Below are 144,179 nucleotides of genomic sequence, written 5' to 3' on the forward strand. Positions count from 1 at the left end.
CCTCAGAAAAGTGGGCATAGTACTACCTGAGGACCTAGCTATACCACTCCTGAGCATACTACCAAAGCATGCTCCAACGTAAAACACATGCTCCACTATCTTCTTAGCAGCATTCATTTTAATAGCCAGAAGCTGGAAAGAACCCAGGTGTCCTTCAAAAGAGGAATTCATACAGAAAATGTGGTACATTTACATAATGGACTACTACTCAGCTATTAAAAACAATTACTACAAGAAATTCTTAGGCAAATAGATATAACTAGAAAGTATCATCGTAGATGAGGTAACCCAGTCACAAAAGAACATACATGGTATGCACTCACCGATAATCGGATGTTACCAAAAAAGCTTGGAATACCTAAGAAAAAATTCACAGGTCATATGAAGCCCTAGATGAAGGAAGAACAAAATGTGGATGCTGCATTCCTTCTTACAAGGGAGAACAAAATACTCACTGGAGGAAATACAGCGATAAAGAGTGGAGCAGGGACTGAAGAAAAGGTCATCAAGAAACTGCCCCACCTGAGGATCCTTCACATATGCAGTCACCAAACCTAGTCACTATTTGCTGATGCCAAGGAGTGCTTGCTGAATAGAGTGTCTCCTGAGAGGCTCTGCCAGAGCCCTACTGATACAGATGAGAATGGTTGCAGCTAACCGTTGGACTGAACAAGGGGACCCCATTGGAGGAATCAGAGAAAAGACAAGGAGATGAAGTGGTTTGCAACACCATAGGAAGAACAATAATACTAACCAACCAGACCTCACCAGAGCTCCCAGGAACTACATTACCAACCAATGAGTATACATGGAGGGACCCATGGCTCCACCACATATGTAGTAGAGGATGGCATTGTCTAGCACCAATAGGAAGAAAAGTCCTTGGTCCTGTGAATGTTTGTTTTCCCAATGCAGAGTAATGTCATGGCCTTGATGTTGGAATGGTTGGGTGGGAGTGGAGCATCCTCATAGAAGCAGGCGGTGGTGGGAGGGGGTATGGGATAGGTGGACAGGGGATAACATTTGAAATGTAAATACATAAAACATCTAAGAAAAATAAAATTTAATAAAAAGAAATGTATGGACAGTTACAGTAATAGAATAATAGAAATCTTTTCCTCTAAAAGATCTAAGACAATCCAAAATTCATACACTTCTTAAGAATATTGCCATAATCTTTATTTGCAGTATAAACAATTTCTTGAGATTAATTTTTATTGTTAATTCAGTCATGCCTCTCTTCCTATCATATTACCCTATGTTATTACCCTATGATAAAAACACAAGAATATCATTGTGTCAGAATTTTTATAAAACTGATTAAAAATCTAATATAATAAAGTTCATAATTTATGGTTATAAGCAATGACACATTGCTATTGCGTGTATCTATACACCTCTCATCCAGCTGTGTCCCACACAATAGAGTAAATCAAGAATATTGAACTTGATTGCCCTTCAATATGAAAGTTCTTTAGGACTGCACTTGTTTGGCTGTGTTCCTTTAGATTTTATATAATAAATATAGAATGCGGAAACAACTGTTCTGTAAATTAAATTGAAAGTATTAGTAAACCATAACAAAAGAACTAATCTTTCTCCAATTTCCACTTTCATGTCCCTAATGTGAATGAAGCTGGCAAAAATTATTACTGTATAAATCTACATTGAATAGTACATAAACTTAAAAACACCCGATTACAAACAAATAGAAAAATATAGTTGATGAAATGTATCCTAAATTTATATGCTAAACACATAAATGTGATATTTGTTAATGCCACATGTTTATGTAAAATAATACAATTAAAATGTTGGAGTATATTTAATAAAGTATAAATTATTCATCATAAACTCTTAAAATGCATTATATATTTATTTGACTATGATGTAACCTATAATAAAACTTATTAGTATTACATTCTTTTTACTATGCTTTCATTTTGTACCGTTCAGTCATGTTCAGTCATTGCTTCTCCTTCTCCCCTCCCCTTCTACAGTTCTTCTTTCCATTCCTCCTACCCCCTTTATTCATCAGGATTTATCCCCCACTCACTTGCTGCTCCTGCCCCCCGCTGCCGGGTGCTCCAGCCCCTGGGACCTCAATTTACTTGAGGGTTAAGCATATCTTCTCCCTCTGAGGCCACACAGTCCTCATATGTTTCAAGGGCCTCGGGGCAGCTTGTACATGGTGCCTGGTTGGTGGCTGAAATAAATATATAATAGATACCTATTATATATTTACTTGACTATGATATTACGTATAATAAAGCTTACTGGCATTACATTTCTTACAGGGCAGAAAAATCAATTTGGAAATTACAAAGGAACTCTGCTTCCATAGTATGACAAAGTAGACTACTAGGGAAATAAAAGAAAAAAAGTTTTGTTCAGCATTTGACCATAAATGCTATAAAACCATGCACCAAGCCAACTGTAACAACTTCTACAATAGTGGTAAGATGGTTTATAAGGGCAGCCAACAGTTATCTTGATTAGGTGTGAGACATGCCCCACAAGAGGGGGTTAGTATTTGATACTATAACATGGTCTAAATTCTATGGTTAAGGAAGTCAGAGAAAAAGAAAGGGGGCAAATCAATAGTCATATTTGTCAAGATACATTTTACATAGCTAGTGTTTATATTCATAAAGTGTACTGTTCCCTCAAACTTAGTTACAAAAACTTCTTATTCAATAGGGAAGTGATTAATACAGACTTCAATGGTTGTTAAAAATGTTACATATGTACAACAATGCCAAGCAACCAGAGCTTCCAGGGACTAAGCCACTACCTAAAGACTATACATGGACTGACCCTGGACTCTGACCTCATAGGTAGCAATGAATATCCTAGTAAGAGCACCAGTGGAAGGGGAAGCCCTGGGTCCTGCTAAGACTGAACCCCCAGTGAACTAGACTGTTGGGGGGAGGGCAGCAATGGGAGGAGGGTTGGGAAGGGAACACCCATAAGGAAGGGGAGGGGGAGGGGGATGTTTGCCCGGAAACCGGGAAAGGGAATAACACTCGAAATGTATATAAGAAATACTCAAGTTAATAAAAAAAAAAGGAAGAAAAATGTTACCAATAAACAAAAATCTGTGCTCAGCCTTAGAAAATACAAATCTATTTCAGTACTTGCTTTACACCATTCAGAGTGCTAGAAAGAATGTGAGAGCTACTAGATGGTGGAACAAAATACTGTGAGAGATGAGAAAAAAATCCTTCAGCAAATACATAGCTGTTGCATGTAAGATTTCATATATGCTGTAGTTACCTTCATAAGAATATATGTCCTCACCCACCCACACACAGAGATAGAGATAGAGAGATAGAGAGATAGAGATAGAGAGATAGAGAGAGATAGAGAGAGAGAGAGAGAGAGAGAGAGAGAGAGAGAGAGAGAGAGAGAGAGAGACCCTGCCACATGCACATTTCCCATCTGGGATTAGCACTATATAAAAAATCCCCACTGCTGATTATAGGCTGTTTAACATGCACACACATCTTCTATTTACATAGGATCAGGAGACTTAAACTCTATATCCAAGCTTACATAGCAAATCCTTTCCCCACTGAGACAACTCCCCAGCCCAGAATGCTAAATTGAAGTTAATTAAGTAATCTGTTGATACGTGAATAGATCTAGATATCATTGGAACTATTTTTTTTTTAAAAAGTGGTGCACGGCATTAGGATTTTAAATACCATGATTATGTTTGTTTAGCTTGCAGTGTACAGTCTTGAGGGAAGAGATAACCCAGTTAGTCTCACTAAAGTTTATGGGACTGAATTGTGCTGATATTTTAACAGAACTTTATTGCCTTGTGATACCACTTCCATGGCCCTGCAATTATCTAATTCTCCTATACTCAAGAGAGGAAAGTTTAATAATGAGAGTCAGAGGTAGAGAAATGAGAGTCAGAAATCAGAATAGACTGAGACTCTCTAATTACTCAGGCATATTTATTTATTTACTTACTTTTTTAGCATTATTAGATCAATGGGTCTGAGGTCTCTGTAAAGGGATTAAGCGGTTAGACTAAGTCACATAGCAGTATGATTTAATTAAGTATGCATGTAATTAGTATGCTTTAAAATATTTATTTATGCATGTGTTCATATAAAACATAATTATGTTTATATAAAAACACAATTTTAAGGACTTTGGAAATACACAAGGATGGATTTTATTTTTAAGATTATCCAAAGCCATTTTCATGGGTAGAATATACTGAAAAAAAGATAGCACAAAAGTATTTGTCCCTCTACTAACAAATAGGGAAAGTGCAAAAGGAAACACATTTGCTTAGATATTTGTGGTTCAACATAAAGACTAATTATCAAAACAAAACCTAAAGGTTATATCGTCAAGAGTTTTGATGTTTCCACTCTTGTCCTTCATGCTAGGTTTCTATGAGGAAGGGAAATGGGCTTGAACAGTTATAAAAGTTAAGGTGGTCACCTCAACCCCCTCTTCACAGATGAAAGAAATTATAGTCCAAGGTATCTGAATGGTGTAAGACGACTTTTTGCTTTTAGATAGCAAGTAGGCCTGAGAAACAGCACCAATAAAAAGGAGGCCAATGAAGGCCAGTCAACCTAAGTGTCTGAGATGGCTATATCTCCCCTCACACATGGAAACCTCTGGTGAATATATCATTCTTAGTGTTCCATAGATTTTTATTTTGGTATTCATTGTAGCAATTTAACACAACGATTTTTCCTTCTGCATAATTCTGCATTTATTGTGTGTAATTTTCTTTTATTATTGCTTTTTGTTCTCTATATTTCTATATATTAATCTCAAGAACAGTCGCTGAGAAATGTCTCATCATTTTTGCCAAAGTTTGTTTCTTGGGGATGAAAATGATGTGAGTTGACTTCAAAGTAGAGCTTTTTTATTTTATTTCCAAGAAAATTTGCAGTAAACACTGAAAGATTAAAAAATAAGATATAAAAACATTTTTGGTATGTCTGCTAATGAAAAAAAGCACACTCTACCACCAATGGTAAAATTACAATTATCAGAGTTATATATATATATATATATATATATATATATATATATATATATATATATATATATATATATATATATATACATATATAGTGCAAATAATCCAAATATAGCAAATAGAAAAGAGTAATAGTCTATTTGTATAAAAGTTATAGGGGTACTAAGTGCAATTCAAATCATAATTGAGGGACTTGATGATACCCATAAACATCTTTGCGTGTTGTATTTAACCTCTATTGATTGACCAAAGAGTGTGGTTTTAATGTTTTGGCAAACTAATATTTGGCAATTGTAAAATTTGCTCAGAGTACATTACATTATTGTTCTATCTATTTGGTTTTTGAAGGATTAAAGGTTTTTTTTTTCGTTTTTTTTTTTTGTCTTCTATGCATGCCTTTGCCTCTCTTTGTTTTGTTTTTGATGTCACATGTGGTGGTAATGTGCCTTTGCTGTTGTTGCTGTTGTTGTTTTAGTATTATCTCAGTACATATTTTATTTTTGTTTTGTATAATGTTCTGTTTCCAGGCACTTGCTGTTTTACTAACAGAAATATCCATTTATCCCTTTAAATACCAAGTAATGGATCTAAGACAGGGACAATTTTAAAGGACTCATAACAGACCATGAAAATTTCCATTCAAGTTTTGAGTGTGATCTTTTTATCATTATAGCCTTTTTTCTTTTCCTCGTTTTGTGGTGTATTACTTAAAGGCATTGGTAGCAACTTTATAGTTCAATTATTATTTAAAGCTAATAAATGTTTGTATTTTATTCATGGGTAGCTAATTCTTTGTGCTACATTACTAGAAAACATCCCTTCTATTCTCCACTCAGTTGAGTTGTATGTTCTCTATCAAACAGCCATTGCACCAGAACCCTTTTATGTGTTTTCATTTTAAATCTTATTTATTCTATTGCTGGAATAAGACAGCAGGACCAAAATCAACTTGGGAAAAATTGGTTTACTTCAGCTTAGAGTTCCATATTATAGAACATCATTGAGGGATCAGGGCAGAAACTCAAACATGGCAGCAACCTGGAGGCAGGAGTTGAGGCACAGGTCATGGAGGAAGGGTGCTTTCAGACTTGCACCCCATAGCTTACTGATCCTGCTTTCCTACCTCAACTAGGACCACCAGTACAGAGGTGGCATCATACACAGTGAGATGGGATCTCCCAGATCAATGAGCAATCAAGTAAAAGCACCAAAGGACAATTTGATAAAGGCATTTTCTCCATTCAGACTCCCTAATCCCAAACCACTCTATCATAAAACCATCTAGCAACTGAGGGTTTCCTATTACTTCACTGACTTTCATTTTATATATTTTAACTGGATATTTTAATTATTTACATTTCAAATATTACTCCCTTTCCCGATTTCCCCTCTTGAATCATCTAGCCCACCCCCCTCCCCCTGCTTCTATGAGGGTGCTCTCCCTCTCACCCAACCACTCCTGCCTCCTTGCCCTGGCATTCCCCTACACACTGGAGCATCAAGCATTCACATGACCCAGGGCCTCTTCTCCCCTTGATGGCAGATAAGGCCATCCTCAGCTACATATGCAGTTGGAGCCATGGGTGGCTCCATGTGTACTCTTTGGTTGGTCATTGAGTCGCTGGGAGATCTGGGGGTTCTTGTTGGTTGATATTGTTGTTCTTTCTATGAGGTTGAAAACCTCTTCAGCTCCTTCAATTCCTTCTCTAATTCCTCCATTGAGGTCCCCATGCTCAGTCTGATGGCTGTCTATGAGCATCTATGCAGGTGAAGACAGGTACAGGATAGAATGAGGCATGTCATTGGACGAGAAGGAAGGATGGGTGGGAGAAAAGTTTTAGGGGAGGAGGAGACTGGAGTGAGAGACAGGGAGCAGCCAACAGAACATGAAGGCAGATGTTAAGATTTCTCTCTGCGCATTTACAGGTTGTTCTTAAGGGATGGCTATGTAAAGGGCTTTGTATATCTAGATGAGCAAATTATATCTTATCAATTGCATCAGAGGTTATTGTGTTGTGTATTCTTTCATATGGCGATTTGAGTTCAAAATACTATGTGGTGGCATGAAATCCACCATGGAATTGGGATTTATATATCTGGCATGTTGTCAACCTGCCTTGGGAACTAGATGGTTGTTAGGCTCAGAGAGTAGTCATCGGCATTGTGATATGGGATGGAACTTAGCAGGTGAGACACTTTGTTGATTGAGGTAAAAATATCCCACCAATGCCTTATGGCCCTATGGTGCCAGCACTAGGGCAGGATAAAAGAAATTGTGTTGTTTTTTTTTTTTTAAATTTTACCTCAACACATCTACTTCTGTGTTTGTCAGGTTCTGGCAAAGCCTCTCAGGTGATGGCTATATCAGCATCCTGTCAGCAAGCACTTCTTGACATCTGCAATAGTAACTGGGTTTGGTGTCTGTATGTAGGATACAGTCTCTAGATGGTCTTTCCTTCAGTCTCTGCTCCATACATTGTCTCCATATTTCCTTTAGACAGGAGTAATTCTGGGTTAAAAATTTGTAAAAGAGCGGGTGGCCCTATTCCCCAATCAGAGGCCTTTACTAACATCTGGATATGGTCTCTACAGATTCTTCCTTTCCCTCGTTGGGCATTTCAGCTAATTTTATCCCACTTGGGTCCTGGGAGACTCTTGCTTTCCTGGCATCTGGGACCTACCAGTGGCTACTCATATTTCCCCACCACTTGTTACTACCCACCTCTGCTCAAATTCCCGACCTTCTGTATATCATCCCTGTCTCCTCCCATGCCTGATCCTTCCTCCCCTTTCCTTCCCCTTCTCTCTTCCTCCCAAGTCTCTCTCACCCCTTATGTCTGCTGAGTATTTTGTTCCCCCTCCTGAGAAGGACGTAATTATCCATACTTTGGTCTTCCTTCTTCTTGAACTTCATATGGTCTCTGAATTGTATTTTGGGTATTCTGAGATTTGGGGCTAATCAGTTTCAGTAAATAATATGGTCCACAGTTTGCCAATATGTTCTTGCTTTATGTTCCTTTACACATCTCGGTTATTCATAAATCATTTCAAACATTTTCTAGTGAATACATGCTGTGATGATCTGGGACTTGTTTTCTTTAACATTACCATTATTTTAGGTATAATAACATTTAGGTACATATATATTTAGTCAATTTAACAGATAAAGTACATTATTAACATTCTTAGTGTCCCATGTAGTAATTAGTCATCACTTTTCTCCATCTTTTTGGGTTGCAAATTTTCCTGAGATATAGTTTTAATATTAAGCTAATCAGTGAATTTTTCAATGGACTCTCTCTCTCTCTCTCTCTCTCTCTATATATATATATATATATATATATATATATATATATGTGTGTGTGTGTGTGTGTGTGTGTGTGTGTGTGTGTGTGTGTATTAAAAGGAAAGAAAGAGTTGCGCAACTTATTTTAACTCAAATGTAGGAATCATTTTGTCCTAGGACAGAGCCATATAAAAATCCAAGATAAGCTGTAATAAGCTTTTCACCAGACTGCCAAGTTAAGAACAGTTAGGGAAAGGTCTTGAAGAAAGTTGCCACTCCAGTGAGCAAACAGATTATAAGAAACTTTAAAAAAATATACCTTCCTACTGAAATGGAAAAATGTTTTGTTGGTTTAGACATGCCATCAAAGAAGCTGCATTATTCCCTTAAGCCAAACTCTAATACATATAGAGAAAGGCCATATATCTTCAGTTCTACAACATTTGAAATAGGCTAGGAAGCTTCCCAGAACATGAGGCTTGCTGAAGTTGGTCTATGAATTTGAAAAAAAAATCTATTATATCAGGGTTCAAGGTTGGAGCTTTCATAAATTATACAGAAAATAAAGACAACATTATAATGAGGGTAGCTACAGTATGAATGATATATTCAATACGTATTAAATTTCCTCATATAGGAAATAAACATGACTTTCAGAGGCAAATAAAATCCAATTCCTGACATTAAAATTTCAAAGGCTAAGCTCACATGATTACCAGTCACAAATAGAGCCAAAACATTTAAGAGGAAGCCAATATTTGCTTCTCATTCCAAACATCCTGGGGCTCTTAAAGATTTTATCAATTCTACTTTGCCTGAGGTCCATGAAAGTAACACCAGAGACTAGATTTGCATATGTTACTGGATATCTATGCTTTTGTCAAATTGCCTTTGTTATTATGAAATATTCACAATAATCAACTCAAAATAACCATTCTACAGTTGTTTCTGTTCATTCATAGTTTCAGAGTGCTGAGTTTATCAATTGTTCTTGAGCCTTTGGCTGCTGCTAAACATAGGCATGTCAAGAAAGAGGTCAAAAACAAACAAAAAACAGGTAGAGAAACAGGGATACTAATATCTTATTAAATATTGTGACGACAAGGGATAAAAATGCTACCTAATTGGGTTGGGGATTTAGCTCAGTGGTAGAGCGCTTGCCTAGGAAGCGCAAGGCCCTGGGTTCGGTCCCCAACTCCGAAAAAAAGAACCAAAAAAAAAATGCTACCTAATAATATTCACAGACTTCAGTAACACTACAGGGTGTTCAGTAAATATTCAATACATTGTTGTGAGAAAATAATCAAGAATATATGTATGGAATTCATGTTATTCAGGAAAAACAGAGAAAGCATCCTTTAAATATATCATTGATCATTGTTCTTTATCCAAGAGCTTTGGAAGAAATACAAAAGATACTTATGTTGCTTCTATGTTTTCTAATAAAAGAAACATTTGGTAGACTATAGATCAAAGAGTTACTTCAGCTTGCTAGTAATATCATCTATGGCATGCCTATTGTTAGTTTCCTGCCAAGATGATCTGTTGTATTAGGGAAGATATTGGCAAACTACTGAGAAACAGTCTGGAAAACCTTTGCCATATTAAGTACCACAAGGATAGTTATGACCTTTCAGGACAACTCAAGATATCTAAATTACTCTAAAGGGGGTAATGTTGAAGATTTTAATACATTGAAGGCAGAGATAACAGTCAAGTAAGTAAAACTAGGAAGAACCACAGGAAAATACATCTGAATATTCAATTAATTGAATTTTGGAAATCACATAAAACAGTTGATAAGGTAAAGCCAGGAACTGAGCGGATTGCCTCCAACTTGAAAGAACTTTGGTAAAATACTATGAAGTATCCTCACATTCTTTAATGTATCTCCTGTGAAAATGGAAATTAAAATAAAAAACATATTTTTTTACTGTTTTGACAAATTGTCACAAACACATCAGCCTTCAGAGAACAATTCCTTTTTATCTTGTAAGCAATTAAATTTGAGGCTATAACTTCTAACAGTGAAAAGATTATGAATTCAGATGAACATCGACGATTCTATTTATATTTTATTTTAGTATGTGCATTTTCATGTGCATTTTATAATAATTTTAAAATGTAATTTTATGTAATAACAAACCATATATTAAAGTTCAGTATAAGCAATACTTAGTTTGCCAGGAAAGGAAAATAATTAAGCGACTCACTTTACTCTTCAGTGTTTATTGTCTTGTCCTAAAACAAATAACAATAGTTCTAAAATATAATTTTACAGAATTTAGTTTTATTTTATTTGTATGTAATATTATTCAGACTTTTACAACTGCACAACATTTCTGATATAAATCATGTGATGTATTAAGTTTAATTAATTTCACTGGCAAATTAAAATGGTTCCAGTACACAGCTTTTTGCTCTGTTGATTCATGGTGTGATTTTGTTGCAGATCATCATGGTAGCTGTGTTATGTAGGCTACTTGCCACATATTGAAGAGTAACCAGGAAGAGCACTCAAATACTTTCTTTCCTTTGCCATCGTATTCTTTCAATTCAGGCACGATGTCATTCACTTTCAGATACAATCAAAGATTTTCGTTACTAAAAATCATAGTTGGTCTTCAATTCAATATCACCATCAATCAAATTAACTATTATAGTTCTATCTTGTTTAGAAAAGTTAATAATTCCTATTACTGACTAGGTAACTAAACTAGTTAGTTGGCAACTACCTGAATAAATAAACATAAAATTTCCATTGATTGATTTTAAAAAAATAGTCCTGTATTAAAATGGCCAAAGTCAAGGTACCAATAATACCAACAAGATCTCCCAGTAGGATCTAATCGTTGATTTTAGTGAAAAAGACAAATAGGCACCAGGTTTTCAAGACAGTGTTTGCTGGGTTTGGGAGTTGTCACACAAACCACTCAGACACAAATCTTAATCAAATGGGGATGGTTTATTGAACACCATATTCCAAGACTGATTGATCAGGGTCATCGACTAGACTCAGGAGCTGGGTGTGGCATTGAGTTAACATGTTCCATGGCTTTAAGCCTAAAATCCACAGACATCTGTGCCAAGTTATCCCATCACTTAGGATTTAGGAACAGCAGCAGCTTTCCTTAGAAACATGTCTTTGTTGTACATGCCTGTGGTAGGGCTCTAGCCTTGCCTAAACTTTGTGGCTTACCTTGCAAACAAGGATATCAGTTCATGTCTCTTTCTGCCAAGCAGGATGTCAGTTCCCAGGAAGGTCTTGGGAACGTATATTTTACTAGACTCCTACTCAAAAATGGTATAAAAGTCAAAAGCATAAACACCTATACATAGGTTCAGGAAGTGCTATCTTGCTGTTGGCTCAATCCAAACATATTGTGGCTAATTATTCAAATAAGTTCTAACTGACCACTGTTGTGATTGGTTTCCAAGAACACCAAAGCACAGAACATCCTAGCAACAGCAGTAACAATGCATGAGGTCATGTCCTTATGATACAAGTAACAGCGCAAAATGGCTGTCTAGACAGAATAGTTAACTAGGCCTTAACATTTCTCTTAACCCTGAACATTCTACCTAGGCCTTAACAGTATTGAAGTTTCTAATTAAGCTAAACACACCTTGTCTTTAAAGACTCAGGTTCCTGGGTGTGGGCTAAAAGGGAGAAAATACTGAGCATCGATACTTACAGAGCTTTTGTTGTGATCAAACTTGGAAACAAACCAGATGTCCAGTGATGGGCAAAGGAATAAACGGTAATCTTCCCAGTATTAAATATTAGTGATAGAATTAAATAAATGGAAAAATATTTTATGGATATCTCAATGGAAATAACTGGTTGGAACAGTTGCAAGGATAAATGATTCAAACACCTATTATTCTAGAAAAAGCAGAATTAACAAAAGAATAAAGTTGCTAGTAGTTCCTGTGAGTGAGGAAGGATTAATATTGTATTTAAAATCCATGGATTACACAGAATTTTCATAACCATGAAAATATTTAATATAAGAATAAAATGATATGTTTTATGAATTTGATACAGATTGAAATAAATGTGCTACTCTGGTGGTAAGTATTTATAATGAGAAAATGTACACATTGGGAGAAAGTGAAGCTATTTAAAAAAGAAAAACTGTGATCTCTTAACAGGTTTCAACCAAGCTAAAATCTATCCTAAAATCCCTCAAACTATCACTGGAGAAATGTCTTATCAATTGACAGTTTACACTGCTTCTACATTGGATGTAAGTTTGTTTCCGGCACCCATGACAGATGACTTACACACATATGTAAATCTAGGTTCAGGGAATCCAATGTCTCTTACTTCTTTAAGCACTCACTTTCATAGGCTCATACTTACATAGAAGTGCACATAAACAAATATCAAAATATATCCTTGAAAATCTTAGAATTAAAACATTATACAACAACCACCAAAAGAACAAACCACTCAAAGCAGATGTTTTTACAATTCTGCACATCTATTCCAGTGGATAATTAGTCAATACTAATTTTAATTCATTTAAATAAAATGTAATGAAGACTAACACCCAACTGAAGGTAAAATTAAAGTATCAAAGCTATATCACAAGCAACAAATAGTTTACAAAACAGAGAATAAAAATATGTTTGTCAGCTTTCAACTGTAGCTATTTATTCTCTTACGCTATCAATAATATTTTATTTTAACAGGGGTATGTTTTGGTTAAATATACATGTTTTATTTAATATAATAAAGGAAGAAATTACAGTTCAAGAATATTCAAAAATCCTTTCTCATAGAGACTGAAAGTATTACATACATCTCATAGATTGAATTAAATAAAATAAAATATTCAGTTTTACATGAAAGTTCATTATGTAGAATTACATTCGTAATCCTCAAAATGGTAAATGACGACTCACACATCTTTCTGCAGAGAGATATTTTTTGCTATCCAATGTCTATGATGATTCAGCCATCATAATTTTAGTCATGTAATAGCCTTTGGATATCTTTTCATTTACTTTATATGGAAAAGAAGAAATGACAAACATCCCAGATTTTTAAACTCTAGATGTCTATATTAATCATTTATTAGTTTTTACTTGTAACACATATAACTTAGGACTGGCTGTCCATATTTCTTCAGTTATCTGTCCAAATACTTACCTGTAAAAATCTAAAAAAGCTTACAAAGAATGTGGAAGAATATTCAGCAATTAGTTATAATTTAACTCAATTTCTCACTGCATACTTCTCTGAGAGGTAATACATTCCGTCTGATAGCCAAGGAAAGAAAGGAAAGGTAACAGTGTCAGGAGAAGAGGAATTTGAGGCAAACAAATCCTTGCATATTTCCATCTAAGAAACAAAGTTCCATCTAAGAAACCAAGGGATAGCCTTGATATTCTTCATATCATATTAAAATTACCTAGTTCTCCCATTCCTTTCTTATCCATAGGTCACACGGTTGCATGATTATTGTTCTGCATAATTGCTGTTTCCAGTCTAACACCAGATGAAGAGTAATGCATTGTTAGTGGTGATGAAATGAGACTCAGTCTTCTGCAAGGGTGAGCCCTCTGATAGGTTATCATGCCCCAGTGCACTTAGACAAACATATTTGTATGGACAACCCTTAATAGACTCAGTAGGTTATAATAATAATTACACAGAAACAGGTCATGATTGTGATAGGGAGTTTGGGCATGGAAGGATGTGGAAGGAGAAAGCAAGGGAATAATTATGTAAATATTTAAATTTTAATACAAAAATAATTTCAAGTTATGATAATCAGTTACAAAACAGTTGGGATATTAATATTATATTACCACTTGATTAAGTGGGTAAATTCATATTAATTTTACCACAGTAAAAACAAATATATTAAAAAGTAGTCTACTGATTTAACACTTGGAGCTCAGAGCTAACAGTAAGTAACTAAGTTTGCTTCTTGACTTGTTTCTTGGTTAAAATATCAAAGGACTAAACAATGCCATGACAAAACAATATCACTTTAACAATTAAGAGATTATGTATTACTCCTGACTTATATTAAAAACGTTCTTAGTACTTTTAAGAGTTTGCAAAGCCTTATTTGGTTCTTCAGAAGTATCATCAGAAATTTTCTTAGTGTAACTCTTACAACAACACCTAGCCCTCTTTTCAACCATGAGAAAAGAGGGTGATGATAAGAGATATAGAGGATGAGGATATAGATAAAGAGATTGTTTTAGCAAATATTTCTTATAATCTTTCAGGGAAATCATATTTTTCTGTTAAAAAAAAGCCCTCTACTTATTGTTAACAGTAGTAAAAGTAGAAAAAGCCCTGTACAGTAGTAAAACAAATTTCTGGTGAGAAATATTTCTGCCTGCTTTTAGTGTTTAATCTCTCAGGCAAAATGTTCTGAGGTTTGTGATTGCTTTTCAGGATTGAGTGAGAATTTTCTTCTCTGCATTTTCCTTCTGTTATTTTTCTATTGTTTTTACAAAATGTCTTTGCTTATGAATACTTAAACGCCTGTCGTCAGAATACCTAAGACACTTGAAATTCCATTATGAAGTTGGAGTTTCTTGGAGCAGAGGATCCTGAACATGTATATTTTCATGAGCTTCTACTTCCTCCCTGTGTCAAATCGAAGCAATAGAGGTTCCCAAATATAAAACACCATTTCTGTTAACTGATACACATGTCTTACTTGACAATGCTGGTCTTGATATTTACTGTCCTCAGTGGCTTGCAAAAATATCCATATGTTCCACCATGACTTAGATGCCTGATGATAAAGGTTTTCTAGCAAAAATGTTTCCATTTTCTTCTATCCTTCCCCATAAAGAGGTATAATTTCTTTTTATAAACAATTTCTACAATGATACAAAGTTCTATTATCTTCAGGGATATAGATTTTCTTACATGAATATCTCTTATTGAGTGAAATTATCTTACTGAAATGACCAAATTTCTATTCATAAGTATATCTGTATCTGAGAGTTCTGTGTGTAATGGATACTAGGTAAATACACACTATTCATTAGGGAAAAGGACTAATTGTTAAGCAGGAATGTTTGAGAAGGCCATTTCCTACGAATGTCTAAATTGAGTGTTTTGGTCTCTTTTGAGACTTTTTAAATATAATATATCTAGTAAAATATATTTAATAGATATATTCTACCATGAAAGTATGTAATATGAATGTTAAATATATAATAACCAACAGATATCTTTATATAGGACTTTCATTTCCTCCTTAGTAGAACTTTCTATGTAGACTAGATTAGTCTTGAACTCACGAAGATGACCTGGTTTCTTCATCTTAATTTCTGCTGTGTAAGGTTTGTGAGTTGCCTACATGGTACATTCCATTAATCTCCTCAAGTGATCTCAGAATCATTTTGTGAATGTGCATTTCTTAGATGATAATCACATTCTGAAAAAAGAAAACTGTTTATAACTTATACAATGCCATACATATAATAATAACAAGTAAAAATTAGAACTCAGCTCAAGTTTCAAAGCTTCTATTCATTTGGCTTTAGAAGATGCCTACCAATTGTCAATAATGTTTTAGGAGTGTAATCAAAGATAGCTACAGAGTAAATGTTTTTGATAGTTTTAATTCATTTCACAGCAATTTTGCTTGTTTCAGAAATCAACTATAATATTTAAAACTGGGAATATATAATACCTTATTACCATGATTATATACTTGGAATAATTTGTTAAAAGGTAAAATTAAAAACAAAAGTTTTCTAAATGAATGAATCCTGTAGAAACCACAAAGATTTACCTGTCCTGTGTGTGCCCTAGGTGGCTTTTTATATTATACCTTACAGCTCTTCAAGTTAAATATATCCATTTTGACCTCTATTTAAGTCTCCCTTGAAACCAACATTTTATTGGTTTTAACTATATTGATTTTTCAATTGAAGCTAGCATTCTATTCACATGAAAGTTCATTTGTTATGGCTTTCCATTTATAAGCCCCTGCATCTTGATTTAAAGTTATTTTCTTGCAGAAACTAAAGTTTGTAGGTCAATCCCGAAGAATGAGTGTAACCACAAATATAGCAGATGCCTCATAAAATTATCTTCTACTGCTTCTCCGTGACCTCTGTCAAGGAAATAACACTCAAGCCTGCGTCAGCATGAGCAGCTGTGGATGCTGCTGTTAGATAGCCATGACCTCTCCTCCCAAGGGTAGTGCCCAACCGGGAGGGAGCAGTGATTTTCTCAGAGTCAATGTTATTAACGCCAGCATGAATCAGAAAATACTGTCTCAAATCTCAAAATTAGATGCCACAGTTTATAAAAGGAAGTTAACTTTCTTTTTTAATAAATCAACTCAAGTTCTATGTAGTCATTTATAGAAATGCTAATGAAAATTGGGTAAGGATTTTGATATTTTCAAACTTAATTTATAATAAGGTTGCCAATAGGCATTCAATTATGCATGTCTTTTGACAAAAGGAGGAAACTAGAAATCATGGGTTTTGTTTCTCAATCAGTGATTTTTCAGCAGAGTTCTCGGTGTAGAGTGATTTTTTCTGAATATTGCAGGAATTCTCATTAGTCTTCACCATTAGTTGCATAGTACTGAGCCTGACCAATTTAAATAATGACAAAGAAAGGAAAGAACAATTTTGTTGTATGATCAATGTTATGCACTGTAGGTAAAATTATACTGTAGTTTTGCAAAGAATGCATAGGTGTTTTAAAATGTACTAATGTGCTTGCATGCATGTGTGTGTGTGTGTGTGTGTGTGTGTGTGTATAAAATACACAAAAGGACCTGTCACATACATGATTGTACATATATCCTTCAGAATATACATATGTTCCTAAAGTAGCCTGGTTTATGTTCTTATATAACCGCTTCTGCTTAGGTCTCAGCTGATAGTAGTCCTATTATCCTCAATACCAAACAGTTCTGAATGAGACACAAATTATTTTCCATACTAATTAGCATATATGTTTTGGAAATTAGCCATGGTTTGCCATGAGCTTAGTAAATCAAATGAAGGAAAGGTTATTATTTATGTATTTGCCTACATTTTTAAATTGTGTTCTGATCAAGAAGAAAAGGTATGGCCCTATTACATGGTCTACAATCATAAAATTTAAGTTCTAACATACTATTGATGTTAGTCATGTAAAAGAAATGTTTTCTTCAGATATACACAAATTATTTCATGAGGCTATGAAATCTTAAATGTAATTTTAATCCAGTTACCCTTAGGACTTTTTATTAATTGTACTTGTACAGTGGGGAAGTGTAGGAGAAGTGTATACACTTCAAATCACTTCTTTACCTAGATCATATGGAGATACTATTTCAGTATTTGATCAAGCTGAGAAAGGTGGTCAAAGAAATTTTTACATTACTAGATTTCCTTTACTGTTTGGATTTTTCACCATTTCATTTTTGCCCTCTACACTTCTTAATCTCAAAAAGAAAGAAGAAAATCTATCAAATCCAATACTCCCATTGTTTAATTTATTAATGTTAGTAAATGACAATTAGTAGTCCACAAGGAAACTGCTATTTAATTCAAAGACACAAATAAAGAAAAATATCAGGGAATGCATATAGATGCTGAAAGAAAGCTGATAGTTTAAATTAAATGCATTCTTTTTAAAATGAAAACCTGTATAATGTTATATTCAGGGATCTTGACGTAGCACAGAGGCAAATGAGGGGAGGGGAGGACGGAGTCAAGGCACCATGTGACCTCATAGCTCTTGCTATGAAACACAGCTTTATTCTTGATAAGATGAAGAACTCTTTCTTTGTTGGGTCTTTTTTTGTTGTTGTTGTTGTTTTATGTATAACCATAATTGTGGCTTCGTAAAACGAAGTGTTCCTTCTGTTTCTATTTTGTGGAATAGTTTAGAAAATATTGGTATTACAAAAGGAAATAGAGACTCTGTGTACCAGAGAATGAAGGAAAGGCTATCCAGAAACTGTCCCACATGGGAGATCCATCCCATATACAGTCACTAAACCCAGACAATATTGCAAATGCTAAGAAGTGTATGCTGACAGGAGTCTGATATAGCTATCTCCTGAGAGGCTCTGCCAAAGCCTGACAAATACAGAGACTGATACTTGCAACCAACTGTTGAACTGAGAACAGGGTTCCCAATAGAAGAGTTAGAGAAAGGGCTGAAGTAGCTGAAGGGGTTTGCAACCCCATAAGAACAACAATATCAACCAAACAGACACCCCAGAGCTCCCAGGGACCAAACCACCATCCAAAGAGTACACAGGGATGAACCTATGGCTCCATCTGCATATATAGCAGAGGATGGCCTTGTTAGGAATCAATAGGAGGAAAAGCCCTTTGTACTGACAAGGCTGGATGCCCCAATGCAGGGGAATGTCAGGGTGGGGAAGTGTGAGGGAGTGAGGTGGATAGGTGAGGGATCAAGCTGGTAGAAGCAGGAGGAGTGGTGATGGGATAGTGGGTTTCTGTAGGAAAAAACCAGAATGGGGATAACATTTAAAATGTAAATTAAAAAATCCAATAAAAAACAAACAAACAAACAAACCAAAAAAAATGAAGAACTCTTAGACCAATTGAAAGAACTGTGACAGGAAATTGCTGGCTTTCATAAGAGTCACATATATTACAGGAGGAAATAAATGAACAGGGGTTCAAAGGAGCACTGGAGCCTTTTGAATAAGGAAGGTGAAGAAACTAGTGAAGGAACGGAGATGGAGGTTGGTAGAAGTCAGGTCCCAGATCTATTTGGAAGGTGGTGCTGACATAATTTGAGATAGATGAGATGCTGTCTAGAAGACAGCAGTGTCTTGGTAATATCTGCTTTCCCCAAAGGCCATTTATCTTCTAATACCTGCTATTCACTCAAACTTTTACTGCCTGAACCCTGTGACTTGTTTCAGAGAAAGTATTCTAGGGACAGAAACATGCTGAGTATAATCTGAAAATAAAACAAAATACCCAGCCATTTTCTGTCCATTTCAGGTTTTTCTCTAACGTAATACAGAATTAGATTATGAACATTTGGGTAGATATCTATGAATTTGAGAGTAGTGCTTCAATTTGGCATTTGTTTTAAATTTTTTTTTAAGATTTATTTATTTATTATATGTAAGTACACTGTAGCTGTCTTCAGATACACCAGAAGAGGGCATCGGATCTCTTTACAGATGGTTGTGAGCCACCATGTGGTTGCTGGGAATTGAACTCATGACCTCTGGAAGAGCAGTCGGGTGCTCTTAACCGCTGAGCCATCTCTCCAGCCCGGCATTTGTTTTACACATCTCTCTTCATACACATCATCCATTACCTTTGGCATGTTCCACCTTCTAAGGAAATAAGAGGAATAGATACTCCATTCTGTTCCTGACTGACCACAACCTCTTTATGTAGAATGCTTTCTACCTTTCCAGTCAATTCCTACATATTTATTAAAGAATCTGTGTGTCTGGGAGATAAAATGACTTGCTGTTCAAGCATGGGGACCTGATTTTCAGTTCTTCGAACCTAAATACAAACAAAGCCAGACGTCCAGACTAACCATTTATAATGCAAGAACTCCTGCATGAAGGAAGCAAGTAGTGACGGGAAAATTACTAAACTCTTGGACCAGGTAACTTCCTATATGCAAAGGGGAAGGGGTGAAGCATCGAAGAGCCAATGTCTGAAATAAGGAAGAAAGTACAGATGAATGCACAAGGTTGTCATCTCGCCTCCTGGTGACTGCTGTAGAACACATATGGGCTCTTATTCATAAGAACTCACACACACACACACACACACACACACACACACACACACACACACACGGATAAGAGAGGATATATCCTGTAACCTAGGCTTACTTTGGTTTTCTTCTCATAACAGAAGAATCACACTGTCTCCAATTTGCCCTTTTTTTTTTAAAGGAAAACTGGATATTGGTTAATAAATTTGCTGTGGATCACAAATGAAGTGAATGTTAATCCAAGGTCCCCATAATTCTAAATTGGCTTCAAGCCAAGACTCATGGTTTTCAGATTATGGTGTCTCATTTATACCTACCATAGTCTATAGTCGTTATAGATTCCATGTGTACAAGCTTGAAGACACTCTACATTGCTTGAATACCTAGATCTAGACTATTCTTTAAAAGATAAAAAAACAAGCACAATTAAACCATACAGAAACATACGTGAACTAATCTAAAATAGAAGTGCGCAACCTCTAAAATCAATGTCCTAATTAACAATACTGTAGCCTTTTGCAGAATGATCTTAATGCTTATTAAATAATCTATTTTCAAAGAACCTGTACAGGAGAAAATTATGGAGTGAGGGAAAGATGGATTTTCCTTTATTTCAAAGGGAGGGAAAATAAAAGACTTTATTACAAATGGCCATTCTTCTAGATGGATCTAGGAAAAGGAGTACATTTAGACCTCTAAGAAAACAATCACTGAAATCTTCTCTATCCTTTTCTTTCTATGACAAGGACTTTTTCTTTCTGCCATAACAATTATGATTCTATTACTTCAAAATGTTGTATTTCTCTTTGAAATGGCCACAGGTGCATTAGCAGAGCCACACAAATGCTTTGGTTTATGTGGTCTCAGACTGAACCATAAATCCTGAATTAAATTTCCTAGAAGTAATGTTCACTGTCCCAAGATTGAGCTACAGAAATACCCATGGCATTGTAGAATATTCTCAACTTCTAGGACACACACGACTTCAAGTGGCTACTCCAAGTTTCCGAGAATTTAGTTTGAAGTCAAGTGAAAATAAAATACAATTTTAAGGTGATGTTGAAAACCAACTCTTTTAACTGGGCAAGGTTCTAAAGGAATCAGTACTGTTACACACATATGCACATGCATTTTTTTTTTATCCAGGCTACCTTTAAATATAGAAACGTATTTAGAAACTTATTTAAATATAGAAACACAAGTTTAGAAACATCGGATTCTCACTAATTTCCCTTTTTTTTTATTAACTTGAGTATTTCTTATATAGATTTCGAGTGTTATTCCCTTTCCCGGTTTCCAGGCAAACATCCCCCTCCCCCCTCCCCTTCTTCATGGGTGTTCCCCTCCCCATCCTCCCTCCATTGCCGCCCTCCCCCCAACAATCTAGTTCACTGGGGGTTCAGTCTTAGCAGGACCCAGGGCTTCCCCTTCCACTGGTGCTCTTACTAGGATATTCATTGCTAACTATGAGGTCAAAGTCCAGGGTCAGTCCATGTATAGTCTTTAGGTAGTGGCTTAGTCCCTGGAAGCTCTGGTTGCTTGGCATTGTTGTACATATGGGGTTTCAAGCCCCTTCAAGCTCTTCCAGTTCTTTCTCTGATTCCTTCAACGGGGGTCCTATTCTCAGTTCAGTGGTTTGCTGCAGGCATTCGCCTCTGTGTTTGCTGTATTCTGGCTGTGTCTCCAAGAAGCGATCTACATCCGGCTCCTGTCGGCCTGCACTTCTTTGCTTCATCCATCTTGTCTAATTGGATTGCTGTATATGTAAGGGACACATGTGGGGCAGGCTCTGAATGGGTATTCCTTCTGTGTCAGTTTTAATCTTTGCCTCTCTATTCCCTGCCAAGGGTATTCTTTTTCCCCTTTTAAAGAAGGAGTGAAGCATTCACATTTTGATAATCCGTCTTGAGTTTCATGTGTTCTAGGCTTCTAGGGTAATTCAAGCATTTGGGCTAATAGCCACTTATCAATGAGTGCATACCATGTGTGTTTTTCTGTGATTGGGTTACCTCACTCAGGATGATATTTTCCAGTTCCAACCATTTGCCTACGAATTTCATAAAGTCGTTGTTTTTGATAGCTGAGTAATATTCCATTGTGTAGATGTACCACATTTTCTGTATCCATTCCTCTGTTGAAGGGCATCTGGGTTCTTTCCAGCATAGAGTGATTACTAAAGATCACAGGATGAATCTGCCATTGTCTCTTGCCTCTTTCAGCATGTCTCCAGGGGAAAACCTAGGTATGACCACGTGGAAGTGGAAAGCATACTCACATGGACACACATACATAAACATGGCATCCAGCTGCATGGGCTATCAGCTGAAGCAATTCAAGTACTTTGACGATCGAGTATGCATTATACAGATTTGAATGCAGAAGCAAGTTATTGCATGCAGCATGTTTATGGCAACCCCATAAACAAGGAGGAGGCATTGCAAGTGTACAGCTGGACGAGTGAAACACAATTAGCTTTTCTGATGGAGCGATCTCTGTAAGAAAGCAGTCTTTTAGCCAACATACCCAGGGAGAGGAGCTTTGATGACCTTCTCTGTATACACACTTGGATTAGGGCAAGCATTGCTATGCTTCTAATCCTCAACAAAGAGTGGTGAGGCTTTGCTAATCTTCCATCATCTGAGATTCTCGGGTTTTTGACATGATCATGGCCATGCACAAATTCATTCAGACTCCACTCCCTCATAGATTACTCCGATCATTACTGTTTGGATTCTTGATCTGTGTTATATGGTGAGGAGTTTCTTAAATGCCACATGTGGATATTGGATATTAGAGTTAACCCTTAGCATCATGTATATGATTCGTAACACCTCATGTTTTCTTTATATCTAACAAGAAGATTTTCAGAATTATAGGTTGCTAAACGTGTGTTTCTTTAACCTGTAGCATTCAGTCTTCTTTAGTTCAGGACACAGTCCTGAAATAAATAAACTTAGAACTCTAGAAAACTAATGTTCAGAAGTTTCTTTTGTAATTAATTAATTTATTTACATCTCAAATGCTGCCACAATCCTGGTCTCCCCTTACAGAATTCTTCTCCTAAGCCCCCTTTCCCTCTAAAAGGATATCCCATCCCTGACCCTGGTACATTAAGTCTCTGCAGGATTAGGTACATCCAGTCTCACTTAGGTCAGTCAAGATAACCCTCTGCTAGATATATTCTGGGGACCTCGGACCAGGCTGTGTATGTTGTTTGGCTGATGGTTCATTCTCTGAAGGTTCACAGGGGTCAGGTTAATTGACATTGTTGGTTTTTCTGTGGTGTTCCTATCCCTTTAGGAATTTCAATCCTTCCTAAGACTGTTCTGTAAGGGTCCCAGACCTCCATTTAATGTTTGGATGTGGGTATGTGGATCTGTTTCTGTCCTCTCATAGGACAGTTATGCTAGGCTCCTGTCTATAAGCATAACAGTGTCATAATAGTGTCAAAGATTAGTAACTTCCAATGGGATGGTCTCTTGTCAGGTTTGTCACTGGTTGGTCATTCATTCAGTCTCTGCTTCATCTTTGACCCGACATTTCTTTTAGACAGGACTAATTTGGGGTCCAGAATTTTGTAGGTGGTTTGGTGTTCTAGTCTCTCCACAGAGACTGGCTACTGGAGGTGGCCTCTTCAGATTCCGTATCCCCATTGTTGGAAATTTCAACTAAGGTCACCTGAATTGACTCCAAGGATCCTTCCCCATGTCAGGTCTCTGGGACTTCCTAGAGATTGCCCCTATCTCCAACTTCTGGCAGCTACATATTCCCATTCATTTTTTCTTGCCCGCAGGGCCTCACTTCTGTTTCTCTGCTTTTGAGATCCTGGCCACCTATTCCCCTCCACTTCCCGCCTCCATTCCCTCATCCACCCAGATTTTTCCCTCCCTCTGCCTCCCATTAGGATTTTGTTCCCCCTTCTAAGTGGATTCAAGGAATCAGCATCCCTGTCCTCCAGTTTATTATAAAGCGACAGTGATAAAAACAAACAAACAAACAAACCCATGGGATTGGTACAGAAACAGATAGGTTGTTTAAAGGAATAGAATCAAAGACCCAGAAATAAACCCCCCCCCACACACACAAAGCCAAAACCACAGAATGGAAAGCAGAAAGCAGAGTGTTGCTGGATTAACTGGCAGTGGGCATACAGACCTTTCCTCATATCTAGATATATATTTTTCTGGGGAATGGAGTCTCAAGTCATATTACTGTGAAAAAAGTACGAAAGAAAAAACACTACTTATGGAAGTGAGTTTTCGTATTTCACTTATGAATTTCAAGAGTACCCTCCAGCATGACAAGGATAGAATGATACAGTGAGCAGTTTTCAGTTGACAGAGGCAAGGTCAGACCATGCATGTGGACAACTGCACACAAAGCATTGCATCAGGAAGCAGAAAGCTAGTCCAATAGAGGATATATAGCTTAAGGTCATCTAGTGGCTTTTCTAATAACATCAACGTAAGAAATCAAGTACTCTGAATGTTAGCATTTTGGGGACATTTCAAATATAAACCATGACACATATGCACAATATACAATACTTATTGAAAAGGGAACCAAAAGAGCCTCCAGCCAAAGTGTATGTATTTTTCCCTGTGTTGATAGTAGATGAATTTGTATAAACTGTTATTAAGGATAATCAGTGACATAATGTTATGTTCATAAACAAATACTTTTCATTCCTATGTTATTCTTTGATAATTTCACAGATTATATAATGCACTTTGATCGTATATATACTACCATTTTGAGGTATACTACCTCAAAAATCTGCTATCCCTCCTACATGTTTCTCAAATTTATGTCTATTTATTTCTCTTAGTGAAAAATTACTTTAGTCCTATATTGGTGTTTTTAAGTCCACTGGTATGTAGCCATCCACTGAATCCTGTGTGATCCACCAGGGGCCATATACTTGAGATAATGTCTAAATTTCACCAGACCTTAAAAGTTGTCAACCCTCCAGCTGGGAGCAGGCTTTGTTTTAGAGTCCATTTTTAATTCTTAATAATGTCCACAATAAAGTCACATTTCGATCATAATTTCTAAAGTTATCATTTTTCAGATATAATTTTCAATTTGAATATATCCATAACAAATTATGTTAGCGGGTTATATTTTAGATAGTATTTTAGTGACATTTTTCTTTGTGGGCTTATGCTTTGCTAGGTTACATGAGGCATGGTAACTTTAGAAGAGGAAAAATATGCATCCGTCTCCCAGGAACTACATTTCCAGTTATCTCTGGAAAGAAGGTTAGCTTTTTCTCTTTTTAATGTAAATGCTTAGCACTCTTGATCTGTACCTACACACTGTGACAAGGTTTGACACAGAACTTGAGGCCCATGTTACTTGAGATTTCACCTTAATCAACTCTAAGCACAAGCTGTTGTGTATTCTATGTTCCAAGAGAGTGATGTACAGTTAATGTTCTCATTAATCTAATTAATTATCATGAATGCATTCTATAAAGGAAAAGATATACCCTGAGCATCATGAAGAAGAAACGAAATTAAATCTGTGCTGTGTCCCATATCACACTTACAAATTTGTTACCGAAAGATTACTATGAAATTCTCTATTGCTATGTTTAGTAGTCTCCATATATACTATACAATTATTTTAAATCTAGTTACTGCATTTATTTTTTATTACTTTTATTATTTTAGAGTCCAAGGATTGTCCCCTCCCAGTCCCTCTCCCACAGTTCCTCATCCCATTTCTCATCCCACCTGTTTCCAAGAGGACCCTCCCCTCCAGGTATCTCCACTCCATGGAGCCTCAAGTCCTCAAGGGTCTTCCCCCACTGAAGCCAGACCAAGCAATTCTCTGCTATTTATGTGTCTGGGGCTTCAGACCAACTCATGTATGCTGCCTAGTTGACATCTTGGTGTCTGAGAGATGTCAGGGGTACAGGTTAGGTGGGACTGCTGGTCTTCCTAGGGGTTCACCCTCCTCCTCAGCTTCTTCTAGACTTTCCCTAGTTCCTAATTCAACCACAGAGGTCTCCAACTGCAGTGCAATGTTTGGGTGTGAGCATCTGCTTCTGTGTCTGTCAGCTGCTTGTTGGGCCTCTTAGAGGACAGCTATGCTAGGTTCCTGTCTGTAAGCACATGATAGCATCAGGAAAATATTTTTTACAGGTATGGGCCTTGAATTCCTGATCTCTCTAATACTTTTAACAGGTGTTGTATTTTGTCAACTGCTTTTTTAGCATCTAATGAGATGATCATCTGATTTTTTTTTTCATTGAGTTTGTTTATATAGTGGATTACTTTAATGGATTTTCATATATTGAACCCAACTTCTAACACTGTAATGAAGCCCACTTGATCATGGGGAATGATCATTCTGATGTGTTCTTGGATTTAGTTTGCTAGAATTTTATTGGGTATTTTTACATTGATATTCATGAGCAAAATTGGTCAGAGTTTCTCATTCATTGTTGGATCTTTGTGTGGTTTGTGTATTATAGTAACTGTGACTTCATAGAATGAATTAGGTCATGTAGGTATTAGCTCTTCTTTGAAGGCCTTTAATATTCCATGCTAAAGCCATCTGGCCCTGGGCATATTTTTTAATGACTTCTTCTATTTACTTAGGTGATATGGGACAATTTAGTTTACCTGCACTTGATTTAAATTTGTATGTGGTATCTGTCTAGAAAATCATCCATTTCATCTAGAATTTCCAGTTTTGTTGTTGAGTATAGGCTTTTGTAGTACAACCTAGTGGTTTTTTAATTTCCTCAGTTTCTGTTGTTATTTCTCCCTTTTCATTTCTGATTTTGTTAATCTGCATACTGCCTCTGCCACCTTTAGTGGTTTGCTTCTTTTTGTTATAAAGCTTTTAGGTGTGCAGTTAAGTTGATAGTGTAGGATCTCTCTACTTTCTTTACAAGGGCTTCTACCTGTTTACCTGTGTTTTCCTGTATTTCTTTCAATGGTTATTTATGTCCTCCTTTAAAGGACTCTATTATCTTCAAGAGCTAGAATTTTAGGTCAACATCACAGTTTTCAGGTACGTTGGGATAACCAGGACTTGCTATGTTGGGCACACTGGCTTCCTATGGTGCTAAAGTATATTGGCTTCTGTTGCTTATGGTCTTTGCTTGCCCCTCAACCTTTGGATATTTCTGTGTTAACTGGCTTTGGTGTCTCTGTTTTGAGCCAGCCTGCTGTGTCTCTGAGTTGCTTCAGGTCCTCTAGGAGACCTCTGTCTCTGGTTGTGGCAGATTTCCTGTGGGGGCGGGAGGACTTCAGTCTATGGCTTTTTTAGTGAGGCATACACACATGATCTCTTGTTTTGGCTGAAGCAGATCTTTTGGGAGGCCTTTAGATGATGGAGTATTCAGAGAGGCAGACATGCTGATTATCTGTCCTGGTCGAAGGTATAGGCTAGAAGAGAGCTGGAGATCAAGCAGATAAGAGGGTTCCAGAATACATTGGGATCCTTGGGGGTCCAAGCTGCTGAGCTTACTAATCAGGTCCCTTATCTGTTACCCTGGGCACAGTCTTCAGACTGTACGGTCTTCAGAGGCTAATGTGTTAGTTTTTAAAAGGCAGACATTAAAGTACTCATACATTAAATATGAAGAGTTTACATCGTGAAATATGTTCATAGTTTTAACACATTATGTACATTTTAAATATCTTAATCAGATACTTATTAATTTATACATTTGGTTTTATAGTAGCTTTTTCAATAGAGTGACCTAAACTATGTGCATATATTTATAGAGTTTAAAGATACATCTAAGAATGAGAAATTGGAAATGAAGTTACTGTACAGCAAAATAATGGAAAACAGAAAAAAAATCTATTTTGCCTACAGTGACTATGTAATGATTAGTATTATTTTATCTTCTGCTTGACCAGTGTTTTTTTCAATTAAGACATCTTTCAGTTTTGTCTTATGTAGTATTACCATGTCTCAAAAGTACTGTATGTTTAAAGGATTTCAAAAAACTGAGTATTCTGGACAGCACATAAAGGATGGATAAAGGACAATGTTGACATGAGCATAGCCATGTCAAGATCACCTATACCTAATTAACATGGAAAACGGTAAGGCCTTTCCCTTGTTAGGCTCATTTGAATGGCTACGCCTTCCTCTAATGACAGTGTGGAAGGAAGTGATCAACCATAGCCTCCTCCTACTGCATAACTTCAGCTGAAGACCATGTTCCTACAGAGATTACCTGAAGAGATTTCGAATGTTACTTTCAACTTGACCACATCTGGGAATAAATGATATCCAAATATGGAGGGCACGGGGGAGAAGGATTTCTGATTAATTTCAAGCAGGAAGACCCAGATTTGAAGTAGGAAGAGTTCCAACCAGATCATTGAGGAAAACACGACTTTAGTCTATAAAATTAGAGCTGGGAGACCCTAGAATCTAGAATACACCTTCAGGAAACCTGAATACTAAGGTAGAAGAAGCAAGCTTTTCTTCTTAACCTGGTTTCTCCTTTTTTTGTTTGTTTCTTTTTTCTTCTCTCTCTCTCTCTCTCTCTCTCTCTCTCTCTCTCTCTCTCTCTCCCTCCCTCAAGTCCACTCCTTCACTGGCATTAGAACCTACTTCTGTGGGATGCCAGCATCTACTGAAGACCAACTGAGGCATCTTTTCTTACAGACTGAGCAACTACTATGTTCTTGGACTTTCCTTGCATAGCTATCATTGTGAGATTAGCTGGTGTACAGTCTAGGAATCATTATAATAAATTCCTTTTCTCTATATATAAATTCATTCTATAAGTTCTGTTCATCTAAAAAACCCTGACTAATAGAAGACAAGCCTCTTTGTTCAGCTGTATATAATAAAAAGTCCTAGACTTCCAGGCTACTGGTAAATCTCTATCTGATACCTTGACCCACTCTAAAACAGCTTTCTATATCTATGTTTCTTCATTCCCTAATTATTTCAATCAAAAGCCAGGCCAGCTCTGGCAAGATATATGTCTTTCTTTAATCTCTCTTGTGTCCTTGTTCTCTCTCCCACCACTCTCATCTCTAAGTTTATGTAATGATATCTGCATTTAAATGTTTTCATCAATGATCACTTGGTGTTAAATTAAAAATTCAGAGACCTATTGCCTAAGAGGACCATATTACTACTTTTTCTGCTATCAATATTCCCCAAATGCCTTTAGTTCTTTGAATTGTAGTCACTCTGAAGTTATGCCTAGAGATATTTTTCACTTCTTTATTAGTCAAGGTTTTCTAAAGGAACCTTCTATTGATTCTATTTATAGAATGAATCCATGTGTATAAAATGAATTATAGACTATGGTCCAGTTAGTTCACAAATTTCTGTCTACTAAAGGATATTCCAATAATCCAATAGATGTTCATTCCATGGCACTGGATGTCTCAACTGGTCTTTAGGATATACCATAATACCAAAGTAGGCCTTAAGGCTACAGAATGAATATACTTGCTGGAAAGAGCAAGAGTAACCTTGGCAGCAGGAACAAATAAACAAAAAGAGCAACCTTCTTCCAAGGCCACACCTACAGGACCTAATCCTACAAGACCATCCCTCTTAATTTTTATATGGTCATACAGTTTAGTATATGAGCATATGAAACTCATTCTTATTCAAACCACAAAACTTCTATCTTAGCATATCTATTAATGTCAGAATTGTCCAGATCTTCCTTAGGTAGCCATATTGATGAAATTACATTTGTGTAACCTCTTTGACATTAGAGGACACAGTCTCACAGCCAATTTCATGGTTTTCTGGCTCATGCAATCTGTCCACCCCTACTTTTGCAATTAACTCTGAGCTTTGGATGCAGGAATGGTGTTAAAGATATACCCATTGGGACTTGGCACCATATGATCTCTTGTTCTCAGCATTTAATCAGTTCTAGTTGTCTGTAATGGTCTCCATCTGCTTCAGACAGAAGTTTATTTAATGAGAACTACACTTTTATATGAGCACAAAGATAAATGTTTAGATTGTAGTTATGAAGGTTGGTTTGCCTAGTCTCGATAGAAGATGTGCCTAGTCTTACTTGTAGGCTTAGATTTATAAAAAAAAAAAAACAAACCTACTTTTAATAAGGGTTCTAAATTGCTTTCAACCCTCTTGTAGTGCACAGTCCAAAGGTAGGGAAGAAAAGATAGTAAATGGGACAAGGAGATGTGGGCCCGTTTAGAAGTAGTTCCTTGAGGCAATTCCAATCTCCATTTGTCAAGATATCAGTCCAGTAGTGTCCAGTTCTGTAGTGTCAGCATTCTAGATGTGAATCAAGAGTGGTGGCAAGATCTAGCGGAAACCACCAGGCATCAGCAGAAGTTAGCAAGATTGACCAAAGCCAGTTAGGACTGCAGGAGAAGTTGTCTGCTGTGTCTCTTTCAAGGAAGCAAAGGTCAGTCAATATGCAAGACCAACAAAGCATTATTTAACTATTTATCTATGTAAGCATGCCATCATTGTCCTCTGAGTCCTATTTGTACTCTCTTCAAACATTAGGTGTCCTCTCACAGGTCTAACCTCATGAGTCTATATCAGGTAAAAAAGTCACTGAGTATGTCACCTGATGTATCCAGAATCTTCCACTTCAATTGTTGCTTGGTAGTTCAAGGCTGGTTGATATCCATGGGAGGCGTCCCCTTTTCTGAGGAAAAGGGGTGAAAGGGTGGATGTGAGATAAGGGAAGAGAAGAGGGAGAGACTGGGAAGAGAAGAGGAAGGGGAAGCTGTGATCAGGATGTAAAATGAATGAATAATTTTAAAAAGATATTGAAAAGAATATAGTTGTGTATTATGTTCATTTAGTAAAGTGATGTTTTTAGGTTCTTTTCAAGATGCCATGACTTCACTAGCACCAGGTTTTAGGTGAAGTTTTATTGTTCTATACATGGTTTCCTTCTGATTGAGCATTAGGTAGCTGTTGGCTAGAGAACTCTTGGTGATTGACAGGGTAGGAATACTAATACATAGCTTTAAGGTTGTCATGACATGATGGCTATGTTCATGGGTTATGAGTACAATACATATGTAGAAATATTAGTTGCCTCCCTTCCTTGGAAGCTTATATGGTACTGTTTTGTACCATGGAAACTGTTCTCAGTGAGGAGGTTTCCTGTTCAAATCTAACTCAGATGCTTTGGACCCTGTATCCAAAATATATAAGGTGTCTTGAGCAATAGGACTTTCGACATCTGGAAGGCAGCCAAGGACAATAGCAATAGCTTGTAATATTTTGAGATTCTCTTGGACAACTCTGACCAACAATCATACCAGGAAGTTTTTATATTCTTACCTCATATATTAAAGAATGGTGTGGTGAGGCCCATTGTCTATGTCTCATTAGCCCAGATGGGACATTTTTGTTTAAATTGTATTTGTATATGTATGCAGAGACTTAGTAGTAGTATATCCAAATTCAGGTAGATAAATGTGGTGTTTTGAATAAGAATGGCTCCAGTGTGTTATTTATTTGTAGGTTTATAGAGTGGCACTATTTGCAAAGATTAGGAAACGTAAGCCTGTTGAAGTAGGTGTGGTTTTCCTGGAAGAAGTATGGTACTGGGGTTGGACTTTGAAAGGTTCAGAAGGCAAAGCCAAGCCCACTGCCTCTTCCTGTGTTTCTGTTGCCTACAATCCAGATGTAGAAGTCTCAGCTCCTTCTCTAGAAGTAACTATATGTCTGTCTGTCACCATGCTCCTTTCCAATAGACTACACCCCTGAAACTCAGCAATCTCCAATTAAATGCTGTTTTTATAAGAAATTCCATGGTCATGGTGTCTTTTGATCAAGACATTTGATAATAATCTCATTCCTTTTGATATTTTTAGACATTCTTACTGCTATTATAACCTCTACTTCCCTTCTGTATATTTCTCCTATCTTCCTATCTAAAGCAAAATCTGTTTTTCCCATTTTCCCTTTTAAATAACGTGTAACCTGACATATACATCTGTATTACTCCCTGACACATGCCCCTTTGTATTTCTACATATACTCCAGGCTACATGCTCATGTATGAACTTGGAACTAGGAATTACAGATAAGATGTTACAGATAAGTGATGGTTTGTGTTCTGGGTCTTGAATTGCCTCACATAAAATGTTCTTTTCTGGTTTTGACACATTTCCTGATCTCATTTTGCTTTTTGTCTGACTATAATTTTATATATTGATCACATACTCATTATCTATTCAATACTTGAAGGGATTTTTTGGTTCTTTGTATTTCCTAGTACTTGAGATCAGAGTGGCAATGATGATTGCTGAGTAAGAATCTAGAGAGAAGGAATGAGAAGTTCTCATTCATTCTTTGTCAGTTGCAAATTGATCCAGTGACTCTGAAAAATCAATGTGGAATATCCTCAAAAGGGAAGGTAAACCCAATGACTAGCAGAAGATGGCCTGCACGGAAGAACAAAAAGCTGCATTGGATGGTTCTTTATCTCTGGATCTTGTATTGGGGAATTTTTGTTTTGATTTGCTTTGCTTTTGTCTTAACATTACAGTTACATTTTAAATGTATCATTGCTTTCATTTTGTGATTTTTATGAGATTCCTATGTATGCAACCATGTATTCTCTGTGTCTATATGTGCTTCTTCTACCTTTTCTTCTGTTTTCTTATTTAGAATATATTTTGGTTTTTTTTCTTTTATCTATTTTACTGTATGTTGTTATTGTTGTTTAGATGCATGTTTGAGTTCTATGAAGAGAGAGAAAGAGTGTGGATATGAAGAAATTAGTTAGTTAGAGAAGGAAAAACGTTCTGAGAATGTAGTGTATGAAAAATTCTATTTTCAGCACAAGAGAAAAAAGAAGGTAAAATGAATGTACCACCTGGCACAGCTATGTCACTTCTCATTAAAGACTCAATGGAAGCATGTGTTTTCATAACATATCTATTCCAGTGTGTGTGTGTGTGTGTGTGTGTGTGTGTGTGTGTGCATGTGTGTTTGTGTGTGTGTGTGTGTGTGTGTGCTCTTCACTCAAAATATTGACTTAAGACTTTGTCCTATAAGCAGACACACTTCATTCTCCATAATCACTGCTGGGCTTTTGTAAATCTCTTTGAAGTGCATTATATCTGAATGGGTCTCTACTGCCAATAGTTAACTGTTTGCTAGCTTTCTCTTACAATGCTTCTGTAAGCTAGCTCATAAATCTCTTGCTGTTATGTGGTGAGGTAGTTGATTTCAAATATCAGATCATGTACTAGTATTCTGGAAACAAATTTTGTATTAAAGAAAATATAACTTTGTTTTGAAACCCAAACCACAACTAGAAATAAAAAAATCTGTTACTTTATTCAATTGAAACTTCGAGGTTGCAATATTCCTTGAAAAATTACTTTTGGTATTACATATTTAAATTATTTTATAAAGTATAGCATACGTAGTAAAGCTTTAAACTTCAGTGGGCTTTACTATTATAACAAAATATAATTTAGCTATTAAGAGTGCCAATACTTTGTTTATAAAATCACACACACTCTGCTCCCAGGCCCTGTGAGAGAGAGACCCAACCGCCTGGTCAGGTGGGCACTCCTGAGGCTGCAGAGCGGAAGAGACCACCAACACTGCTCACCCCTGCCCACATCCCTGGCCCAAGAGGAAACTGTATAAGGCCTCTGGGCTGCCGTGGGGGAGGGCCCAGGAGCGGCAGGACACCTGCCTGAGACACCGCCCGAACCTGAAAGAAACAGACCAGATAAACAGTTCTCTGCACCCAAATCCCGTGGGAGGGAGAGCTAAACCTTCAGAGAGGCAGACAAGCCTGGGAAACCAGAAGAGACTGCTCCCTGCACACACATCTTGGACGCCAGAGGAAAAAGCCAAAGACCATCTGGAACCCTGGTGCACTGAAGCTCCCGGAAGGGGCAGCACAGGTCTTCCTGGTTGCTGCCGCTGCAGAGAGCCCCTGGGCAACACCCCACGAGCGAACTTGAGCCTCAGGACCACAGGTAAGACCAAATTTTCTGCTGCAAGAAAGCTGCCTGGTGAACTCAAGACACAGGCCCACAGGAACAGCTGAAGACCTGTAGAGAGGAAAAACTACACGCCCGAAAGCAGAACACTCTGTCCCCATAACTGACTGAAAGAGAGGAAAACAGGTCTACAGAACTCCTGACAAACATGCTTATAGGACAGTCTAGCCACTGTCAGAAATAGCAGAACAAAGTAACACTAGAGATAATCTGATGGCGAGAGGCAAGCGCAGGAACCCAAGCAACAGAAACCAAGACTACATGCCATCATCGGAGCCCAATTCTCCCAACAAAACAAACATGGAATATCCAAACACACCAGAAAAGCAAGATCTAATTTCAAAATCATATTTGATCATGATGCTGGAGGACTTCAAGAAAGACATGAACACACTTAGGGAAACACAGGAAAACATTAATAAACAAGTAGAAGCCTACAGAGAGGAATCGCAAAAATCCCTGAAAGAATTCCAGGAAAACACAAACAGTTGAAGGAATTAAAAATGGAAATAGAAGCAATCAAGAAAGAACACATGGAAACAACCCTGGATATAGAAAACCAAAAGAAGAGACAAGGAGCTGTAGATACAAGCTTCACCAACAAAATACAAGAGATGGAAGAGAGAATCTCAGGAGCAGAAGATTCCCTAGAAATCATTGACTCAACTGTCAAAGATAATGTAAAGCGGAAAAAGCTACTGGTCCAAAACATACAGGAAATCCAGGACTCAATGAGAAGATCAAACCTAAGGATAATAGGTATAGAAGAGAGTGAAGACTCCCAGCTCAAAGGACCAGTAAATATCTTCAACAAAATCATAGAAGAAAACTTCCCTAACCTAAAAAAAGAGATACCCATAGACATACAAGAAGCCTACAGAACTCCAAATAGATTGGACCAGAAAAGAAACACCTCCCGTCATATAATTGTCAAAACACCAAACACAAAAAATAAAGAAAGAATATTAAAAGCAGTAAGGGAAAAAGGTCAAGTAACATATAAAGGGAGACCTATCAGAATCACACCAGACTTCTCCCCAGAAACTATGAAGGCCAGAAGATCCTGGACTGATGTCATACAGACCCTAAGAGAACACAAATGCCAGCCCAGGTTACTGTATCCAGCAAAACTCTCAATTAACATTGATGGAGAAACCAAGATATTCCATGACAAAACCAAATTTACACAATATCTTTCTACAAATCCAGCACTACAAAGGATAATAAATGGTAAAGCCCAACATAAGGAGGCAAGCTATACCCTAGAAGAAGCAAGAAACTAATCGTCTTGGCAACAAAACAAAGAGAATGAAAGCACACAAACATAACCTCACATCCAAATATGAATATAAAGGGAAACAATAATCACTATTCCTTAATATCTCTCAATATCAATGGCCTCAACTCCCCAATAAAAAGACATAGATTAACAAACTGGATACGCAACGAGGACCCTGCATTCTGCTGCCTACAGGAAACACACCTCAGAGACAAAGACAGACACTACCTCAGAGTGAAAGGCTGGAAAACAACTTTCCAAGCAAATGGTCAGAAGAAGCAAGCTGGAGTAGCCATTCTAATATCAAATAAAATCAATTTCCAACTAAAAGTCATCAAAAAAGATAAGGAAGGACACTTCATATTCATCAAAGGCAAAACGGCAACCAACAGATTGGGAAAAGATCTTTACCAATCCTACAACAGATAGAGGCCTTATATCCAAAATATACAAAGAACTCAAGAAGTTAGACCGCAGGGAAACAAATAACCCTATTAAAAAATGGGGTTCAGAGCTAAACAAAGAATTCACAGCTGAGGAATGCCGAATGGCTGAGAAACACCTAAAGAAATGTTCAACATCTTTAGTCATAAGGGAAATGCAAATCAAAACAACCCTGAGATTTCACCTCACACCAGTGCGATTGGCTAAGATCAAAAACTCAGGTGACAGCAGATGTTGGCGAGGATGTGGAGAAAGAGGAACACTCCTCCATTGTTGGTGGGATTGCAGACTGGTAAAACCATTCTGGAAATCAGTCTGGAGGTTCCTCAGAAAATTGGACATTGAACTGCCTGAGGATCCAGCTATACCTCTCTTGGGCATATACCCAAAAGATGCCTCAACATATAAAAGAGACACGTGCTCCACTATGTTCATCGCAGCCTTATTTATAATAGCCAGAAAATGGAAAGAACCCAGAAGCCCTTCAACAGAGGAATGGATACAGAAAATGTGGTACATCTACACAATGGAATATTACTCAGCTATCAAAAACAACGAGTTTATGAAATTCGTAGGCAAATGGTTGGAACTGGAAAATATCATCCTGAGTGAGCTAACCCAATCACAGAAAGAGATACATGGTATGCACTCATTGATAAGTGGCTCTTAGCCCAAATGCTTGAATTACCCTAGATCCCTAGAACAAACGAAACTCAAGACGGATGATCAAAATGTGAATGCTTCACTCCTTCTTTAAATGAGGAAAAAGAATACCCTTGGCAGGGAAGGGAGAGGCAAAGATTAAAACAGAGACTGAAGGAACACCCATTCAGAGCCTGCCCCACATGTGGCCCATACATATACAGCCACCCAATTAGACAAGATGGATGAAGCAAAAAAGTGCAGACCGACAGGAGCCGGATGTAGATCGCTCCTGAGAGACACAGCCAGAATACAGCAAATACAGAGGCGAATGCCAGCAGCAAACCACTGAACTGAGAATAGGTCCCCCGTTGAAGGAATCAGAGAAAGAACTGGAAGAGCTTGAAGGTGCTCGAGACCCCAAAAGTACAACAATGTCAAGCAACCAGAGCTTCCAGGGACTAAGCCACTACCTAAAGACTATACATGGACTGACCCTGGACTCTGACCCCATAGGTAGCAATGAATATCCTAGTAAGAGCACCAGTGGAAGGGGAAGCCCTGGGTCCTGCTAAGACTGAACCCCCAGTGAACTAGTCCATGGGGGGAGGGCGGCAATGGGGGGAGGGTTGGGAGGGGAACACCCATAAGGAAGGGGAGGGGGGAGGGGGATGTTTGCCCGGAAACCGGGAAAGGGAATAACACTCAAAATGTATATAATTCTCAAGTTAATAAAAAAAAAAATCACACACACACACACACACACACACATATATATATATATTCTAAAGCTGATGGCTTCTATTATTATGTTGATAGAGGAACTTTTATGTGATAAAAGTATACAGAAAATTTTACAACTTCAGTTGTAAGCATGTTCTCAATTCAAAATAGAAAATTAAATAACACATAGTCCAAAATATACAAATAATTAAATATATAAATGTAAAGTGTATCATGTGTGCTTTAGTTTGTCACTTGTGATAATTGTGTATATTACACAAAGAGTGAATATTTCATAGATTATTATTCTGGTTTGGTTTAATTATTTGACTTAATTTTCCAGTGTAAGTTTTTCTGATTTTGAGGACTCCATCATCTTCCTCCCCTCAGAGATAAAGTAATTCTGCAGAATGGGAGAGGAAAGACTTTAGAAGTCTGGATAGAGGACACTGGGAGATAGCTCAAAGTATCAAGTAAGCAGAGCGTATGTGGACTCACAGTCTGAGGCAGCAAGCATGGAGCCTGCTTTTATTTACACCAGGTCCTGTGTGTTACATTGTGGCTGTTAGCTCAAGTGATTTTCTAAGACTCCTAACAATGGGAGCAGGCCTATCTCTGACTCTTCAGACTGATCTTGAAACATTTTTCTCCTATTTGATTGCTGTGTGCAGCACTGATATGCAACATCATTAATTTTAATTATATATGGCATTCCTGAGATTCTTGATAAAATGCAGAATTTGATTCAGTCTGTTTGAATTTGTCTCGTCTTTATATCTTGCTTTGTTGTATTTGGCTCTTGTCTCTTTAAAACCAGCTTTGTGCTTTGATAATTTTATCAACCTTAAATAAGAAGAGATATTAGTGTATATTTATGAAAGAAAAATTGCATTTTAGAGCTAAAAATTTTATTATTGTATAGAAATGCAATAACTTTAAAACTTTCATATATCATTTTTATTTTCAATTTATTTATATCACATGTTCTTTGACATTTAGTTTTAATATTAAGTAAGTAAAGATAAACTTAAATAATAAATACATAAAATACCTTTGTTTCATACTGAAGGAACTAGAATTTCCAAAGCAAGAACTGGGACAGGGATTAGAGATTTGTTACAAATACAGAGTTTTAGACTCCATCCAGATATACTGGATCAAATTCTACATTTTATCAAGAATCTTAGGAATGCTGTTTTTAATTAAAATTAAATACATATACTTTTATTTGTAAAGGTTCTGTAACCAGAGTAAAATAACTTCATTAAATATAGTAGGCAAATAGTGACTGCTGAACTGGGAACAATACTGATCTCTCTTTCATCTACCCCAGGCTGATTTTACCTAGGAGCCTTAATTCCATATCAAAATGCTATATTTGAATGTTTCTAAATTTTAATCTATTTGGGCATTTTTAAAAATCAGAAACAAAATGCAACTTTCTATGATTTTTTGGAGGCAGTTTTCTCACTATCTTTGGCTAGGATAGAAGTCACAATGTAAATTTAATTTATCTCAAATGTCATCTTCATGCCTCTATCTCCTGACACTTGGGATTACAGATAACCACTAATATACCATGCCAATTAATAACTATGGTTATATCAGAAGTTCATGGGAAATATTTTAAAGTTAAGAAAAAACTTATACTCATTAACTTCAGAGTACTAGTAACAGTAGTCATTCATTCCATTAATGTGTATTTTATCCTAGTACTATAATATTGCAAGTGTGTATATAGCTGTATGTATGAGAAGTAGGACTCATTTTGTTTTACAAGCATGCAATTGGAATGGCACATGAAATTAAATATGTACAAACTATGTGTACATAAACATAAATTATGTATATGCAAAATTAAGTATATATGAACTGTATGTATATGCATGTCTCTGTATATAGACATATGTGTATTCACACATAAATATATACCCTCGCATGTATGCATGCACAGCAACACATGTGCCCACACACATACAAACATGTATACACCATAATCTCCTTGTCATTGATGAGGAGAACCAATTTCTAAATGTCTGGTGTACATTTTAGCTGCCGTGAACATAGCAGTAGTTCACAATTAAAGTGTTCTTCTGGCACTTTAATTCTGGTTATAATAGCAATATTAATGGTAAAACAATTTTCTAATCATTTGCTTTCAGACATTTATGAAAGTTGGAAGACACTTGCTAAAATTCTGCATGTGACCAACTGAGTTACTTATCAATTTTATTCATCCCATAAGTCAACGTCTCAGGTTGGAGTGCTGCTTTTGTGAGGACCAGAAGAAGCTGAGGAGGGAGAGATATACTTCAATTACACTTTCACAATGTTGTTCTTCCTTGAAGGCAATGAAGTTAGGAACCTGGAGGCAGGAGTGGATGCAGAGGCTACACAGTTGTCATGCTTACTGGTTTGTTCTCCATAGGACGCTCGTCATGGATTCTTTTTTTTTAATATATATTTTTTAAATATATATTTTTTTATTAACTTGAGTATTTCTTATTTACATTTCGAATGTTATTCCCTTTCCCGGTTTCCGGGCCAACATCCCCCTAAGCCCTCCCCCTCCCCTTATTTATGGGTGTTCCCCTCCCCATTCTCCCCCCATTACCACCCTCCCCGCAACAGTCACATTCACTGGGGTTCAGTCTTAGCAGGACCAAGGGCTTCCCCTTCCACTGGTGCTCTTACTAGGCTATTCATTGCTACCTATGAGGTCAGAGTCCAGGGTCAGTCCATGCATAGCCTTTGGGTAGTGGCTTAGTCCCTGGAAGCTCTGGTTGCTTGGCATTGTTGTTCATATGGGGTCTCAAGCCCCTTCAAGCTCTTCCAGTCCTTTCTCTGATTCCTTCAATGGGGGTCCTGTTCTCAGTTCAGTGGTTTGCTGCTGGGGTTCGCCTCTGTATTTGCTGTATTCTGGCTGTGTCCCTCAGGAGAGATCTACATCCAGGCTCCTGTCGGCCTGCACTAAGCCCAGCCAAAGATTCGTATCACTCACACTAGGCTGGGCCCTACAGTCTTGCTGGCCTATCTAGTTCACTCTTATGGAGAAATTTTCACAACAAAAGTTCCTTCTACTCAGATGGCTTTAGCTTTTGCCAAGCTGTCCTAAAACTATCCAGGAAGCCTACATGGTATTCCAATAGTCATGGCTATTATTTAACAGAAGGTCTTGTATTCTGTGATCTTGGGTTGGACTGGCTCTTTTTAGCTCTTGACAAATTTTCCAGAAATTCTTGTATTCTGTAAGGTAAGTTCATACTGGCTCTTTTTCTCTTAGTCCCTTTCCTGCAAAGATGTCTTTAGCTTGGAAGAGGGAAAGAACAAAGACTTGTGAAGCAGTACATAACACTTGTATTGGGTGAAGTACTAGGGAAAAAATCCTATGAGAGCTGAAAAATATTTAAAAGAACTTTCATAAGAGTTCTTCACTTTTACATGTTTTATTGTTTATTTTAAATTGTTTTATTTATAATATGTAAATTTGAGACAAGGTCTTGTATGTTGTAGCAAAAGGTTACATGGACCTCACGATGTAGCCCAGGTTGGATTCAGATTTTTTGGTAATCTTGCTATCTCAGACACTAGATTGTTGAATTTACAGCTACATATCACTGTACTAATAATACATAATTGACAGTAAGTAATTCTGGAAGTTCAGTGTTACCTAAAGAACAAAAGATTGCATCTCTCTTCAAGTGTTTCACACCCTCATGTTAATTATTCGCTTTCCTACCATCATAAAATCTGAATTTCCCTTGACACTGTTTTACAAATGATCTGATTAAACACATAGATGTGTGAATTACATCTCCCTTAACACTGTCTGCCGTGTGTGATTACTTATTGGATACCTGTGCATAGTGTGTGAATATCTGGGTACATATTACTGATTGACACATGTATTCAAGATTGGGATTCAATTTCTCAGTAAGGAAACAAATCAACCCAGAGACCACTAAGAAATCTAAAAATCTCCATAAAGGAATGTCCTTTACAACAATCAGATTTTCTATTCACAGCCTTAGAATACCGGTAAGTGGGACAGAATTGATCAAATTTCCACACATTTCCATTCAGGATTTTAAATTCATGATGTCATAGACGCACCAGAGCCAAGGTGTAGCTACTATTCTCATTTCAGCTAAATGAGATCCTTATGTCTCTTCTGTATTCATGGACCATAAGGAATCAGCTGGAAATGGCAGGAGCAGATGGGGGTAAGTACTAAGCGCCAAGTGAATATTTTTACTTTATGAGAGGAAGGTTTAGTTTTGAACATATGAATGTCAGCCAAAGGCTTTTGAAATACTTTAGCATAGACCTTGAGAACATAGTGAGACTGGAGATTACAGAGTACTGTAAGCAATCCTAACCACTTCCCTAACTCTGTTAGCACAGTTATAATCATTCAGTGTAGAAAACGAAATAAATTAGAGGTGTTCCTTTCTTTTCCTTTCACTTATCTTCTGAGGGAGGTCAACTGCAATATTGAAAACCCTGTCTTATCTATGTATATCACAATGAATTCATGATGCAGTGTCCTAAGGGAGACTATTTAATGGAGGCTTGGATCCCAGCACCAGAAAAGAAAGTGACTCACATAGAGAATTTTAGCTTATTTTTAATCCCATACATGCAGCAATCCTGTTATCTTCAGGGAAAAAATCAGTGCCTAGCATTCTTCATTTTGCTAGAATTTTCCCTGAAATAGTTTTATGAGTGGAACTGCTGCTTTGTAAATCAGAAACATTGACAAATAAATATCATTTTCATAAAGAAATTGATCTCATTTATCAGAAAAGTTAAATTTGATATCGTTATATTATTGATGTGGTGTCTAAAATTAACAGTAGAGATAGCCTATTGGCTTATCTGTATATTGATGGTTAGAAGAACTATGACAGAAGCCATTTTTATGATAGTAGCTGAGATGTTCTTAGATGTTTCTAGGTTCCAAACCCTATTCTAAGCAATTTCACTTACTTACTTCAAACATCAAGATTAAGAAGATGATGCCATTGGTTTCTTCGTTCAGAGATAGGAAAAATATACTCTTAGAAAATAAATGTATTCTCCATGATCAATTTTTAATAAATTATTACATTTAATTGTCCATGAAGACAGTTTGATCCATTATCACACCTAGTAAGTCAACATGTAACATCTTTGATGTAGCAATAATATAAGTAGTAGTGAACACTAATTTATATGAAGAATTGAGAACTTATGAACATTTTAAAATATGTAAAACAAAGAATACTTGAGTAACTGAATAAATAAGTAAAATAGGATGGTATTCTTTAGCTAAATAAATGAAATACATTTTTATAGAAATTAAGCAAACATTTGTGTTAAGTGCCACTGAGAGGGTAAAATGACAACTTAGCAGTGTTAAATAGCTTTATAACATCAGATTGTTTTCCCTTTACCAGAAAGGACTAATTTTACTTGAATTATTATTAATAAGGTTTTTTTTAGGGCAGCATGAGAGGACATGTTTCCGAAGAATTGAAGAAAATTAAGAAAAAGTTTTACTGATGAGTATGTCTTAAGTTGTAGTACAGTTGTAAGATTGCTTGTCTAGCATCTTTAAGCCCTGACTTCAACTGGTAGCACCAGATTCAACCATATGTGTTAGCATATTCCTGCAATCCTAGTGCTCTGAAGATAATTACAGGAGAACCAGGAGGTAATGATCACCCATGGTTACCCAAAGAGTTCATAGCCAATCATAAATCCTATGTCACAAAAGCAAAAATAAAATTTTAAAAAAGAGTGCAATTTGCTATACCCATAGATCAGTGCATCTTTGAACTCTCATCAGAGAAGCTTCTTCTGGCAGTAGATGGTGGTCGTCACAGATTCCCACAACTGCATAATCTACCCAGAGGAATTTTGGAGTTAATAGTCCTCAATGGGATGTTTTATCACACCTCTTTCTTTAAGGATCAGGGATCTAAAGCCAAGAGGGTGCACAAAGGTTTTACGGACAATATGTGGTAGAAGAGTTTAAGGAAACAGCATTTACAAAATATAATATGGCACATGCACTCATGAACTTATAGAGACTAAAAAAGCACATGCAGGAACTACGGAAACTTAAGGCGGATTTAATGCTAGCAGGAAGGTGCAGAAATGGACACAAATTTCCCATTTGTGGACAAGAAGTTAGTCAGAAATGATACTTGCTAGTAACGAGAAAATTATTTTCCTTCAAAGAATTGACTCTGAATATATACACCACCCTCCAGAGCAGGTTCCAACCTGAGGAGGAGTTGGCCAATACAAACCAGGCTTCATAGTTTTCGTGACATCTTTTTCCTTTATTTTCTTCTATTTCTTTTTTCTTTTCTTTTCTTCTCTTCCCTTCTCTTCCTTTCCTTTTCTCTTTATGGTCTTTTCTTCCTTTTCTATTCTTTTTTCTTTTCTCTGCTCTTCTTTTCTTTTCTTTCCTTTTCCAAAAAAGAGCAACTTGGATGCAACATGAAGAAAGAAAATACAGAAATATTTTATAAATGAAATATAATATAATGAAACTCTATGTATGAAATTCTCAAAAGACAAAACAAGAAATATAACCACTGATTTAGGTATTATACGATCAAGCCTAAAAGCCGAGCAATTTCTTTTGTTAATATATATTTTGAGAAATATCACACAGTGGTTGAGTATATACTGAGAGTGATGCAGAAGACAGAATATCCTTGACACTAGGAAACAAGGGGGAATTGATATGCTTAACTATCACATAGCTTGCAGGGGTAGTTATCTGCCGACACACACTGATCAAACTAGGGTTGGTTACAATAGTGAGAAGATTAAAATCTATAACCAAAGTCATATAAATCATAGCTTTATTGTATATGAAATAGATTTAAAAAATAATCCTGTTGGTAGGATTGTGGTACTATGACCAATGACTTAGAAAATAGAAAGTTCAATATAAATATTTTTAAATAAAGGTTTCTTTTCATGGCCATTTATTAGATTACATAATCATATGAAGATTTATAAGACAACAGCAGAAATCTATAAGAATATTTAAGCTACAGTGGAGAATAGTTTTAGTTTTCTTAATTAATAATAAGTATTTATCAAGTTAAAGCATTGTCAATACATCTGTAGTCACAAGGCTAGAAATCCCAGAGAGAAAGTCGAGTTAGGGTGCTATAGTAAGAAAAGTGCTATTTAATTTAGGTTCCTATATTCTCTGCAAGGTCATGGTGCTTGGATTCAGTTCTTTAATTGTTAGGGTAAAATATCATTGTTTTTGTTTGTTTGATTGATAGCCAGAGGGTATTTTAAACCCCAGGAGGCTGCACTCATTTCTTGCTTTCTATTACTATTCACCTCAAATCCAGAAACTACAAATAATACATCTTGTCCTAATTCCAAGAACTGTTGAATTATCTCTCAGCACCTTTTTAATTTAAGTATTTATTTTTTTTAGCAATTGGGCAAATGCATTGTTCTACGTTGGTTCTACTGGACATGCCTAAATAACCGGTGTTAATCTTATCAAGGGGACTTGTGGGAGTCAGGCTAATCCAAACAAAAGATGGAGTCAGACATTTTCACCCTGTGCAGTGTGACTCTGTGTTGTGTGTATGTGTGCTTGTGTGTGTGTGTGTGTGTGTGTGTGTGTGTGTGTGTACTTAAGCTGAGGTTAGAAAGTAATATACTTCCCTATAGATTTTACAACCACCTTTATGCTACTTACCTTTCTTTCCTTATTCTTCTATATTAAATTACCCACCTCTCCATTTTCTGGTTTCCCTTTTCATACCACTGTGCCCTGTTACCCCATGTCTACAGCTTCTTTCCCTCCCCTTAAGCCATATATCCTTTTGACTCCCCTAGCTCTGCAGTTACTTCAGGTTATATGCAAAAATCTAACTATTACGAGCCAGGTCTATGAATAAGTGAGAAAATATGCTTTATGTCTTTTTAGGTTTATATTACCTTGCTCAGTAGAAGATTTTCTAGTTAGATCTATATACATGCAATTTCATGATATATTTTCCTTAAAGATGTATTAAATTCATAGTGCATATGTGTGTGTATGTCCTGTGTGTCATACTTTCATTATCCATTCAATAGTTTAACGATAGGTAGCTGTTTCAAATCTCTGGCTATAATTAATATAGCAGGCAAAGCACAGCAGTTAGGAAGTTATCTAGTAGCATGTTTGGTATCAGGACCTCTAGTCCTATAGGTTTGTATATAGAAATTGTTTTAAAAATGTCTTTTATTTTTGACTTATAATTGCAACACTCCCCCTGTACCTTTATCATCACAAACTCATATTCCTACCTTGCTTGCTCTCTTTCAAATACTTGGCCTCTTTTACATTAATTGCTGTAACATACAAATGTGCATCCCATTTTTAATGGATAATTAATTGGTGTGGCCTTCCCTAAAGAAGATTAACTTCCCCCATCTCAGCATTTCTTCGTTGCCTGTACTACATAGTGTAGTGTTCAGGCATCCTTAGATTCTCTTTATCTTGTCTATTGTCCTTACTCAGCTTATGCTTAGGTAGTAATATTAGTGACACTTTATGCTAGTAAGAATTTGTGGCATAACTTCAGACATTGCTAGGAGACTTATCTTCACACCCAACTCCCTGATTTTCTGGTTCTTACAATTTTTCTGCTCTCCTCTTCTGTAATTATCACTGACTCTCTGGTTTGAGAGTTGTTTTTGTAGATAGATCTATGGGGACTACGCACATCAACTCTGAATTTTGATGACTGTGGATTTCTGTAATTGTCTACTTCTGTTTCAAAGAGAAATTTCCTTGATGAGTACTACTCTTACTTGTGAATATAAAAGTATGTATTTAGAATGTAGATAGATACTATGTGGGTTTAATAAGATGGGAGTCATAGGTTCTGCTCCAAGATTCATAATGTCACTTGATCTCCAGTAGCCTATGTAATTTCTCTCTTGTTGAGCAAGACTTAAGTCAACTAAGGATGCAATAACAGCATACATTCCTTGGTGGTAATTCCATCTCTCCTAATTTTACATATGACAGATTCATCTTTAGCATTTTTGAGAAACCTCCATAGTGATTTCCATAGCAACTGTATGATTTCAAAATCCCACCAGCAGTAGATGAATGTTCCTCTTCCTTATGCCCTAACTAGCATTTCTTTTTTATTTGGAAATGTAAGACTAGTTAACTACCTATTGATGGAGAGCTATTTGAGCCTCGAAGGGAAGGTATATGGTCATTCTATTAAGTCAATATAGTTTCTAGCTCTATTTAAATACTAATTCTTTTATTCATAGATAAGTGTGGCTCTCACCCCTCACCAAACAATACATTTTTTTTTTGGAAAATGCAGGCTTTTATAGAGAATCACAACTGGTCAAAATGTAGAGTGAAAATATGAGTATGAAGAGTCCAATCCAAATTTGTACATCTACAGTGAAACTCATACACCTAAACCTCAGGGAACATTGCGGGAAAAGGCCAGAAACATTGTAAGTAGCAGAGCACTAGGATATTTGTCATGACAATGTTTTCTGTATATTTAAGGGTTGCTGCACCAATGAAACTTCAAGAGTGTGGATGCCAAATCACATTTGCATAATAGCAACACTTGTTGACATGCCAACATAGATGGAGAAATTTTCCCAATACCACACCCATAGATGAAGAGCAATTGGCAATCAATGGCTGCTGAGAGGAGAAAAAAAATCCTTTTTCTCCAATGAATAACCCCTGAAAGACTATCGAATTCCAGGTGGTCAGCCAGAATCATGTATACATATACACAAGCAACACTAAATGGACTCAATTGTGTATGTGTGGATATAGAAGAGTAATTATTAATGAAGAGGTCATGAATTCAAGAGTAGAATAGGCACTTGTATGGAGTTAGAGGATCGTCCTACAACATAAAATCATTAAGCATCACGCAGCTTTTAGCCACTTTTTACTCCTGTTTCAAAGGTACACACACCCATATATATATTTCAGAAGAAGGGAAATTATAAAAATGAACAAAAGCTGGACTGTTCATATAATGGATGAAAGCAAGGGAAATGGAGACAGTTTTGTTTTAATGCCTCAGTATCTGTGATAATGATCTCAGCTCCTTTTGTCACATAAAAGATGTCATTGCATGTCCTTCTAAATTGATGAGCAATGCAAGACTTAGGTGATAGGCCAGAGATTGAGACTGGATAGAAATGTCTTAGTTATAAAAGAGGCAGTGTGATGGTTTGAATACTCTTGGTCTAATGCAACTGACAGTCATTCGAAAGTATGGTCTTGTTAGAGGAAGTGTTTATTGTAGGGTAGGCTGGGAGGTCAGCTTTTGGTCAACATCTGCCTAGGGTAGAGTTCTCCTTCTGGCTGCCAGCAGAAGACAGCACTTTCCTTCTGCCTGCCTTCAGATCATGATGTAGAACTCTTTGCTCTTCTAGTACTATATCTGCCTAGTCACTGCCATGCTTCCCACTATGATGATAATGGACTGAATCTCTGAAATTATAAGCCAACTCCAATTAAATGTTTTCCTTTATAAAGTTGCTTGGTCATGGAGTTTCTTCACACCAATAAAGTCGTAAATAAGACATGCAGAAAAACAGGTTTTGGTTAAAAGTGAAGGTTATTTGTGGCAGCTAGTAAAGGAAAACCATATTGACTCATGGCTATTACCCCCAAAAGGATTTGTGGATTATGAACCACTCCTATTATCCAAGAAATAATTCCACTTAATTATTGTAAAGACTGCTTTCATATACAATTTTGTTTGACTTGCCAGTATTTTCCAGATAAACCACCAGTTGTATTCCTGACTCAGAAAGCAGCCCATAACTTTCTCTCTTTTAATGATTTACTATGTATATGTTTTTACATGTTGCATCTAGTTAGGTATGCAGGTGTGGATACCTGTGTTTACAACTGTGGAGGCCAGAGGTTGAGAGTAGGTATCCTCCCCAACTATATTTAGAGACAGATTTTCTCAGTAACTCTGGAGCTCACCAGCTAAGGTAGATATGCCAGCCAGTGAGCCCTAGGGTTCATCTCCCATCTTTTTCTCTATGATTATAGACATTTGACAATACATCTACTTTTATGTTGGAACTGTGGATAGGAATCCATGCCTTCAAGATCAGACAACAAACATGTATACACAGATCCATCTCCCTAATTCCTATAAGACCCTTTCCTTCTTTTATTTCATTAATTAATGTTATACAGTATAGTAGGTTGTGTGTGTGTGTGTGTGTGTGTGTGTGTGTGTGTGAGTGTGTGTGTGTGTGTGTGTGTGTGTGAGTTGATACTGTCCTGGTGACAAATGCTATGTCTAAATTTTCTTTCTTGATTAAGGTTATACCCATAAAAGGAAATGAGAAAGCCACAGAGGTAACAAGAAAGAAAGCATCTCTTTGCAAAACTGGGACAATTTTAAAAGTTCGGTTTATACTTACATTTTTAATTTATTATTCTTTTGGGGATGTCATGTCTAGGAGCATAGCTAATGCAGGGCATAGAGAGGAATAACCTTAGTGTTTAATATAGCACATTCCAAGGTATGATGAAGTTTGTGGTGAGATGCAGTAAAAGGACATTTTAACATAGAAATTTTAATTATATCTGCAAAGTTTTCCTATAGTATGATTTGACATAGGCATAGTAAGAACAGAGGAACACATATAAGAATAATCCTATTGTTTACCAGCAAAAATAATTATAATTGTAGAAATTGGATCTAGCATTTTTATAGATTAAAGAAGATATGCAGATGATTAAGACTCAATAAGCAAGTGTTTCTTGGCATCAGCAATAGCATCTGGGTTTGGTGTCTGCAGAAGAGATGGATCCCTGGGTGGGGCAGTCTCTGGATGTCTTTTCCTTCAATCTCTGCTCCACTCTTTGTCCCTGCATTTCCTTTAGACAGAAGCAATTCTGAGTTAATATTTTTCAGCTTGGTGGGTGGACCAGTCCCTAACTGGGGCCATGCCTAACCTCTGGATATTGTCCCTACAGATACCCTCTCCCTTTTCTTGGGTATTTCAGTTAATGTTATCCTCACTGGGTCCTGGGATACTGGTGCCTGGGACTTTCAACTAGCTAACCCCAGTTCCCTATGCCCCATTGCTACATACCTCCGTTCAATTTCCTGACCCTCTGCACTTTCCCTATATTATTCCACACCTGATCCTGCACCCTCCTCCCCCTTCTCTCTCCCTCCCAGGTTCCTTCCTCCCTCTACCTCCTGTGATTATTTTGTTTCCCCTTCTAAGTAGGACTGTAGCAACCACACTATGTGCTTCATTCTTCTTGAGCTTCATGTGGTTTAGAAATTGTTTCTTGGGTATTCTGAGCTTTTTGGCTAAGATCCACTTATAAGTGAGTACATAACTTGTATGTTCTTTTGTGACTGAGTTACCTTACACAGGATATTTTCTAGTTCCATCCATCTGCCTATGAATTTCATTAAGTCATTGTTTTAATAACTGAGTAGTACTCCATTGTATAAATGTATATTTTCTGTATCTATTCCTCTGTTGATAGTCATCTAGGATCTTTCCAGCTTCTGGACTGCTATGAACATAGTGGAACATGTGTCCATGTTATATGTTGGAATATCTTTCAGGTATATGCCCAGGAGTGGTATAGCTGGGTCCTTAGGTAGTACTATGTTCAATTTTCTGAGGAATTGCCAGACAGATTTCCAGAGTGGTTGCTCCAGCTTGTAATCCAACAGCAATGGAGGAGTGTTCTTCTTACTCCACATCCTTGTCAGCATGAAAGAATCCATGGTTCCAGCTGCATAAGTAGCAGAAGATTCCTTTATCTGGTGAGACCCTTGATCCTGTGGAGACATGATGCCCCAGCTTAAAGGAATGCTAGGGCATAGAGGCAGGAGAGGGGGGTGAAAGAGGAAGGGGGGATGGAATAGGAGGTTTACAAAGTGAAAACTGGGAAGGGGATAATAATTGAAATGTAAATAAATAAATAAAATAACTAATATATGACATATAATTAACATATATATGACTCAATAAGCATGAACAAAAGTAACTATGTGTCATTTATAATACATACCAAAGAACCACTGTACATTTATAAATGAGTTGAAATAACTCATAATATTTTTCATGCCACACTTAGCTAATCAGAATAAAATGTATTAAATACTTGTGGCACATAAAATAAGGACTTTTGACTAAGTCAATAATATGTAAATAATGTGAAATTTACTCAAAATTTTATAGCAGGTGGATATATAGAAACAAATGCTATGCTTCTCTAAACTACTTAGATTACTTATATACTACAACATAGAACTTAGTTTTCAAACACTTATTCATTGTTTTGGTGGACTTGACAAGCAAGAAACTACCAAAAGAGAAACTAATAAAGGGAAATTCCTGCATTGAGCTCCTCATATAAAATTAAATTTAGAATATACTTGCTACAATTTTTTTTCTTATGAAACTGCAGGATACTCTTCACAACCAGGGACTTCTGTTTATATTCATACAATATCTGAAATCTTCAATTCTTTATAGTTTCAAAATGAGGAAAAAAAACAAAAGACATGAAAAGGGAACATTTTATTTTTTGAATTTAAGTACATTAATGTGTACTGGTGACAAAATGACAAAGGTAATCATCTTACAAAGTCATCTTGGCTAGTGATGTTAGTAATGTGAGGCAAAGTTCAGTTAGTTGGTTTGCCTTCGTTCTTAATCACTACACCACACAACTGCAAATATATAGTGCAGAGGTCTAGTCACCTATGGCTCCTGGGAAACTAAAGAAAGAGAAAGGAATGAGTTTGGGCAACCATTAACAAGGGAGAGCTAGATAACTTCTATGGTGTCTCATCTCAATGACCCACTGCCAAACTATAAACCTAAAGACTGTCAAAAGATAGAAGGAAGGAAGGAAGGAATGAAGGAACGAAGGAACGAAGGAACGAAGGGAGGGAGAGAGGGAAGGAGGGAGGGAGGGAGGGGGAGGAAGGGGAAGGGAAGGAAGAAAGGAAGGAAGCAGGAAGGAAGGAAGGAAGGAAGGAAGGAAAGGAAGGAAGGAAGAACGGAAGGAAGGAAGGAAGGAAGAAAGAAAGAAAGAAAGAAAGAAAGAAAGAAAGAGAAAGAAAGAAAGAAATGTCCATAATAAATTGTCTTTGTGGAATCATTAAAAAAATTAAAAAATTGAAACTGGAATGCAAGCATTTATTTTGGTTGATGAGGAATGTCAAAGCCAAAGCATAGTATTTAAATATTCCTTTTAAAAGTTCATTATAAGTTACTGTCGTTTTCCCAAGCTTTAAGAGAAAGGCCACTTAATGGTATTTGCAGTGTTTTTAAACATCTGCATAGCTCAGCAATTTAGTATCGCCTCATCAATCATACAACACTGTTTGTGGGAAGACCTGATCCACAGCAATTCAGGCATACAACTATCAGATGCTAGGAGAGTCTGAAACTCTCATGGGCTGTCTCCCAACTCTGCATGGTAGTTTCAGCCAAGTGAACCTCATAGACATTGAACTTATAGAAAATTAATCATAATATTTGCTTACCTTTAATTTATTTACACTTATTCATATTATTTTTGGAGAGCAATATACCTATTTTTATAGCAATCATAAATGTATTTGGAAGTTTGGCAGCATCACCTCATCTCAGTCATGAAAAAATTAATAAGGTCAAGTAAAAAATTTCAACAATAATGGAGATTGTTAATGGAAAACAATGTTTCACTATGTGGGTTTCACTATGTGGATTAATGTTTCTTGTTTTGTTTGTTCTAATTTTTGTGTGGATGCACAAAATGCATGCTTGTACAGACATGTATATATGTATTATGTAAGTGTATGTTTTGTTTGTGTGTGGGGGGTTTGAGCTTTTTGGCTAATATTCACTTATCAATGAGTGCATACCAAGTGTGTCTTTCTGTGATTGGGTTACCTCACTCAGGATGATATTTTCTAGTTCATTCCATTTGCCTATGAATTTCATGAAGCCATTATTTTTGATAGCTGAGTAGTACTCCATTGTGTAGATATAACACTTTTGTTAATCCATTCTACTGTTGAAGGGCATCTGGGTTCTTTCCAGCTTCTGGCTATTATAAATAAGGCTGCTATGAACATAGTGGAGCATGTGTCTTTGTTTTATGTTGGAGCATCCTTTGGGTATATGCTCAAGAGAGGTATAGCTAGGTCCTCAGGTAGTGGAATGTCCAGTTTTCTGAGAAACCTCCAGACTGATTTCCAGAGTGGTTGTATCAGTTTGCAATCCCACCAACAATGGAGGAGTGTTCCTCTTTCTCCACATCCTCGCCAGCATCTGCTGTCACCTGAGCTTTTGATCTTAGCCATTCTCACTGGTGTGAGGTGAAATCTCAGGGTTGTTTTGATTTGCATTTCCCTTATGACTAAAGATGTTGAACATTTCTTTACATGCTTTATGGCCATTCGATAATCCTCAGCTGGGACTGTTTTGTATAGTTCTGTGCCCTATTTTTAATAGGGTTATTTGGCTCTCTGCAGTCTAACTTCTTGAGTTCTTTGTATATTTTGGATATTAGCCCTCTGTCAGATGTATATAATAGAAAATAAAATAATAAAATGAGGTTTAAAGGCAAGTAGCAATGATCATTTTTTGATTACTATCTCCAATCTTTTTTTACTATTTCTTCTTTGTTCCCTAATTTTTGCCCTTTACCGTTCCTCATCCCATTCCTTCACCCCTGTCTCTAAGAGGATACATTGCTTTTTCAAAATTATAATTCTTTGAGCAGATAGAAAAACCCACAGCACACATAAATCCATGTGAATTTGCAAAGTTTGCCTAAAAATATAATTATATTTTATTACTTTTCAGGTGTTATATAGTTCTCTTTTTGTATCTTCCATCATTTCTTAAGGTATTGAGTAAAGTAATATGAAAGTTTTACTTTCTATATTCATTCTCTAGAGATTATAGGATCTGGAAATATAACCTCATTTATTTATCAGAGGAATGTTTAACACGAAATATAGAAGTCTGAGTCAAGATCAAAGTGAGAGAAAGCAACAACAACAACAACAACAACAGCAGCATCAACAATGACAACAACAATAAAACCCCCCAACCATTAAATCAGAAAGGTACTTTGCAAAAATAAGGAGATGATGAGTTAATTACAAATGTTTTGGAGCTCTGTACTTCAAAGATTTTGATTAAATAATTATGAGATGATACAAGAATTTTATCTTCCTAAGATGCCCCATTAATTTTACTACAATTACTTTGCAAAAATCATTTCACCAAATTGGCAAAATTGCTCAGCTGGCAAAAGAAATTGCTATAACCTAGACTATCTAAGGTCTATTCAAAGAATCTACATTCTGAAAAAAGGACACCAAGGATGTTGTCCTCTAATTTGCATATTCATACCATGAATCAATTAATGTTTCTATACCACACACAAAATAAATGTAAAACAACTTATTAGTCCATGTTTTTGTTTATGTAAATATTTAAAGTAACATTGTGTTAATTATATGAATGGTTTTTAAGTTGGATTTTTTGTTTTAAACTTTTTTAAAAAACTCAAAAATATAGCTCCTTTTAAAGGATTTGTTTTTATTATTTTTACTTAAGTTTCTTTGCATGTAGGCATGTGTATGTAATTAGTCTGTGAGCAGACTAAAACCTATGACTGCCCTAGGAGCTTTAAGTTACAAAAAGTTGTTATCTGCCTTATAAGCATAACTAAAACCAACTAGGGTCCTTGTCTTTGTCAATATTCTATGATTGTAAAGAAAGAGTTACACCATGACTACAGCACTTGCTATAATGGAAAGCATTTAATTGGAGCTTGCTTACACTTCAAGAGGTATTATAATGGTACTATTATCATGTGAGGGTACATGATGGCACACCGGAAAACACGGTACTACAGAGTTAGCCAAAATTCTATATCTGAATTCACATGCAATAGAAAGGAAGACACTGAGTTTGATGTGGGCATTTTGAAGCCTCAAAACACATCTACATTTACTGGATCCACATTTACATTCATTTTCATCACGCTTCTGTTTTTGATGCTTTTCTTTGCTGCTTAAATTTTTCTTTAATTCCTCTCTTCAATTTGGCAGATTAACTGCATGTTTTTGCCCTGGGACCACCATTCCCTTTATGCAATTAGGTTAATCTTTAAAATATTTATCTACTTGAGTGCATGAAATAGCTACATTGAACTTCCTGGTGATTCTTTACTCCTTAAACTGTACATTTTGTATTTTTCTTTGCCCATCTTGCTCTTTTTCATTATAGATCTACATTACAGTAATCACTAATAATATTATGACACAGTCAATACTAGGCTATCTTAAAATCTCCTCTGCAAATACCTTTAATTCAAACTTTTCAATTTATTATTAGGCAGATTTTTCTGAATAGGCAAAAACCAGCCATATTCTTTGCCAAAATACCACACAGAAAATGGTCTCTGGGTCATACATAATATTTATTCTTCTCCTTTGAAACTACTTGAGTCAGGCTATCATAATCTACCTTGCTATAAGCGCTATCTTTACATTCCTACTAGTATGGCACCCTAAGTCACATTTAAAGTGCCCAATAATCTACTTAAGTGCTTTATTAATCCACAGCCTCAAGGTCTACATTAGGTCGTCAAGCAGCCTGGTCAGGCCTGTCAATAATATATCCTATTCTCTGATAGCAACTTTTGTCTTACTCAATGTTCTAATGCTGGGTAGAGATACCATGACCACAGAACCTCCTATAAAAGAATTCACTTAAGTAAAGACTGCTTACAATTACCCTAGTTTAAACCACAACTATAATGGGAAAAGTGAGCATGGCTGCATAGAGTCAAACAGGGTGTCAGAGAAATAGCTGAATTCTACAGCTGGATTGGCAGGCATCAGGAGGAGAATGACATTGGACTTGACCTTGGATGTGGAAGCCTCAAAGCCCATCTTCAGTGACACATCTTCCAACAAGGCCAAACCTGCTCCAACAAGGCCACTCTTCATATTCATTCTCAAACCGTGCTACACCCTGATGATAAATCATTCAAATATATGATCATATAGGGGCAATTCTTACTCAAGCTAACACAGTTGTCTATAAAAGCAGTATATATAAATAATTAGTAAAGAGTCACTGAAGCCCCTTAATATTACCTTTATTTTGCAATACTCTCATTTTAAGTGTCCCCTACAATTATTCATTAAATGTATTGTTATTTAAATTCACTAACTAATTACTGTACCTAGTTTCTTTTAGTATTTTATTTGAATTTTATATATTTGAGTATTATATGACAAATAATGGATGTGCTTATAATTTAATTTTATTCAGATATGAGTATTTTTTTGTATGTGAAACTGAGAAAACTATGATAGGTGAAATTGATAAAAAATTATACATCCAGTTTTACAATGATAATATACTCAACATTTCCACAGAAAATTTAAAGTCCATATTGAAAAACAAAGTGAAACACAGTTGATAGGTTTATCTTATGAAGTTGTGTTCAGTAGCATCTGAATGCATAATTATATCATAGCTTTGCAGTAATAAAAAGAAAGCATTATCTAGGTTGTAGTGCTTCATAAAAAAGCAGACTTTCAGTACTGGAAAATATATGGATATCAAATATTTGTGTCCATTAAAAATTAAAGCTTAGCAAGCAAATATCCTGAGATACAAACGAAGAGTACACATTAGCCAAGAAATTTCTTGGTTTCATTCCTGCTTTCCTCCTTTGAGTCCACATCTGGCACTACTTCTTTCAAATTTCAGTGCCAAGCAAGCTAATGAAATCCTACTCTGAATAGGTATTATTTGGTTTTCATAGATAAACAAATGGTTGTATGTTGTATATTGCAATTAAGCTCTACCAAATTATGTGCATACACTCTGGATATGCTGTAACTGTTATTATTAATATTTAGGCACATCTGTGTTCTCCAATCATATCATCAGCAATTGATGAAATAGTAGAACATATAAAGCAGAAGTATTTGTCACTGATTCAGAAATTAACCATCATTCAAAATTGTGCCAATAAGCATATTGAGTTCTGCATTAAAAACTTGTTTTAGATGCTTCCTTATTAAGCAATTCTTTGGTAAGAATACTTAGAAGAAAAGCTCAAGAAAAACAGCAGCTATTTATAATCTTCTCTAAGAAAATAAACCAATTTTGTTCAATGGGTTTACTGAAGATTTTTATTGATTGTAGATACTCATGGAAATCATAGAAATTTGTCAAGAGTGTAGCTCAAAAAAAGAAATAAATTTTGCATTTCAATGAGTATTAGAACTCTTTTAAAAATACATCAGTTGGATAAATATTAAAAAACTTCTGGATTTTTGATAAAATATCATCAAATGTCAAATTTAGATCTAAAAAATAAAAATACTGAGTTTTATGATGAATAAGTATCTGTATATATATGTATATATATATTAAACATGTAATAGCTTAACAAATTCTGATTTTGACTTCTCTTGTATATTTTGATGTCTATAGGCTGTGATAAATAGTATGGCCAAAATCAGAGGAAATCATGTATACATATTAAGCTTATAACATTCTTGCTTATTTAAAAGGGTATATGTGAATTTATTTCTATTTTCATTTTATAAGTTATGAAAATATAATCCATATTATGTCAGACATTATGCTGATTTATATTAATATTTAAAGATGTATATACATCTTTAATACATTGAAATATTTCATGTAAAAACACCTTTTTAAATATATTTTAAAATATAGTATTATAACAACTTTAGCTTTTTACTTATTCTATGTCCTTGCTCTGGACATTTGAATATTTTCTCTTTCCATACAAATCTTAGGATTGCTTTTATGTTTTTAAAGCTGACATTGCTATTTTAAAAGACATTTCCACTGGATTTATATGTTACTTTTATTGATGCTGTCATCAATATTAGTGCTTTGAATCATTAGTTTATAATATCTTGTCTTTTCTTTGTGATTACTTCAAATTCTTTCTAAAGTGTTTCTACAGTTTTCAGGCATACAAGCCTTCTACCACCTTTGCCAAATTTGTACATTTTCATACAATTATATAGGGAATGAGCAGCATGTTATTGGAGTAAAAATATACCTGTAAATTAATGAAGCATAGTAAAAAGATAGAAAAACAATGACATACGTAAAACAATCAATGTCTAAGAGTTGCCAATAAAAAAAGAAACTGAGTAACTGCACTCAGAAAATTTAACATTTTCCTCTTTCAATTGCTGTACACAAAATCAACCTACAACATTTTAAAGTAGATATATACACATGACAACTAAAATCGTACACTAAAGCATAATGAATTTTCCATGACATTGGTGTGCTTAAAGCTCTTTTTGCACCAAAACTGCAAATTCATTGGAAGCAAAATAAAACATTAGACTGTATTTCGTTAAATAAGCTCCTGTGGTAGGGACTGGAGAGATGACCCAGTGGTTAACTACCTGAGTATCCAGCTATACCACTCCTTGGCATATACCCATAAATGCTCCAACCTATACCAAGGGCACATTGTTCACTATATTCATAACAACCTTATTTATTATAATAGACTCTACTGGTTGGTTTTGTGTGTACACTTGACACAAGCTGGAGTTATCACAGAGAAAGTAACGTCAGTTGAGGAAATGACTCCATGAGATCCAGCTATAAGGCATTTTCTTAACTAATGATCAAGGGGAAAGGACCCAGTCTATGATGGGTGGTGCCATCCTGGACTGGTACTTTTGGGTTCTATAAAAGAGTAAGCTCAGCAAGCCAGGGGAAGCAAGCCAGTAAGTAACATCCCTCCATGGCCTCAGTTTTGACTCCTGCTTCCTGACCTGCTTGAGCTCCAGTCCTAACTTCCTTTTGTGATGAACAGCAACATGGAAATGTAAGTTGAAAAGCCTTTCCTCCCCAAACTGCTTCTTTTCATGATGTTTATTCAGGAATAGAAACCCTGACTAAGACATAGCCAGAAGCTGAAAAGAACCCAGATGCCCTTCAACAGAGGAATGGATACAGAAAATGTGGTACATTTACACATGGAGTACTACTCAGCTATTAAAAACAGTGACTACATGCAACTCTTAGGCAAATGAAAGGAATTAGAAAATATCATCCTGCGTAAGGTAACAAAGTCACAAAAGAACACTCATGATATGCACTTACTGATGAGTGGATATTAGCACAAAAGTTCGGAATACCCAGGATACAGTTTACAGACTACATGAAGCTCAAGAAGAATGAAGAGCAAAGTATAGATGCTTAAGGTCTTAGAGGGGGAACAAAAATACTCATAGGAGGAAATACAGAGCAAAAATGTAGAGCAGAGACTGAAGAAAAGGCCATCCAAAGTCTGCCACACCTGAGGATCTATCCCAAATAGAGTCACCAAACCCAGACACTATTGCTGATGACAAGATGTGCTTGCTGACAGGAGCCTGATATAGCTGTCTCATGAGAGGCTCTGGCAGAGCCTGAAAAATACAGAGGCAGATGCTCGCAGCCAACCATTGAACTGAGAATGGGGTCCCCAATGGAGGAGTCAGAGAAAGGACTGAAGGAGATGAAGGAGTTTGCATCACCATAGGAAGAACAACAATTTCAACCAACCAGATATCCTAGAGCTACCAGGGATTAAACTACCAACCAGCTGCATATGTAGCAGAGGATGACTTTGTTGGGCATCAGTGGGAGGAGGGGTCCTTCATTATATGGACATTTGATGCCCCAGTGTAGGGGAATGCCAGGCAGGGAGTTGGGAGGGAGTTGGGAAGGAGTGGTTGATGGGTAGTGAGTGCCTTCATAGAAGCAGGGGGAGGAGGGGTGGGATAGGATGTTTCAAATAAAAAACATAAAAAAGAGAGAAAAATTTTAAATAAATAAAGTATCCAATAATAATAATAATAATAATAATAATAATAATAATAATAATGATGATGATGATGATGATGATGGTGGTGGTGGTGGTGGTGGTGGTGGTGGTGGTGGTGGTGGTTGTGGTGATGATGATGATGATGAAGAGCACTGACAGACTCTTCTACCTGAGGTCTTGAGTTCAATTCATGAAAACCATATGGTGACTCACCACCATTGTAATAGGCTGCAATGCCCTCTTCTGGTGAGTTTTAAGGGAGCAACAGTGTATCTTGCATATGTTAAATAAAACATTGAAGGAGCTGAAGGGGTTTGCAACCCCATAAGAACAGCAATAGCAACCAACCAGATCTCCCAGAGACTACAGCACCACCCAAAGGTTATACATGGACTGATCCATGATTCCAGCTGCATAGCAGAGGATAGCCTTGTTAGGCATTAATGGGAGGAAAAGCCCTTCTTCCTGCCAAGGCTGGACCCTCCCAGTGTAGGGGAATGTCAGAGCAGGGAGGTGGGAAGGGTTGGGTAGGTGGGTGGGTAACACCCTCATAGAAGAATGGGGAGGAAGGATGGGATAGGGAGTTTATAGACTAGAAACCAGAAAGGGGATACCATTTGAAATGTAAATAATGATAGTTAGACAAACACAGAGATCATGTACATGAACATTCCTACTAGCCCATTTGGGGATATCTTGTCTCTGTGTAGGCTGGAACTACCAGGTAACCACCACAGTCACTTGGCAATTTTGTTGCTCTGTGCAGCTGATATCTTGCATATCTTGTTGTCATAATTTTATGTCAAGCCCTTTTATACCTGAGGTGTCTCTGTAGACTTTCTCCCTTCCTTACCTTTCCTCTCTTCCTTCTTTTCCTCTTCTTTCTTCATTTTCTCATTTAGAATTTTCCCACTATGGTGTATTTCTGCATTTTTGTGGTTAGATTCATTTTGTGTTGGAAAGAGTATGATGAAAATTCTACTTCCACTAATAAACTATGTGGCTTCACTGGCAGAGGATGATTCTAGACATAGATCTCTGGCACCCCATGCATACCCCAATGCACACATGCACAGAGCCATGCAAAAACATACATTGAACATACATTTCCACACACATACATGGAAAATTGGAAAAGAAGAAAAGTAAAAATGAGAGAAAGAAAGAAATAACTCTCAGAATATTCCAAGTGTTGTGTTCACAAATATGAAGATGAGAGGGAGGGGTGACAACAAAGGGAATTAGGTAGAAATTCTGTGCAGCATGTGTTTCTGCTCTGTGTCCTTCCAGTTTCAGGAACATGTTTAGTACAACTGGTAAAATTGAAGGCAGCATGAATACAAAGTTCCCGTATTCTTCTGTTGCTGACTCTCTCCATCTACTGCAGCCTTGTGTGTGAGTGTGTGTGTGTGTGTGTGTGTGTGTGTGTGTGTGTGTCTGTAGGACACACCTTCTTTGGTAAACCAGCACTGGTATTCTCTCTGTCTCCACCTCTCTCTCTCTCTCTCTCTCTCTCTCTCTCTCTCTCTCTCTCTCTCTCTCTCTCTCTCTCTCTCCATCACAGACACTTGTTTTAAGCTAATTCCCATAAGTAGTTCTTTATTCTATATGTGTAAAACTTTGATAATTTTTAAAATAAATTATGAAGAATAAAATGTGTTCAATGAATATCTTTGAGTTTTGCATCCAAGATGAACATGGATTCTTTAGAGATATAAGATTCTTCAAAAAATAGATTCGTCTCTCATAAAATCCATTCTGACCACAATTTTCCTCTGCACTCCTACCAGGTCACCATCACTTCCCTTTCCCCCAGATCCATTCCCCCTCCATTCTTCATTAAAAAAAGAAAAAGAAGAAGAAAAAGCAAAAGCAGGCTGGCTGTAGTCCCCACTTGCAGGAATTTATGTGTTCTTCGGTTGTTCAAGCAGCATTTGATATCTATGTTAAGATCTTGAAATAGATTGCGTCTCTTTTCTCCTTTGTGCTGTAATAGTGAATTCAAAACTAAATAAATCCGGACAGAAATGGAAAAAATCCTGTAGCACAAAAAAAATATCAATAATGCATAATATATGCTAATTCTAATGAATGAGAAAAATAATGACAAATTAAAAAGATTAGTTATAAATCAGCTTAATACTCTGGAGTTAGAATTCTTAACTGTAAAAACTAGAGTACATTTTGGAAGGCAAGAATTCTAGCACTGAACCATCCATGTTGGAGCAAATTCATTAAAAAGAAAATTAGAAAAAAATGTTATTTTTCTCCATCATATATAAAATCAAAAGAAGCTATTTTCATAAACTTAGCAAGTAAACAAGTAGAGATTAGAAATTATAGGGCATAAGGGAAAATAAGATGAGTTTAGCCAAATATACAACATATACAAAATATAAAATATACAAGAGACAGTAATATTGAAGGAAAGAATGATAGTATATCATTAGAGCAGTAGATAGAGCAGGTACTGTATCTTGTGGGTGGAGGTTGAGATCATTGGTAAAATAAATGCCTAACAATAGCATAGACTAGATTTAGTCACACATAACCACAAAGTTAGTTCAAATGTTTTACAATAGTTGGAAAAGTATATACTTATTGTTCTCTTTACAGAACTACTGCCTTATATAGTAACTTGTTAAATGTATTTACTTAATTATAATATGATTTGTACATATGCCAAAGTTCCATATTTACCATATCAATACAAATACATATATTAAATATTAGTTAAATAACTTCACTAAAACAAAGTGATGTTTTATTTGTGATTTCATTATAATAAAGTGGTTTTATATTGTTTTAAAAAATCAAGTAAACATAGTATGGTTCTTTTTAGGGCTATGAGATACAGTTTTGAACAAAGGAATTATATGAATTTTGTGGTTATTAGAAAAGAGAATTACAAGAAATTACATTAAAGCTAGATGTTTATGACTTGGGCCTCAAACACAAAGAGAGGAAAAAAGCCACAAACTGGGAGAAGAATGCAATAAGGAAAAATGATGTTATTGGTGGTAACTCACTGTGTCCTAGAGTAAATATATGCCAGAAAATCTAGGGCAGAGAAATAAAGTAGAAGAATAGAGAGAAAATCATAAGTACTGATTTGTTGTAGAAAGAAAACAAGAAGTAGTTATAAAGAAAAAAAAATCCAGATTTATGGTTGAGTTGGTTAAGCAGATGGTAGTCCTATCAGATGAGACAGAGATTTTCAGAAAAATGACTAGGTGGGAAGCTTCGAATTCTATTTGTACTCAATAATAGTGCCAATTTAAAGGATGAACTATTGTTACCTAGCATGTAGGTACAAATGAGAGATTTTTAAAAATGCATTGGAAAATGAAAATACAAATCAAAAAGGAATAAGAAGAGTGTCTTATAAAAGTTGGAGGGGGAAGTGCAGGGTTGGGGAGGAAATATAGGATGTGGAACAATCGAGAAGGGTGGACCCATGGGGAAATAAAATATGGAGTGTAAAATTAATTAATTAATTGATTAAAAATAGGGGAAAAGTGTAATTATATTTCATTATGTAAAGAATACTGTATGCTTAGCTTTCTAATAATGTCAATACAACCACAGATAAGTACACTACTCATTACTCATAAAAGCTATCTATGTCTGTTTCCTTACCTAAACACTTAGCATTTTTATGGTGATCAAACATTGTAACATTTAGTGCAAAGAACAAAAACGAAATGTAAAACATAATTGTCACTGTTACCATTCAAAGTATGGTGAGATACAAACTTTATTGGAACACTCTTTGATAAACAGCCATCCAGCCTTCTGAAAGAACAATTTCCCTTCTTAGTTGTCACAGGAGGAAGAACTTGTGAAACACTGTGCTGCACATTCTTCTAGCTCTATTCAAAGCATAATGGGAAAGCGTGTCCAAGCAGTCACATTCTGCTTTCACGTCCTGAGTAAACAAAGGCAAAATCAATTTATACTTAATGTGAGTGGTGTCTTTCCAGTTTGTAGGAGCAAAAAATGTCTAAAGATAACTTACACTGAAAGCAAACATACCTGTTTCAAAATAATAGTTGATAATGTATTCATGCCCATTTAAGTATGGATGGATGGAAAATATAAAGGTAGAAGTAGGTAAAAATATCCAATATAATTCTATAGAATTTTCATAGAGTCTACCCAAATAAATGAAGGTAAATCCTGAACTTGTAGGGTTTAATAATTTTACATTTAAATTGCTTAAATATTTTTTCATTATTCTTTGTGAGTGAACCTCTTCTGGAACTTTCTAAAACTTTTAGAGTATTAATTTAAACTCTTTGATAAAGAACTGTAAAAGGTTTCAGTTTAAGTATTTCTCAAGAGAAACATTAGCTTATGATATTAACATTTAATAGACAACACTTTTTGATTCAGTGAATTGCAAAGAATGAAATTTGTTTCCTTAAAAAAAATGTCTAAGTACTGTTTCAGTGATTTTTAAAATTCAGAAATACAGAAAAAAGGTTTTATCAATTCATGATTTGCATAAGAACATCATGGATCACTCCATTAAAGTAAATCTCTCCATTAAAAGTGAATGCATTTTAAACAAACAGCCACACACACACACACACACACACACACACACACACGAGATTTTAGTCTGCTAGATGAACATAAATGATTTTCTGTTCTTTCCCCTCACAAAGCTCTCATGAGTGACTTTTAAAATGAAAATAAGAAAACAAGAATGAATGTTAGATTCCAGAAGTAGCCAGAAATCTAATTTTATATAAAATATGCTTATCAGAACTTTTAGAAACTGTTATTTACATCATGGATAGCAGGCTCTCAAAAATTAAAAAAAGCCATGAAAAGGGGTAAATCAACTTTTTGGACTAAGGTAGATTTACTATAATCCATAGACATTTTAAAAATATAACAGAAGAGAAAATACGAATGCTATAATTTTCATAGAAAATGATTTTGTGAATGTTCATTTTTTATATTCTTATAGTAGGCAGAATTTCAATCACTTTCTTAAAATACCACTCTGTTTTTCAGAGAAAAATCACTATATGTTAGTGAAAATTTATATACTGAAGGCAGATCTAGTTTCTGAGAAAAGAACCAAAGACCTGTATCTAAGACTTGAAGGTCAATAGATTCAGTTTCCATCAGATTAGGATAGATGAGTTCAGAGTACCTCATGGAAACTCTTCAATTTCTGCTCAGTTTGTCTTTCTGTTAACTGATGATATCAGTTACAAGAGGGCAAGGTGAGAAAAACAGTCCGCAGGTAATCTGTACATAGAGAACATAAGGTGTCTGCTAAAAATAAGCAGTGGTATTGTAGTGAGGTCTAACATCAAGTAGGGTAGATGTCAGAAAACTGGTACACGACACAGCACAGTCAGAGGTAATAGATATCAGCTGTAGACAGGAACCTGCGTAGAGATGAGCAGGAGGAGTCAGCAAACATAGTTGCTAAATTCAGTCTTGATCAGAAGGTAGCTGCAAGAAAAAGTCAAGGTCAGAACCAACCTGGAACTCAGACTCTGACTGTAAGAGTGCTTCCAGCTCCTTGAGATAAATTCATTTAAAATAATTTGGCCCAAAAGATAATGAGAATTCCTCAATAAAAAAGATGTTCTGACAATTATTTGTGGTAAGATGAAAAGTACCTTCAGGCACCCTCATATTATTTAATATTCCATTTGACCAAAGATTTTTTTTTTGGTTTACTTTGCTATATGTGTATAGTTTCACAGTATTCATGCTGGGAACACAAACTAATACAGGGTTTTTGAATATATGAGGTCAAGATCCATAAATAAGGCTGTAATATTCCCAGAACCAAAGTTTTCTACTGGAGTATATTAGTAGTATTTTTCAAGAGAAGTTTCTAGCTAAGTATATTCATTATTTCTTTAGCTGTTGGTTGAATTAAGCTTTTATTACATAAAGACACAATCTATCATCTAATAACATTTTGAGTATCTGTTTTACCTAGCCAAGTATGAGGCTTTAGAACATAGAAACGCATAGTTTTCTATGAAAGTTGAAACATTAAACTAGCTTTGATTTCTAGAAAATTTGATTTTCAAGTAAATTCATATTTCATAGTTTAAATAGAGTTAGAACCACAATTTACATATAAGAAAATAAAATAAATCATAGAGATGAAGAAGCCTACCTGGTGTCAAATAGTAATATTGATTAACTTGCCCTAAAATGAATCCTAGTCCAGAAGTTGTAATAAATTAATATATAATTAGTACGTGCGAGCACACAGTGCCCTACATGTACATCCTGATTCAAAGTCCAGGCAACAGTAATCAATATTCCTTGCATTGCTCATGGTAACCTTATGTTTATGCAACAACTTGTAAAAATGTATCTATCTTCTACTACCTAGCATTTACTTATTTTAATATATAAACATCAATGAATCAAACATTATTTCTTCTGACTTCAAGAAAGAGACGTATTTGAGACCTGGTTAGGTAAAGTAAAACCTTTCACATCTTATATTTACAAAAGAATTTATAAACTGCTTCTTTTCATTTATATTGATTATTTTATTTATTGGCATTTCAAATGTTGTCCTCCCTTTCTCAGTTTCCTTTCCACAAGCCCCCTTTCCTCTCTCCACTCTACCTGCCTCTATGAGGGTACTACCCCACGTGCCCAACCAGTGTGTTGGCAATCCCCTAACCTGGGTCATCTAGCCTCCACATGACCAGGGGGTTCCCATTCCAGTGATGCCCCATAAGGCAATCCTCTGCTACATATGCAGCTGGAGCCATGGGTCCCCCATGTATAATCTTTGGTTGGTAGTTTAGTCCCTGGGAGTTTTGTGGGGTCTTGTTGGTTGATATTGTTGTTCTTTCTTTGAGGTAAAACTATTGACAGAGGATATTTTATTTCACATCAAAATTAAGAGGAATGCGAAGAGAGTCTTCTTATACTCCCTGTTATATTAATGAGTTTTTCTTACCATAATTAATGTCTCCCAATGAAAAGTATACTAATATGCACATATAAGCAATTATGTATATATTTATGTACACACGCACATATCTTACTAGTCAGATTTCATAGTTTATATATAGGATTCGATGATTTTTCAGTATGGACAGCTGTATATTGGTTCATAACTATCATATACAACTATGTGGATAAATTTGCTTTCTTAGAAACTCTCATTGTTTACCTACCCACTATCCTCAGCAGCAATTGACACCTGTCCATGTTTTCACTGTATATTTGTCTTTCTCCAATAATCTGTGCATTTTACAAAGTGTATAGCTCTTCCAAAACTCTCTTCACTTAGTTAATCATTTAAAATTTTTCTTTTTCATATATCAGTGACTGATAGTAAAGGACTACATTTGGTCTCATTTATTGTTTTTATTTTCTGATTTTTGTAAGAATATGTATTGATTTTATTTTGTGTTTAATGTTCTTACACTAATTACTTTTCACAGTTATTGCAACTTTATAATTGATATCATCTGGAAAATTCATGCAGGTAGCTTTTTTTATCCTTTCGTCCCTTATGTAAATAACTCCAGTTATAGAGATCTATGCTGTAATGCTTTTGCAATATCTAACAATTCCCTTAACTGGGAGATCAACAGGGGCATTCTCTCTGTTGTGTGCTCACAAGCATTAATCTCCTTAAGGTTTTCTATGATTTGTATTCTCAATCACTATTGTTAATGTCTTATGCTAAGCTCCAATTTTAGTTCTGTCTTTTTATGCACATTTGAGGAACTGTTACAATAACAAGACCATAAAGCGAAATGTAATGTTCTCTGCACAATCTCTTGTTTTTAATTTAATTTATTTTGTATTTTAATTGTTTTAATATTTTGATCATATCCGTTACATCCCCTGAAATTCTCCTGGGATCTGACTATTATTCTACTCACGCCAATCTCTCCAATGTCTTCTCCCTCTGTCTCTGTCTTTGACTCTCTCTCTCTCAAACTTAGAAAATAAAATTAAGAAAAAAAATGTAAAATTCGAATAAACAAAAGAAAGAAAGAAAGGAAAACAAGCAAAGTGACAAAGTAAATTCAACAAATACAATGTAATGGAAATTCAAAAAAAAAAAAAAAAAAGAACTGGTTTACAATGTACTTCTTTCTGGAACAAAACTCTGGCTGTTAGAGCCATATGGCTAGTCCCAGTCACATTTTCTCCTTTCTGATTGAGACGTGAACAACAGACTGATAATATGAAGCTTATGACAACTATGTAGCAAATGGGGAATAGCTATGTAAGGGAGACTGAGGAACTGCTACTAAGCTGCAAGAGGTGTACATTAACAGCTACATTATAAAAGGTAGAGATCTAAAATAGAAACTCAAAGGTTTAGTGTGATTAGTGGTCAAGTACAGGACCTTGGTTCAACAGTTAACACTCAGATGGTGGCTCACAAGCTTTTTATAATTCCAGTGCAGTGAATATAGCATTCTCATCTCACCTCCACAAAATCTTGCATGTATAAACATGTATGCAAAGAGGTTCATAAATAATATCAAAACAGAAATTTAAATTTAACATACACCCTCCTGCTCTGTTACTTATTACATCTTTAATACCCAAATATGACAATATTATATATTAATTATGAAGCAATAATTTTAAATTAACAATTTAAATATTACATTATATATTTTAATATACTATTATAACACATTAAGTATATCTATCAAATATAAAATAACAAATTGATACTCTTTCTGTTGCTTATTTATAGCAAAGATGTTTGACTAAGTAAAATATGTATAGATCGTAGAATAAAACTTTCTATATTATCTACACACAAAGATAAAAATAACTAAATACACAAAATTCCAAAATAACTACCATGAGTGTTCAACAGTATCTTGTTTAATACTACCCTATATTTAAATGTTTTTAATGAGGATTTATGCACTGAGATTTTCATTATAAATTTTCATTCAAATAGGTGTAATGCATCATTTGCTATAGTAACTTAAATGCAAAAATAATTGTGTGTGTGTGTGTGTGTGTGTCTGTGAGTGAGTGTGTGTTTATTCTCCAAGGCATATAATTTCTGTAAAATTAACTATTGGCACTTAAAGAAACGGTCAACATCCTTAGTCATTAGGGAAATGCAAATCAAAACAACCCTGAGATTCCACCTCACACCAGTCAGAATGGCTAAGATAAAAATCTCAGGTGACAACAGATGCTGGCAAGGATGTGGAAAAAGAAAAACATTCCTCTATTGTTCATGGGATTACACGCTTGTACAACCACTCTAGAAATCAGTCTGGAGGTTCTGCACAAAATTGGACAGTACAACCTGAGGACCCAGCTGTAATACTCCTGGGCATATACCCTAAAGATGTTCCAACATACAGCAAACATACCTGTTCCACTACGTTTATAGCGACCTTATTTATACTAGTTGGAAACTGGAAAGAACCCGGATGTCCTTCAACAGAGGAGTGGATACAGAAAATGTGATGTATTTATACAATGGAGTACTACTCAGCTATTAAAAATTGACTTCATGAAATTCATAGGCAAATGGATGGAACTAGAAAATATCCCGAGTGAGGTACCCCAATCACAACACACACACACACACACACACACACACACACACACACACACACACGGTATGCACTCACTGATACGTGAATATTAGCCCAAAATTTCAGATTACCCAAGGTACAATCCACAGACTACATGAAGTTCAAGAAGAAGGACGACGAAAGTGCAGATCTTTATTCCTTCTTAGAAGAGGGAACAGAATATTCATAGGAAGAGCAAAGAGTGAAGCAGAGACCGAAGGAAAGGCCATCCAGAGACTGCCCCACCTGGAAATCCAGTCCATATTCATACAGCCTCCGAACCCCGACAATATTGCTGATGCCAAGAAGTACATGCTGACAGGATCCTGATATAGCTGTCTCCTGAGAGGCTGTGCCAGTGCGGGATGCTTGAGGTCAACCATTGACCTGAAAAAGGGTCACCAATGGAGGAGTTAGAGAAAGAATGGAAGAAGCTGAAGGGGTTTGCAACCCCATGAGAACACAATACCAACCAACCAGAGCTCCCAGGGACTAAACCACCATTCAAAGAGTACACATGGACAGACCCCTGGCTCCAGGTGCATATGTAACAGAGCATAGCCTTGTTGGGTACCAATGGAAGCAGAAGCTGTTGGTCCTGCCAAGGTTGCACCCCCCAAGTGTTAGGGCAAGGAGGCATGGGTATATGTGTGGGGAACACACCCATAGAAGAAGGGGAAGGGGTTATGGTATAGGGGGTTTGTGGACTGGATACTGGGAAAGGAGATAACATTTGAAATGTAAATTTAAAAATCCAATTAAAAAGAGAAAACATTTTTCGAATTCTCCATAGAATGTGTTAAATAGTGAAAATTTTCAGTAGATCAATAAGGCATAGGAAGCATTTCCGAATTGCTTTATCAGACTTACATGTAACAAAATATTAAACATATGTAAAAAAAATCAAAGCACAGTACAAAATTATTTTTGCTGCCTTTAAATAGTGGCAGAGTCAAAAAGTACGGGAAGGCTCTTCTGAAGAAAATGTTTCCTTACCCTGGAGGAGCAAGCCTGACTTATTAAATCAATAAGACATCCTTAGAAGGATGTACATCTCATAAGAGCAGAGAAGAAACTTACAGTTATAACTTCCGACAATTATACCCTAAGAATGAGATGACTGGAGTCCAATCGTCATGAAAAAAATAACAATCCTGTCTAAAAGTTTTGTCAGTCTAAAGAGAACTTCATAAAACAAACTTGCTCAAGTCACTTTGGGAATCTAAGAATGAAGTTTCAATCCTATAAGCCTTTTATTTTACATCAGAGACTCAGTTTGATCCAAAATTTTAATGTGCAAACAGTTATTATCCAGGCATAGATTCTTTCTTAATGCAAAATTTTATTAGGCTTAGCCATAAAGTACAGTATAATGAACATATTTTCTGATTCAGTGAATATGTTTATTGAGTATCTAGTATGGGATTAGCAATGCCAGTTCACTCTCGCTTCAAATTGGTGATGAGTATAGCTCGAACATGAGAAGAGTATGCATGACTTAAATTGTATTAAAAAATCTATTAATTCTAAATGTTTCTGTTACAATATCAGATATAATGACTCTAGTCAGGAAGATTTGGATATTGAATATATAACTAGTGTGAAGCACTTTTTATATCAACATTGACAGTAGAGTCTTGATGAATCTGAGACTTTTGGTCACAGGGTATACATGGAATTGAGCTACATGTGTTTAGCATTAAGGGTCAATCTACCTTCTAATTCTACAAGACCCTCACCGATTCTTGTGATGCTAGGGTTGACCTTACCTTTTAGCAATTGAGAAAAAATTGTACTTTTGAGTGTTTTTCTTTATTCTTAGGACCCCTTTCTTTATTACTCTTGTGTAAGATTTTAAATTCCAAAATTGGTACATCTCACAATATACAGTTATGTCCAGTGCTCAATCTCATGGAATCTAAACATTCATTTCTTGCCCTGTAACAGGGAAATGAGCCCCGTGAGCTGAACTATTCACCACTGATACCAAGAAAATGGAGGTGTATAGGATTTCATATTTTATACTCCTATGAGGTACATACATATTTGTATTTACCCTGAGGTGGCTTGAGTTACAGAATTACTAGGTAGGATTGCTAATTTACTCAAAATTCTATACACACACACACACACACACACACACACACACACACACACACTCACTCACAGAGAGAGAGAAAGAGAGAGAGAGAGAGAGAGAGAGAGAGAGAGAGAGAGCGCGCAATCACACCATCCTGAATCATTGAAATTGAAATTACATCTCATTTTTTTTCACCAATCCCTCAAAAATCCTGGTTGTTTTGCCTAATGTGGAGGAGAAATTGAATGAGATAATTTTTATAATGTAAAACCACACTATAGAAGTTACCTCCACTGAGCCTGATAGAGTAGTTATGTACCTAGCAACATAATACCTGTTAGCTAGCTTTCTAGCCTCTTACATACAACATGCATATTGTTTTAAAGAAAATATATAGCTATAGATAGTTGAAAATTTTTCAAATTGAAGTTTTATGACAACTTGGGTAAAAAAAAATGAGGTGAAAACATGAACTAACTTATGGATCAGTACAGTGACTCTTAAATCTAGATGGATATATTGTTCAAATTGTGGTTGTTAGAAAGAAACTTCAACTGACATTCCCTAAGAATTTTGAAGTTAGAATGGTCTGTGATGGAAAGAGTTTAAAGAGAAAGGATTGATTTATTACAAATTCCCAAAAGATATCCAAGTAAAGAGGAATGTCAGAGCAGGAACTCATGGAGGAACTTGAAGCAGGAAGCACAGGGAGCTACTCTTTGCTCCTTCACTTTCTTATACAGCGCAGGACAGCCTGTAGCCACAGAGGGCTTGGTCCTCTGCCGTCACTACAATCCAGACAACCACTCAGAGACATGTCCAGAGAAAAATGTGAGGAAGACAATTTCTCAAATGAGATGCTTCTTATAGATAACTTTGGGCTTTTTCAATTGACAAGAAAATGTATTAACGACATTTATCAAGTATTTCTAAATAATATGTTAGTCATTTTTAAATCAGAAATAAGAAATATGCATCGCTGTATTTCCTCAGTGTCTTACTCATAAAAAAATTGTAGAGTTTCACCAAGAGATCAATAATAATTCTTTCCACATGAAATAAACCACATTGCTCTGATTTGGGAAGAGAAAATAATGCCAATTCCGTTAAGTAGAGGTGATAGACAGTTTTATGCCTGATTCTATGCTACTGGCATTAGAGAGCCAGTGTCAAGCAATGTGGTCTTAAAAAAGTCATCCTGGGGGTTGGGGATTTAGCTCAGTGGTAGAGCACTTGCCTAGCAACCGCAAGGCCCTGGGTTCGGTCCCCAGCTCTGAAAAAAAAGAAAAAAAAAGTCAATCATGGAAGCAACTGGTCTGTCTTATGAAGATACAGGAAGAAAGGGAAAGTATAATATAGTTACTATTTTTCTGTGACTATGTGCTATGAGACACAGGTGGGACATGAAACAAATTGCTAGGGAGGTCAAAACAGAGCGAGCTGGTTTGTCTCCAAACACAGTGACATGGACTCTTCCTAAGCTTCATTCCACATGGAGTGAAATATTATCTGTATTATAACATTGATCTAGGAGTAACTTGACCTGCACTATTAGTAGAAAAGTGAAAATTTGCACAACTTAACATCTTTCTATTAGGGCCCTGGCAGGGGTCCTAACTTGCATTGATGGCTGTGCTGTCTTGATGTTGAGTTACTTCAATTCTAAGAAGAAAAAGAAGCCCTAGCCACACCCAGGGAAGCAGTGATGTGATTTAAGGAGGCAAAAAGTTCAGTACGATAAAGACAAGATGTAGCTGTAAATAATGACAGGGAATTCTTAAGCAGAAATACCAGAACTTATTGTCCAAGAGAGCTGTTCTACAAGTCCGTGGCCTTAGGGCATGGGACAATTAGTTCAGAGATATGTAGATTGCTCAAGCATGTTTTTGGAAGCTGTCTTCAGACACTGAGGAACAGTGTGAAAGAGTAAGGGAATCATATAAATTACAGTACAGCTCCATGTCCAGTCAGCTTTCCTCATTTATTCTTCAAGTTAGTTAGTATCAATGAAATAATACAAAAAAGGAACCTGCCACTGAAGACAATAATCATATATTAGAGTTCTATTTAAGTTCACTTTTGGCCCACAGAATAAAACTTGTCCTGTTAAGATAATCACAGAACTTGTAGACAAGCAGCAAAAGCACCCTTATTCAATAATTCTTAGCTGTCCAACATATTATCTACAGAAATGTCTTAGGACAGCCAAGAAGGAAGCACATCATGGTGGTTCTAATATTTAAAAAACAAGAATCATAGGTTCTCTCTGTGTTTCAGTATATTTCTGTTTCTATCTTTGTATCCCTCTCCCTCTCCCTTTCTCTTTTTCTCTTTCTGAAAAGCTCCTTCCTCACTTTCCCTAGCTCTTTCTAGAAGTGCTTGGTACCCCTTGTCTATACATCCATTTTCAGGAGATAGCTCTAAAGTTGTGGGGTTTTTTTTCTTTTTTAAATTAATTAACTGGGGTTGGGGATTTATCTCAGCGGTAAAGCACTTGCCTAGGAAGCGCAAGGCCCTGGGTTCGGTCCCCAGCTCCGAAAAAAAGAACCAAAAAAAAAAAATTAATTAATTATACCAAACACTGCTTCCCCTTCCAATCACTCTCTCACTGAGTCCCTCCCCTCCATCCCCCCACCCCTTCTTCTATGAGAGCATGTAACCAACACTGGAGATCCATTTACCCTAGTACATCAAGTCTCTGTCATATTAGGCATATCCTCTCTCACTGACTCCAGGTAGGGCAGCCATGAAGACTGAACTGTTTGTCTGTTGCATACATGACATGGACCTTATTCCAGCCTCTGTATGCTCTCTGGATGGTGGCTTAGATTCTGAGAGCTCCTGGAGGTACAGGTGAATTGACATTGATGAACATCCTGTGGGGTTCCCATCTATTCCTGGGATTTCATTTCTTTCCCCCAGTTCTTGCATAAATGGCACCAACCTCCTTTAAATGTTTGATTGTGGGTTTCTGCTTCTCTTTCAGCCTGCTGCAGAGTACAGCCTCTCAGAGGACATTTATGCTAGACTCCTGTTTGGAATCATAACAGAGTATCATTAATAATGACATGAATTGAAGATTGCTCATGGGATAGGTTTTGAGTTTGGCCAGCTATTGGTTGATCTTTGCTTCCAAATACATTTTCTTTTATTTGTCGAGGTTTGCTTTTGCCAGATGATATGGTCAGTTTTGGAGAAGGTTCTTGTGAGGAGCTGAGAAGGCATATTTATTTTGTTTCGGGGTGAAAATTTCTGTAGATATCTGATAAATGCATTTCATTGGCTCTTTGTTTATTTTCTGTTTTGATGTGCTAGCCATTGCTAAGGGTGGGTTTTGAAATCTACTACCATTGTGTGTGGTTTAATCTCTGACTTGAGCTTTTGTAAAGTTTCTTTGATGAATGTGGGCACCTTGCATTTGAAATATCAATGTTCAGAATTGAGATGTCATCTTGGTGAACTTTTTTCTTTTCATGAGTATAAGGTGTCCTTCCCCATCTTTTTTGATAACTTTTGGTTGAAAGTTTATTTTAGTAGATATTAAAATGACTGCTCCATTTTGCTTATTGGGTCTGTTTGATTGAAAAACATTTCTCCAGGCCTTTACTCTGAGGTATTGTCTATCTTTACTGCAAAGGTGTGTTTTGTTTATAGAGCAGAATGATGGATCCTGTTTGTATATCGAGTGTGTTAGTTAGCTTGTATCTTTATATTGGCGAATTGAGCCCGTTAATGTTGATAGCTATTAGTGACCAATGATTGTTAGTTCCCATTAGTTTGATGTTGGAGGTGTTACTGTTTGTGTTTCTACCCCTGTGGGATGATTATTTTTCTGTGTATTCTTGTGTGTAGTTACCCTCTTTGTGTCAGAGTTTTCTCTCTATTATCTCTGTAAGGATTTATTAGTTGAATAATATTGTTTATATTGGTTTTGTTATGGAATATCTTCATTTTTTAATCTATTGTGGTTAAGCGTTTTGCTGGGTTTAGTAGTTTGACTGATATCCTTGGTCCCTTATGGTCTACTAGACATATTTCTAGGATCTTTTGGCTTTTAAAGTCTCTGTTGAGAAGTCAAGTATAATTCTGACAGGTCTGCATTTACATATTACTTGGTCGTTTTCCCTTGTAGCTTTTAATATTCTTTCTTTGTTTAGTACATTTAGTGTTTTATTTTGTGGCACGATGATTTTCTTTTCTGGTCCAATCTACTTAGTGTTCTGTGAGCTTCTTACATCTTTATATGCATCTCTTTCTTTAAGTTAGGGGAATTTTCTTCTATATTTTATTTTCTGGTCCTTGGACCTGGGGGTCTTCACCCTCTTCTATTCCTATTATTCTAAGGTTTTGTCTTTGCATATTTTTACTATTACTGTGGATGTTTTTGAGTTAGGAACTTCATGCATGTGGCATTTTCTTTGATTGTATGCATTCTTTGAATAATGTATCCACTCCTTCTATGATGTCTTCTATTCCTGAGATTTTTCTCTTCCATCTCTTATGTAGAAGATGCTTGAGTCGGAATTTCCTATTCCATTTCCTAGATTTTCCATATACAGGTCTACATATATTTATGTTTTCTTTATATCATCTATTTCCATTTTTTAGGTCTTTGATGATTTTATTCATTTCCTTTGCTTTATGAATCTATTTTCCTATATTTCTTTAAGGGACTTATCTGTTCGTCTCTAAGTGCTTCTATTGTTTGATTGTGTTTTCCTGTAGTTCATTAAGGAAATGACTTCTATCATTTTAAAGGCTCTATTATCTCCATGAGATGAGATGTACAATCACACTCTTGCTCTAGAGGTAAGTTAGGATATCCAGGGCTTGCTGTAGAAGTGTTTGGTGCCATATTGTATTGACTTCTACTGATTATGTTCTTGTTCTTGCCTTAAACTATCTAGGTGTCTCTGGGATTTGGTTGGCATGAATGTTCAATATTGACATAGACCTTAGAGGAGGCAGATAGAGCTTTGGGATAGGATGCAGTTCTCTGTTCTGAAACCCCCTTGTGGCAAGGGCAGACCAGAACCATGCTAGTAATTTTTATGACAGCTTTTTTTTTTAATCATGAGCAAGTGAAATGCCTATTTGATCAAATCTAAATATCACTAGGTTTAACTGATATTCAAAATATTTTCAGGTGGTAAGAGGTACAAAGAATTAAGTTTCTAATGTAATACAACCTTAAGAATTTATGAATTCTATGTGCAGATATGCATTTCTAAGGTAACTATTGACTTATTCTTTACAGAAGCAAACTTAATAATTTAGTTTTAACTATAAGTATCACAATCAACTGAAACCTAGTCAGTAATGATAATTTCACTGCCAATTAAATAAGGCCGTTTTTTGTATTTACTTTCTCATGACTTCAAATTTGAAAATTAGATAGTAGCTAATATAAATATTGCCATTTAGGGCTGTCTTAAATAATGTATACACTCACATTAGAGCATTTAAAATTTCAGAAACCTGAAATGAATATGAACATTTCATTTGAAAATTATTCAATGTATTTTATTATTAACAAATAATGCATTCCTGAAAAAACAATATGTAAAATTATTTTACCATTTAGGTTTACTGTTTTTATATGTTTGTGTCTATGCCTAAAGGAAAAGATTTTATTTAGAATAAGCTGCCTTGTAATATTTGTTTTAATAATGTCTGTTCTTGTAGAAAAATAATAAAATATCACCCTCAACAAATAATATATAAGGTCATAAAATATATATTAAAAATATATATTAAATCTAATTGGTATGCCATTAAAATATTTTAGTACTAATGGATGATGTTTATATATATTTTAAAAGAAAATAGTTCTTGTCTTGAAGCATACTTCACAAAAATTATTTAAGTGTTTCAAATAAAAATTCTGATATAGTTTTTTAGGTTGTTCAAAAGATTATTTCCACTAAATTTACTTGGCATACACGACAAACACAATTGTTTTTCATTTTTCTTATATATCAATCAATTTAAGTGTAACATATATACTACAAGCATTTTTGTTTACTTAATTATTTTCATTAGAATATTTAGCAACTAGTTACAATAATTGCGAAGTTATTGGGTTGAATAATAGACTCATGTTAAATCAGAATTTTATAAGAAGACTGCTAGAGAGATCTCATTGTTATGTAGGGTATATGAAATGCTACTAAACTAGGTAGCTTTCATATACAAGGTCAAATTTCATTATAAAGAAAAATAAATACTATGATGTTGAAAGGCAGAAGGATAATTCAGAATGAATGACAAAGATAACATGACAAAATAAACAAAGAATAACATAATAACTAGCAGACAGCAGATTTCACAGCCAGGATTGGTGGCAGGAACAACGTTGAATGCACCTGCCCTTACAGATTTCCTTTCAGAAATGAAGTTCCACCTCCAAATGGCTCCACAGACTTCAAATAAAATTTTAAATTAGGTACTTAATTTTCTTTTTTTTTCTTTGACCCAATTGGTAAGATATAATTGCCCACTTAAACATACAAAGCCCAGTACCATCCATCCCTTAAGAACGTTGATAACAACCTGTAAGTACACAGAGCAGAATCGTAACATCACCTGCCATGGCTTCTCCCCTTCTCCTCTCTCTCCTGTCTCTCCTTTCTGATCCAGTCTCCTCCTCTTCCTTCAAACTTCTCTCCTGCCCATCCTTCCTTCTCCTCAAATGACAGGATCCTTCTATCCTGTACCTGTCCCTCAACTGTACTTTACAAATTCAATGGGGAGGTGGTTCTGGTGAAGTCACCTGAGTTCTGAGTACTTGACTAGGCAGCTGTCCTTGGGACAGTGGAATTAGCATCAAAATACAGATAACTTCAGGGCAAACCACAACATTTCCCCCTTTTTGTCCAGTTAAAAAGCCTTTCACTTATATAAAAATTGAGTACAATTACACCATTCTACAATTTATAAAGCATGTGATATACTCAACACCCAGTCCATCACTATATCAGTTAAACAGAACATTTAGTTATCCATTCCAACTTAATGAAAGGCTTAACATCTATATTATATCTTGGCTAGCTTTTATGCTATCTGATAACTATCCAATAAAATATGTATATTCAGAGTTAAACGGCCTGATGAGACTATAATCAGTCTTCAACCCCGTCAGAAATCTGAGAATGACCAAATATCTATACACAAATGAAGCCTAACACGGCTTCTAGAACTGAGAGGTTGTAGAGACAAATCTCCACTAGCACAGTCCTCTATTAGCAACATGTGAGTGCATGTCTTCAGCCTTCTGGCCCCAAATCAACTGACAGACTCTTGAAATGCAGATTTTGAAGGGCTGATCACCCTGTCTTGAGAGGGTTTATCGGCCAACTATTCTGCATAATTTGTCCTTTTCTGGACAGTATTAGTCTGCAGATGAAACAGGCAGTTTTGTCTAGCGGCTGCCTAGCCACAAAGTATTGCCTCACCTGGAGGTAAAGATGTTCACATTCTTCATTAAATACACCAAAGGGTAACTGTTAAGAGCAGATATGTCTCAACAAAAGATAAATAACTTTAAATCTCAAATTTTGTAGATTTCTGTTTTTGAAAACCATCTACCTATATATAAGACAATCCGTACTGTTGTCTTTATATCTTAATAATACCTTGAAAGTACTCTCACAAAGTCAGCAATATGTTTGCTATTTGGTCCTTAACTCACATGTGTAATCAACTCAGAAGTTTGTAATGATATCAATAGAAGGACTGGCTCTAAACCTTGTACTTTTAAAGTCTTTTAACAAATAAATACTATATCAAAACAAAAATATGATTTTAGCTTAGTTAACAAATAAGATTACGACTGTATAACTCAATCTACCTAATTCCTCCCTGTTAAATTTCAACCAATTTTAAGTACCTCATAAAAACAACTTTAGAATAACCACTTTCAGCCCCCCAAGGTCCAGGGAATTGGGGCAACGACTCCTCCATAACTTCTTCAAGCTGTACATGAGCATTGAGATATCCTTGGGGATAAGGGGATAGGAAGAATGAAGCAAATGTTGTAGCCGATGTGTCCTGACTGGACCCAGCTGAAAGTCCTTGAGACCAGGAATCCAAGTAGGCACATTCTGTAAAATACAACTCTCAAGACAAAAGTTTAGAATCAAGATATCTTTTTGTTTGATTCCCCCTGAATAAATTTTTCAGGCGGTCTAACTCTATCAAATCTGATCAGTATGACTCTGTGAGTTTTCCAGAGCCTAATCACACTTTTTAAAAACACAAAGACAAAATCTTTCTCCCAAAATACTGTGTTCCTTATTCTGAAACCAGAAAAGCTTGTATCTTGCACTCTCTCCCAGAGTAATAATATAACCATAAAACTCAAAGTCACACCCCTCATGAAGAATAAACAATTTTTTAAAAAGGAAGTAAGCTAAACAATGAGCCTGATAGGCTTCTGTACTCTATATCAGGAAATTAACCCAAAATTCCCATAGAGCCCATGTTAAGAGAATCTGAGATTCCTGTGGTGGTAGATATCAAAAGTAACCACAAACCCTCACTAGCTGGCATCAATGAGCTATATGGCCTTTAGCGGGATAATTTATAAAGCCTTTTATCAATTCCAATATCAATAAGCAACACATCAAACCAGGACTTTTGCCCAAAATATCTCCATCTGTTAAGCTCTCTACCCGGAGCCACAGATTTTTATTTGACCTTAATAACTTCTACAATATATGCCTGCATTCACTCTCCCTGGTGTTACAGACATTTCATCACAACTCTCTACTTGGAGTTAGTGACTAATTTTTCCCTGTCTAAGTCCCGAACCATAGATGAAATTCACCACATGATTCAGGTAATCTCTTTATTCTCCTTAAAACACCTATTAATTCTAAAACGAACAAACAACTTAAAACTCGGGACTTTAGCCGAAAATATATCCACCTGTTAAGCTCTCTACCTGGAGCCACAGATTTTTCTTTAACCTTAATAACTTCTACAATATATGCCTGCATTCACTCTCCCTGGTGTTACAAACATTCAATCACAACTCTCTACCTGGAGGTAGTGACTAATTTTTCCCTATCTAAATTCTGAACCCTGGATGAAAATCCCCACCTGATTATGTAATCTCTTTACTCTCTTCTTTCTAAAAACAAACTCAATCACCTTGTAATAATACCTGTAATTAAGAAGTAGCTTGTCTAATAGGATTTCAACACAAAATTCCTGTGGAGCCCATGTTAAAAAGAATGAGTATCCTGAAAGACTTTCTAAACAACTTTCTTTAAAAAGCAGCTTTTAATCTCTAACTCTCTGAGCTGCCATTATTTCCCACACAGCAGGGGACCTACAGCCTGCCAGCCCAAGTGGCTTCCCCTTTCTTTGTTTGAATCCCCCCCCCCCACATGAGATATCACATAATTTAACATGGCGCCAGCCTCCTCTTACTTAGAAAATAAAAACTTTCTCTCAACTCTTAGGATTACTGGTGGATTCTTGCCCATCACACTGGCTCGCCATCTGTTGTTGTAAAAATATAAAAATAAAAAGTAGTGATGGTCTTTCACCCTGCTAGGTCCTCGCCCTGGTGTCCCAAGATATCTGCTAGATATCTTGGTGGAAACACTTCCCAGCCACAGGCTTTCCTACACTCAAACCCTCACATAAAAGAATACACGACACAATAATCTTTGACCCAATTGGTAAGATATAATTGCCCACTTAAACAAACAAAGCCCGGTACCATCCATCCCTTAAGAACATTGATAACAACCTGTAAATACACAGAGCAAAGATCTTAACATCACCTGCCATGGCTTCTCCGGTACCTAATTTTCAAAGTATGAGTCTATAGAGGACTTTCTAGCTTCAAAACAAACAAACAAACAAATCAAAAACAAAAACAAAAAACAAGTCCTTGGACAGATCGTAAAGTTACAAGTGTTAGAGTCTGCTTTAAGGCTGATTAGTTGGTTTGTAATGAAGATGGAGGCCATTGAACAAATAAAGCTAAATGGCTCGGCCAGAACTGTATCTTCCTCACAATAACAGCTGACTTGTATTCAATGTTTTTCAAATACATAAACATAATTGGACCTTGATTTTTCTCTCCAGAACACTTTATTCCATCAAGAAAAACAGCACATTATTATAATTACTTCTCATTTGAAAAAACATTCAGGTGGTCCCTTCATCTTTGAATCAAGTTTCAAAATTTTATTTAATATTGGTAAGCAAAATGATAAAATAATTTCTCCAAACTTAAATAATACTATATTTTTACCCTTTTCACATTACTGGAAATTCCTCACTGCTGCTGCATAAACTCTTGTAATCCTTTACCTTTTATTTTTAAGGTCTTTCAGAATAAGTTAAATTCTTTCTGCTCTCTGTAATGCTAGATCTTTCCGTTTTAATTGTTTAATTTTTTGGAAACTTGGTAATTTGATTGTGAAATAAAACATTGTAAAGATAGAAGTTTTAAGTTTGTATTTTACTTCTGTACTTATTTACTATTTATTTACTACTTGTTAGGAACAAGTAAACCTTTGCTAGCTGAGCTTTACTCAGCACTGTGTTATCTTTTGTTGATGTAAAGCCTCAAGACGCTTTAAGATGCCACAAAATGGTCTTGAACTCATTTTGCAGTTCTTGAACTAAAGATCCTACTAAACCTTTCTCCCCAGGATCATTAATATTATTTTCTGAGAAGAGAAAACAGAAATTCCTCTACATTAGCATATTAAATTTTGTACTTTCCTTCTCTCTTATCTAATAATTAGATGGATATATATATATATATATATATATTTCACTTTATATCCAGATTGCTACCCGCCTCCTAGTTGCCTCCTCCCATAATCCTTCCCACATTCCCCCTCCCCTTCTCCTCTGAACAGGAGAGACTCCCTATAAGCTATTTCCCTACCCTGGCACTTCAAGTCTCTTCTGGGATAGGTGCTTCCTCTCCCACTGAGTCTAGAAAAGTCAGAGCAGCTAGTAGAACATATACCATGTATAGACAACAGCTTTTGAGACAGTCCCTGTTCCAGTTGCTCAGGACCTACATGATAGTCAAGCTATATGTCTGCTATATATGTGCTGGGAAACTTAGGTCTAGTTTGTGGTGGCTCATGCTCATAGGGTTTGCCGAAAGAGGCAGAGACAGGAGGTTTACGATTATGAGGCTTGCCTGGATACTTATTTTTAAATCTAAAATTATCAGTCATAAAAGGTACACAGGAGGACAAATATTTAAATTCATAAAAAGAAGGGAAACAAATTCTGCACAACTATCTTTAAAGACTATTTCCCAAAGCAGTACTGTGATTTATTCAGCAGGTGATCAAATGAATTTAATGTCCATTGGTCTGGTGATCTGTGTTTAAGATAGTACTTCAAGAAAGAAATTGGGTGAAAAAAATTATTGAACAGCAGGCAACGGAAATAATCATAAAACATGAGAAATTCTGAGATATTCCAGATTGAAGGAACAATCAATGCAAGATAAAAATCTGTTGTCAAAGGTTACTAAACACTGAGCTTCAAAAAACAGACCAAATCTAAAGTCTAAACATGGGGTTCTTTCTAAATCTCTGAATTGATTTAGTTGTTTCTTAGCAAATCCTTTAACAAGGACAAAAGGGTTAGAGAAATAAGACCTTACATGTTTCTATTGCAAAGAAAAAGAAAGAGAATAGAAGCTGCAATAATTTGCAAATGAATGGATCAGCAAAAGGTTATCTAGAAGAAAAGTTGTTGACTATGGCCATGTGTCATATTCAGGTGTGATGTAATGCATCATGTTTCTCAAGTGATAAGTCTTCACCTAATTCCCAGTGTCTCCTTTTGAGAACTTGTCTGAGAACAAGTTCATTTTTTATTACACATGTATTTAAATACGATGAAGTCATACTGGAGTTTTGTGGAGATATGTGAATGTTCATATGTGAATAATCGTTAACCAGTCACTGATACTGTGAGAAAATAAATATAATATATGAAGGTAAAAACTAGGCTAAAGTAGCCAGCATTTTGCAATAAGGTACATGTGAGGCTAACAAGATTAAGAGATGTTATAAAAGATTCAATTGTGGTATGGAAGAAGAGTGACCCTGCTAACATCTTGATTTTTTAGTTCTTGTAGATGTAAAATAAATAAATAAATTTCTCTCTTTAAGTTACCCAATTTGTGACCATTTCTACAACAGCTCTACACAACTAATATAAAACACAATTCTTTTTTTTTTTTTTTTTTTTTTTTTTGCGGAGCTGGGAACCGAACCCAGGGCCTTGCGCTTCCTAGGCAAGCGCTCTACCACTGAGCTAAATCCCCAACCCAAAACACAATTCTTGATCACATACTAACCCATTTCAATTTTTAAATCAGACTTTTACAATTTTCCATAACAGGTTTACAGGATGCTACATTTTATATGTGTGCTAAGTGGTTTTAGCACAGAATTCTACACCCCTTTGAAGGGAGTGATAATGCCAATATTTCTCAGTTATGCCACAAAAAGAAACAAAAGGAACATTGCACAGCTCATATTATGAGATTACATTTACCTGATGCCAAAACACATAAAGATCCAAAAAAGAGAATTACAGAGAAGTTTCTCTTTATACACAGAGATGCAAAAATTTCCAATAAAATTCCTGCAAGGCAAAGCCATGAACATGTCAAAAATACTAGCACCCACAATCAAGTAACCTTCACTCCAGACATGAAAGAATTGTTTAAGATATGTGCATCAATAAGAGAAATTCATTATGAACAAACTTAATGAAAAACAAAGAAACAAAAAAACCTAAATGCATGATCATCTCACTAGGTGTAGAAAAGTTCTTTAACAAAACTTAACATCTCTTGCTAAAACTCCTGAAGAGATTATCAATAACAGGACACATACTTCAACATACTAAAGGCAGTTTCCATCAAGACTATGGCCAACACCAACATCAACTTAAGAGAAAAAAATTGTGGGGCAGTGGACAGTGCCAGGAAGCTTGGGAAGGTTGAGTGGATTCAGAGACACCAACACCCATTTGAGGATAGTAGGCATTTTCCTGGCTTCCTACCAGATTCCTGGTCTGGAACATGTGAGCATACTCTCCACATAAGGACTTGGCAATGGTCATGTTGCATAGAACAGAGTACCGAGTTCTCCATGCTTAAGAGGTACCTAGATGGGCCCATGGGGCTAGGAAATAAGCTTCTGCTCTTGGACATTCCTTCCTGAAAAGGGTATTTAACCTCTGGTCCACCCTGAAGAAGTGGTATGCACCCATTTTCATGAACAGACAATAAAAGGTTTGAGTAAGCATGAATTGTCTATCTCATCAAGAATCTCAGTGGGGTGTATGGAGGAAGCCTTCCTCTACAGAGCTGCACCATCCAGTCTCCCACAGAAGGTCCTACCAAGCCTACTGGATTGACAATGACTCCTAAACTAAGCTGGAGTTCCCCCTCTCCAGGGCCCTGGGCTTATCAATCTCATTCCAGGAGTTTCCTTTGTTCTCAACTTTTCCTTGAGATGTCCAGTGGTGGGTTTCTGGATGTCAAGAAATCAGAAAACCTCAACTTCAGCCTCAACCTGTGTTGTTTCTCACATGGGTGGAGGCCCCCAGCCCAGGCTGCATTCTACCAACCCCTGAACAGTGCATCATTGTTTCCTAAAAGCCCATAATTCCCATCACTTGATGGAGGTGTAGGGTAAAAATGTAGTCTAATATCTTCCATTTTGCCTGCCCAAGCAGCATTCCCAGCAGCAAGGCAGAATGCAGGACCACCGAAATTCAAAGAATTCCAAGAATATCAGGAACACACAGGTTGTCCCCTCTCCATCTCTATTCAATGTAGTATTTGAAGCCCCAGCTAGAGAAATAAGATAACTGAAGAAAAAAATGGGCATACAGATTGGATGTGGAGAAGTTTAGTTACCACTATTTGTAGTTGATATGATAGTATACATAAGTGACTCTACTGGGAAATTCCTAAAGCTAATAAACCCTTCCAGCAAAATAGTACAATACAAACTAATCACAAAAATTGAGTAACCTTCTTATGTACAAATGACAAAGATATCATCAGGGCAACAATAGTAGTCTCACACAAAGAGGCATGTTACTGGTAAAATAGCTGAGAGTAGCTGAGAATTCTACATACAAATTATCAGGTGGCAGCAAGAAAGAGTGGAGAGAGAGAGAGAAAGACGAGAGAGAGAGAGAGAGAGAGAGAGAGAGAGAGAGAGAGAGAGAGAGAGAGAGAGAGAGATTGCAATCTGGGCCAGGCATGGGCTTTTGACAGCTCAAAGCCAACTTCAGAGATTTACTTCCTCCAAAAAGTCAATACCTCCTAGTGCTTATCAAAGTGAGCAAATTTCTGGTAAATAAACATCAAGATATATAAGCCTATAAAGGTCATTTTTTATTAAAACTAACACATTTTAATTTTTTGGTCCCTAAGGCTTATAATTATATCATAATGAAAAGTTATTTAGTCCAACTTCAATAGTCCCCACAGCATTTCACACTCTCAACACTGTTTAAAAGTCTGACTTACTAAGCATTCTCTTAACTGAAACAGTTATAAAATAAAAATCAAAAGCATATAACATATTACAACACAAAATGGCACAGAATATATATTAGCATTCTCAATGGAAGGAAAGGGAGCATAGTGTGGAAACACCGGACCCAAGCATGATAGAAACCTAGTAGGAAAAACTGCAAAATCTGCTTATCCATTTTGATGTCAAAATACACTTCAGATCTCCAACATCTTTTAACTTTGTTGACTACAACATATTTTTCTCTCTTAGGCTGGTTCCCTACCCAATCGGCAGTTTTCCTTGCGAGGTATCTTACAATTTGGACATCTTCAACATTTTGGGGGCTTTAGCACAAGCCAGGCTTCATCTTCCCAGTTTCATGCAGTAGCCTCTAGAACCTCTATGCAGAGACTAGCTATGAAGTATATTCTACAAACCCTTTCTTGAATTCTTGATCCTTATGCTTGAACCATATTGCTGAAATTACATAGTTCTGATATTAGATGGAGTTACAACATGGTCTCATCATATAATTGCATTTCAATCAGCTTTCTGGATTTGGTGGTTTCCTTCACTATTTAAGTTTTTCTGAAATTCCACTCCACAAGAGTTGATATCAAGGCAAAAGCAGCTTTAATTACCTGATACAATTGTTGTCTCAGAGTCTTATTGCTGAATAAGCTCACATTTTCTAGTTCTTTCTGAACTCTGGTTGGCTGCTTCAACTCAGACTTTCTACTCAAACTCCTCTCCCAGCTGACTGATTCAATCTGGCTTCTCACAGCTTCTCACTGAATAGTTCTGCTTGACCTCAAACTAAATCTGACAAGATGTTCAAATATTCTGGCTCCTTCTCATTCTCTGGCATTAATTGTCTCTGGCTGACCTGGAGTAAAGTGCACGAAGTTGCAAACAAACTCAACTCCACATCACTGACACCCAAATGACCCCATGCCCTGCTCTTAAATACCTTCTCTTTCCTGTGCAGTAATCTTGAGGGTAGGGAATATACCATCTCTGACTCATTTTGTCAAATATGTACTGATTTATTCAGCTTCTCTGTCCCTTAAGTAAATATCACTTTCCAACATGTTTTTTTTTTGCAAGAAACTAATTTTGTGTAATTTTCTGTAATTCTGTGTCTGTTTTCCATCTATATGGATTAAAGATGTATATCCTGTCTACATTTAAAAAGGATCACACCTAGATCTTTGGATATGATCTCTTGCCAGAGCAGCTAAGTAACTATATTGAAATTCTTTTCCATCATCCTCCTTTCTGTTTAAGATAAAAATTGTACACAGTTTAACTTTTACAAGGCAAACAATTATTAATTCTGCAAATTTAACAATCTGAATATTCTTATGAAAATCCTTAGAAGTAATGGTTCTTGTAAACTGCAATCATAATCATTTGTTCTTGAGCAAATGTTCATTTCAACACCAAGGTTTCTCCAGTGTGCCAGTCTGAGGAACTGCCCTTCCTTTTTCAGTCAGTTGCATTACTTTGCCTCCATTCTGGGCAATCAGCTTTCTGTGTCTTCTGAGTTGCTGTTTCTAAGTCTCTTTCTTCATTGACTTATGTCTTTCATGTGGAAGCTTCTCTTATTCAGCTTGGATTGTTTTTTCAATTTTGATGCAACCCATAGTCTTTCATCACCTGTGGAGGTATAGATAAAACCTCGTTGCCGAAAGTATTCCCACTTTCTGTTTATCAAAGTACAATTACAGCCTTATGAGTCCACCAAAAAACAAAACAAAAAAAAAAAAAACAAAAAAAAACAAAAAAAAAAAAACCTTGACATTTAGGGATTTGATTTTCATACACAGCTCCATGTCAGCAAGCTGGGCTTCTCACCAATTCAAACATAGAAACAATCAAGCCATATTACATAAGCTGCCAATATACAGTGTCAGTTAAAATAGCCATCATGGTTTGAGATTAAAGAAACTTTACTCTCACTGTTTTAGTAGATCTTATAAATCTTGTAGACCTTGTCCCTATAGGGTAATGGCATTATCTGCCCCATAAGGCTGTATACTTCCTATTTGACTCTCTGGTCCCACATCTTTAATTTGGTTTTCACTTAATTACAACAATGTTCTAATCCCCAAAAAATGTATAGATATTTTCTGAAGCGACTACTGTGGATTCCAAGACACGCATGAGATTATAGTTACATCAGATCCTGTGTCCACCAAATCTTCAGTTTCAATATCATTTAATTTTAATTTTGGTCTCTAATCATAAATAACAGTTTAGAGACAAACAAACAAGCAAAACAACAACAACAACAACAACAACAACAACAAACAAAAAGAAAGCCTGTCTTCCAGTACTTTCAAATTCTTTCCGTTGGAGCTGTTTGCCTTTGATATGTGGAAACAGTAAAAACTGAGCAATGCTATCTTCCACTTTAACTGCATATTTTTTTTCTTTAACTAGCCCATAATCTCCATCTCTCCCCTGAAATCTTCATCTATAATTCCAGGAAGCACAAAGTATTCTTGAGATGCTAGGCTAGTTCTTCCTGAAACCAATCCTATTATCTTTCGGGGTAGAGATCCATGAACTCCAGTGGGTATGTTGTACCGCACAATTTTTTGGTAATAGTGTGAAGTATTTACTTAATCAAAGTCTAGTGCACTGCTTCCATTTGTAGCATGAGTTAGATCTCTAACACCTACTTTGGATTTCTCCGGGATCTCTGTGTGTTGATGAGAGGAATTGTCGGGCTCATGTTGTTTGTTGCTGGGGGATGAGCTAACAGTCCGAGCGAGTCCTCTATTACAGTTGGGGTTTCACATCTGTAGATAAATACACTAAGGCTAAGGCAACTCTTATAAGGCAAACATTCGATTGGGGTGGACTTACAGTTCCAGAGATTTAGTCCATTAACATCATGGTGGGACACATGGCATTGTTCATACAGATATGAAACTGTAGGAGCCAAGAGTTTTACATCCTGATCTGAAGACAGTGGGTTTAGCTTGAACTTATATATGAGACCTCAAAATCTTCCTCCATAGTTTCACACTTCCTCCAATAAGGTCAGATATACTGCAACAAGGTCATACTTCATAATAGTGCACTTCTTATGGACCAAGTATTCAGACATGAATTTATGTGTGTTCAAACCACCACATTTGTGCTAGTTGGTTTTGCGTACCAGCTTAACACAAGCTAGAGTCATCAGAGAAAGAAGGCTCAGTGAAGGAACTGCTTCTTTGAGATCCAGCTCTAAAGCATTTTCTCAATAGGTATTGATGGAGGAGAGCCCAACCCAGGGTGGGTGATCCCATCTACAGTTGGTGGTACTGGTTTCAGAAACGCATGGGATATCAAGCTTGTAAGGAACACCCTCTGTGGCCTCTGCATTAACTCCAGTTTCCAAGTTCCATCCCAGCTCTAGTTCCTGTCCTGACTTTATCAAGTAGAAGTTGCCTAATACAACTTTTCTTCCCCAAATTGGCTTTGATCATGGTGTTCTATCACAGCAATAGAAATTCTGGCTAAAATACTATCAGGAAGGAATTAGCTTGCCTGTCTCTTGGTGATCTGCATTCATTAGGGCAATGTCTACCATTATCATACCTTCTACAAATCTCAGAAGGCTGAGGTGTTTTAGAGACATCCTTAGGAATGCCTTATCTGCAATTCCTTTTTCAAATGAACTTCACAGTCAAAAAAATGCATATATATATGCACAAAATGGTGGGGCTCAATCCCCTGTCTAATTAACTCTGCAAGTGTTCATGAATACTTAAATACACATGCATATATATATATATGCATTATTGCCATTGATTATTGACCATCGATTGTTCAATTACACACTTAATAATGTCAATATGAAAAGTATTTGTAGTCATTCATTCATGGGTGCTGATGCCGAGAGCCTGCCCAGTATCACTTCTCGCTGGAAGGCAGCAAAAGTGTTGGACGTTTTAGGGGGTAAACCTTAGTTTGGTGAGATAAAGATTTCTTTACTTTATGTAATATTTAACTTTCTTAACACTTTGCTATTTTGTAGCCAGAAACCACTGGCTTCCAGGCATTAACACCCGCTGTTTAGCATTTTGGGATTAAGTAAGGAAGTTAGTATATTGGGTCTCTTTGTTCTTTTACTCTAGAGTCCTCATTGATCAACAATAGGCTTAGAGTTTTATTCACTCTTTGTGTGCTAGGGAAAAAGAAAGAGAAAATCATGCACTCAGAAAGAAAATCGTTTATGCAGTCAATATACACAGAGACACACATACACACACACACAAAATGGTGGGGCCCAATCCCCTGTCTAATTAACTCTGCAAGTGTTCATGAATACTTAAATACACACACCTATACTTACATATGTATATATACATATACATACACATACACACACATGCAAACATATATGAAATCTCCCATGAGACGTTTAAACAAGCAAGAGCCATCACAGAAAAAAATTCATTCTGAATAAAAAAGAAGCTCTAACCTTTTTTGACCATTGAAAGAAAAAGCCCTTTACCTTCCTATTGCTAAAGTAAAAAGCTCATCTCTCTATAGGCGAAAAAGTGCAAAAGTCCCCTGTAAGAAAAAATGTCTCTCCCTTATTTTCATTCTTAGTTCTTATGTTATTCTCAGGATAAATGACCACGTTATTCCAAGTGTTTTTCTTTATATTCCAAAAGTTAATAGCAAGTTTCCAACACTAATTCACATCATGAATGATAAGGAGTTACAACAGAAATGTGTTTCCACTGAGAATGGTACCTAACTGAACATTCATTAAGTATCTTCAAGATCTATAAGTTCATTAAAATTTAAAACAATAATTCTCATGTCATAGGTTAGTATGGTTTTGCCAAGAGATAATTCATCTACCTTATGTTTCATTAGTTTTGAAGTTTTGTACAGATAAACCAGCCAATATTTTATTTTTTCTTTTTGCTCCTACATTAAAATTTCCATTTCCAGTTTATGACCTTTAGTTATCAGATAATGGTTTCACCTAGGCTAACTTAGAAAGTATGTCTTCCCTGATTGTAAAATTGTTCCAGGTCTGCTTTTTTATCCTAGTGTAATTAGCCTATGACACATGAAGTTTTATAGAACTCTAATTGAAGCTTTCATACTATGAAGACTCAAAATTACTTGTATACATTTATAAATTCTGTAGAATCATTATTAAGAATTATGAAATCATTGATTTGTCTACATAGCATTAGTGCAAGAGAATACATCTTCATTGATCTTCAGAAAATCTACACAACAGAGCAGGCTAATGCCCAGAAATCATGACTCAATGTAATATGGCAGGGAAGACATAGAAATAACAAGAAATAATCCTGGGATGAAGTATTTTGGAGTCTTGCTTCAGAGCTCACCCTTTGCAGGCAGTGCAAGAAAAAGGCAATCTCCAGAAAAACTCATTTGCTTTCCTTAGTCTTTGTTAGATGGTTCCTGACATTCTGATCTAGCTTTTAAATGTTTCAAAACTTTATGCACCCTACATTTGCATTTTCAAAAGGTAAAATTTAAGTTAAAACTTCCTCTTATATCTGGATCCAAAGTCAAGTTGTTTATGGAAGGTGTTAACCTATATAATAAGTCAATAAAAGTCTCTCTGGAGCTTTGCATAATCTTTGTGAATGGCATAGATTCTTTTCTTGGTCTTCAACCTTGTCTCAGGCTCTTAAAGCTACTAAAGTATGTTTTATAATACTGGAGTCATCAAATTGAAACTGTTGTTATAAATCAGCAAATTGACCACATAAGAAAAGTTCTTACAAAATATTACCACTTTTTGGCCTATTACAATTTTCTTCAATTGTAGCTTCTTCCCACCATCAGGTCAGCCTTTGTAACTGTGAAGCAGCCTCCATTACTACTGATGTTAAATCCTTCAAGTCTTGGAGGACAATCCTATGTTGGGTAGTCCAGGCATTTAATATCTGTTTCAGGTGAGGTGAGTACATTTCATAAGTTATTATTGATTCTTTAAAATGTTTAAGCTCTTATATTTTAATGGGATTCCAGAATTGTCATTCATTTTTTGAATCTTCACCATTTTAATTTGCTGCTAGATAACTGTGAAAGATAGTTGGGGTGGCAGTATTTTCTTAGTGTTTAAGAGATGTCTCTGTAGGTTCAATGGGTTGTCTATCTTGATCCTTAATTTCATTAGGTACTTTGTCTCTGGTCTCTAAAACTTTGAATTATCATAGCAATTTTTTCTTTTTGTACAGCTACTTTTCAACATCTCTGAGAGGAAGTATATGAAGACTGTACTCGAAAGGGTGTGTGTGTGTATGGTGTGTGTGTATGTGGTGTGTGTGTGTATGTGTGTGTGTGTGTGCGCGTGTGCGTGCGCGCATGTGTGTGTGTGTGTGTGTGTGTGTGTGTGTGTGTGTTGGGTGTTTACTCCATATACCTTGACTTTCTAACCTTGGCAGATCTGAATAGCTCCTGTGATTTTTATCTTTAAAAAAAGCACCTCCTTCTGCAGGGCAATTTGGACTAGCAATCATAATAAATTTTACCAATTTCAATCCAAATTGAGGTTGATGGTCTTTTCTTTGTGACCTGGAATTCCAATGATCTTTTTCTGATGATCTTGAACTCCTTAATAATAAAAAGGGAGTGTATCTTCATGGAATGGGGGTGATGAAGATAATGGAGGAGGGAGGGAAAAGCATATCATAATAAATTCTGTGAAAAATCTGTTTTCAATATAGGAAGACATACACTGTCCTGAATATAGTCCTGAAACACACACACACACACACACACACACACACACACACACACACCCCATATATTACAGTGCTTAGTAAAATAGACTGAACTTTGCAAAGAAGCAACAGGAATATTTCAAATGGTTTGGAGGGAGGAAAGGAAAGGGAAACTATATTTTGTAACCTAAAAGAAAGAAAAGTAAAAATCAATAAATCATAAAGCAAAATAAAATAATATAAATTCATGACATTTCAAACTAAGTATGTATCTTAAAAACTTCTCAGTATATTCCTGGTTTTAATAAAAGGTGAGATATGTATATCCTTTGAAATCCTTGAAAATGATATTTTGGTTATTCAAACAACACAAAAGTGAGATTAACACTGAAGTCTACAGCCTACTTTTTTCTACTTGCATGCTAAGCTTTCCTATTAGCACTTAAAAATGTATTAAATTCATCACTAAATCCTGCTACAGTTTCTGGGCTCATCCTCTTGCACATGGGCAGTTAACTTGATCTATTAGTCTGTTTCATTCTTTTCTCTGAGCCACCATTATCACATCCTACTCCACAGGGAATTCGTTCTCATTCTCTTTTAAAGTTTCCTCTTCTGTCTCTTGTCACATTAAGTTCAGAAAAATCTACATTTCTTCCCCAACCTTATTTTTAAAATATGGCACACCTAGTGACTGTATGCTTGTACTAACTTCCACAGTAACTATTGTATGTTGTCCCTTACTGCCACAGACTTGACAATCAGAGCCCAGACAGACTCAGAAAATACAGAATCCATTTCTACCTAAGCTGTCAAGACAAAATGTTCTATTGAATCGCTGTCGACGGAAGCTTAAGAGCTGTATTCCAGATTGCTGTAGTGACTTGGAAACATGCAGATCTATACTGTATAGTTGTATTTTTTCAATTGCATGAAAGATTCTAGGTAATGATACAATCAATCTCTCAGGTCCAAAACAGATTATTCTCTATTAATATATTCTCTTTATTACATTGCCTTTCTCTCTCTTCCAAAACACCTTTGAGTTTATTATTTTGTAGTAATAATGTCCTGCTGGGCATGTGACCTATCATTAAGTATGGATTATATACCAAGTGAGGCTCCACTGGGAAAAATGTTTTCCTTTTGCAAGAACAGTTTTCATGTAGATAGTTTCATGGTTAGTTATGGGAGCTAGGCGCCACTTCCTCATCTCAGTGTTGAGAACCCATCTGATTTGCAACTTTACAGGCAACCTGCCCATTGTCCCCGTCTCTGTGTGTTCATATGTGATTAGTCCTGTTGTTCTTCAAGGATGCTGTTTGCTTGGTGCCATCCAAGTGTATTTCCGGCTCTTACAAATTTTTTCTCAACTGTTAGTTCCCTGACCCTTGAGAAAAAAGGTTGTATAAAGATTTCACACTTGAAAAAATTCTTTCTGATTTTTCATTTTGCCTTATCTAACAAACATTTTTAACAGTATATTTCTTAATATGTTTTCTAAATGGCAAATATATTGATCACCTATTCATGAAGGACTAAGGAAGACAAAGAAATGGCTATGGAACATTTTAAACATTCTTGTTAAAAAACTAAGAGACAGCTAAAAATTACAATAAAATAACAACAGAAAATAAACAAAACAAGAAGGGATAAAAACAGAAAAAAGAGGCAAACAAAAAGCACAAGAAATACACATAGGTGCAAAAATCTAGACTTTTGTTTATAAACACAGACATTCCATAAGATCACGAAACCAGAAGCAGTAATAGATAAGCAAATGATATAAGGTAATAAACAAGTAAATAACTAAGTCAGAAAGTAAATAAATAAATGTTCTGAATAAATATTAATAACAAAAAAATTTCAAAGATGCTGTTGACTTTATTTTATTTTGGCCATCTATTGCTGGTTTGTATCACATTTGAGGCTCCCTTAGAGAAAACAAATTTTAGGATTGTGACAGTTACCATGTGGAGATACTTTCTAGATCTTTCTTACACCTGTGAAGGTCTTCTTCAAGCTGCCACAGTCTTTATGAGCTCCTCTGTGAACCTATACCACTGTACCACTTTGCTTAAAAGGCCTTCTTTCTTTTTCAAAATTTTAAAACACACAAATATTAGTATAAACATGTTCTATCAAGCATAATAATACTTAACTTACACAAAAATTATGGCATGTGATAAAATAGTAAACTATAACTAGAATATTTATTCAACAGTTTTGAGGCAACTTTCTTTCTGTGTAATATATGTGCATATTCCCCTATTTGTTATATCAACATGACCTTTAAGTATATTTTGATAAGAAATAAAATCAACAGTGATCAGGGTAATGAAAATCAAAACAACCTCGAGAATCCACCTCACATCAGTCAGAATTCTTAAGATCAAAAACTCGGGCAAGAGTTAATGCTGGTGAGGATATGTAGAAATAGGAACACTCCTCCATTGTTGGTAGAATTACAAGCTGGTACAACCACTCTGGAAATCAGAGTGAAGGTTCCTCAGAAAATTGGAAATAGCACTACCTGATGACCCAACTATACCACTCCTGGGTATTCACCCAAAAGACATTCCAATATATAACAAGGATACATGCTAGAAAATGTTCATAACAGCCTTATTTATTATAGCCAGAAACTGGAAAGAATTCAGATATTCTTCCACAGAGAAATGGATACAGAAATTGTGGTACATTTACACAATGGAGTACTACTTAGTTATTAAAAACAATGACTTCTTAAGCAAATGGATTTAACTATTTCATCTCGTGTGAGGTAATCCAGTCACAAACGGACACACATGGTATGCACTCACTGATAAGTGGATATTAGACCAAAAGCTCGGAATATCCAAGAAACAATCCACAGACCATATGAAGCTCAAGAAGAAGGAAGATCAAAATGTGGATGCTTCAGTCCTTCTTAGAAGGGAGAACATAATACTGGAGGAAATACAGAGACAAAGTGTAGAGCAGGAACTGAAGAAAAGATCATCCAAAGACTGCCCCACCTGGAGATTCAGTCCATATGCAGCCACCAAACCCAGTCACTATCACTGACCAGTCAAGAAATTATAAATATCTTCTGAGAGGCTGTTCCAGAGCCTTATTGATACAGATGAGGATGTTAACAGGTATCTATTGGACTGAGCACGGGGACCGCAATGGAGGAGTTAGAAAAAGGACTGAAGGAGCTGAAGGGGTTTGCAACCTCTTAGGAAGAAAAACAATATTAATCTACCAGACACCTCAGAGCTCCTAGGGACTAAAGCACCAACCAATGAATATACATGGAGGGATCCATGTCTCTAACCACATATGTAGCAGAGAATGGCATTGTCTGGCATCAGTAGGAGTAGAAGCCCTTGGTCCTGCTAAGGTTCAATTCCCTAGTATAAGGGAATGCCAGGGTGTTGAGATGGGAGTGGGTGGGTGGTAGTGGGAGTCTCTTCCTAGAGGCTGGGGGAGGTGGGAGGCTACGTGGGAGAGGTGAGAAAGGGAATAACATTTGAAATGTAAATACATAAAATATCCCATAAAAATGAGTTTGGTATGTGTGTCAGATCAAAGAAATTTAATTTAGATCTAATAATCCTAAAAGCCTTAATTTATTAAATAGATGGCTAATCTGTGGGGGTGCTGGAACTTGTAGTCACTTTATTTCTGTCAGTGTTAAGAACATAGATACCTGAGGAACATGAGAACAATATTGCTATAATAAAGGAGAAGGGAAAAAATAAGGGAATTGTTAAAAACCAAAGGTAAGTGAAAAAGCATACTCATAAGGGTAATAACAATACAAAAAGGAAGATTTAGTATTGGTAAAATCACAAACTATTTTTTAAATTGTTTTCTTTTAATCTTATAGAATATTTATTTATATATTATCTTGTTCAATAGTCTTTTTAAAGCACACATGCAGAACTACTCCTGTAGTAAGGAATTTTCATAGAACAGTGTTGAAGATAATATAGGTGAGAACTTGTGAATTAATTTATTTTTCCTTCCATTTAGATTTTTTTATCACTTAATAGCTCAATGACATTTTCACTCACTCTAATCCTCCCAGTTCCTCCATCCCCTCACCATCTCTCATTAGAAAATACATAGGCTTCTAAATGATGATAATTCAATAATATAATATAACAAGAATAAACAAATTGAATACATTGGAATACAACAAAACAAAATAAACAGAAGAAAAATAATCCAAGAAAAGGCATGAAAAAAATTTAGATGCAGAGACTCAGTCATTCTTATGCTCTGTAATGATATAATAACACAAATCTGGAAACCATAATATGTACTTTACATAAGAACATGTTTATATCTATGTGTATATACAATTACATAAAATATATAATAAAGATATATTATATATGCTTCATATAATATGTGCATATAATTATATATATTATATACATGTATAATATAATTTAAAATTAAATATATGAAATTCTTATTTATATATGTATGAATTAAAATTTTAAATGTAAGGTAAATTTAAAATAAGTTACTAAAACATGCCAGGACACTACATTATGAGACCAGAAACCCTCCACTGATGCCACTGAATTTGTTTTATTTTGGTAATCTACTGTTGGGCACACAGCATAACTTTTAGGGTAGAAAAAAATTTTAGTAACTTATTTTTTGGGGGGGAACATCTTCATAGAGGTAAGGGGAGGGGGGAACCTGGAAAGGGGATAACATTTGAAATGTAATCACATAAAATATCCAAGACAGTAAAAGAAAATATTTTCTGTATCTTTGACTTGGGTTTCTTCTAGTCTTGTTTTTCTTAGATTTTGTCCTTTCTTAGTTTTTGCTTTGTGTGCATGTGGTGTGTGTGTGTGTGTGTGTGTGTGTGTGTGTGTGTGTGTGTGTGTTGTTTCTTAATTTATTTTAACCATATTTGGCTATTGTTTTCTTTGTTTTCTATCCTGTCTTAATTGCATGAGATTTACTCTTCCATCTCTTGAATTCTGTTGGTGATACTTGCCTCTATGTTTCTTCGATTTGCTTTTTTTTTTGTTTTTTGTTTTTTGTTTTTTTGTTTTTTGTTTTTTGTTTTTGTTTTTTGGTTTTTTTTTCCTGCTTTCCCTCCATTTTGGTTTCCTTTATTGTATCTATGGTCACTTTCAGTTCTTGAACTGTTTTTATCCTCTTTCTTCCACTGCTTACTCTTTCATATATTTTAAGATATTTATTCTTTACCTTTTTAAGAACCTCTATTCGTATATCTTTTCCTTTAGTTATCTTGCAATACTCAGGCACTAATTTGATAGGTATCCTTTTGTATTAGATATTTTATTTACTTAACATTTCGAAAGTTAACGCATTCATGGTTTCTGCTCTGGAAGTCCCCTATACTATCCTTCCTCCCCATCCTTTATGAGGGTGCTCCCTGATGCACCTATTCACTCCCTCCCTCCTCCAAGCCACGGCATTCCCCTACACTGGGGCATCAAGTCTTCCCAGGACCAAGAGCCTCTCCTCCTATTGATGTCCAACAGGACTATCTGCTGCTACATATGCAGCTGGAGCCATGGGTCCCTACATGTGTATTCTTTGTTGGGTCATTTAGTCCCTGGGAGCTCTAGGGTATATGGTTGGTTGATATTGGTGTATTTCCTAGGGATTGCAAATCCCTTCAGCTCCATTAGTCCTTTGTTCAACTCCTCCATTGGGGAATCCTTTCTCAGTCCAATGGTTGGTTGCCAGCATCCTCCTCTGTATTTGTCAGTCTCTGGCACAGTCTCTCAGGAGACATTCATATCAGGCTCCTGTCAGCAAGCACTTCTTGATATCAGCAATAGTGACTGGGTTTCATGACTATATGTGGTACAGATCCTTAGGTGGTGCAGTCTCTAGATGTACTTTTCTTTAGTCTCTGCTCCATACTTTGTCTCCATATTTCCTCACTTGAGTATTTTGTTCTCTGTTTTAAGAAAAACTGAAGAGCCATGCTTTAGTCTTTCTTCTCCTTGAGCTTCATATGGTCTGTGAATTGTTTCTTGGGTATCCTAAGCTTTTGGTCTAATATCCACTTATCAGTGAGTGCATACCAGGTGTATTCTTTAATGACTGGGTTACCTCACTCAGGATGATATTTTCTAGTTCCATCCATTTGCCTAAGAATTTCATGAAGACATTGCTTATAATAGCTGAGTAGTACTCCATTGTGTAAATGTACCACATTTTTGTATCCATTCCTCTATTGAAGGACATCTGGGTTCTTTCTGGCTTCTGGCTATTATAAATCAGCTGGATGAAATAGACAATTTTCTAGCCAGATACCAGATTCCAATGTTAAATCAGGGTCAGATAAGCCATCTAAACAGTTCCATAACCCTTAAAGAAATAATGGCAGTCATTAAAACTTTCCAAACCAAAAAATCCCACAACCACATGGGTTTGGTGCAGAATTTTATCAGCCCTTCAAAAAACAGCTACTACCAATACTCTTCAAAATAATCAGCATAATAGAAACAGAAGCAACACTGCCAAATTCGTTCCTTGAAGCCACATATATATACTCATACCTAAACTATACAAAGACCCGACAAAGAAAACGAACTTAAGACCCATTTCAGTTATGAATATCAATGCAAAATTACTCAATAAACTTATCAAAAACCAAATCTAAGAACACTTCAAAATGATCATCCATCATGATCAAGTAGGCTTCATTCCAGGGATGCAGGGATGGTTCTATATATGGAAATATATCAACATATTCCACTATATAACCAAACTCAAAGGAAAAAAAAAGCATGATCATCTCATTAGAGGCTGAGAAAGCATTTAACAAAATTCAACACCTCTTCATGATAAAATCTTGGAAAGATCAGGAATTCAAGGCCCATACCTAGACAGTAAAAGCAATATACAGCAAACCAGTAGCCCTATCAAACTAAAGGGAGAGATATTTGAAGCAATCCCACTAAAACAGGGTCTAGACAAGGCTGCCTACTCTCTTCCTACCTATTTAATATAGTATTTTAAGTCCTAGCCAGAGCAATTAGACAACAAAAAGAGGTCAAAAGGAAACAAATTTGAAAGGAAGAAGTGAAATATCACTATTTGCAGATGACATGATAATATACTGAAGTGACCTCAAAAATTCCACCTGAGAACCCCTAAACATGATAAACAACTTCAGCAAAATGGCTGGATATAAATTTAATTCAATCTAATTAGTAGCCTTCCTTTACTCAAAATATTAGCAGGCTGAGAGAGAAATTAGGGAAATGACGCCCTTCACAGTAGTCCCAAATAATATAAAATACCTCAGTGTGACTCTAACCAAATTAGTGAAAGCTCTGTATGACAAGAGCTTCAAGTCTCTGAAGAAAGAAATCAAAAAAGATCTCAGAAGACGGAAAGATCTCCCATGCTCATTGGCAGAATTAATGTAATAAAAATGGCCATCTTGAAGAAAGTACTTTACAGATTCAATGCAATTTCCATCAAAATTCCAACTCAATTCTTCATAGAGTTAGAAAGAGCAATTTGCAAATTCATTTGGAATAACAAAAAACCCAGAATAGGGAAAAGTACTCTCAACAATAAAAGATCTTCTGAGAGAAGCACCTTCCCTGACCTCAAACTGTATTACAGAGCAATAGTGATAAATCTGCATGGTATTGTTACTGAGACAGGCAGGGGGATCAATGGAGTAGAAGTGAAGACCAAGAAATAATCCCACACACCTATTGTCACTTGATCTCTGACAAAGGAGCTTAAAATATCCAGGAGAAAAAAAATACAGCATTTTCAACTAATGGTGCTGGTTCAACTGGAGGTCAGTAGGTAGAAGAATACAAATTGACCCATTTTTATCTCCTCATACAAAGATCAAGTCCAAGTGGATCAAGGACCTCCACATAAAACTACATATGCTGAAACTAATAGAAGAGAAATTAGGGAAGAGCCGTGAACATATGGGCACAAGGGATTATTTCCTGAATACAACACAATGCCTCATGCTCTAAGATCAACAATTGACAATGGGATCTCATAAAATTGCAAAGATTTTGTAAGGTGTAAGACAGTCAATAAGACAAAATAGCAGTCAATAGATTTGGAGGAGCTCTTTACCCATTCTTCTGTGGTAGTTTTGCTGGGTGCTGGTGGTATACATTGTTCTACCTCTTGTTGATTTTAATGCTGCTGTCTAGGCATCTGGCTTTGAGATGTTTGCTACTGAAGTTGGGGATATCTTGTCTTATCTCATGGAATGAGTGTTTATTTCCTTGTATTTTGGGGCCTTTCTGGTTCTGGAAAAAGGTGTGATAGTTGTGTGCTGCCTGGTAGGGAATTCTAGGATCCTTGTAGGAGTGTCCAAGGGGGTTTCTCTGTAAAACATGTTTGTAGGCATTGGGAGCTGACAGGTAGGAATGGGGATGGTCTGGGAAAGCAAGGACTGGTAATGGAAGCATGACAGGGGAGTGCTGAGGAGGTGCATAACAGAGAAGAAAGCAAGGCATCATTCCACCAAGATCTCTTTAATTCCTGGGAAATCGGAGTAGAAAATAAGAAAAGGCCATAACAGGTAGTTTATTAAGGAGCTGGAATAAGCTTGGGGAATTTGATTTGGAGGAAAGGAGAGGAAATGTGCACCTGAAACTTCCCTACCTGTTTAGCTAATCTACTTGGTTCTCTGTGTGACTTGGCTGGTGGCTTCCCAGGGAATGTCTGCTGAAGCTAGGGGCTAGGCTAAAGGGATGAGTGTAGGTGGGGAGTACTATAGGCAATATCTGTGTGATCCCCTGGAGTTGGGACAGAGAGGAAAGGGAAGCCAATGAAGAATTTTGCTATAGAAGTCAGATGAGACGGGGAGATTGGGATTGGAGGCAATGAAGGAAAAGCAAGGGTGCAGTAAAAGGAGAGTCCACTCATTTTTTTGGCCATAGTCAAAAATTAGATTTTAATTAAAATTTAGTGTTAAAAATGCATAGAGTATGGGGAGTATGTGGAATCAAAGATACGCATAATTATTTAATTATGTTTTATTCGAGTAAGAACAGGTTTTGCTGCTAGAGAAATAAAAGCTTTAATTTGGACATTGTGATAAAGGATCAGGAAAGACTCCTTTATTTTGAGCTTTTGCAAACAGATATTACTTATGCATCCATATACTTGTAGAATACAGTCTACTAATATAGATATGTACATGATATAATTATCACTCATGGGAAATAAATATTCTATAGGTTTGCATGTAGATGTGTGTGGCAAGATGCCTGTGTGTGAGGCTAATGAAAGCTTACATATGCTCTTCTGTGCCGAGGCAAACTTAGGTCTTGTTTCTCAAGAACCATCAACATTGTTTTTGCTACTGTTTGTTCCTTTTTATACAAGATGTCCTAATAACGATCAGGTGACACTGACAGGCCTTTGAAACCCAGAAATCTTTAATTGTATCAATACCCACCACACAGCAGCATGCCTGGCTTTAATATTTTTTCAATGATCTCTGGGGGTCAGGGGTAGATTTCAAAGTTACCCCTGTGTGTGTTAGAAGCACATTACAAACTAAGCTTTCTTCTTGGCTCTATAAGATCTATTGTAATCATATTTTAATTTCTTCACATAAATAATTAAACATGCATATATCACTAGCTTATAACATAGTTATACGACATGCTATTTAACTTTTTGTATGGTTTTGGGAACGGATATGCTAATGAGAGAAAGTGCTACAGAGGATGGGGACCATGTCAGATTCACCTGAGCTAGATTTAACTGGAAGTTGCAGGCCACCTGATGTGTGTACTGTCACCAGAACTTAGGTAGTCTGTAAGAGCAGCAAATGCTCTTCATTGCTGAACCATCTCTCCAGGCCCTAATATATATTTTGATGTACTATGAATAATAAGTGAAATTTATTGAAAGGTTCTATATTTAATTTCCAAAAGTAAAAATTTACTATTGAGGTTATTTGTTTACAAAACAATACATAATATATTACTTAGTTTCCATATGATGATTTTGAAAAATAATTTCATTTACTTGTGATTATTGTAAATTATCACAATAAGTGAAGATAAATTAAAGATATGAAAATAACATTTACGTAGTAACTTTTTCTTCAGCTCTTTTACAGTCGCAACACAAATCACAGCCAGGATTCAGAGACGATTCTACAAGCATTTTCTTGGAAGTCCCATTGGTTGAATTTCGGCAGGTAATGGTCTGTAAAAGGAAAGCCAATTTGCCCCTCGATGAAGATTACTGTACCAAATGTACCAGAGAGCTTTAGAAAATGTGACACGCTTTCTCTTCAACAGTGAAAGAGTCGATTAGTTTCCTAGCTTTTCCTTTTGTGCAATGGAAATAGGTCTTGCTTGTTAATTCGCTTTAATCTCACCCATCAGTTTCCTTGTATTGTTTCTTATTTATAAAACTGTACAGTTATATTTAATATAAAGTGTGCAGTTGTACACATTGAAAAGTTCTGATACATTATAAAACAATATTGTATGGATTGCACTCTTTAAAATTAAATTGATTACAAACATAAGAAACTTTTTTCCCAAAGGAAAAGGGATTATTTTTAGCATTCCAAATTAATCATTACTAATTGGCAAAATATATATTCTAGACTAACAAATCTTGAAATTTAAATAATTATGATATATCTATGCATAGAGTCTGGGGATTTCATTTTAATGTATTTTGACCTAGAAAATACATGAAATATTAAAATATATAATCATGATGTACATTAGTACATCTATAGCTAGAACCAAATCAAGATTAAATTTATTGTTTGCAAATGATTCTATATTTCAACATATTCCTATGTAAGGATAAAGTGGTGGCTTGTATCCTCAATTCTCAAGAAGCAGACACAGACAGATATCTTTAAGATTGAGGCCATCTTTGTCTTTTTAAAAATTTAAAGTCAGCTAGAATAAAATTAAGGAGTAAAACATTAACTTTAACAGAAAAAAAAAACCTAGGAATTTTAAGGGCATTTGGGGTGGTTCAGTAGTTAAGAATCTTATGTTCTTGAATAGGACCAGAGTTCAATCTCCAGAATTTATTTCAGACATATGATAATTGTTAATAATTTCAATTTTAGGAGTTAGGATGCTGCCTTCAAGTTCCAACAGCATTTGAGCTTAACAGAACACACATGCACACACGTGCACACACACACACACACACACACACACACACACACACACACACATGCAAACACACATGTATATAAATAAAAATAAAAGTAAGTCTTTAACAAGTAAATACAATTATCATTGCAGAGAAATAATAAAAATATATTTAAATACATTAATTTAAATGTTATTTTATAAAATAAATTTCATATTTTTTTCGGTGAGATCAGATATTTGATAAATTGAGACCTACAAAGGGCACATCAGCCAAGATGCCAGAGTGGAGGGTGAAATATTTCACACAAACCCACCCTAGATGAAGAATTACAAGTAATGAATGGCTGCCAAGGGCGGGAAAACCCATTTTTTCTCCCTACGACCAAGACTCCAAACACTATAAATTGTTAACTCTAAACATATCCAAATAAGAAAAACTGGACACATTAGGTGAGTGTGTGTGTGCGTGTGTGTGTATGTGTGTGCGTGTGTGTGGTAGTAAAGAAGAGATCGTGAATTTAAAGGAATGGGAACGGGGCACATGGGCAGAGTAGGAGGAAAAAGACTGGGTAGGAAAGGACGCAAACACAGAAAACATGCATAAGATCCTTTGGCAATAAAATACAAAAATACAATGATACATACATCAAATGGGTGCAAGTCAGCTTCTCCAGAGCTCGTCATATCATCAAGCAGATGACAAAATATTGTGCAACAGCATAAAGAGCATCTCTTCGTTTGAATACCAAGAAAACTGGTACTCACTGCTCTATTCTTCTTTTCTTGCTAAACCGTAAGTAATAGTTTAGAAAGTAAGCATAAACCTACATGAAAATGGCATGTGAAAGTGCATGTGAATAAATTCACCATCACGGGTGTCATGATGTTTTGTACACCTAGAATGAGCTATCAATACAGTAAAATGCCTAAATCTGAAATGTGTGAAAATATTTTAATTAATTTGTATATCATCTGTAGGAAACATAACTTAGGAGAAAAAAAGTAAAGCATATTTTATCCAATTTACTCTTTATTGTAATATAGTACTGCTTTACGTGTGTATAATATGGGGTTCCTAATGTGCTTAAATGCAGAACAGAAAGAAATATTGTCTGTTATTTCATGTCTTTCTATTTCTTCCATAAACCATGAAATTTTAAACTTTTGCTAATCAATAAAAAGTGTTAATTTACAAAGCATATATTTAATTCATTCAGCAAATTACTAGTAACTGTCCCTTTCATGTAGACACTAAATTGAGTACATAGTAATTAAGAAAAATGCCAAATAATTCCTACATGAATGACTGACTGTTAGCAAATGCTGACCGGCATAGTAAAATTCTGTACCTATGCAGGAAACATGACTCATATGTACAATATCATTTGCTTGGTGACACTAAGTTAGTATGATCAGCAGATGGGTGTGATAGTATAAGAACTGCAGAAAATAAAATGAAAAAAATACTGAGATAAACAAATGCCCTTGAGCAAAATGTAAGCATTTGGCCATTGCTGTCCTGTCAGATACCAGAAACAAGAGCAGGCATTGATATTGATGATGTAGTCAAAGATAAGGTCCTGAAAGGCTTATGATATTTTCCAAGTTTCTCAGTTTCCAGCTATCAGACCATAATTTTTCAAAATCACTGCTCATTTTCTTTCATTGCTGAATTCTTTTGATGGATTTGTCAAGACGTGATTTTTCCCACAATAGTATTTTCCCTTCTGTGTTTTGAAATATCCCACTCACTTTGACAATATTTATTCTTTTAGCTAATTTTTAAACAACATGAAAATCAACTTAATTTTAAACAGCTTCCATTGTTACAGATTTGATTTTGAGAATTAATGAATTCAGCCTTTCCTAGTAGGATTTGTTTATTTAATATTTTGGAATAAAACTAAATTTTTATTAGCAGTTGGTTTAGCTTCTGAGTTATTGGTAAGGGTCCTTTTGTCCTTTGAGCTCTAAGACCTCATTTTATGAATACTCATCTAGGGCTTCTGCAGACTGTCTCAGTCTCTGTGAAAATGAATATGCATTCATCCTATTCGTTTAGAGAGTCTTTCTTTCTGTTCTCATCCCCTCGGGCTGGTACATTCTTTCTTCTCCTTCTGCAGGGTTCTCTGAGCTCTAAACATAAGGAGTAAATGGAAGCATTTTCTCTCAGTGTTCTCAGGTCTCCCACTCTCTGCATATTGTCAGGATGTGTTTCTTTGTATCTGTTTTCATCTCCTGCGGGACAATGCATCTCTGATGATGATTGATCAAGGCACTAAACTGTGAATATAGCAAAACGTCACTAGGAATGAGTAACACTTTATAAGAGTAGTATTTGCTTTCCCCATAGGGCCCTGTGCTAACTAATCTCCGGTTGTTGGTCACCCAAGTTCTATTTTGTATGAGTTCTATTTTATGGATGGACCTTTAGTCAAATCAAATATTGGTGATTGCTCCAATAAATTTTGTGTCACCATTGCGCTGGCATACCTTGAAGATGGGAGGGACACCACTGTAGATAAAAGGGTTCGTGTTTATATTTCTCCTCTGGCACCATGAAGCATAACTTCCAGTAACAAGAACACTATCCTATAGGAATAAAGGCTCTAGGTAGGAACCAGCTTTGAATTCTCCTTGTTCTATGTATAGCACTAGAACCTTGATGGAGGGATGATCAGGTAAAGTGGGAGAGGAAAGAAAGGAATAAGGAAGGAAATATGGGAAGAGATAAAATTAAGGGCAATTTGGGAGGCAATATGAAAATATGATGCAGTAGAAACTTACTAAAATATGTGATGATATTTTATATTAAATATACAAGTAACCGGGAGAGACAGTCTTAACGGGCCAGCTCCTGTCATTAAATGTAGCATCCAGTACTGGGAATGGCTTACATCTAATTGAGTTGTTGATCAATAGGTTTCCATGGGAACGCCCAAACAATCTAGGCTGTTGCCAAGGCTATAGGTTGATCTTAAAAACTGTATTTAAATATGTAATTTAATCTGAGTTGTTTTCTATTCCTCTAAATCTTGGTTTTCTAAGAGGCATTCTTCTTATTCTTCTTAAAAGTGCTTTTTCTACCCATTTCCTCTTGTTCAGTAAAAGAAATGATGTATACCAGAATGTAGGGTTAGAGGAGTATTATAGTTCAATTCTATATCTAAAATCTGTGTTTCATTATTTATTTCAGTTAGGTATTTTAAAATCATAAAAGTGCACAATATATTTTCTCAGTCTTTTCTATTCATATATAGTTAACACATACATTTTAGTATGCATTTGCACATTATTTTAAAATTAATATTCAATGAGGCTTATGGCTATCATACACTTAATTCCAGGATGTGCTTATGGGTGGACATATGTAATAGCAAAGGAAAGTAATGAATGTAAGATGCCTAAATGAGACAGAGATCAACCTTTACTTGAAAGAATTATGTTTCTTCCAGATGCTTATGGTGAATACCCTCAGTAAAACAAACTGTAACAATATATAACTAAAACTCATTAGAAAGTGTGGACTTCATAATGGACTCTTTGAAATTAAATTAAACTGATTTTGTGTGTGTGTGTGTGTGTGTGTGTGTGTGTGTGTGTGTGTGTGTGTATACATGATCATGTTCATAAGCTATAATGGTATGCTTTTATAGGTAAGAGGAGAGTTTTATGGAGCTCATTCTCACCTTCCTACTTTTTGTATTGTCCTGCAATTGAATTAATCTTGTCTGGATTCTATGTGAAAAGATTTATTCACCATAAAGAGACACCATATTGGCCCGTTTCTGGTGAATCTTAAATCATTCTGAGTTGAATCCTTGAAAATACAGGACACTATTGTATACAGAGACATAGCAGAGTATAAGCATAGGACAAAGATTCAGTGGAAAAAAAAAGAGTAGGTAATGGAACACAAACAAAGGAGCAAGGTCTAAAGCATAAAACTGTTATCAAGTATATGAATCAGGAACTTGTGTCCACACAAAACTTGCATTAACACTTTACTCAATGATTGACACATCCCATCCTGCAGGAAAAGTTCCTTGAGCAGGAAGAAACCAATCAACATAACTTCAGGAAGTCCTTGAAACTGATTATATTCACCAGGCCTCTTCTTCCCAGAGTAAGCAAGGAAAGCTGAAAGTCTTTCTCAGAGGAGCCAACCTAAGCTTCAAAGAAGATGGACTCTCAGAAGATCAAAAGCTGCAAAGAAAACTGAGAGGAGACCAGTTGCCTGGAATATGCAGAAACAAATTGAGCTGCCTGACATCTTTAAAACAGAACCACCTGAAAAATATACTCTCTAACTCTTTGAGCCTCCTGGAGGCTGTGAAGTATGTTCCATGCTTTTCGCTTTTGTGTCTGTCAACCATGCTGGGGTTTTGTTGATGGAGCTCTTTTTGAATCATTTCTGATCCTACAAGTAATTCCTTACACAAATCACACAATTAAAACTCATTGGTTTACCAAGTTGGACTTCAGTAATATCAATACCTTCATCTGCTGTGGTGCCCTTATCTGGAGTAATAAATGCATATTGCATCTCCCCAGTAAAATTCTGTAACACACATACAAACACACATGCACACACACACACACACACAACTGTGATAAAATGCATACTCATTTTTCATAGGTTTAAAAACTCAATAAACAATCACAAAGTGTCTATGACCCTATATCCACATTTGCATTATTTATTCTGCTGAAAAGATCAAAAATTCATTCTACTACTTGCAAAGAAGAAATGAATATAATGACCCCATAAGCTAATAAATAATTGGGTAAATATGAAAATATACATCACAGAAAATATGAAAATGTTCCCTAATCATGGGGAAAATGATACAAATATGATGGACTATAAAATTAATGAATTATATCATTTTGATTAATAAAACTCATCCTAATATATAGGGAGATCTTTCATGAAGGTAAGTTTTTATATAAAATCGTCAAGACTTCATATTGAGCTTATAATCCACTCATAACCAACTGTGCTAATATTAGTATTTATTCATACACATCTGGTTTACATATCAACTACATTTAACTCATTAAAAACAAATGCCAGAGGGAGCCTTTGAAATGTGTCAGTAGAAATATAATGTAACAATCTATTTGTGAAGTCTGGCTCCATTTATTTTACACCAGCTGCCCTCTATTTAGTGGTCAGAGCCATTGCCACTTATCTTTTTTCCTTGTCTTGATCTTGAAGACCTGTGATTTGTTTCATTATTTGGCTAGAAGTCTAACCAGCATTTCAAGTTTGTCCTCAGAAGAATCAAGATAGTTTTGACCTTTCTGGACCTAGCAGGTATATCCTCACCAGGACACTTTGCACACTTGTTCTCCAGGGTAGACCTTTTAAAAGCATGGCCCTTGAATTTGAAGGCAGGCACTAAAATCCTTTCAGATTTTTCCCAATGGAACTGACAATTCTAACATTGCTCACTTCTTTCTTCTTTACTTTGCCTCCCAAGGGAGTTACCTGAATTCAAAATACCATGAAAATACTGTCAACATTCCTTGTTTGGATGTCTTTTTTTTAAAAATCCTTATTAAGTTCATAGTTAGTCACTGTGATGTTTGTCTTCCTGAAAACTCATTAGTTCTGGCTATAACTTCTTGAGGAAGAAAAATCATATCTCTCTAGTTCTGAAGATTCCCTCTATTTTACTAACCTTGTTTTGTATATAAATCAGATTTACAGTGAAAATGAGTACTTTGCTTTTTTATCAGCATCTAGTTATTAAATGTTTGTCTGTAATAGCCACATGAAGTATCTGTAGTCCTAGGGATGTTACTAGGGATGTTACGGAAGGATTGCTTATGACCAGAAAATCAAAGCAAGATTGAAACAGTTAAACCGCATACCTCAGAATAATATTTTACATATATTAAGAATGGTATATGTTGTGTTTATACAAAAGACTATATCATTAAGTAAGCAATTTCTGTGCATTGTACCTTGCCACTCAATTATACAGTACAGAGGGTAAGGCATAACAGTGTATTATTTACAAAAAAGCCACCTCCACTGATCCACCTATATGGAAAGACAAGGCATAGTGATATATACTTGGGAATGGAAGACAGACGCTTTGGGCTCACTGTCCAACTAGGCCAGTCTAATATGTAAGTCAAGTCCAAATGAGAGACCCTATCTCAAGAGTTGAGGTAGATCACTTGATAAAGCATTCTCAATAATGTTTTCTGGCCTCTGCATGAACATACATGTAAACAGACATGTATCCTCCCATACATGTGGACATGATCTCCACAACCACAAAAATAAATGTTCAATTTTAATGTCTCTTAAAAAATAATGATATGCTCTCTGCTCCCAGACCCGGTGAGAGAGAGACCCAACCGCCTGGTCAGGTGGGCACTCCTGAGGCTGCAGAGCAGAAGAGACCACCAACACTGCTCACCCCTGCCCACATCCCTGGCCCAAAAGGAAACTGTATAAGACCTCTGGGCTCCCGTGGGGGAGGGCCCAGGAGCGGCAGGACCCCTGCCAGAGACACCGCCGGACCCTGAAGGAAACAGACCGGATAAACAGTTCTCTGCACCCAAATCCCGTGGGAGGGAGAGCTAAACCTTCAGAGAGGCAGACAAGCCTGGGAAACCAGAAGAGACTGCTCCCTGCACACACATCTCGGACGCCAGAGGAAAAAGCCAAAGACCATCTGGAACCCTGGTGCACTGAAGCTCCCGGAAGGGGCGGCACAGGTCTTCCTGGTTGCTGCCGCTGCAGAGAGCCCCTGTGCAGCACCCCACGAGCGAACCTGAGCCTCGGGACCACAGGTAAGACCAAATTTTCTGCTGCAAGAAAGCTGCCTGGTGAGCTTGGGACACACGGAAGCAGAATTTCTCTAGGACCGGGCACGTTCTGTGTTTACCGGAAGTCCCACACCCGCGGATCCCGGCCCGCAGCAGCTCTCTGCTCCCAGACCCGGTGAGAGAGAGACCCAACCGCCTGGTCAGGTGGGCACTCCTGAGGCTGCAGAGCAGAAGAGACCACCAACACTGCTCACCCCTGCCCACATCCCTGGCCCAAGAGGAAACTGTATAAGGCCTCTGGGCTCCCGTGGGGGAGGGCCCAGGAGCGGCAGGACCCCTGCCAGAGACACCGCCGGACCCTGAAAGAAACAGACCGGATAAACAGTTCTCTGCACCCAAATCCCGTGGGAGGGAGAGCTAAACCTTCAGAGAGGCAGACAAGCCTGGGAAACCAGAAGAGACTGCTCCCTGCACACACATCTCGGACGCCAGAGGAAAAAGCCAAAGACCATCTGGAACCCTGGTGCACTGAAGCTCCCAGAAGGGGCGGCACAGGTCTTCCTGGTTGCTGCCGCTGCAGAGAGCCCCTGGGCAGCACCCCACGAGCGAACCTGAGCCTCGGGACCACAGGTAAGACCAAATTTTCTGCTGCAAGAAAGCTGCCTGGTGAGCTTGGGACACACGGAAGCAGAATTTCTCTAGGACCGGGCACGTTCTGTGTTTACCGGAAGTCCCACACCTGCGGATCCCGGCCCGCAGCAGCTCTCTGCTCCCAGACCCGGTGAGAGAGAGACCCAACCGCCTGGTCAGGTGGGCACTCCTGAGGCTGCAGAGCAGAAGAGACCACCAACACTGCTCACCCCTGCCCACATCCCTGGCCCAAGAGGAAACTGTATAAGGCCTCTGGGCTCCCGTGGGGGAGGGCCCAGGAGCGGCAGGACCCCTGCCAGAGACACCGCCGGACCCTGAAGGAAACAGACCGGATAAACAGTTCTCTGCACCCAAATCCCGTGGGAGGGAGAGCTAAACCTTCAGAGAGGCAGACAAGCCTGGGAAACCAGAAGAGACTGCTCCCTGCACACACATCTCGGACGCCAGAGGAAAAAGCCAAAGACCATCTGGAACCCTGGTGCACTGAAGCTCCCGGAAGGGGCGGCACAGGTCTTCCTGGTTGCTGCCGCTGCAGAGAGCCCCTGGGCAGCACCCCACGAGCGAACCTGAGCCTCGGGACCACAGGTAAGACCAAATTTTCTGCTGCAAGAAAGCTGCCTGGTGAGCTTGGGACACACGGAAGCAGAATTTCTCTAGGACCGGGCACGTTCTGTGTTTACCGGAAGTCCCACACCCGCGGATCCCGGCCCGCAGCAGCTCTCTGCTCCCAGACCCGGTGAGAGAGAGACCCAACCGCCTGGTCAGGTGGGCACTCCTGAGGCTGCAGAGCAGAAGAGACCACCAACACTGCTCACCCCTGCCCACATCCCTGGCCCAAGAGGAAACTGTATAAGGCCTCTGGGCTCCCGTGGGGGAGGGCCCAGGAGCGGCAGGACCCCTGCCAGAGACACCGCCGGACCCTGAAGGAAACAGACCGGATAAACAGTTCTCTGCACCCAAATCCCGTGGGAGGGAGAGCTAAACCTTCAGAGAGGCAGACAAGCCTGGGAAACCAGAAGAGACTGCTCCCTGCACACACATCTCGGACGCCAGAGGAAAAAGCCAAAGACCATCTGGAACCCTGGTGCACTGAAGCTCCCGGAAGGGGCGGCACAGGTCTTCCTGGTTGCTGCCGCTGCAGAGAGCCCCTGGGCAGCACCCCATGAGCGAACCTGAGCCTCGGGACAACAGGTAAGACCAAATTTTCTGCTGCAAGAAAGCTGCCTGGTGAGCTTGGGACACACGGAAGCAGAATTTCTCTAGGACCGGGCACGTTCTGTGTTTACCGGAAGTCCCACACCTGCGGATCCCGGCCCGCAGCAGCTCTCTGCTCCCAGACCCGGTGAGAGAGAGACCCAACCACCTGGTCAGGTGGGTACTCCTGAGGCTGCAGAGCAGAAGAGACCACCAACACTGCTCACCCCTGCCCACATCCCTGGCCCAAGAGGAAACTGTATAAGGCCTCTGGGCTCCCGTGGGGGAGGGCCCAGGAGCGGCAGGACCCCTGCCAGAGACACCGCCGGACCCTGAAGGAAACAGACCGGATAAACAGTTCTCTGCACCCAAATCCCGTGGGAGGGAGAGCTAAACCTTCAGAGAGGCAGACAAGCCTGGGAAACCAGAAGAGACTGCTCCCTGCACACACATCTCGGACGCCAGAGGAAAAAGCCAAAGACCATCTGGAACCCTGGTGCACTGAAGCTCCCGGAAGGGGCGGCACAGGTCTTCCTGGTTGCTGCCGCTGCAGAGAGCCCCTGGGCAGCACCCCATGAGCGAACCTGAGCCTCGGGACCACAGGTAAGACCAAATTTTCTGCTGCAAGAAAGCTGCCTGGTGAGCTTGGGACACACAGAAGCAGAATTTATCTAGGACCGGGCACGTTCTGTGTTTACCGGAAGTCCCACACCTGCGGATCCCGGCCCGCAGCAGCTCTCTGCTCCCAGACCCGGTGAGAGAGAGACCCAACCGCCTGGTCAGGTGGGTACTCCTGAGGCTGCAGAGCAGAAGAGACCACCAACACTGCTCACCCCTGCCCACATCCCTGGCCCAAGAGGAAACTGTATAAGGCCTCTGGGCTCCCGTGGGGGAGGGCCCAGGAGCGGCAGGACCCCTGCCAGAGACACCTCCGGAACCTGAAAGAAACAGACCGGATAAACAGTTCTCTGCACCCAAATCCCGTGGGAGGGAGAGCTAAATCTTCAGAGAGGCAGACAAGCCTGGGAAACCAGAAGAGACTGCTCCCTGCACACACATCTCGGACGCCAGAGGAAAAAGCCAAAGACCATCTGGAACCCTGGTGCACTGAAGCTCCCGGAAGGGGCGGCACAGGTCTTCCTGGTTGCTGCCGCTGCAGAGAGCCCCTGGGCAGCACCCCACGAGCAAACCTGAGCCTCGGGACCACAGGTAAGACCAAATTTTCTGCTGCAAGAAAGCTGCCTGGTGAACTCAAGACACAGGCCCACAGGAACAGCTGAAGACCTGTAGAGAGGAAAAACTACACACCCGAAAGCAGAACACTCTGTCCCCATAACTGACTGAAAGAGAGGAAAACAGGTCTACAGCACTCCTGACACACAGGCTTATAGGACAGTCTAGCCACTGTCAGAAATAGCAGAACAAAGTAACACTAGAGATAATCTGATGGCGAGAGGCAAGCGCAGGAACCCAAGCAACAGAAACCAAGACTACATGCCATCATCGGAGCCCAATTCTCCCACCAAAACAAACATGGAATATCCAAACACACCAGAAAAGCAAGATCTAGTTTCAAAATCATATTTGATCATGATGCTGGAGGACTTCAAGAAAGACATTAACACACTTAGGGAAGCACAGGAAAACATTAATAAACAAGTAAAAGCCTACAGAGAGGAATCGCAAAAATCCCTGAAAGAATTCCAGGAAAACACAATCAAACAGTTGAAGGAATTAAAAATGGAAATAGAAGCAATCAAGAAAGAACACATGGAAACAACCCTGGATATAGAAAACCAAAAGAAGAGACAAGGAGCTGTAGATACAAGCTTCACCAACAGAATACAAGAGATGGAAGAGAGAATCTCAGGAGCAGAAGATTCCATAGAAATCATTGACTCAACTGTTAAAGATAATGTAAAGCGGAAAAAGCTACTGGTCCAAAACATACAGGAAATCCAGGACTCAATGAGAAGATCAAACCTAAGGATAATAGGTATAGAAGAGAGTGAAGACTCCCAGCTCAAAGGACCAGTAAATATCTTCAACAAAATCATAGAAGAAAACTTCCCTAACCTAAAAAAAGAGATACCCATAGACATACAAGAAGCCTATAGAACTCCAAATAGATTGGACCAGAAAAGAAACACCTCCCGTCACATAATTGTCTGTGAGGAGCTGTCCGAGGAGCTGTCCTCACAGAGATGTGAGGAGCTGTCCGAGGAGCTGTCCTCACATATGTGAGGAGCTGTCCTCACAAACTCCATTACAAGATGGCACCGGCATCCGGCAGAACGCACCTAGTAAAAAGGGCAATACGCAGGCGCCTGGTAACGTCCGTACTCAAAGGGACATGTACGTTTTGTTACGTCATCTGGCATAATTGGCAGCGACCAGTCAGAGAGTGACACGTCCTAGGCGAGGATAGTTTCCTATATAAGGGACGGTTATTCCTCACTCTCCGTCTCCGCATTGTAAGCTTATGCTCTCCCTCTCAAGACGCATTAAAGCTTTTCTGTAGTAGCATCCTGTGTGTGCCGCGTCGTTCCTGCTGGCGAGACGTAGCGCGGGACATCTGGTGCCGAAAACCCGGGAAAGACCTCACCATCGTCAGCACCTTCGGAGATCCCTTGGCGACAAGGAGGATTCAGAACTGCAGGTAGATACGTTCGGAGAGGCAGCCCTCTCTTGGACTTTGGTCTGGGGTTGTCACCGCCTTGGGAAGGATTTGTTGAGGCTATAGTATTTGTCCTGGGAGCCACACTATTCTTTATGTTCTGTTTTCACCGTTTTCGCTGTTAAAAGGACGATCACAGCAGCTGAAGGCGCGTCTCAGTCTCTCGTATATAAGTGAGCTTCGCGCAGCTCCCTTTTACCTTCGATTTTGACTGTTGAGGAACAAGGACGCAATAAGGCCGACGTAGATAAGCGGCACCGTCCGGGGAGGCGCGTGTAAGACTCCCGTACATAAGAGAGCAGCGTGTCCGTCTCTACCCTTTCACCTCACGCCTTGTCAGACGGACGTAGATAAGCCGCCGGCGTTCCTGGCCCATCATGGGATCCTCACAGTCTGTGGTCACGGCCTTGGAAACAGTGTTAAAGCAGAGGAACATCAAAATTGGAGGAGGAACACTTAAAAACTTTGTGAAGGAGGTGGAGAGGGTGGCGCCTTGGTTTGCCTGTTCAGGCTCGTTTACGATTGCCTCATGGAACAAACTTGGAAAAGACCTTGACAGAAAATTGGCGGAAGATGATCTGCGCCTAGGGACCAAAGCTATATGGAAGCTGGTTAAGAATTGTTTAAAGGATGAAACGTGTAAGGCAGCAGTAGTAGAAGGACAGGCCACTCTCGAGGTAGTCCGGGAAATTCTGTCAGAAACCGAACGTAGTGAGAGGTTGGGCGCGCGCAAGAAAAAAGACGTCCAAAGAAAGAAAAGGTGCCCTCCCGGTAAGTCCAAAGACAAGGGAGCGTTGAAATTTTCAGATTCCAGCACTTCCTCCTCTACACATAAACCAGGAGGGGGAGCCAGCCTATACCCTGTGAAAGAGCTAGAAGCGCTGAACCTCGACAGTTCTGAAAGCTCTGAAAATAAAACCTTAGACTCAGAGGAGGAGGCTGAGCTAGATGAGGAAGCAGCTAAATATGAGGAGGAAAGATATTACCCAGATGAATGTAGGGGAAGTAATAGAAGCCTTCTAGCGCGGCCGCCACCAACGGCGCCTCCTCCATATGAGACACGCTCACGCGCCTTCTCACTAGTCCCTGAGAGGGTGAGAAGAAAGCTGAGTATGACATTTCCTATCTTTGAGACTCCGGAGGGAGGACGGGTCCATGCCCCTGTTGAATATAATCAGATTAAGGAATTAGCGGAATCAGTTAGAAAGTATGGAGTCACGGCCAACTTTACTCTAACACAACTCGACAGGTTGGCCATGACAGCATTGACACCAGCTGATTGGCAGATGATTGCTAAGGCAGCCCTTGCCAGCATGGGCCAATACATGGAATGGAAAGCGCTCTGGTATGAGGCAGCCCAAACACAGGCCAGAGCAAATGCTACGGCCTTAATACCTGAGCAACAAGAATGGACTTTCGAACTCTTAACAGGACAGGGCCGCTTTGCAGCTGATCAGTCTGCTTACCACTGGGGCGCCTATGCTCAGGTCTCCAGCACAGCTATTAGAGCCTGGAAGGCACTGTCCAGGAGAGGAGGGATTGATAATCAACTTACAAAAATCGTTCAGGGACCCCAGGAAAATTTCTCAGATTTTGTAGCTAGAATGACAGAGGCTGCAGGACGAATCTTTGGCGATCCTGAACAAGCAGCACCACTAATAGAACAGCTCGTTTTCGAGCAAGCCACCCAGGAGTGCCGAACAGCCATAGCCCCCCGAAGAAATAAAGGGCTACAGGATTGGCTTAGAGTTTGCAGGGAACTTGGAGGGCCCCTTACTAACTCAGGCCTGGCGGCTGCCATTCTCCAGTTCCAGCGACGCCCCGTTAAAGGGACGGATAAAAGATCATGCTTTCAATGTGGGAAAACAGGCCATCTAAAAAGAGACTGCAGGATGACAAAAAGAGACAGGGGGTCTGCAACCCTCTGTGTCCGATGTGGCAAAGGCTACCATAGGGCTGACCAGTGCCGATCAGTGAGAGACATTAAAGGCAAACTACTCCCTCCTTTGGAGACTCGACCTAATGAGATGTCAAAAAACGGGCTGGTGGGCCCCCGGTCCCAGGGCCCTCAAAGATATGGGAACCGCTTTCACACGGCCACGACCCTGGCAGAGGAGGTCCCCCAAGAGGCGACACAAAATTGGACCTGCGTGCCGCCTCAGACTTCTTTCTAATGCCCCAGATGGGCATTCAGCCAATTCCTGCTCAGACTGTGGGGCCTCTACCCCCGGGAACCATAGGCCTTGTCCTTGGGAGAGGATCTCTCGCCCTACAAGGACTGATAGTCCATCCAGGCCTTGTTGAAGCTCAGCGCTCTCTTGATATTCAGATTCTTTGTTCAAGTCCCGATGGGGTTTTTTCCATAAGTAAAGGAGATAGAATAGCACAGTTATTACTCCTTCCGTGCTTCCAGGCCACGATACAGGATACTAAGGGACCCATGGGGTCCACTGGTCATGATTCGGCATATTTGGTGGTTCACCTTAACAACCGCCCAAAATTGAGCTTAGAAATTAATGGAAAGTAATTCGAAGGCATACTGGATACTGGGGCTGATAAAAGTATAATTTCCTCAAAATGGTGGCCTCAATCATGGCCTACCACAAAATCTTCTCACTCACTACAAGGATTAGGCTACCAGTCATGCCCTATGATCAGCTCTGCCACTCTAACTTGGACAACTGCCGACGGCCGACAGGGACAATTTATTCCTTATGTACTTCCCCTGCCTGTTAATCTTTGGGGGAGGGATGTTATGCAGACCATGGGACTGACCTTATCTAATGAATACCCCCCACAAGTGGCCCACATGATGTCAAGGATGGGCTATAAGGAAGGGAAAGGCCTTGGGCGATTAGAACAGGGTTGTCTCACGCCCATTGAACCGATCGCCAACCCCCATAAACAAGGCCTGGGTTTTTCCTAGGCGCCATTGGGGCAGCACAACCCATACCATGGAGGACGGAAGACACAGTGTGGGTTCCCCAATGGCCATTAACCTCTGAGAAATTACAGGCAGCTACAGGACTGGTGGATGAACAATTAAGATTGGGACATTTGGAGCCCTCTACCTCTCCTTGGAACACCCCAATTTTTGTAATAAGGAAAAAATCAGGAAAATGGCGACTACTCCATGACTTGAGGGCCATTAACGATCAGATGGAATCCCTTGGACCCATTCAGCGGGGCCTTCCTATACTCTCGGCCCTACAAAAAGATTGGAATTTGGTAATAATAGATATCAAGGATTGTTTTTTCTCTATTCCTCTTTACCCCCCAGATAGGCCCAGGTTTGCTTTTACTGTTCCATCAATTAATCATATTGAACCTGATAAAAGATACCAGTGGAAGGTCCTACCTCAGGGCATGGCCAACAGCCCTACGATGTGTCAGTTATATGTTCAGGAAGCCCTCAAACCAATCAGGGAGACCTATCCAAATTTACTGTTAATCCATTACATGGATGATATATTGATGTGTCATAAAGACTTAGAATTACTCAAACAAGCCTATTCCTTATTACAAAAAACCCTTAAACAATGGGACTTACATATTGCTACAGAAAAGGTCCAAATTGCTGACACAGGTCATTTTCTAGGATCCATTATTTTCCCTGATAAGATTATACCCCAGAAACTGGAAATCCGTAGAGACCACCCCCATACTCTTAATGACTTTCAGAAGTTCTTGGGAGATATCAACTGGTTGAGACCATTTTTGAAAATCCCTTCCGCGGAATTAAAACCTTTGTTCGAAATATTGGAAGGGGACGGCCACATCACCTCCCCTCGTGTGCTAACTCCCGCTGCAACCAAGGCCTTACTAAAAGTAGAAGATGCCATAAAACAGGCCCAATTGCAACGCATTGATTGGTCTCTACCTTTTTCACTCTGTGTACTAGATACCAAGGATTTACCCACTGCCGTTTTATGGCAACAAGGTCCACTGTTATGGATCCATCCACATGCTTCCCCTGTGAAGATTATTGATTGGTATCCAGCCGCAGTAGCACATCTGGCTATTAAGGGCCTAAAAGCTGCCATCTGTCATTTTGGGACTCCACCCCAATCCTTGATTATCCCATATACACCCTACCAGGTCCAAACTCTAGCCGCTACCTCTGATGATTGGGCAGTGCTGCTCACATCCTTTACAGGGAAGATAGATAATCATTATCCTAAACACCCCCTATTGTGTTTCGCAAGATCACAACCTATTGTTTTCCCTCGCATCACATCCCACAAACCATTAAAGGAGGGGATAACGGTGTATACGGATGGGTCAAAAACAGGGGTGGGAGCATATGTGGTAAACTCCCAAGTATTCTCACGACAATATTTTGAAACCTCACCCCAAGTGGTAGAATGCCTAGTGGTCATGGAGGTCATTGAAAAATTCCAGGTTCCTCTAAATATTGTTTCAGATTCCTCCTATGTGGTTAATGCTGTTAGTATTCTTGAAACTGCCGGTATAATTAAAACCACTAGTAATGTGGCAGATATTTTCCGAAAAATCCAAATTATCCTATTAAATAGAAGATTCCCTGTATACATTACTCATATACGGGCCCATTCTGGACTCCCTGGCCCAATGAGTTCAGAGAATGATTTGGCTGACAAAGCCACAAAAATGATAGCTGTGGCCCTGGCCTCTCCTTTAGAGGCCGCTAAAGCCTTTCATGGCAATTTCCATGTCACCTCAGAAACTTTACGCCACCGCTTCTCTATAACTAGAAAAGAGGCACGTGATATAGTCACCCAATGCCAACAGTGCTGCCAGTTCCTCCCAGTTCCTCACATCGGGGTCAACCCAAGAGGAATACAGCCATTGCAAATCTGGCAAATGGATGTTACTCATAATTCTACTTTTGGAAAATTTCAGTATGTGCATGTATCTATAGACACATGTTCTGGCATTCTACATGCCACCCCACTTACAGGAGAAAAAACAACACATGTCATTCAGCACTGCCTTGAAGCATGGAGTGCTTGGGAAAAGCCAAAATGTGTAAAAACTGACAATGGCCCCGCCTACACATCTCAAAAATTCCGTCAGTTTTGTGCTCAGATGCAGGTTACCCACCTGACGGGCCTGCCCTACAACCCTCAAGGACAGGGAATCATAGAGCGTGCTCATCGGACGCTCAAATCATATTTAATAAAACAAAGGAAGGGAATTATGATAGAACTCCCCCCAACACCCCGAGTGGCCACTGCTCTGGCCCTTTTTACCTTAAATTTTTTAAATCTTGATGAAGCTGGACAAACAGCGGCTGAGCGACATTGCTCAGAGCCCAAGAGGACAAAAGAATTAGTCAAATGGAAGGATGTATTAACAAATGAATGGAAAGGCCCGGATCCTGTTTTAATAAGATCCAGGGGAGCTGTCTGTGTTTTTCCACAGGACAATGAAAATCCCATATGGATCCCAGGACGACTTACTAGGAGCATCACAGCAAGTGATCAAGAAGGGACTGGGACTCCTGCACCTCCTCACTCTTCTTCCATGGATGCCAGCAACGGTGCAGGGCGAGCTACGATGGGGAATAATGTCAACCTTTCCACTCCCAATGCCGGTGATGTACCACTAACAGGGATTTAGGGTTGGCCTATTTACCTAAGGATCCACAGGTTGAACGACTAAAAGAAAATAGGACTATTCCCCTTAAGGGCAGCCTTTGTTTTGGCATATTCAACAAAACATCTTTTGATCTCCCTTGCATTATGTTATATAATCAATCTTCTGCTTGGTTAAGGGAGGCCGCATGGGGAACTGGTGAGGAGGACATTGTGGCTAACGCCACAGTTCTCTATGGTGGTGGCCTTACATTGGGTTAATGGTAGCTGCACTGATCTTACGCCCATAGCGATGCTACTTGGAGGAAAGGGCGAAAAGGGACGGTTGTCATTTTCCTGGATGGGGAACATCAAACCTGCTGCCTCTGTCTGGACAGCTACTCATATAAAATATCGCAGTAGTTACCCGCATGCCTCGCTTTATCCCGATCCCTGTTGATGCCCCGGGGACCATGACCTTATTTAGAGGAAAAAGAGATTTTGGTACTTCTGCAATTATTGCTGGCATTATTGCTACGACAGCAGTCGCTCCCTCGGTTACTGCCTCGGCATTGGCCTTGTCAAATTCAGTACAGACAACCCAAACTATCAACGATTTATCGGCCACCATCTCTGTGGCTCGGGACAGACAGGCCTCAGCCAATACTCAGATATAGGGAGGCCTTATGCTTGTCAACCAACGTATAGATCTGGTCCGAGAGCAATTAGACATTCTATGGCAACTGGCCCAGCTTGGCTGTGAGCAAAAACTCCCAGGCCTTTGTGTCACCTCCATATAATATGACAAATTTACCCGAGCTGCTAATCTGTCTAAGAGTCTTTCACAGCATCTGTTACAGAATTGGACCTCGGAGTTTGAACAGACACTTCGGGAGCTGAGAGCGACCATCATTCAAATAAATTCTACCCGACTGGACCTGTCTTTGACGGAGGGATTGTCGTCCTGGATCACCTCAGCAGTCTCTTATTTCAAGGAATGGGTGGGAGTGGGACTTTTTGGAGTGATCCTCTGCTGTGGATTAGTGTTACTCCTCTGGTTGCTTTGCAAATTGAGATCTCAAACAAGAAAGGACAAAGTAGTGATCGCCCAGGCGCTTGTAGCCCTTGAACAAGGAGCGTCAGCCGATATCTGGTTGACCATGCTCAAGCAACAGGTCGCCGGCTGGACAGCTCTTGCACTCCTAGAACCTCGGTTCATTGCACAGGATTAGAGTGTCCGGCTTGAGCAGCCCATGAGGGGTGACGAGCTTAGCATCGCACAGGGAAGTTCTACCAAATATGCTCCCTGGAAGGCATGTCATATTACATGAGGGTTTCTGCCCCAGTTTTCCCTCCCTCGAAAAATGGCAGTGCGACGGGTCGGGAGTGCCCTGGGTCCCAACAACAGCCTAAGGGTATCTCTCTTGTACAGGTTCGCCAACTTTGTACGAGGATATGACCTCTGTCTTCACCCTCCTATATCTGGGTGTCCTGTTTGCTTAAAAAAAAACAGAAAAGGGGGAGATGTGAGGAGCTGTCCGAGGAGCTGTCCTCACAGAGATGTGAGGAGCTGTCCGAGGAGCTGTCCTCACATATGTGAGGAGCTGTCCTCACAAACTCCATTACAAGATGGCACCGGCATCCGGCAGAACGCACCTAGTAAAAAGGGCAATACGCAGGCGCCTGGTAACGTCCCTACTCAAAGGGACACGTACGTTTTGGTACGTCATCTGGCATAATTGGCAGTGACCAGTCAGAGAGTGACACGTCCTAGGCGAGGATAGTTTCCTATATAAGGGACGGTTATTCCTCACTCTCCATCTCCGCATTGTAAGCTTATGCTCTCCCTCTCAAGACGCATTAAAGCTTTTCTGTAGTAGGATCCTGTGTGTGCCGCGTCGTTCCTGCTGGCGAGACGTAGCGCGGGACAATTGTCAAAACACCAAACGCACAAAATAAAGAAAGAATATTAAAAGCAGTAAGGGAAAAAGGTCAAGTAACATATAAAGGGAGACCTATCAGAATCACACCAGACTTCTCGCCAGAAACTATGAAGGCCAGAAGATCCTGGACTGATGTTATACAGACCCTAAGAGAACACAAATGCCAGCCCAGGTTACTGTATCCAGCAAAACTCTCAATTAACATTGATGGAGAAACCAAGATATTCCATGACAAAACCAAATTTACAAAATATCTTTCTACAAATCCAGCACTACAAAGGATAATAAATGGTAAAGCCCAACATAAGGAGGCAAGCTATACCCTAGAAGAAGCAAGAAACTAATCGTCTTGGCAACAAAACAAAGAGAATGAAAGCACAAAAACATAACCTCACATCCAAATATGAATATAACGGGAAGCAATAATCACTATTCCTTAATATCTCTCAATATCAATGGCCTCAACTCCCCAATAAAAAGACATAGATTAACAAACTGGATACGCAACGAGGACCCTGCATTCTGCTGCCTACAGGAAACACACCTCAGAGACAAAGACAGACACTACCTCAGAGTGAAAGGCTGGAAAACAACTTTATAAGCAAATGGTCAGAAGAAGCAAGCTGGAGTAGCCACTCTAATATCAAATAAAATCAATTTCCAACTAAAAGTCATCAGAAAAGATAAGGAAGGACACTTCATATTCATCAAAGGAAAAATCAACCAAGATGAACTCTCAATCCTAAATATCTATGCCCCAAATACAAGGGCACCTACATACGTAAAAGAAACCTTACTAAAGCTCAAAACACACATTGCACCTCACACAATAATAGTGGGAGATTTCAACACCCCACTCTCATCAATGGACAGATCATGGAAACAGAAAATTAACAGTGATGTAGACAGACTAAGAGAAGTCATGAGCCAAATGGACTTAACGGATATTTATAGAACATTCTATCCTAAAGCAAAAGGATATACCTTCTTCTCAGCTCCTCATGGTACTTTCTCCAAAATTGACCATATACTTGGTCAAAAAACGGGCCTCAGCAGGTACAGAAAGATAGAAATAATCCCATGCGTGCTATCGGACCACCACGGCCTAAAACTGGTCTTCAATAACAATAAGGGAAGAATGCCCACATATACATGGAAATTGAACAATGCTCTACTCAATGATAACCTGGTCAAGGAAGAAATAAAGAAAGAAATTAAAAACTTTTTAGAATTTAATGAAAATGAAGGTACAACATACTCAAACTTATGGGACACAATGAAAGCTGTGCTAAGAGGAAAACTCATAGCGCTGAGTGCCTGCAGAAAGAAACAGGAAAGAGCATATGTCAGCAGCTTGACAGCACACCTAAAAGCTCTAGAACAAAAAGAAGCAAATACACCCAGGAGGAGTAGAAGGCAGGAAATAATCAAACTCAGAGCTGAAATCAACCAAGTAGAAACAAAAAGGGCCATAGAAAGAATCAACAGAACCAAAAGTTGGTTCTTTGAGAAAATCAACAAGATAGATAAACCCTTAGCCAGACTAACGAGAGGACACAGAGAGTGTGTCCAAATTAACAAAATCAGAAATGAAAAGGGAGACATAACTACAGATTCAGAGGAAATTCAAAAAATCATCAGATCTTACTATAAAAACCTATATTCAACAAAATTTGAAAATCTTCTGGAAATGGACAGTTTCCTAGACAGATACCAGGTATCGAAGTTAAATCAGGAACAGATAAACCAGTTAAACAACCCCATAATTCCTAAGGAAATAGAAGCAGTCATTAAAGGTCTCCCAACCAAAAAGAGCCCAGGTCCAGACGGGTTTAGTGCAGAATTCTATCAAACCTTCATAGAAGACCTCATACCAATATTATCCAAACTATTCCACAAAATTGAAACAGATGGAGCACTACCGAATTCCTTCTACGAAGCCACAATTACTCTTATACCTAAACCACACAAAGACACAACAAAGAAAGAGAACTTCAGACCAATTTCCCTTATGAATATCGACGCAAAAATACTCAATAAAATTCTGGCAAACCGAATTCAAGAGCACATCAAAACAATCATCCACCATGATCAAGTAGGCTTCATCCCAGGCATGCAGGGATGGTTTAATATACGGAAAACCATCAACGTGATCCATTATATAAACAAACTGAAAGAACAGAACCACATGATCATTTCATTAGATGCTGAGAAAGCATTTGACAAAATTCAACACCCCTTCATGATAAAAGTCCTGGAAAGAATAGGAATTGAAGGCCCATACCTAAACATAGTAAAAGCCATATACAGCAAACCAGTTGCTAACATTAAACTAAATGGAGAGAAACTTGAAGCAATCCCACTAAAATCAGGGACTAGACAAGGCTGCCCACTCTCTCCCTACTTATTCAATATAGTTCTTGAAGTTCTAGCCAGAGCAATCAGACAACAAAAGGAGATCAAAGGGATACAGATTGGAAAAGAAGAGGTCAAAATATCACTATTTGCAGATGACATGATAGTATATTTAAGTGATCCTAAGCAAAGAAGTGCAGACCGACAGGAGCCGGATGTAGATCGCTCCTGAGAGACACAGCCAGAATACAGCAAATATAGAGGCGAATGCCAGCAGCAAACCACTGAACTGAGAATAGGTCCCCTATTGAAGGAATCAGAGAAAGAACTGGAAGAGCTTGAAGGGGCACGAGACCCCAAAAGTACAACAATGCCAAGCAACCAGAGCTTCCAGGGACTAAGCCACTACCTAAAGACTATACATGGACTGACCCTGGACTCTGACCCCATAGGTAGCAATGAATATCCTAGTAAGAGCACCATTGGAAGGGGAAACCCTGGGTCCTGCTAAGACTGAACCCCCAGTGAACTAGTCTATGGGGGGAGGGCGGCAATGGGGGGAGGGTTGGGAAGGGAACACCCATAAGGAAGGGGAGGGGGGAGGGGGATGTTTGCCCGGAAACCGGGAAAGGGAATAACACTCGAAATGTATATAAGAAATACTCAAGTTAATAAAAAAAATATTTTAGACAAAAAAAATTAATGATATAAAATTGGACATTTTCTTGATAGTAAAAGAGATTTAATTAGAGTATGTTCATATTCATTTGTTAATTATTACTAAATAAAACTGGAGGGAGAGAATTAAGCACACTCTGCTCTGTTATTTTCTTTAATACCCATGCTTCGATCTATTTATTTATATAAATTTCCCTTATTATTTTGAAGCCCTCTCTTCTGGCTTAGAAATTCTCACAACCAGTGTTCTCCCTGACACGGACAGACTGTTTCTCACACACCACCCCACTCTTATTTTCATTGTCTCCTGCTATCCTTATATAAGATGATGTGTTTATAAAAATATTAAAAAGTATATGTTCTATGGAGGTTTGAGGAAAGGGTGTGCCTCAGTGGGTCCATAATGAGACATCTCTTCCCCCTGAGGAGAGAAGGGAAAAAAGAGGTTAGAAAATAAGAGCAAGAGAGCAAAAACAAGGCAAGCAACCCTCCCCCTTTTTTAATGAAAAATATTATTATTTCCATACTGAAGTTTTTTTGTTTTTTTACTCTTTTTTTTTATTAACTTGAGTATTTCTTATTTACATTTCGAATGTTATTACCTTTCCCGGTTTCCGGGCCAACATCCCTCTAACCCCTCCCCTTCCCCTTCTTTATGTGTGTTCCCTTCCCCATCCTCCCCCCATTACCGCCCTCCCCTCAAAAATCACCTCCACTGGGGGTTCAACCTTAGCAGGAACAAGGGCTTCCTCTTCCACTGGTGCTCTTACTAGGATATTCATTGCTACCTATGAGGTCAGAGTACAGGGTCAGTCAATGTATAGTCTTTGGGTAGTGGCTTTGTCCCTGGAAGCTCTGGTTGCTTGGCATTGTTGTTCATATGGGGTCTCGAGCACCTTCAAGCTCTTCCAGTTCTTTCTCTGATTCCTTCAACGGGGGTCCTATTCTCAATTCAGTGGTTTGCTGCTGGCATACGCCTCTGTGTTTGCTGTATTCTGGCTGTGTCTCTCGGGAGAGATCTACATCTGTCTCCTGTCGGCCTGCACTTCTTTGCTTCATCTATCTTGTCTAATTGGATGGCTGTATATGCATGGGCCACATGTGGGGCAGGCTCTGAATGGGTGTTCCCTCTGTCTCTGTTTTAATCTTTGCCTCTCTATTCCCTGCCAAGGGTATTCTGGTTCCCCTTTTATTTTATTTTTTTCACAGGTAAACAGCTTAATTTATTCTGGATATAAAATCTTAGACAGATCATGGGTGAGCACACATTTGTAGGAAATTCTGTCAAACGTTTTTGAAAATAAATTACAAATCCAAAACATGACTAGGCAATGTGTATTTCAGTCAGTCTATACTCTGGCATTATATAATATTAGACTTTTTTTATTTTTTTTAATTTAGAGAATACTTTATTAGTTTTTGTAATCAAACCCACGTAGATAAGACCTTACATATTATACAGTGTGTTACCCCTGTACAAATGGAAAAAACTTAAGTTCAACATTTCTAGACCAATATGGCTGTTAATTTCTGTACAGTGCCAACTCAACACAGTAAACGGGGATACTTTTTTCCAAAGTTGACAGCACAGCTAAAGTTTCAAAAAATTCAAATTATATATCTGTATATATATGTTTATATTTATATAAAAAGACCAATAATAGCAGTGTGTTATGCATCAACAGCAGCAACAGCTTTTCCAGGTTCTGCAGTCATCTGAACAAAACTGTAGAGACATCCAGCACACTCCATTAAAAAAAAAAAAAAGTAAAAAAACAAAACCCGAGAAAACAGCACAGTTCTGTTACTCTTGTGGTACCTGGCACCATTTTTTTTAAAATTAGCTTCTCAATCATCATCTGGAAAGAAAACATTCTGAGCAACATCATTAAAAACAGCTCTGATAAAGCACGGTCACTACTACGTATCATAAAGCAGGTACAAGCTATTTTACATCCACAGAGGTATGATACGGTACTGTCCTACATCTATAATACTAGAGGATACAATTTAAAAGGCATTATTTGAGACTTGATTCTACTTTTCCAGCAGAGGGCCCAAAGGATGGTGTGACACAGCTTTGTAAAGAAACATACTCTAGACAGGATTTCCTTTCACTAGTGGCACACTTCTAAGGATTCATTCTCTCCATGAATGTCAGCTAAAACCGTTATTAAAAAAATGAAATATCCATAGAACAAAACCGTATAACCACCGGATTCACATGAAGATGACCTTGTGGAGACAAGCTGGACCTCACCTTACCAACAAGCTATCAAATCTGTTATGTCAAAACAGTGAGACCTCCAAGGAAGGAGATGCCAAGTAGTGCTTCAAAGCTTCGGACCACAATCAAACACAGCATCCTTTTCAACAGAAGCAGAAGCTCATCTGAATATGCTCATGGATGCTGACATCAACATTTAATCATCTCCTCACTCATCCAGGAAGAGGGGGAGATCAGTTACTACTGTACTTTATTGTGTTCAACCAAATCACCATGTTACAAAAATAGCAAGCTGCCATAATAAAAAATAAGGCTCCTCTATCCAGCACCAGATAGCATCATTTTACTTTCAAGCCTAGAAATTGCACACTTGTATATAAACCAATCGAAGATGAGGATTGAGAGTTCATCTTGGTGGATTTTTCCTTTGATGAATATGAAGTGTCCTTCCTTATCTTTTTTGATGACTTTTAATTGAAAATTGATTTTATTTGATATTAGAATGGCTACTCCAGCTTGCTTCTTCTGACCATTTGCTTGGAAAGTTGTTTTCCAGGCTTTCACTCTGAGGTAGTGTCTGCCTTTGTCTCTGAGGTGTGTTTCCTGTAGGCAGCAGAATGCAGGGTCCTCATTGCGTATCCAGTTTGTCAATCTATGTCTTTTTATTGGGGAGTTGAGGCCATTGATGTTGAGAGATATTAAGGAATAGTGATTGTTGTTTCCTGTTATATTCGTATTTGGATGTGAGGTTATGTTTTTCTGCTTTTCTTCTCTTTGTTTTGTTGCCAAGACGATACATTTCTTGCTTTTTCTAGGGTGTAGCTTGCCTCCTTGTGTTGGGCTTTACCATTTATTATCCTTTGTAGTGCTGGATTTGTAGAAAGATATTGTGTAAATTTGTTTTTGTCATGGAATATCTTGGTTTCTCCATCTATGTTAATTGAGAGTTTTGCAGGATACAGTAACTTGGGCTGGCATTTGTGTTCTCTTAGGGTCTGTATGACATCTGTCCAGGATCTTCTGGCCTTCATAGATTCTGGCGAAAAGTCTGGTGTGATTCTGATAGGTCTGCCTTTATATGTTACTTGACCTTTTTCCCTTACTGCTTTTAATATTCTTTCTTTATTTTGTGCGTTTGGTGTTTTGACAATTATGTGACGGGAGGTGTTTCTTTTCTGGTCCAATCTATTTGTAGTTCTGCAGACTTCTTGTATGCCTATGGGTATCTCTTTTTTTAGGTTAGGGAAGTTTTCTTCTATGATTTTGTTGAAGATATTTACTGGTCCTTTGAGCTGGGAGTCTTCACTCTCTTCTATACCTATTATCCTTAGGTTTGATCTTCTCATTGAGTCCTAGATTTCCTGTATGTTTTGGACCAGTTGCTTTTTCAGCTTTACATTATCTTTGACAGTTGAGTCAATGATTTCTATGGAATCTTCTGCTCCTGAGATTCTCACTTCCATCTCTTGTATTCTGTTGGTGAAGCTTGTATCTACAGCTCCTTGTCTTTTCTTTTGATTTTCTATGTCCAGGGTTGTATCCATGTGTTCTTTCTTGATTGCTTCTATTTCCATTTTTAATTCCTTCAACTGTTTGATTGTGTTTTCCTGGAATTCTTTTAGGGATTTTTGCGATTCCTCTCTGTAGGCTTCTACTTGTTCTCTAAGGGAGTTCTTTATGTCTTTCTTGAAGTCCTCCAGCATCATGATCAAATATGATTTTGAAACTAGATCTTGCTTTTCTGGTGTGTTTGGATATTCCGAGTTTGCTTTGGTGGGAGAATTGGGCTCCGATGATGCCATGTAGTCTTGGTTTCTGTTGCTTGGGTTCCTGCGCTTGCCTCTCGCCATCAGATTATCTCTAGTGTTACTTTGTTCTGCTATTTCTGACCGTGGCTAGACTGTCCTATAAGCCTGTGTGTCAGGAGTGCTGTAGACCTGTTTTCCTGTTTTCTTTCAGCCAGTTATGGGGGCAGAGTGTTCTGCTTTCGGGCGTGTAGTTTTTCCTCTCTACAGGTCTTCAGCTGTTCCTGTGGGCCTGCGTCTTGAGTTCACCAGGCAGGTTTCTTGCAGGGCAAAAGTTGGTCCTACCTGTGGTTCCAAGGCTCAAGTTTGCTCGTGGGGTACTGCCTAAGTCCTCTCCGCGGCGGCAGCAACTGGGAAGATCTGCGCCGCTCTTTCCGGGAGCCTCCGTGCACCAGGGTTCCAGATGATGTTTGGTGTTTTCCTCTGGCGTCTGGATGTGCACAGAGTGCAGTCTCTTCTGGTTTCCCAGGCGTGTCTGCCTCTCTGAAGGTTTAGCTCTCCCTCCCACGGGATTTGGGTGCAGAGAACTGTTTATCTGGTCTGTTTCCTTCAGGTTCCAGCGGTGTCTCAGGCTCAGGGATCCTGCCGCTCCTGGGCCCTCCCCTACGGGAACCCAGAGGCCTTATACAGTTGCCTCTTGGGCCAGGGATGTGGGCAGGGGTGAGCAGTGTTGGTGGTCTCTTCCGCTCTGCAGCCTCAGGAGTGCCCACCTGACCAGGTGGTTGGGTCTCTCTCTCACTGGGTCTGGGAGCAGAGAGCTGCTGCGGGCCTGGATCCGCGGGTGTGAGACTTCCTGTAAACACAGGAAGTGCCCGGTCCTAGAGGAATTTTGCCTCTGTCTGTCCTGAGTTCTACAGGCAGGTTTCTTGCAGGGGAAAAGATGGTCCTACCTGCGGTTCCAAGGCTCAAGTTTGCTAGTGGGGTACTGCCTAAGTCCTCTCCGCGGTGTCAGCAACCGGGAAGATCTCCACCATTCTTTCCGGGAGCCTCTGTGCACCAGGGTTCCAGATGGCGTTTGGCGTTTTCCTCTGGCGTCTGGATGTGCACAGAGTGCAGTCCCTTCTGGTTTCCCAGGCGTGTCCGCCTCTCTGAAGGTTTAGCTCTCCCTCCCACGGGATTTGGGTGCAGAGAACTGTTTATCCGGTCTGTTTCCTTCAGGTTCCGGCGGTGTCTCAGGCACAGGGGTCCTGCCGCCCCTGGGCCCTCCCCTACGGGAACCCAGAGGCCTTATACAGTTGCCTATTGGGCCAGGGATGTGGGCAGGGGTGGGCAGTGTTGGTGGTCTCCTCCGCTCTCCTGGTTCCCCTTTTAAAGAAGGAGTGAAGCATTCATATTTTGATCATCCGTCTTGAGTTTCATTTGTTCTAAGCATCTAGGGTAATTCAATCATTTGGGCTAATAGCCACTTATCAATGAGTGCATACCATCTGTGTTTTTCTGTGATTGGGTTACCTCACTCAGGATGATATTTTTCCAGTTCCAACCATTTGCGTATGAATTTCATAGTCATTGTTTTTGATAGCTGAGTAATATTCCATTGTGAAGATGTACCACATTTTCTGTATCCATTCCTCTGTTGAGGGGCATCTGCGTTCTTTCCAGCTTCTGGCTATTATAAATAAGGCTGCTATGAACATAGTGGAGCACGTGACTTTTTATATGTAGGGGCATCTCTTGGGTATATGCCCAAGAGAGGTATAGCTGGATCCTTAGGCAGTTCAATGTCCAATTTTCTGAGGAACCTCCAGACTGATTTCCTGAATGGTTGTATCAGTCTGCAATCCCACCAAGAATGGAGGAGTGTTCCTCTTTCTCTGCACCCTCGCCAGCACCTGCAGTCACCTGAGTTTTTGATCTTAGACATTCTCACTGGTGTGAGGTGAAATCTCAGGGTGGTTTGATTTGCATTTCCCTTATGACTAAAGATGTTGAACATTTCTTTAGGTGTTTCTCAGCCATTCGGCATTCCTCAGCTGTGAATTCTTTGTTTAGCTCTGAATCCCATTTTTTAATAGGGTTATTTGTCTCCCTGCGGTCTAACTTCTTGAGTTCTTTGTATATTTTGGATATAAGGCCTCTATCTGTTGTAGGATTGGTAAAGATCTTTTCCTAATCTGTTGGTTGCCGTTTTGTCCTAACCACAGTGTCCTTTGCCTTATAGAAGCTTTGCAGTTTTATGAGATCCCATGTCGATTCTTGATCTTAGAGCATAAGCCATTGGTGTTTTATTCAGGAAATTTTTTCCAGTGCCCATGTGTTCCAGATGCTTCCCTAGTTTTTCTTCTATTAGTTTGAGTGTATCTGGTTTGATGTGGAGGTCCTTGATCCACTTGGACTTAAGCTGTCTACATGGTGATAAGCATGGATCGATCTGCATTCTTCTATATGTTGACCTCAAGTTGAACCAGCACCATTTGCTGAAAATGCTATCTTTTTTCCATTGGATGGTTTTGGCTCCTTTGTCAAAAATCAAGGGCCCATAGGTGTGTGGGTTCATTTCTGGGTCTTCAATTCTATTCCATTGGTCTATCTGTCTGTCTCTATACCAATACCATGCAGTTTTTATCACTATTGCTCTGTAATATTGCTTGAGTTCAGGGATAGTGATTCCCCCTGAAATCCTTTTACTGTTGATGATAGTTTTAGCTATCCTGGGTTTTATGTTATTCCAGACAAATTTGCAAATTGTTCTGTCTAACTCTTTGAAGATTTGGACTGGTATTTTGATGGGGATTGCATTGAATCTGTAGATCGCTTTTGGTAAAATGGCCATTTTTTTTTTTTATTAACTTGAGTATTTCTTATATACATTTCAAGTGTTATTCCCTTTCCCGGTGTCCGGGCAAACATCCCCCTCCCCCCTCCCCTTCCTTATGGGTGTTCCCCTTCCAACCCTCCCCCCATTGCCGCCCTCCCCCCATAGTCTAGTTCACTGGGGGTTCAGTCTTAGCAGGACCCAGGGCTTCCCCTTCCACTGGTGCTCTTACTAGCATATTCATTGCTACCTATGGGTTCAGAATCCAGGGTCAGTCCATGTATAGTCTTTAGGTAGTGGCTTATTCCCTGGAAGCTCTGGTTGCTTGACATTGTTGTACTTTTGGGGTCTCGAGCACCTTCAAGCTCTTCCAGTTCTTTCTCTGATTCCTTCAACGGGGGACCGATTCTCAGTTCAGTGGTTTGCTGCTGGCATACGCCTCTGTATTTGCTGTATTCTGGCTGTGTCTCTCAGGAGCGATCTACATCCGGCTCCTATCGGTCTGCACTTCTTTGCTTCATCCATCTTGTCTAATTGGGTGGCTGTAAATGTATGGGCCACATGTGGGGCAGGCTCTGAATGGGTGTTCCTTCAGTCTCTGTTTTAATCTTTGCCTCTCCCTTCCCTGCCAAGGGTATTCTTTTTCCTCATTTAAAGAAGGAGTGAAGCATTCACATTTTGATCATCCGTCTTGAGTTTCGTTTGTTCTAGGGATCTAGGGTAATTCAAGCATTTGGGCTAATAGCCACTTATCAATGAGTGCATACCATGTATGTCTTTCTGTGATTGGGTTAGCTCACTCAGCATGATATATTCCAGTTCCAACAATTTGCCTAGGAATTTCATTAAACTTGTTGTTTTTGATAGCTGAGTAATATTCCATTGTGTAGATGTACCACATTTTCTGTATCCATTCCTCTGTTGAAGGGCATCTGGGTTCTTTCCAGTCTCTGGCTATTATAAATAAGGCTGCGATGAACATAGTGGAGCACGTGTCTATTTTATATGTTAAGGCATCTTTGGGTATATGCCCAAGAGAGGTATAGCTGGATCCTCAGGCAGTTCAATGTCCAATTTTCTGAGGAACCTCCAGACTGATTTCCAGAATGGTTTAACCAGTCTGCAATCCCACCAACAATGGAGGAGTGTTCCTCTTTCTCCACATCCTCGCCAGCATCTGCTGTCACCTGAGTTTTTGATCTTAGCCATTCTCACCGGTGTGAGGTGAAATCTCAGGGTTGTTTTGATTTTCATTTCCCTTATGACTAAAGATGTTGAACATTTCTTTAGGTGTTTCTCAGCCATTCGGAATTCCTCAGCTGTGAATTCTTTGTTTAGCTCTGAACCCCATTTTTTAATATGGTTATTTGTTTCCCTGCGGTCTAACTTCTTGAGTTCTTTGTATATTTTGGATATAAGGCCTCTATCTGTTGTAGGATTGGTAAAGATCTTTTCCCAATCTGTTGGTTGCCGTTTTGTCCTAACTACAGTGTCCTTTGCCTTATAGAAGCTTTGCAGTTTTATGAGATCCCATTTGTCGATTCTTGATCTTAGAGCATAAGCCATTGGTGTTTTGTTCAGGAAATTTTTTCCAGTGCCCATGTGTTCCAGATGCTTCCCTAGTTTTTCTTCTATTAGTTTGAGTGTGTCTGGTTTGATGTGGAGGTCCTTGATCCACTTGGACTTAAGCTTTGTACAGGGTGATAAGCATGGTTCGATCTGCACTCTTCTACATGTTGACCTCCAGTTGAACCAGCACCATTTGCTGAAAATGCTATCTTTTTTCCATTGGATGGTTTTGGCTCCTTTGTCAAAAATCAAGTGCTCATAGGTGTGTGGGTTCATTTCTGGTTCTTCAATTCTATTCCATTGGTCTATCTGTCTGTCTCTGTACCAGTACCATGCAGTTTTTATCACTATTGCTCTGTAATACTGCTTGAGTTCAGGGATAGTGATTCCCCGGAAGTCCTTTTATTGTTGAGGATAGCTTTAGCTATCCTGGGTTTTTTGTTATTCCAGATGAATTTGCAAATTGTTCTGTCTAACTCTTTGAAGAATTGGATTGGTATTTTGATGGGGATTGCATTGAATATGTAGATTGCTTTTGGTAAAATGGCCATTTTCACTAAATTAATCCTGCCAATCCATGAGCATGGGAGATCTTTCCATCTTCTGAGGTCTTCTTCAATTTCTTTCCTCAGTGTCTTGAAGTTCTTATTGTACAGATCTTTTACTTGCTTGGTTAAAGTCACACCGAGGTACTTTATAATATTTGGGTCTATTATGAAGGGTGTCGTTTCCCTAATTTCTCTCTCGGCTTGTTTCTCTTTTGTATAGAGGAAGGCAACTGATTTATTTGAGTTAATTTTATACCCAGCCACTTTGCTGAAGTTGTTTATCAGCTTTAGTAGTTCTCTGGTGAAACTTTTGGGATCACTTAAATATACTATCATATCATCTGCAAAAAGTGATATTTTGACTTCTTCTTTTCCGACCTGTATCCACTTGACCTCCTTTTGTTGTCTGATTGCTCTGGCTAGAACTTCAAGAACTATATTGAATAAGTAGAGAGAGAGTGGGCAGCCTTGTCTAGTCCCTGATTTTAGTGGGATTGCTTCAATTATCTCTCCATTTAGTTTAATGTTAGCAACTGGTTTGCTGTATTGGCTTTTACTATGTTTAGGTATGGGCCTTGAATTCCTATTCTTTCCAGGACTTTTATCATGAAGGGGTTTTGAATTTTGTCAAATGCTTTCTCAGCATCTAATGAAATGATCATGAGGTTTTGTTCTTTCAGTTTGTTTATATAATGGATAACGTTGATGGTTTTCCGTATATTAAACCATCCCTGCATGCCTGGGATGAAGACTACTTGATCATGGTGGATGATTGTTTTGATGTGCTCTTGGATTCGGTTTGCTAGAATTATATTGAGTATTTTTGCGTCGATATTCATAAGGGAAATTGGTCTGAAGTTCTCTTTCTTTGTTGGGTCTTTGTGTGATTTAGGTATAAGAGTAATTGTGGCTTCATAGAAGGTATTTGGGAGTAATCCATATGTTTCAATTTTGTGGAATAGTTTGGATAATATTGGTATGAGGTCTTCTATGAAGCTTTGATAGAATTCTGCACTAAACCCGTCTGGACCTGGGCTCTTTTTGGTTGGGAGACCTTTAATGACTGCCTCTATTTCCTTAGGTGTTATGTGGTTGTTTAACTGGTTTATCTGTTCCTGATTTAACTTCGGTACCTGGTATCTGCTAGCAAATTGTCCATTTCCGGCAGATTTTCAAGTTTTGTTGAATATAGGCTTTTATTGTAAGACCTGATGATTTTTTGAATTTCCTCTGAATCTGTAGTTATGTCTCCCTTTTCATTTTTGATTTTGTTAATTTGGACACACTCTCTGTGTCCTCACGTTAGTCTGGCTAAGGGTTTATCTATCTTGTTGATTTTCTCAGAGAACCAACTTTTGGTTCTAATGATTCTTTCTATGGTCCTTTTTGTTTCTTCTTGGTTGATTTCAGCTCTGAGTTTGATTATTTCCTGCCTTCTACTCCTCATGGGTATATTTGCTTCTTTTTCTTCTAGAGCTTTTAGGTGTGCTGTCAAGCTGCTGACATATGCTCTTTCCTGTTTCTTTCTGCAGGCAGACAGCTCTATGAGTTTTCCTCTTAGCACAGCTTTCATTCTGTCCCATAAGTTTGGGTATGTTGTACCTTCATTTTCATTAAATTCTAAGAAGTCTTTAATGTCTTTCTTTATTTCTTCCTTGACCAGGTTATCGTTGAGTAGAGCATTGTTCAATTTCCACGTATATGTGGGCATTCTTCCCTTATTGTTATTGAAGACCAGTTTTAGGCCGTGGTGGTCCGATAGCACGCATGGGATTATTTCTATCTTTCTGTACCTGTTGAGGCCCGTTTTTTGACCAATCATATGGTCAATTTTGGAGAAAGTACCATGAGGAGCTGAGAAGAAGGTATATCCTTTTGCTTTAGAATAGAATGTTCTATAAATATCCGTTAAGTCCATTTGGCTCATGACTTCTCTTAGTCTGTCTACATCTCTGTTTAATTTCTGTTTCCATGATCTGTCCATTGATGAGAGTGGGGTGTTGAAATCTCCTACTATTATTGTGTGAGGTGCAATGTGTGTTTTGAACTTTAGTAAGGTTTCTTTTAAGTAAATAGGTGCCCTTTTACTTGGGACATAGATATTTAGGATTGAGAGTTCATTTTGGTGGATTTTTCCTTTGATGAATATGCAGTGTCCTTCCTTATCTTTTTTGATGAATTTTAGTTGAAAATTTATTTTATTTGATATTAGAATGGCTACTCCAGCTTGCTTCTTCTGACCATTTGCTTGGAAATTTGTTTTCCAGCCTTTTACTCTGAGGTAGTGTCTGTCTTTGTCTCTGAGGTGTGTTTCCTGTAGGCAACAGAATGAAGGGTCCTCGTTACGTATCCAGTTTGTTAATCTATGTCTTTTTATTGGGGAGTTGAGGCCATTGATGTTGAGAGATATTAAGGAATAGTGTTTTTTGCTTCCTTTTATATTCATATTTGGATGTGAGGTTATGTTTGTGTGCTTTCTTCTCTTTGTTTTGTTGCCAAGACAATTAGTTTCTTGCTTCTTCTAGGGTATAGCTTGCCTCCTTATGTTGGCCTTTACCATTTATTATCCTTTGTAGTGCTGGATTTGTAGAAAGATATTGTGTAAATTTGTTTTTGTCATGGAATATCTTGGTTTCTCCATCTATGCTAATTGAGAGTTTTGCAGGATACAGTAACCTGGGCTGGCATTTGTGTTCTCTTAGGATCTATGTGACATCTCTCCAGGATATTATGGCTTTCATAGTTTCTGGCAATAGTCTGGTGTAATTATGATAGGTCTGCCTTTATATGTTACTTGACCTTTTTCCCTTACTGCTTTTAATATTCTTTCTTTATTTTGTGCGTTTGGTGTTTTGACTATTATGTGACGGGAGGTGTTTCTTTTCTGGTCCAATCTATTTGTAGTTCTGTTGGCTTCTTGTATGCCTATGGGTATCTCTTTTTTTAGGTTAGGGAAGTTTTCTTCTATGATTTTGTTGAAGATATTTACTGGTCCTTTGAGCTGGGAGTCTTCACTCTCTTCTATACCTATTATCCTTAGGTTTGATCTTCTCATTGAGTCCTGGATTTCCTGTATGTTTTGGACCTGTAGCTTTTTCTCCTTTACATTGTCTTTGACAGTTGAGTCAATGATTTCTATGGAATCTTCTGCTCTTGAGATTCTCTCTTCCTTCTCTTGTATTCTGTTGGTGAAGCTCGTATCTACAGCTCCTTGTCTCTTCTTTTGGTTTTCTATATCCAGGGTTGTTTCCATGTGTTCTTTCTTGGTTGCTTCTCTTTCCATTTTTAATTCCTTCAACTGTTTGATGGTGTTTTCCTAGAATTCTTTCAGGAATTTTTGTGATTCTTCTCTATAGGCTTCTACCTGTTTATTTATGTTTTCCTGGAATTCTTTCAGGGATTTTTGCGATTCCTCTCTGTAGGCTTCTACTTGTTTATTAATGTTTTCCTGTGTTTCTCTAAGGGACTTCTTCACGTCTTTCTTGAAGTCCTCCAGCATCATGATCAAATATGATTTTGAAACTAGATCTTGCTTTTCTGGTGTGTTTGGATATTCTGTGTTTGCTTTGGTGGGAGAATTGGGCTCCGATGATGCCATGTAGTCTTGGTTTCTGTTGCTTGGGTTCCTGCGCTTGCCTCTCGCCATCAGATTATCTCTAGTGTTACTTTGTTCTGCTATTTCTGACAGTGGCTAGACTGTCCTATAAGCCTGTGTGACAGAAGTGCTGAAGACCTGTTTTCCTGTTTTCTTTCAGCCAGTAATGGGGACAGAGTGTTCTGCTTTCGGGAATGTAGTTTTTCCTATCTACAGGTCTTCAGCTGTTCCTGTGGGCCTGTGTCTTGAGTTCACCAGGCAGGTCACTTGCCGCAGAAAAATTGGTCTTATCTGTGGTTCCGAGACTCAAGTTTGCTCGTGGGGTGTTGCTTATGAGCTCTCCATGGCGGCAGCAACCAAGAAGATTTGCGCTGCCCTTTCTGGGAGCTTCTGTGCACCAGGGTTCCAGATGGCATTTGGTTTTTTCCTCTGGCGTCAGTGATGTGTGCAGAGTGTAGTCTCTTCTCGTTTCCCAGGCGTGTCTGCCTCTCTGTAGGTTTAGCTCTCCCTCCCACGGGATTTGGGTGCAGAGAACTGTTTATCTGGTATGTCCCTTCAGGTTCCAGCGGTGTCTCAGGCACAGGGGTCCTGCTGCTCCTGGGCCCTTCCCCACGGGAACCCAGAGGCCTTTTACAGTTTCCTCTTGGGCCAGGGATGTGGGCAGGGGTGGGCAGGGGTGGGCAGTGTTGGTGGTCTCCTCCGCTCTGCAGCCTCAGGAGTGCCCACCTGACCAGGCGGTGAGGTCTCTCTCCCAGGGGGTCTGGGAGCAGATAGCTGCTGCGGGCCGGGATCCGCGGGTTTGGGACTCCCGGTAAACACAGGAAGTGCCAGGTCCTAGAGGAATTTTGCCTCTGTGTGTCCTGTGTTCACCAGGCAGGTCTCTTGCAGCAGAAAAGTTGGTCTTACCTGTGATCCCAAGGCTCAAGTTTGCTCGTGGGGTGTTGCTTATGAGCTCTTTGCAGAGGCAGCAACCAGGAAGATCTGCGTCGCCCTTTCTGGGAGCTTCCGTGCACCAGGGTTCCAGATGGCATTTGGTGTTTTCCTCTGGCATCAGAGATAACACTCATTTTTCTTTGCATGTCATACTTAGTCTTTTCCAAGAGTTGATTTTCAAGTTTCCTAGACGTCATGTCCAATCATTGGCTTATTATTTCTTTATGAAATCACAGAAAACACAAAGCACATGGGATGTCAGTTTGCTTTCTCTTTTCTGTGTCTCAGAAAATTCATAAGTGGTTGTTAATGAAAAATTTAAAAACTAGAAGGAACATAGCTTTGGTAACTCCCAAATTCCTGATAGACAAAGGAACACATACCTGTAATGTTCTTATTTATTTAAACTTAGGAATATTTTTTTTGTTTTATATTTGATGCTATTCATCACAATCCACAAGTCTATACAATGCATAGAAAGAAAGAATTAGGGTCAATTGGATAGATCATTACAACATCCACCAAGGACATACAGTATTGTATGGTTTTCCTGGCCTCGAAATCCTGGGGGCTTTAAATGAAATCACAGATGAATGTGAAGTGTAAGTGAGCTTCTGTTTTCTTCTGAAAATCATACGGTATGTCAAAATAAAAATGAATGAATGAATAAACAAAGAAATAAATAAATACAGTGGTAAGTGAGAAGCCCAAACCTACTCCTTGTTGGAACCAGCTTCCTTCTTAAAAGAAAAAAACCTGAGAACTTGATCTGCAGCTGAACCCAAGCTGTACCCAAGAACCAGGAAGCACCCCATGCCTTGTTCTTGGCCAGAGTTACTCCCCAGCTACTTCCTAGAAAAAGCCAATCAATTATTAGTCTGATTGTTTCAGATGTACTTTCAGACCATTGGTGGTTCTTCATGGTTTTGCTTCAAAGCACCCACCTGTCAGCTTACAGTCGTCATTTAATTAGATGCTTGCTAGGCTGAAAACCTGTTCTATTGATCGACATTTCCTATAAAACCTTGTCCTGCTGAGGGCTGGAGGCCACTTCACCATCCAGCCCTGGAGCATCAGGGTCAGCAGCGAGTAAGCCAGAGCCTGAGCTTGAAATAAAAAGACTTTAATGTAATTGCATCGGGCCTCCTTGATCTTTTGAAGCTTGCAAACGAGGCACAACAGTAACCATATCTGAACTTTGTTTAACCACAAACAAGCAAAAGCACAAAACACTCAGAGAAAACTCTCCTTCTAACATTCCAAAAGATATGTCCTGTTTAATTATTTTAACAGAGTGGTTATAGAAAGAGCTCAGCATTTAAGAGAAATGTTGGCTCTTACAGATGCCCAGAACTCAATTTCCAGCAACCACTGAACAGGTCACAATGTTCATAACTCCAGTCTCATGTGATCTAGTGTCCCTTAGGTTATGTGATTACCAGGCATGGATTTGTTGAACAGACATACCTGGAGGTAAAACAGCCGTGAACATGAAACGTAAGTAAATAGAAACTTCTAAATAGTATAGAGAAGCAAATTAAAATAAATAAGAAATTATTTATCTTTTTTTCTACTTATTCATGAGGTATTTTTTGCCAACCCTAAATTTAGAGAATTTTAGAACTTCACATTTTCACTGTAGTTTTGTCTTAGTTTTTTTTTTCTTCCTTTTTAATTGCTTCCATAGAGTTGATGTGTGTTTCATCGGGATGACCCCGTAGGGAAGTCCTGAGTTTGGGTAGGGTGTGAAATCCTAGTCCACAGTATTGAGCTGGCTAGAGTAAAGAAATTTGTAAAGCCTTGTAATTCCTGTCTTGGTAAATAAAGTTCTCCCTCTATTCATGAATTAGAACAATGCACACTTTTATAAATAGAGGTGGCTCCTCATGCTTTCAGAAAGAAGAGCTCAGAGTTTATTTTCAGTTTCAGAATCTTTTCTTTCTCTCAGAATGATCTTATGACAGCTAGAAAGCTGACAGAAAAAGATAAAACAGGAAACAACCATGTACATGCATACTACTCTATCCAAATTCCTGTTAGAAATAGTCTTTGTCCTTTCCATAATTGAATACCATTTCTTTGCTATAAATTCAACATATACTATTTGTTTCAGAAACCAGGCATTATTGCAAGATACGGTAGTAATTGTAATGTCTCTTAGAATGCTACCCAGTTAACAGCAATAACAATAACAAAAAAAATGGTTTATAAAAGAGGGAACTAAGCTCTGGTCCAGAAATCCTGAAAAAATTGGTTTATAGTAAAATGTAGTAAGATCTGTTCCAGGAATATGGCAGCAGTGAGATATAGCTACGGAGAGCAATTATGCCACTTATCGATTAATTTTGAAAACTAAATGGCTCTAAATGGATGTATGATAACGTCAGCATCAGTAAACTGTTTTCTATCACATTCAGTAAAAACAGGAATGTAATACCTAATTTGAGAGAAAATTCCTTCAAAAGGTAAATTATATTTTCATAAGAAATTAAATTACTATGCTTACGATTTTTGTATGTCTATTTGTGAATAACAACATACACACCTGCAGACACGAACACACACACACATACACACACACACACACACACACACACACACACACACACGAATCCACTTAAATAAATCAGTTTAACAGTTGTATGGTGTTTAAACATTTGATATCTTAAAAGCAAATATCAGAATAATACTCAGAGTAGTTAAGGATAAACAAACCATCAATTCACCAAGAGAAATTAGGCTACAAATAGCTATTTCTATATAAAAACAGTGAGATGCAACAGCTTCTGTTTTGATTTTGACCACATTGGCTTATTTGCTACTTGTATTTCACGAATATAAGGAAATCGTACTTAGATCTATTATACTTGCTCAGAAAGCTTGTTTCTAGGATGTACGAGCCATCCTAAGTGATACTGCTTCTGAGATGATAGGACCAATCATTTCCTTCATGCCCAGAATCTGTATCATCTACAATACAGTGCCAGATGTAGAATAAATTAGATACTGCTTGAGAGTAATTTACTTTCTAAAGGTAAATAAAACAATTTTTAAGCAGAACGGAATTTTCCCAACATTCCATGCTTTTAATCAACAAAAGAATAATATTTGTAAAAGGGACAAATCCATTTTTATTCACCGAAACAACAGCATAACAAGCATCCTCCAAAGGACCATGCGATTGTGTATAAAAATAAATGTGCATATTCTTTTTTCTTCTTTTTTCTGTTTTTTATTGGATTTTTTATTTACATTTCAAATGTTATCCCTTTCCCAGTTTCCCATCAATAAACATCCTATCTCATCTCCCATCCCCCTCTTCTATAATGTTGTTTCTTCACCCATCCATACACCCCTTCCTGCCTCCCCACCCTGACATTCTCCTACACTGGGGGTCAAGCTTTGGCAGGACCAAGGGCTTCTCCTCACATTGATGCCCAATAAGGCCATCCTCTGCTACATATGTAGCTGGAGCTAAGGGTCTGGATCACAGAGAGCTTTCAAAGACTGAGGAGCCCCAGACTCCTCAAAATATAGCTAAAAGAATCCATTCAGTGCTAAAAGTGTACACATATTGTTAAGTTTCAGCTTTCCAGGTGGAGGAGGACTATTAGATGGGCTGAAGCTGATGATCTTCAAGATCCTTTCCTAGAGATAGTACAGGCCATAGAGATAAAAGAAATTATCAAACATTATAATTTACACAGGTCGTAAAATTTCTCTGAATGATAAGATTATTTAAATATTTAAAACTGAATGATAAGATTATTTAAATAAATGAGTGCACAGCTCCTTTAATCTATGAGTATAAATATAAGTACTTAGAGGGGCATTTGATAGTACGACCATTTAGCAAATGATAGATTTTCCTATGGACCTACACAGAAACAAATTTTTGGTCCAGTTAACAGTACCAAGTATGCATATCATCTTTTGTTTAGGTGTGTGAATCCAGTAAAAATCCTAATTTAAAAAATGTATATGCCATTAAAAATTGTCTGATATATATATATATATATATAATGTACATCACACACACACATACACACACACACACACACACACACACACACACACACACACACACAATCACCAAAGAAGCCATCAATGTAGAAAGAGTAACAAGCTGTGAAAATAGCTAAAATATATGAACGCCAATGGATTTAGTAAATTCTCCAATCTTTGAAAATAATCTCTTTGAACAAAAATATTCAAATATGTAATAATTATAATTTGCTTTATGTTTAGCTTTTAGTAGAAACGGAATATAAAGCAACAAAAAGACAAACCAAAAGAAGAAAGAGATGGTAGTTACTTTTCCTTAAGTGTCTGTTGAGTCAAGAATTATTAGAATGAGATTTTAAAAGGTAATTATACAGTGACAAGGTAATCAATGGAATATAACAATAAACATGAATGTACACAATTCTGGAATAAATAAATATAGAGAATAAATTTTATCAAAATAAAAAAGTGAAATCAGTATAGTAATATTGGGGCACATTGTCACATATTTTATACCAAAGAGAGAAATAAGCAAACAAACTAACAAGTGAGAAAATGCATTATAGGTGGAGAGACACATGCAGACTATAATATCATGCCTAAGAGATTGTGTTGGGAGGTCCAGATTTACGTTTACAGCAAGAAAGTGTGAACATAGAGTATATGTTCTGGTCAAAATATTTGTGATTCCTTGTGTGTGTGTTCATCAACAATAAGTGGGAATGGGGGACACAGGAGGACTTTTGAAGATGGTGACAGTAACGGAAGAGATGGAAATAATATATATGGATAATGTTTCCATATAAAATTTTCAAAAAAAATAAATGTGTGATTTTAATTTAAAGAACACCAATAAAACAACTTAATATATTCCTGGAACTTGTCTCCTTTTCTCAACACTACCACCGATGAAACCAAACGACATAACCATTCATTTAACCACTCAAGGCAAACTGTATACATTCTGACAGGCATTTACACTCACCAATGAGCACTGTTGGACACGGAAGTATCTACAAAACTATAGGATCATGTTGCTAGAGTTTGTTGTACCATCAGTAGAAATAATTTTTGAAATTGATATGTTTATTTGCATCATTTTTCAAATTGATATGAGAAAATAACAGCTTTTTTTGTTGTTAAACTTTGCTTTGGAAGTTTGTGATTTTTTTTGTGTTAATTTTCTGAATTTTGCTTTACAAAGGAAAACATTTTGGTGCTTGAAATGGTAAATTTGAAATATCCAAGCAAACTCTAGTCTCATGTAATGATATATTTCACTAATAGCTATGACTTTTTATGTGTTTATTATATATATATATATATATATATATATATATATAATTAAAACATTTTTGAGGTCTTAGTAAGTCACTTTTCTTATTTCAGCAATTCACATTTTTATGAGCATAATGACACAGCCTAAATTATATTTGTATATAAGCAGAATTATTTTAGACAATCTGGATGAAAACTAACATCTCAGGATGTTACACAAGAGATTTCTTTTGTATAAAAGTTTTGTGTTTTAGACATGGTATTTCTTGTTCTGATATCTAATGGGTCCTGTTGGGAAGAAAGTCACTTGAATTTCTTCCTTTTTAGAAAATATTCATGGATACTACCAGTTAGCTATTTGGTTTATCTGCGTGTTCTGCTATGGGTAAGTCTCAAATGGAAATAAAGACTGTAGTTATTCATGGACAACCCACTATACAACCTCAACTGTAAAGAAAAAAAATCAATGTGGGCTCAACTATAGAAAAATAATTGGATTTTGTTTTACTGATTGACCTTTTCACTGAATGTATCAGACTTTACCGCCTTTCACCATGTTGAGTTTTATTAAGATATAAGA

The 144,179-nt window shown here is 37.7% G+C and overlaps 1 long non-coding RNA gene across 3 annotated transcripts; it reads left to right on the forward strand.

Moving 5' to 3' along the window:
• Positions 1-11,809: 11,809 nt before the first annotated feature.
• Positions 11,810-103,220, forward strand: LOC120097056 (uncharacterized). 3 transcript variants are annotated; one of them, XR_010057984.1, is made up of 4 exons: positions 11,810-12,064; positions 25,198-25,283; positions 102,020-102,111; positions 103,012-103,220. It is a non-coding gene; the product is annotated as an uncharacterized LOC120097056 (long non-coding RNA). The 3 variants fall into 3 exon arrangements; XR_005494167.1 differs by lacking the exon at positions 103,012-103,220 and adding an exon at positions 13,754-13,865 and having other exon boundaries at positions 102,020-102,442; XR_010057985.1 differs by lacking the exons at positions 102,020-102,111; positions 103,012-103,220 and adding exons at positions 13,754-13,865; positions 91,033-92,145.
• The last annotated feature ends 40,959 nt before the right edge of the window (positions 103,221-144,179 follow it).

This window comes from Rattus norvegicus, chromosome 15, assembly GCF_036323735.1.
Source record: "Rattus norvegicus strain BN/NHsdMcwi chromosome 15, GRCr8, whole genome shotgun sequence".
Taxonomy (NCBI): Eukaryota; Metazoa; Chordata; class Mammalia; order Rodentia; family Muridae; genus Rattus; species Rattus norvegicus.